Below are 144,179 nucleotides of genomic sequence, written 5' to 3'. Positions count from 1 at the left end.
GAGCTGTGTTTTACTGTCCCTCATCCTACAGCAACTGACAGCACTGCACAGTCTCCCATGGTTCATGTTTAACTTAATCTATGGCTGTTAAAATTACTGGATACTATTAAAAGATAGGAAGGAAAGAATGGAAAATCTTACTTCCACAGGGTTGTGTTCAAATGAATGTTGAAACTGGCGTAGCTGACATTAGAAAGAGCCAGACTGGGCAGCACGTAGGCAGGAATTAAGGAAAATGATGAGCTGTGAGGATAACCCAGGTCTGTTAAGTGTCCTGCAGTCCAGGCTGGGATGCAAAGTTCCTCAGAGCCTTAGAAGGGCATCAGAGGAGCTGCTCTGCTCTCCCAGTGGAAATGATGCCATGGGCAAGGTGAGCTCTGTATCTGGCTCTGCCCCTTTCTGCAGCTACTCTGGGACTTTTGGTAGATGATTGCATTTTGAGAAAGAACTGCTCTGGTTTCCAGGTGAGCTCTTGCAGGCCCTAACCTTGTTGGAGAAAGCAAGGTCCACAGGGTGAAATATTTTGAGACAAGGGCCATACAAAGCCATGTGTGTATGGCTATTTATCATCCTCTGCACCCACACAGACCTGTGTGCAGCTTTGTACCTGTACCTACCCCCAGAAGGTGCTTCCTCATGGCTTTTCATGTTCTAGTGAAATGTCTGAGATTATTTCCTTCAATTGTTGCCTCCACCCTCCACCACCCTCAAAATTATTCATTCTAAAGGAAATTTCAAAAAGCTTTTGTTTGAAAATTCCCTCCCTCTAATTGAGTGCATTGTACAGAGATCAAAGCAGTGGGTCTTGCTAGGCAGGAGTTTTCTGAACAGACTCCAAGCTTTTGGTGTAGAATGGGTCAAAATGACCTTTGCTTTTTCCCCCTCCCACATTCATAATTAGTGACTGCTAATTCACATTACCTGCCATGGACTAGACTTCACCTCTAGGTCGATTATTCTTACAGCCTTGCTGTTTTCCACAGAGTGGGAGTAAACAGTGCTGCTAAATCACACACATTGGAATCTTGGAGCATGGATCTAGAAAGGAGAATAAACCATCAAAGTCTTTTTCATGGACATACTTCACCTCTACAGGTTTCCACTTATAGACAAAAGTAGAGGGAAGCAGAGGAAATACTGAACCCACAGCAAAGAAGTGTTACAGAGATCCAGATCCCACGTGTGGGTGAGTTTCCTCATCCAGGACTCTTATAGGTGAGCAAAGCAAATAATAACTCATTTTACAGCCCTAAACATGACAGAAATATCCATCACAATGAGGAACAGGGACTCTTAAAGACCTAAAAAACAATCATAAACAAGCAAATTTTAAACATCATCCCTGGGGAAAGCCTCCTCCCACACACAAGTGTCAGATGCTAGTCTTGGCTTGACTAATGCTAAAGCACTAAAAAGGGAAGAGGATGGGCACTTCAACATGGATTCAAAGCTGCAGCTCATAGAAGGAGACATTCATCACCTGCAGGAAGTCCTGCATTTAGAAGGGCCAGTGGGTTATCAGAGAAAAGCAGTGGTGGAATGGCTCCAGAGAGAAATATTTAATGCAAAAAAAAGCAAAAAAAGATAATGTGAGGATTTACTCATAAACAGACACGTTTCACTGCTGCCAAATCAGCAATCTTACTAATGAGGGTTTAGAGAGTCTCTTGCCAAATAACTAATATTACAGTGTGTAAAAAAGCTCAGGTTTTCTAAATGCATGACTCTCCAGCCAAAACCAGCTGAATGCTTCCTCATTTAATACTCAGTAAAATGTTTTATTTAAATGTCTCATAATGCTTCCAGTGTTTCTAGCATACCGAAATGCAATATGTATCATTTAAATCCTGAAAATACCAGCACTTTGCAGGTTTGTTCAAGCTACCAAATACATCATATTGTCCAATGCTGCTATATTTGGGACCATTTTGAGGAGAGACCTAAGTCCAAAACAGCATTCATGTTGCAGTAGTTTCCCAGTCTCAGACAATTGACAATTTTTTCCCTAAGTTTCAAAGTCTGCAACAATCCATCTGGAATTTTACGTCCATGATCTTTTGGAAGAACGGCTTTTTCTTTCTGGAAAGTTTGAAGTAGAAGTGGACAAAGCTTCTTTGAGACCTGTAGGTTCAACAAATGAGGTGTTTTCATTCTTGGAATAGTTGCCCAGTTTGTGTTTATTTTGGCTCATCTGATTGTACATGGCTGGAGCTACAGACACCAGGCAGGATCAATGCTTTTCACCAGCTTTTAGTAATGTTGTTTGGGGACAAGGACTGGAGACCTGGCCCCACAGATGGAATTTTAAAAATGGGCCAACACACTTGTGTTTAAAGCTGAAAATCTGAACACAAATGATCATCAAGTCCAAGAGGCAACTAAAGTAAATTTGCCTAAATGAATGAGGCTCTTCATATATGGTACTGAGGGGTGTTTTCAGAAGGAGGAGGACTGTCAAATTCACATTAAATGTAACATAATTTTTCCAGTGGTTCCCTTAGCCCTTTCTCCCTGTCTCCAGAGGCTGCAGGGGCTGCAGCTCCTCCCTTGGTGCCAGCTCCCATTCCCAGCAGTTAAAGAAGTTAAAGTCCTGCCCCCACTGCTGATCCTCAGCTACATCCAAAACCCACCTTTGGTTTCCTGGACTTTATACCAAATTTTTTCACCTTATTCACTGGGGTGAAATCACTTTGGATGTTTCCAGCAACTGGAAGTCCATTTCCCTCCAACTATCCTTTGACCATTCCATCATTACATATTTGCAAAGTCAATGACTAATTACTAAATGACTAATGACTAAATGACTAAGCTGAGGAAGTCCTTGAAGTACAAATTGTTGAATCTTGTTTACACTTACCCTTTTCCTATAGCCTTTCCTAGGCACCTGCTACTGGCCAAGGCTTAGAAATAGGATAGTGGAATACCTGGGTCTTTTAAAAGTAATTCTTGTGTTCTTGAGCTTTTATAATGCATTATTTCTGCTATTTTATAATAAATGTAAATCTGTGTGAGTGATGAGGCTGCATTATTTCAGGAAAAAGGATGTTTCTTTTTTTAGGAGTATGTGTGTGTTTATAAACGATCCTTTCTGTCTCATCCACAAAGGAAGTGAATTTAGGACTGCCAGCTCAACAGGAGGTGTGACTGCAGCCATGGTAGCTCAATCCAGGCAGAACAGTCACAGCAGCACTGGCAAATGGTGGTGCAGGATTTAGCAATGGAAGATCATGGTCCCAGGAGAGTTGTCACCAAAGCTCTTGCTGTGGGGTCTTGTGTGCTACTGCCATTTGCTCCAAACATTTACCCTCTGAATCCACATTCTGCTGGAAATTTAAGCCTGGTTTTAAAGACATTGTGATGCCCAGTGTGAGTTCAAACCAAGGACATCCGAATGGCCAAAGCTGTTCTGCACTTCTACTGTAACCTTAATTCAACCCACAGACATCAGAAAGACAAAAGCTCTGCTGAAACCACATGGCTTCACTTCCACAGCATTGCATCAGTCTGCCCTGAATTTTGAAAAGTCCCACACCCTTTGCAATGGCAAAGGTGTGTTTTGGAGGAGTCACAGAAGCTGAACCAACCCTTACACTTCCTTCCCTCGCTTTGCCATTACAGGACTAGACAAAATTTTTTTTGTAATGTCACCCAAAATATTAAAGACCAGTGTGGAATGACACATGTCAAACACCCCTCCAGCCAATCAATTACCAACATGTAATCATGTGAACCTTAATGACAGGAAAAGAAAACAAATATTTTGTGTTTTCTAATGATAAGTACACTTATGCAGCTACAGTAATGTTTGTCTGATCTTGGCCAATCTGCTTCAACAAACATCATGTAAAATACCTCCTAGAAAGAGTTCAGGATGCTGAAGAGTTTGGAAATTGCCTAGGATAAATAATACAGAAAACAGTTTTCCCTCTAAATCAAAAGCCAAGCTGATGGAGTAGTACAAGAGGAATTTCCAATTGTGACAGCTGATGACTACAAGCTTGCCTGTGTTCAGTTGTACACATATAATTGCCAGTGAAATAGGAAACTGCTGGCGAGGAAAAAATCGTTCCAGGACCTGGATGGGAGGGTAGATGAGAGAGGAGCAGCAGCATCAGGGCTTGTGTCACTTGATCTGCAGCCTTCTAGGCAATGTCATTATTCTTTTCAAGCTCCTGTACAAGCTGCCTGGGTAAAGAAGCTGTTTCTCTGCAGCACGAGGGTGCTCTGTCTCTGGAAAGTCTCAGTCACTTGGAAACAGAAGTGGCAAATGCTGGCAGTCTGAGTACAGTCATATTTCCATCACCCAGGCTGAAAGTCGTTTTCTGCCTCCAGTCTCTTCAACACAAATAGCTTGATTTGGAAAAAAAAAAAAAAGTGAGTATGCAAAGAAAACCATGAACCAAATGTGAAGAAAACATATTTGAAGTGTACACTGATTTGGGTGCTGTCATAAGTTCTGTATTTTCAGGGCTCACCAGTTTCCCATTTCATGTTAGAAAAATCATAGATAAACACTCTTTACAAAATCCTGAGATTATCTTCAAAAATCATGAGATGTTTGACACATGAGGAACAAACCTACTACTTTGAATTCTAAGCATTTATGTATCAGAATCTCAGCCCCTTCTTGCAACTGCTGCTATTTTTTGGGTTTTTCTAAAGGTGAATTCTTGTGTAATCACCCATAGGAAAACAGTAATAAAAAGTTCACAGAGGCTAGTGATTTTGGTTCAGTCAGATTCTTATCCAGATACATGCAGACAGAAATGTCATGGTCTTACTAGAGGTCTAAAATGTTCTGTGGTTTTGTTAAAGGTCTGTCAGCTGGGATAAAGAGAAGATTATGAAGAGAGAAAGAGATGAGTATGAAAATTCAGCTTTTGGTTAGAAAAGAAAGGAACATTTGGGCTTTTACCTTACAGAGAAATGTTCATGTGTGTGAGGCTGAGGCTCAGATGTTGATTCACATCTTAAAGGCATGGCTTTTACAGCATCATGACAACATTTTTGAGTGAGTTTCTCGGATCTAAAGGCCAGGCTCAGGGGTTAGGCCATGGGATTGGGATTTTAGTGGTAGTCCAACATGCTGAGCCAATCTGGGGGAAATCTGAAGTTAATTGCACAGGGAAGACCCTAATTGTACTTGTGCCTCTGTTACAGGTGCTGTTTATATACAGACCAGTCTGTACACGTTTTAAAATCCTGTATATTAACAGCAGCAAGTTCTGGAGCATTGAGAATGTTTAATGGTCTAATTCAATGATGGTCCCATTTTCCAAACCTGGGATGCAACAGCTGCAATCAAGCAACAGTGAAATGTGAATGATAAAGCTGCCATAAACAGCAGCACATTTTAACATCACCTTTTCCACCTCTGAGCCTTGCTGTTTGGAAGGTTACTGTAGGAAACCCAGTTCTGGTACATGAGACACACGATTACACAACTGCTGGCAGGATGCAGAATGATTCCAAATGCTGTGCTTCAGGATATGCTTCCCAAAATCCATGAGTGACCTGGGGACAGCCAGAGCAATGCTGGCACCTCTGCACAGAGGAAATGGGCACCACCTCACCTACAAACAAAAGCTGGGAAATTATGTCTTCTGTGGCAGCCACAGAGAGAGATCCATCAGTCTGTAAGCAGCATGTGTGTCACAGAATCACAGCATGGTTTGTGTTGGAAGGGACCTTTCAGATCACCTCATTCCAGCCCCCTGCCATGGGCAGGGACACTTCCACTAGAGCAGTTCACTCAAAGCCTCACCCAACCTGGCCTTGAATACTCACAGGGATGGGGTACCCACAGCTTCTCTGGGCAATCTCTCCCAGAATCTCACCACCCTCAATTTAATCATAATATCTGATCTAAATCAAGCCTCTTTCAAGTTAAAGCTGTTTTCCCCTGCAATGTGGGTATGCAGCCCAACACCAAAAGAAAAGTCCAGAGCCAGGCTCCTGTTGCAGCAAATTCTGTTTGCTGAGAGCTGTGGGTCACAGTGGATGAGCGTGGCTATGGAGGGTCAGACCTTTGCTCTGATCCTACCTCAGCTGCAAGGACCTGAAGGAAATTCTCATTTAACTGAGGTGTCAGACAGGTGAACGATGGGCAGCTCCTCCACGGGGCAAAGCCTGAGGTCACAGCTCCTGACACAGCTCCAAACAGCCCATCAGTGTTCTCTCCAGCTGCAGGAGTGCTGGTGCTGTGCTGGCTGAGCTGGTACACGAGCACATCCTCCCAGAGCCTCCCCAAACACAGCCTGGATCCTGCAGCTCCTGCTGCTGAGGAGCAATGCAGGCTGCAGCCCTGGGATGGAGCAGCCTGGATCCATTTTCCCAGAGCTTGCTTCGGGGGATGTTTTTGTTTATCCAGCTCGCCATTTGCATTTGCTGCTTTGCTGTTTCACCTCAGAAGAGCTTGCTAAGCAATTCTTGCACTGGCAGGGTGCAGCTTCCACCAGACACTGCTGGGACTCTTCTCCAGCTCTGTGGAATGAACACTTCAGCACTCTCTGCTCCCCTCTTCTCCTCCCTGTGCACAGAGACATTTGTGAGACACAAAAGGATAAAAGTTCTCCTATAAACTGCCAGGCTAGTGCTGACACTTCTTGCCACATAACTGACAGGACTGAGTTTATGCAAATAAATCTTGACAATGAAAAGCCCAGGATATTGTTAAACTCAAAAAGATCCATTTGCTCAGCTGAGGAGGTCTTCTGGAAATCACCATCCATGGGGATTTCACCCCGGTTTCTTTCTGTTGAGACAATCACTTTTATTATGATCAAAACATGCCTTCCAGAAAGGGATTGACTGAATGAAGAATTTGGAAATAGATTTGAAAATGTCTTGCTTTCCCTCCATATTTTGTGCTCAGGGTTAATCTGCTTTGCTGTTTTAATTGTTCTAATTGTTTTTCCATGCTTTATCTCCTCTTGAATCTGACTGCCCTGAAATTTCAGGCTGAGCCTCTTCTTACTGGTTCTTGTGCTCTGGGGCTGAATTTGAAAAGCCCTTGTAGTGCTGGGTATCTCTGGAATGTACTTGGACACTCCATCAAGTCAGCTCCTCAACCTCCCTTTTATTGTCCTGTTTATCTGGGGGACAGGAGGGATGCCAGGTTGTGGTGACAGGGGGATGTCACAGGTAGCTGGGGCTGTGTCCAGCTCTGAAAGGATGAGCTCACACCTCCCTAAAGAATCCACTCCTGGCTTTTGATACTCAGTCCAGGAGAACCATTGTGTTGAGGGCTCCTTTCTTCACTGCCTTTGGAACAAACTCCTGCCCCAGGAAAAATGTAGGAGATATTATGGGGAAATTAAATGACCTGATGGCACAGCCACTCAGCCCTGGGGCTGAGGACCTTGAGCCCAGCCCATCAACAAGGGCTCTACCAGGAACCCAGATTCCTTTGTTTTCATTATTTCATTCCCCTTTACCACAACCTTACAATCATCTTCCTTTGCATTGGCATTTTACCCCAAGGCCTGTTGTCAGCAGGTTCTGGTCCTTTCTCTCTGACTGCTGGACTACAAATTGCTGGGAGAAGGATCCCAGTCTCCCTACACCTACAAGGCACCAGAGACAAAGTTGTGTCCCCAGTGTGAAAGGTGGCACTTGGTGCACATGAGCCTTGAGCCCCTCTCAGTGCTCCAGAGCATCATTCTTCACAAGAGTCTGCTCCCTGACTTGTCCAGCAATTTTGTGTTGAGGGGCCCATATCTCAGTTTTCCCAGCCACTGAAAGCATTTCAGTGAGGTTATCAGTGCTGTTATGAAGGAAAACACTTTTCTCATGGAGTGGGACCATAGGTCTGGTGCAGAGGTGCTCTAAGTGGTGGTACTCAGGTATGAACTGATTGGTTCCTTAGATCTTATAAGAAAAAGGACAGCCCTTGCCAGGGTGGAAAAAAAAAAAAAAAGCATTTTTAGCAGCAAATGCAGAGAGCTTTCCTTTTGCAGCATAGCAGCAACTGAATTTCACACCCTTTCTCTCTGAAATTCTTCTCTCTATTTTTCCTGCCTCAAAATCCAGGTTGGTTTGTTGAAATAAGAAGTAAACATAATGACTTTAATGGGATGAGCTTGCAGGGCTGTTGGCTGACTGAGGCCACCCAGCTAGAGTTCAGTGTGAGACAGTCTGCACCTTATAAGGCCAAGAGATGAAGGCATTTAAAACAAAAAAATAAAGGATCTGAACATGTTATTTAAATCATGGTGAAGGCAATTTTTTTTAATTCTTCTTTTCCCCTTCTGGTTCATGACAAAACCTGATATATGCAAGTGAATATAACGTCTAACATTTGTTAAACCCAGACTGAAGGCCAGCCAGATAGCTCTGAAAACAAACTGTGAATATTTTAAATGGAGTGAGATATACATGATGGAGTAAATAAAGGGTACATACCACATAAGAAAAATTGGACAAAGTTCAAATGCTATTCATCTTGGAAAGGCTTTTGAGCAGAGCAGTGCAGCTTGGAAACACTTGCATGTGCATTAGGGTCCTTTACTGGGGTCTGGCTATTTGGGGTAAGGGGAGTTAAATCATTAAAAAGAAAAAGGGAAAAAAAAAATTGCCAGCCCAGGTATTGCATGCTTTTAGGTAACTCTGAAGAGCTAAAAAAAAATAAAAGAATAGGGGTTGTATTAGGCAATAGGTGGAAGTGGTCCAACATGTCAAGAGTTCAGTGCTACTTCTAGGACTTAAGTGCTAATAAAATAAGCTTCTAAACTGCTGAAGGCACATGTCCAGCCCCAAATGCTTTCCAGTTCCTTAGCAGTTACTATTTTTTCTGTCTGATATAGCATTTTTAACTCTACTTCTCCATCCCAGAGATACTCCCAAATTTGGCTTGTTTTTATTTCTTTGGATGCTTTTTCAGTTGACACCACTCTGGAAATTGACACCCTTAAACTGCAATTCCTGTTATGCATAATGCCACTTTTTCAATGTTTTAAAACTTGTTTCTACTTGTGGATTTGGTGGGAATCCCAGCTATGAAAAAAGATTACATACACAATACATACAAGGGAAAAATGGATATCATTTACCCATATATCAGTACTTTGCTCCGTGCAAGCAATAGGTCCAACTTTATGACTGGAGAGAAGTTGCCCAAAAGGGAAAAAAAAAAAAAAAAAAAGAGGATTTGAGAAAAAAATATTCTTTTTTATATTATTTTTTGGAATGTTAGGACTGGACTTTAGAGCTGACAAGTGGTAACTTGTGGTTAGTGGTACATGATAATAAATAAGTGGTAGCTCAATCCCGGTGCCACCAATGGAAATTTTTAGGCTCTCAACAGAGTTGAAATGCTCTCTGGGGAGGTTTGCAAGGCAATTTATTTGGTGAGAACTGGATGAAGACATACCTGTGGGGCAGCAGGAGAGTTAACAAAACTCTACACATGATCTCCTGCTCCTGAGCCATCCTTGCAGCCCCTTCCCCAAACCCAGTGTATGATTCTTCCCCAAACCCAGTGCATCAGTCTTCCCCAAACTCAGTGCATCAGTCCTCCCCAAACTCAGTGCATCAGTCTTTCCCAAACCTGGTGCATCAGTCTTTCCCCAAACCTAGTGCATCAGTCTTTCCCCAAACCTGGTGCATCAGTCTTTCCCCAAATCTGATGGATCAGTCTTTCCCCAAACCCAAAGCATCAGTCTTTCCCCAAACCTGGTGCATCAGTCTTTCCCCAAATCTGATGGATCAGTCTTTCCCCAAACCCAAAGCATCAGTCTTGCCCCTCAGCCAAAAGCTGACAGCTCTTGGCAGCGCGGCTCGGCGTGGCTGTTGGCTTTAATCACATTGCTTAATTTCAGTTTTCCCTGCATGCTCATGTGCGTGTTGCCCATGAACTCTGCATTTTAATAGCAGCACGACACAGGAGCTGCTCAGGCAGTGCTTGGGTGTGTGGGCAGGGAAGGCTCCTTTGTCCTCTCCCACAATATCACCCATCTCTGTTTGGATATCTCCACGGGACCTGTTTGCCAGCGTGGAAGGCAACAATATTTTTCCAAAGACTCTTCTCTCAATCAAATGACAGGGGTCTTTGTGCTACCTCATGGGAGTCCCTCTCACCCCACACTGCCCCTGGAATAAAAAAAAAAAGCAGAGAAGCACACTGTTTAAATATGCATATAAAGCTCTGCTGCACAATAGATTAACTGCTGTCAGCTTTCTATTTAGTGCGAGGAAAAAACAGTAGAGATTTTTAATTGATAATTCAGAAAGACACTCCATTGAATGGTGTTAATAATTACATCTGCCCATTCTGAGCTCTTCATCTACGCAGGGGTAATAGAGCCTTGTCCCTCAGGGACTGGAGCCCAGCTGAGAAGGCGGGACACCAAGCAAAGGAGTTGTAATTTGTATTTTGTCAACAAAAGCTGCTTAATCCTCCAGAAAGGCATCCTTCAGAGAGGCAAGCCTTTGTCCCAGGGTTTTCAGAGTGGAGGGGGAGGATGGGGAGGGAGGGAGAGAGGGAGAAAAGGGAATTACTGGCCACATGTAATTTATGGTTGAAAAGGTTCATTTATAGCTATCCCACTGTTGTATGCTTAGCCTGAGACCCTACTAGCTTCTCATTCTCTCATCAAGTTTGCCTTTTGTGGCTATACGAATGGTAATGATTTGAGGAGAGGCTGGTCATGGTTGTTAAGAGTCATCTAGCATGATCAGAACTGAAGTCTCAAATTGATATTCATGTCTAAATACATTTTGGCAGCATGAAATTTGGGGGTCCCTGAAATAATCCTCTAGGAGCAGGCAGTCATGATGCAGTGCTATGCATACATGTATTTATTAGCCTCCTTCCTCCTTCTGAGTTTCAGATGACACAAAGTGTTTTCAGTCTGGTAGAAATGATTAACTGTATATGAGGAATAAACAGATGATTAAATAGATGATAAAAAGATCAGAACTGGAGATGAGCTCTGGTGATCTGATCATACTGTCTAGTTTTGCTTTCAGGTCAGATCCAAGACAGAAGACACCTATTTTAGTAGTGCAGTTTGGGTAGTGAGAAGTCCTGAAACACAAAGCAAAAAGTCCTAAAAATGCATCAGCTGCTTGACACCTATACCACATTAGGCTAGCATCTCTTGGGACCAGACCCCAGAGCAGCATCACCCTGTTCTCCCTGACTCATCTCCTGCTCTCCTGACTTCCAGCCTGGACAGTCTGTGCAGGTCCCCAGTCCCTGAGAGAGCACTGAGCACCTTCATGGCAGATATTTCAGCAGGCTGGCCACAGGCACCAGCAGAGTGATGTGCTCACCCTGAACCTCTGCAAGGTGTGATTCCCTGTGCCTGGAGTCAGCCTCGTGCCCAGAACAGTGACAATCCTCCACCCCAGGAGTCTTAGTCTGAAATGTGCTAAAAAAGGACACAAGTCATTACCAGGAGTGATCTGGAAAAAAAAATCAACAAAAAACTGGGCCAGCAAAACTTCTGCCATCCTCAGGCTCAAGTCCTTTGGTGTGGCACCACATCAAAAAGCTGTTTAGGTGTACTTTGGTATGAGTGGATCCTCATCTGTCCACCCCCAAGCACCTTCTCTACAGTGGGCTCCTGCTGGCTTCAACACAGAGAAATGGCTGTGGGATAAAGGCTGAGGGAGGAAGAGGAAGGATCTTCCTCAGTACAGGACAAAAAGGGTGCTGGCAGCAAGGGGGGGCATACCAGCAAGGGGCAGCCTGGCCAGCAAAGTGTTTGCTCCCTGAGCTGAGGCTTAATGATTGTTCAGGGAACTTGTTGTTGGAAATGTAATGCCAAAGTGCACATCTAAACACACCCAGATCTGAGGACGCTTGAAATCCAAATTTGCACCTTGATTTGTATTTGTGACCAACCCAAAAGCCTCATTTTCATTTATATCAATTCACTCCATAAAAATTGATTATTTGAAGCTGGGCTGGCACAGGGTTAGGCCAGGCTCCAGAACTGGATCTGAGCTTGACATTTTTGATCCATCCTTGTACATTTTCCTTCCTTCCAGCTTTCTCCTTTCTTCCTTCTTCTTCTCTCCCATCCTGCCCAGTTTCTCTCTATCTTTCTAAATAAATTTGCACACCCTATCCCCTTTCTAGATGATGGCCTTGTCATAGAAAGTCTAATTTCAAGTTCAAGTGTACCTGGGGGATTTTAATTCTCTAAAAGAATTTAATTTTAAAGGATGAGCAGAAGTAGCAAGGGCATTTCTGGGACAGAAAGAAAAGGCACTTTCCAAACCAGATCAATAAGTGATCCTGCAGCAGACTAATCATTAATTTATTCATATGGCATGTTATCAGTGCATCCCACCAACAGGAAAGTCACAAACCAGAAGTTATTCTCCTCTGTACAGTAAATATCATGGATGATTTCCTCACTCAAAGGCATTTTTCAGGAGATCGATGGGACTGAGCAACTGTCACACCCCAATTACTGCACAGCCTTCAGTGAACTCCTGACCCTCAGAACCTCAGTGAGGTTTTACCTGGCTTGCAGACCTAAAACAAGAGTGCTTCTTTACATCCTGACAGCTACCCAGTCTGCAAGCATGTTGGAGTACTTTTCTATCCCACTTTTTAGCAAACCAAGAGTTGAAGGCATTGCCACGTTTCTATGTCCTGCCTTGCTTCCTCTGAAGTTTCACTGCAGATTTGATCCTCATGAATGCAAACAGGGACAAATAATAGTATGTACATAGGGACAGGGCAAAAATGGTTCCTGGAGACAATCCACTGAATGCAAATAGTAATGTAAAATCATTACCCAGGTAATGAATTTGCCCTTTCTGCATTACCCCCGCTAATACATGCAGTAAATGCCTCTGAGTAAATGTCTCTCAGCAAATGTCTCCTAGTGATGGGTTGTCATTTAGGTTTAACTGTGTTTTAACACAGCAGTTTCCTTGCCCATGCCTCTCCAAACACCTTTGATGTTGCATTTGGACCATTAGGAACAGGTTATTACCTGGTTACTAATGCTGGCTCTGTGTAATTTCTCCATGGCATTACCTGAGTTAACAACTGAGTCACAGGAGAAAGGGCTCCGTGCATCACGGAGCTGGGCTGCATTGGGTGGCTGCAGGGTGAGTGGAACTGGCCTGTGGGGCAGTGCTGGGTGCTGCTCCTGGCACAGCATGGAGTGCTATTGATGTGTGCCTGTGTTGATGTGCTGCAGACACAGCACCAGCGGTCACTTGCCTGTTTGGAAGCGTCACGCTTGCTTTGCTTCCCTTTGGTAACTATTTGCATTACCTCTCTTTGCCTTCATTATTACTGAAGGGGGACCAGTGTGTTCTTAATTGCAGAAAAGACTTGGACAGGTACCTGATAAACCAGAAAAACAGGATAGGAACAATGTCTTGAGGGAAACTTACTGTTCTTACAGAGTCAGTGACTCGGTAGAGGAGCTGCTGAGAGCGGGATCAAGATCTCCTCCCAGTTATTTCCCTCTGTATCCCCATGTCTCCATGGAATGTGAGAGGGTTTTTCTGGTCTGTAAATAAAACCAGAACAGAGACTTTTTTTTTTGTCCTCTCATCATTCACAAGATGAACATTAGATCACTTAAAAACCCATTAACTAAAATCCTTTTGCTGAGGCAGGAACTGAATCAGCTTGACCAAAACACGCTGCTCTGTGCCTGTGTTTGTGAGAGGATGACTCCAAATAACACTTGGGGTTTACTCACAAAACAAAAACAGTGTGTTTCTGTTGAGCCAAAATCCGCTCAAGGATTTCATATGCAGCAGACTAGCTTCAGCCAAAGAGGCTGTGCCAGACTGCTGAATTCACTCAAACTTTTCCGTTTGTCTAAACCAAAAGGGGAAAAAAAGGCACTTTCAGCAAGGGAATTAAATAGTTGCACTAATTTACCCCTTCCCCTTGTTCTTTGGGCAGTGTGTCAAAGGGAAGTGCTTGTCCATCTTTTCAGTGGGGAAGATGGAAGAAAGAAAGAGATAAATTAAGTTTATCTTTTCATAACTTACCAAATGCTACCAGCTCATTGCTAGCAACTGAGGTGGTCTCTTTCCAGACTTACAAGATCTTCTCTTGTGTAAGTTTTCTGAGTTTTGCTATATTTCAGGGAAGAAAACTCACATTGTCATCAAGAAATGAGGTTTCAGGTTATTTAGCTAGGCCAGTTCTATCTGCTTCCTATATAAACCAGAAAAAAAAACATTTCAGTGCTACTGCACATTTCATTATCTGTTCTTATCTTGCTGGTTGTATTTTTCTCACTGTTTATTTCTATTCAATGAGAAATTATTTACCCCAGAAGCAATATTTTCCCAGCAAACTGCCAGCATTGTTACAAGTTTCCATCTTTTTCTCTTTCCACCCCCACTTGCTGTGAAGCATTTGCATTGACAGATGAAGGTGGGATGGCAGGGATCTCCCAGGGCTCTGCATTCAGTCCTGGCTCTCAGGATGTGCCATCTCTGCCAGAACCTGGCCAGGCACCATCCAAGCTCAGCCCAGCCCTGCTCCCTCCTCTGCTGCTGGAGCCTGTTTCAGGGCAGCACTGCTCAGGTGGCTGAGAAACATCTTCTGATTTCCTGGCTACGTTTATTAGTGACCAGTTTATAGCCATTTGTTCTTGTGCCAACTCTGCCTTTTGCTTTAATAGCTCTTTTGCCTCCTTTGTATTTACATCCCTGCTGTATTTATAGACAGCAGTCGTGTTCCCTTCATTTTGCTGGGCTTAACAAGCCAATCTCTTTTAGTCCTGTCTCATAAAACAGGCTTTCCATGCCTTGATTATCCTCCATCCTAGCTGCTTTTCTCTGCACCTGTTTCTGTTTGAATTCATCTTTTGTGATAAAGTCAAACCAGTTTAAAATCACTGAAATAACCCACTGACTGAAGGACTGGATTTGATTATTTTTCCAGCCAGAAGCATCATAATAAAGCTCAGTATTATTTTATGAGGGCTATGAACAAAAGCTACGTATTTTCTTAGGCCCAGGTATTATCTAACCATTACTTGAGGACCACACTGCTTAATAGAGCTGCTTTTCTGACTGCTCAAGAGACACGTGGCTGTGATTGGCATGGAGCAGATGCTTGCTCTGCCTGTGACATCGCTCCATTCGGTGCTGGGAGACAATCTATTTATTTAACTTTACCAGTTAACCTTTATTTTTGAAAGTTTGCAATATCATCCATCAAATTGGGAGGATTGCTTTTCACAGGTGCAAATGAGTCATCACATGTTTGCCAGCTTGGAAAACATTTAGAAAATTAGGGGCTAGAACTTTAGGAAGGCAAAAAAAAAAAAAAAGAAACTGCAGTCAGTCTCGTGGCCCTTCCTGGGTTGTACAAGAAACAGAGATGGGTTTTCTTCCATCTCAGGTTTTGTGCTGCTTTCTGAGATCCTTGTCAGCAAACATCAGTGGCTCTAAAGCTGAGCCCATCCCGTAATGAAACAGTTATCCCAGCCTTAAAGGCAGGATTAGCTCCCCGAAGCAGAGCAGAGAGCCCCTCTGCACTTTTTAACACCTCATGAAGAGATCTGGCTGCCAACAAAAGGAAAATCCTAATGTGTAAAAAATGCATAATAATAAGGACTTTGGCTGAGTGGAATTCCATCACGGATCAGATGAAATTGCCTTGTGCAGCTTGCTGAGGGCTCCGTGCTATGCTAAATGACCTTTGTACCATGTAAAATGGGCACTGCAGCAGGATGCAGGGAGGACCAGGGGCTGGGCTGCTCTTTTATTTTCCCCCCCTATGGAGTTCAAGCTTGTCAAGAATACAACAAAAACGAGAGGGAGAGAGAGAGGGGGAAGAAACGTCCCATTGAATTTTTCATGAATGATTTTTGTCAGAGGAGAAGGAACATCTGTGTTTATGAAGGGTCCTAGGAGGGGACACAGCGAGAGCAGGATGTGACTGCCTGGTCCTGGGTACCCAGGAAAATGTGCAACTCCCCATTCCAGTGGTAAAACCCAACCTGTGCTGCAACATTTTAAGATTACAGCTGAAAAGGACCCTGCCTTCACCCTCAGTCCTGTCTGACTGCAGCTGCCTGCTTTGCACTTGTGAAGCAGCAGGGATTCCCAGAGGGTTTGGGTCTGAGGTTCAGGGGGTGTGGATGCTCAGCCCCCGAAAAAACAAGCCCCTTCTGCCTCAAAGTGATGAAAAATCCTTGACAGCCTCATTAGTTGGTGTGTCTGAGAAGGGCTGTTGGGTGGCCAGGCAGGTTCATGTTCCCCCCCACATGGGACTGATCATCACCTGAGCTCACCCATGGGTGCCTCCAGAACCCATGAGGAGCTTTTCTTTCTTCTTTTTGTGCTGGGGTTTCCTCACCTCCCTCAGAGGCACCTGGGGCTGACAGGAGCAGGAAAGGGGAAGCAGGGAAGGACAGAGGGACTGATCCTCGTGGAGGTGTTCAACACTGTCCTGAATCACCCACTCAGGGCCACATTTGGCACCACATCTGAGAGCAGCAGGAGCCTCTCTCAGCTCAGACTGGCAGGAGCTGTGGGATCCTTTCCTGCTGTTTGAACTAAGGGCTGAGAGCCTTTCTGTAGAGTCAAGGGGGAATTTTACTTCACAGTTTGTCTCCTGTGTCGTGATCAAAGATGCCCTTGAGGAAGCCTCCACCATCAGCACAGCTCTGGGTTTCTCACCAAGTCTGCAGTTTATTACTGCAGGGCAGTGTTTTTTATCCCATGGAGGTGGACATGTGGAATAGCTGTTCAGTGGTGACTTTGGATGTGTTGCAGAGCTGCCTGTCATGAAGGAAGACTGAGGACTGAGCTCAGCATCATCATGTCTGCTGTCAGTTCTGCTTACTCTGCTAAGGACAGGGGCTGATGTGCTGGGAGCCCAAACACGATGCAAAATCTTACACCTGCCACTAGCACAGGCTGCTCCCTTAATAAAATTAAAAATTAAAAATTAAATAATAAAAAATAAAAAATAAAAAAATAAATAATAAAAATTAAAAAACAAAAAACAAAAAAAATTAAAAATAAGAATAAAAATAAAAATAAAAAATAAAAAAGGAAAAATTAAAAATTAAAAATAAAATTTTAAAAATATAAAAAATAATAAATAGGCAAATATACACCCAAAACTGATGAAAGGGATCCAAGATATCTCAACAACTGTGTTGCATGTCTGCAGAAGCAGGATATGAGCATCTGTTGTCATACACTCAGTGGCTTTGTATTTGATCTGGCTGTGCATCAAGTGTCAAACTCCCAAGAGTTCACAATTCAAACTATGGCTAGATTTCAAAACAAATGTTTTCCACCAGCGCTCACCAGGTCAGCAGCCACCCTGAAAGTCTGCCCAGGAGGGTGATGAAGGTTCTGAAAGAATCAAGCTGAGTGCAGGTGCAGAGCACCCAAAAATCAGCCCTTGAGTTGCTGTCAAGACTTGTATTTCTGCTGTTACCTTCTGCTCCCAAACAAGCCTGTGCTGCCCCACACGTTCACACCCACGTACCCCGAAGGGTGAACAAGCCTGAACAGGCAGAGATGAGTATCTGCTCCCTGGCACTGGATACCTGAAGTGCTCCAGTCTCCTGGGGGCTATCCATGCTGCCTTGCAGCTCTTCAAACAAAGATTCCCCGAGAAAAGACACAAAACTCACAGAGCACACAATATTCCTGAAGGCCAAAAGGTTCATGGAAAACACAGCCAGAGAGGAGCTGGAGTCCTGGGTTCTTCTTCTACCCACTCCAGTACCATTGTGTGTGACTCAAAACTGTTTATTCACTCTACCTGCAAATCTCTTTTCACCTATCTAGGGAATTCATACCCATCTGCCAGGAATTTTTCATGAATTAATTTGGTCTGGGAATGCTGGAAGAGCTGTTACTGAAATACCAAGGAGATTTTTTTTAATATTATTATTTTTATTAAAACTTGTTCCTCCCCCACTGCTCCCTCCACCCACTCCCCATGGCCAGAAGGTAACTGCACCTTCAGAGAGCATTTCAGAGGAAATCTCCCTAGAACCTTCCTCTGCATGGGCTGGCATCATCAGTCAGAGACCTGATCCATCTGGAGATAACAGGAGTAATTTATCCTTTGTGGCAGCTCATCTTCTTGCCCAGACATCCTCAGTGCTGAAGCAGGGAGGAATCTTTCCCTTGGAGGACAAGAAGCAGAAATTGCCCTTGATACCTCTTTTTCTGGCAGTAACAGCAACATTTGGCTCTGGTGATGTCCAAATGCCCTTTCCCTGGCTGAGAAAGCCACAGAACAGACACAGGAAGCATACCTGATGTAATTCCAGCTTTTCCTCCCACACTACCTCCCCTTGGAGGGGTTTTGCTCTTTAGGCAGAGCTGGATCTCTGGGCAAGGGCTCGGGGGGTGGAGGTTCCCTCTGCCCCATCAGCACTGCTCATGCTCCATGTGACAGCACCACAGCAGCTGGGCAAGGCTCCTCCAGCCCCAGCCATGGACAGCACATCTCAGCTGTGAGGAAGGACCATTCCCAGGGACATCAACAGTCCTGTTATGTGGTTTTTGGTCTGTGCCCCAAGCAGAGTTATGGTGCTCTGGCAGCCCCACCACTCCAGTCATGGCACATTTACCCACAGTGTGCTGAGCAAAGCCCCACTGTGCCTTCCCCCAGCACCAACCAGTCCCCTCTTTCTTCTTCAGTTCAAAGTGCTCTGGCACTTCATCTGGAAAATTCTTTAAATCTACATTACCTCTGCCTTATTTAATCTTTTCGGGAGCACTGACAACCAGTGCACGAAAAAAGAGATTTTAAGCTGAAAAGAAAGCAGGCCCTGATCACTTCTTGGGGCTAAGTTACAAACTGAATTGGAAACTGGAAGGTGAAAAGAATATGTTACCTTTTAAGTGTCACGTTTTTCTCTGCAAAAATGCCTTTTAACTGAGCTGTTGCAGAAGGCATAGCAATAGCATCAAGCAGGCCTTAGATCTTGCTCTGTCTTTTGCTCTTAAACAGGTGCCTTTGGTGTCTGGCTTTGTTTTTGCAGAAGTGGGGGCCACCAGGCATTTACTTAGATTTTGGAAATCTCTCAGACTTGGGAAGATTTTTATCTCTGTGTTGAAGCACTTAGAGTCCCCACTGCTTACAACACTTGATAGCACAAATCAGATCCATCCTCAGCATCAGCAGCACAGAGAGACTTGGACATTGCAAATACTAGAAAGAAAAGCAAAGAGGAATTTGTAGGCAGCACCAATGTAGCAGAACATGATAAATTCCTATCTGTCACACCTGGAAAGCTACAAACCACAATGCCACTTGGAGCTTACCTGGATTTCAGCAGGGTGTTGCAGACTGTGTATCTGAGTGAAGGATGCAGCAGCACACTCGGACAAACATTCCCTGCATGCTGCAGGACACAGGGCAGGCAGCACTACCATCATCCTGGCTGAATCCCCATGGGCAGGACTATTTTAGGACAGTCAGGTGAGGACACAGCCCAGAGCACATCACCTCTCCAGGAGGCACAGCTGGTCAAAACACATCCAAGATCACCATTCCCCCAGAGTGCCTTCCTGCATCAAAGCATCTATTTACCTAGGGTGCAAAAAACATCCCAGCAGGACTGTTCATACATTTCTCCTGGTGGATTTGCAGGAGCCCATGAGAGAGGAGGTGGCAAAGGGGCTGGGACAGGACAGGGAGATGCATGGGCTCACTGCACAGGTCAAAAGCAAATGGAGGGAGAAGAAAGGCTGGAGCAGCACTCCGGTTTTTCCCAGTGGATCTCACAAATATTATAATCTTCAACATCTTTGCTGCAGCTACACCCACATCTGCACCAGGCTCACACCTTTGAGGTCCAGTCCCTCCCACCTGGTGGCTGTCTCTTGGACCCCATACACCAGCCACCCCTGCCCTCTTGTTTCTGAATTTAGCTCTGAAATACTTTTGTGTCTGACCCCTTTTCCTTTTTGCCCCCCAGGACACTCACCTGGGCTGGGATAGAATTGTGACAGAATCGATTTTGATAGAATTTCAGCAGGAATTTTGCCCAATTAAGAAAAAGAAAACCACGGTTTCCCTACGGATGAGATAATCTCTGCTGTTTGTCAGCAAACAGGCTGCAGGACACAAATAAGAGCAGTGTAACATAGTAAAACACTATTTTACACATCAGACAGGCTGAGAAATGTTGATTACAATTTCTCCTTTTGTAATCAAATGCAAATATGAAGACATTTTCTTCTCTTAAGGAGCTTTCATAGCAGCCTAGGCCATGTATTGTACAGTACCCTGTGGTGTCAGCTCTCTTTGCAGAAAGAGGCACGAGCCTCTGTTGCAGAGATCTTGTCTCAGTCTGCTCTGACAGTGACTTAAGACAGCTCAGTTCAGTTTATGCACAGGCATTGGACACATTCTCCAGGGTCTCTCAAGCCCCCAGATGACACAAATGGCCCCAACCCTTGTTTGATGTGCTGGCCCCTTCAGGTGTTTGACAAACTCCCAGTCTTGTCCAGAGCAGCAGATAACCAGTTCGGGTTAGACTGAACTCTAAATCCTCTGTGCATCAAGCTGCAGTTTGCAGAACTGGAAATACCTTTTCCTCCTTGTTTTCTAAAACAGCCTGGGAGATCTGGGATTGGGATCAAGGCACCATCATATCCTTCTCCCACACACTGACCAAAGCAATCTAGAGGAGAGCTCTTTCCCAGAGCACTGATTAGAGATTTATTGATCTCCCTTGGGGATGCTGGAGAGCTCCCCATGTGTGTACTTCCCCTGCATGCTGTGAGACCACTGAGTATGAAAACAAAATACAAGCAATAAGGAGCAAATTGCTTCTTATTTATACAACAAAGCCGCAGTCATGCAGGGCAGAGCAAAGGAAGCTCCATCTCTGGCTGCTGAAGACTTCCCCATGAGCATCAGGTACAGCCTCAGCTCAGCAAGGCTTCATCTACACCCAGCAGCTCTGGGGAAAGCTCAGGTTGGTGGGAGGAAAGAGGGGGAAGCAGGGCTGTGTTTGCACCAGACTGCTGTGGCTGGCACCCTACCAGCCTGAGCATTACCAGTGGTGGGTGCATGGGCAAAATCTTGGGAGCAAATCCCGCTCCTGAGCAGATGCAGGCAGCCAGGAGCTGGAAATGTGTGTCTGCTGCCAAAGCTGCACTGGAGGCAGTGCTCTGAGAGGGCTCCAGCAGCTCCAGCAGAGCAGGACAAGCTGTGATTCACCAGCTCTCCCAGACTTGTCCTGGAGCAGAGGGAAGGCTGAGCCCTCACAAGGACGATGTGAGTTCCCCCACAGCAGCTGGCAGGGATGAGAGCCAGGGGAGATGGGAATACTGCCTGCCCTGCTTTCCATCCATCTCTTGCACAGACAGGACAAACAGGAGAAGTCCTGCTTAATCCTCCAGGACACTGAAGGAGGTGCTGGCAGGCAGCAGACCAAGACCAAGAGACTGATGACACAGAAAAAAGAGGCAGAGCAGGGAGCTGAACATGGATCCCTTGGGGCAATTCGCCCACCTGGCGGGGTCTCCTCTCTAACACTTCAGTTAAACACCTATTTCTCCAGTGTTTATGCACACCTGAGTTTGCCAATGCCCCTCTGCTTTGCCAGGGCCTCCCTCTCCCAAAGCAGCCCCAATGTGCAACTCATACCTGGAGCTGCCTGAGGGAGGACGGGCTTGGCTCTGCTGCTGAGCAGACAGGTGAGCACTGATGGTACCACAGCTCCTCCAGGGGAATGATTACCTGATTTATCTCCAGCCAAATCCTCCCTGATGTAAACTGTAGAAGCTCTCTTGGCAGGAAGCCCCATCCCCTTATATAAGCTGAAATATTGCCCTTTGAGATTTATCCATTACTGCCAGACTGCTGAGCTGCCTGTCTGCAGCAAGGGCCTCAGAAGAGGAGAGGATAGCTGTGTTCATACTGGTTTGGTCTGTGCAAGGTGAATATTATTGCTCATTTTCCCCTGCAGCAGAGAGCCCAATGTCACCTGGACACAGATTCCTCCTCTAGCTCAAATAGTAGGAATTAAATTTGACCCTGTAACTATCTTCCACATTTAAATACTTGATCCTAGTGGGGAGGGAAGCCTCTTTTGGAGGTCTGAAATTTATACACAGGCACAGAGAAGAATACTTCTGAAGAAAAATTCAAAGCAGCAAATCACTGTGCATATGTGAATGGGTATTCAGTAAACTGCAATGCCATTCCTGGAGGGATCTGGTCCCATCCCCACCCTCCCACAGCAATTACACTGTGCTGTCGGACCAGTTGTGTTTGGGAGCTCCATGTTTAAACCCTCTGAGGGCTGACAGGCCCAGGGAAGGGAGGCAGCTCTTCCCTCTGCAAAGCTCTGATAAGGCCAAGGGTCTGGCTGACAGACCTGGAGGGGCTGATGGGGTCTGCTCAGTTTTGAAGTGCTCATTACACAACTGCAGATTGCAGAGGAGAGCAAACCCGGTGCACAAAGTGTAAACCCAGAGATAGGGACAGGTAGCCTGGAATTACACTGCCTGACACATGGCTTCCCTTATTTGATGTCACTTAAAATGCCACTTGAACTTAAAACCCCTTTCTCCCCTGAGATTTAATAGGTGCCCTGTGGCTGTTTTCATTCCTGAATCCACTGCTGAGCACTGACATGAGGGGAGCTGGTGCAGAGAGGTTTCTGGGCAGAGCTGGGTCAGGTCTTCCCATTCACAGCTCTGAGTAGGAGCATCCACTGAGAGCTGCTGTCCTGGGAAAAACCTCTTCCCTTTCTATCTGCATGTCCCAGTCTCATTCAGAGAGATATCTTCCATCTCATCCTGCCTACCCCACTACTTTGAGCTCATTCCCCTCTGCCATTCCCACAGCAAACCACTGCTTCTCCAAGGGGAAGCCAGCTTGGATGCAATTTTCCCTGGTTGCAAGGGCATTAGGGAAGTGAATTGCTGGCTGTCACTGCACAAATTGCTGTGCCCCTTCCTGGAGCATCCTCTATTGGACTCCTCTCCTGACAGATCCCTTTGCCAACTGGCTGCAGGGAAGAGCCTCATCTGAACCCCCAAAAAAGCAGAAGTGGCATTTGAAGTGTGAGATCCTGGACTAGGTAAACCCCAACTTACAGTAAGACAGCCCCCCATCCCCTTCAGAGCACTGTCATGTTTCTCAAGGGCTGGGGACCATTGTTAGAGAACAAAGCAGCATTTCTATAAAAGAGAAGAGCACAGTTAATAAGTTCACTAACTGAGAAAAACAGCCTTTTAATATCTCTCTTTGTGACTCATAGTGTGAGAGCCAGCTGTTACTACTGGAGAGAAATTCCTTGCTGATTAGTCTTTTAAAGGGCTTCCCAGATAATTAAATAATGATTTCTCTCCCCATTCATTCTAAGTGACAGGAGAGCCTGGCAAACCCACTAAGCATGGAAGGGCAGCATGTTTTCCCAAGCCTTATAGGAGCTTAGCTATTCTGCAGCTAATCCGGAGCTTAAACCCAGCCACAGATCCTGCACCCAGGGACAGGCTGTCCCCCTTCCTGCTGCTCCTGGCCTGGGACAGGCTGAAATCCTGAAAAAGGCTTTAGGCCAGGGCTGTGTTTTCAAATATGAAATTGCAATAGGAAGGATGGTCTCACCTGGGCAGACAAATTAACTTTTGTTCACCTCAGCTCACTGAGACACCAGCAGTGCTGGGGTTTGCACGAGCTCAGCAGTGAAGGTGAATCAATCCCTCTCTGTCCTTCCTGGACTGTGCCCAGAGCCACCACTACAGAGAATGAGTGACCATTGCAGAGGCCATTTGGGTTTTTTCTGGGATGATCTGGCCTCCAGCACATCCACTGTGTTTCCAAGTCACCGCAAGAAGCACAGTGATCCACTCAGGCAGGAATTTCAGCCATAAAATCTCATGGGTACAGCTCCATTGGTCTGATGGATTCTGGGTTTCCACCAAACCTAAAAGGTGAAAGACAACCTGTGTGCTCTCCAGGTGAAACCAGCTGTAATCAGGGACATCCAGACAATGCAGGATTGGGAAGCAGACATGTCTACACTTGGATAACTGCATTCTCACTTATTTTCATGTGTTTGGCTTTTACCTCATACCTTACAAAGCCAGTGAGAAATTTCAGGATTCGATAACCTCTGGGAAAAATTAAGGTCAAAAATTAGGGCACCACCAATAAAAAAAAAAGACTTAGAACATATGTTACCAGAGAACAAGACTGGTTTGTAGCTTCAGTTGTGCTGAAGCATTTTTTCCAGTGAGCAGATGCTTTTATTTAATTGAAAACCAATGAGAAATATCATCTGAGACAGAAAAACATTGACCAACCATATAAATATGTGAAAATGAGTTTGTGAGTTTTGCCCATTCCTAATTGAGGATCTGTTTTCATGGCTAATTGTGAATCTGTTTAGGGGCAAGACAGGGATGGGATAGATAGAAGGGAGAAAATATTTAAGAAGCAAGTGTTCTATCAGTAACACACTGTAATGAGAATCTAGCAAAAAAAAATTAATTTTATTTTTTCAGCTAAGATCCATCTGGCCATCTTGGCAAGGAAAAATTATGCAGCATTAGCAAAAGAGATTTTTGAAGAAGTTATTCCAACCTAAGTAGAGCCCACAAGGGATGTTCAGGCACTTGGAAATGTTATGGATTTGTAATGTCCCCACAACACCAGTTAACCATTGAATTGACAGGTAAACTGAGGCAGAAACTGGTTAAGTAATACCACTGTGTGACAAAACCTGTCAGAGGATGGAGTGCTTCCTCCTCTCTTTGCTCCAACCCTCAAGGAAACATCACCCCAGCATAATGAAACCCTGAGATGGAGTGAACTCTGATGACAGGCGATTTTGGATGAACTGCTCCCCAACTTGCAGCCGTGAAGGCAATGGGCTCTGCAAACCTTTCCATAGAAGCCTGGCTCAGGGAGGATTCTCCTATGGAAAACTTGCATTTAAATGGCATTGAGCACTTAGCCTGACAAAAGGCAGGAAACTCAAAGCAGAGGGTGACATTCTGTCTTTAACTTACATTTTTATGCCTTTTATTCCTTTCTTCCCCAGAGTGCAAATCAAGGACAGGGGGTCAAATTGAATCCCTCAGGAACTCCTTGGGTTCAGTGGTCTTCCACCAGAAGCATTTGGCAGCCTGTATCATCAGATAAAGCAATTTTTCCTGGGAACAGGAAACTTAGGCATGATTTTGTAATTCACAGTGCAGAAGAGCTCCGTGGCCACCCTTGTTCAAGGGGAACCAGCGCTCCCAGCAGCCTGGGTCCCAATGCCTTGACCCTGCAGGAAAGGTTAGACAGAGGTGCTGGGAGACAGGAAGAAGCAGGGATGCTTTGTAAACTGATAATGTTCCCTTTGATCTGAGAGGAGTGAAGGAAGGCAGAACTTTTTTAGATAAGACATGGAAAGAGAGCAGTCCAGAGCATGAGGGCTGAGCTTCAGCAGAGGCCAGAAGAAAGATGGACCTACAGCTAAAGGAGAAATGCTTCAAAACTCCAAAGCTGAGCTTTCTGAGCAGAATATATCGTCTGTATTATCATCTTTAATTCAACAAATTATGGCTTTCACATCTGTTGAAACTACTAAAAAAATTCTAAAAACCCTCAGCAAAACTAGCCTGAACACAGGGAGCCCTAAGCATTGAGAAGTTGAAACTTATGGTCAAAATGCTACCACTCCAAATTCCTTTTTATTAGCTGTGTCCTTAGGAAAAAAAAAAAAATTACTTTTAAAGCATTATTACATAATTTGCCACGTGAAAGGTCCCTGTTGTTTTGTCTCATTATTCTGCTCTTCTGCAAAGGCAGCCACAGACCATCTTTCCTAATGGATCAAATCCAGCTGGAGGGTTTGTTGGCCAGCAGAACCAGCAGTGGGTGCAATAACCAACATCTGGAATTAAGGCTGGCTCTCTGCTGTTTGCAGATGTCTCCATGTCCTTAGAGTCCTCTGGGGACAGACTTAAAAAGCAGGTTGAGTTGAGTCATTGCTTTACTCTTGAAATGAGACAGCAGGTTTCCCCCCACAGCCTTGAACAGAGGCAAGAGCCCCTTTGTCAGGGAGTTGTGCCAGGGCAGGTGCTGAGGTGTGGAAATGGAACAAAAGCAAGGGTCATAAAGGGAATCATGGCCAGGACCTTAGGGGCAAATTCAGGGACTTTCAGAGACAGAGGCTGGGGTTGCAATGGCTCTTCATCCCCCACACTCATGAGGAAAATCTGAGGTATCCACACAGAATAACACACCAGAAGGTTTCTGCTGTGCTGTGAAATGTGCACTGTGCTGAAGCCTCCCCCACTGTGGCAGGTACAAGGGACTGCTCTAAACACTCAGTGCCACTGGGTGATGCAGCATGGTGCCCCAGCTGTGCTGCTCCTGTACAGCAAAGAGTGGATTTTTCCAGCAGAAATCAGCTAACTGGAGAGGGATGGATTCAGCAATAGAAGTTTTCTGACATAGGTGCAACACAAAGGGACAGTGTAGAACAGCTTTCCCAACACAGGCACTGAAAGAACACAACAGGTTTTCAAACCAGCAGGAGAGACCCCCAAAAGAGCTTGCACTGCTTTTTTCAAGAGTCTCCAAGTGAATAATTATCCTAGGGTGAATCTTGGCCTTCCCACTCTGCACAGTCCCTTTGGAACTGTGGGGAGCTGTGGTGCCACAGTGAAGCTGTTCTTGTTTTCAGAGGGAGCTGCACATCCAGATAACTCTCCTGTTTACCCACCAAGCACAGCCCTGGCATTGTGGCTGGCACTAGGAGACTGATTTTTAATGCCTTCCACTGCTGGTAGCAAGTCCCTGGCAATCTCTGGTAAAGCAATGAAACCCTGGATGCAAGGAGCAGGATCTGTTTCAGCCTGGGGATCTGGGGTGGGTAGAAGTTTGATTTTGTCTTTTTTTAACTACTAGGAAAACGTGATAATCAAATCTCTCTGCCACTCTTAATTAGCAAGGGGGAAAAGCAGTACAAAGAATAATTAGCAGAGGCAACTTTCCTTTAATATGAGGCCACAGCCAGCCACCCCAGGCGATCCAAGCACATCGGATTGTGCAGGGGCATTCAAAGTCAGCTACAAAAGCAGAGGAACTCCCCTACATGCTAACGTTACTGCCCTCCTTATATTGCGCTATAAAACGGGGTGTCAAAAAGGCTAGAGATTTTACACTTAGTGTCAGTGGTTTATAGTCATTAGACTAATTATGTTGGTGTTTTTACCACCTTTATTCTACTAATTGGTCTAAAAGCCAAACAGGGACATCATTACTTTACACAAACAAGCAATTATTGGGCCATAAACACACCCTGGTTTGTGTTCCCTGGGTGAGGAGGGAGCTCCTAATGCTCTCTCTGTGGTGTCTGCCACAATAACAGGCATTACTGATGCACTTGACTTTAGCTCTGCTCACAAAGAGGCCTCAAAGCTGCTGATACACAAGAGAAACTGGGTATTTGTTACCTCCCCACCAACAGATTAAGGAAAATGGCATCACTCCAGGTTCAGCCCATGCATTGCTCTTTGTGCCAGCACAGCTCGACCTCATTTTGGTTGGGTTTTGTTGTGTGTTTGCTCTTGTAGGAAGGGGCAGCTCAATGGAATAATTTGTTTATGGGACACCCATGAGAAATGTTGTATTCCCAAGAAATCTGGTCTCCTTGCAGGGTGAAACATTAGCCATGACATTCCAAGACTTGTCACTGCCCAGAGCTCTGCCAAATACTTGTGCTTGTGAAGGGCAGCACCTTCCCAGGTTACACACCCTGCAGTCCTTCAGCAGTGATTGCTCTCCCACCTCGGCTGTCTCACAGTGGCTGCTGTCCATTCCTCTTGCATTCCTGGGAAGGCCGTATCTGCTGGCTGCAGCGTTTTGCTTGAAGGCTCTGTGCACTTCACACATGTCAGCACGGACTGGGTTTGAAATGGCACTTCCTGGAGAGCAAACATTCGCACGTGGGTTTTGTGTCACCTGGCAGCACCACTGCTGCTCAGGGACCTGGGCTCTTCATCACCCACAGCCAAGATTTCAGTACCACAATCCCTCACAGAAACCCTAACACACCTACTTTAGTGAGTGTGTGTGCAAGGGGTGCTTCAGAAAGGTATGGGGAAAAGAAAAAAAAACCAAAACCAAAAGAGAAATCCACCTCAATATTACCACACTGGCGATATAAAAATTACCTAATATGAATATCATGGTCTAAAACTTTATTTTGATTTACCACCATACAGATAGTTCCTCTTCAGATGAGATTATAAACTGAATTTATCTTTGAGTAGAACAAATGTGGACCTTTCATTGTCTTTAAGAAACCATAGTGATTTTGTGTAAGCCCTAGGAATCAGGAATAGATTAGGGCATTTGGAAGAGGGAGGCTTATCTCAGGCAAAGCAGAGAATGACCTTGCACCATCCAAAATTCCTTCCCCAGTGTCCCCTGGGTGTGATAGTCCTCAACATTGATTCATACGTGTTTCAACAAATTGAAAGGCAGTGTTGTCATGAACCATGAAATAATACATGTGTTTCCTACAAGGGTGATCTACTTTTAAATGTTTTTTGAAACAGGCTGTGTAGTTAGTCTGAGTTCAGATGCTGGAAACCTCTGTGTTTTTCCTAAATAAAGTGCTCCAGGACTGAGGCCTTTTTCGTTTGCTGAAGGGCTTTGAAATCCTTGTGTTGGTACCACATCACTGCTTTTTTAAGCCCTTCCCCTGAAGACTTCATCGAGTATTCTCACTTCGAAACCGATGACACAAAATGGTCCATTAGAATTAAATTACATATGAAGAAAAAGTCAAATGCTCAGTGTTTCACAAATGTTTTCTGCAGCACGACTCTGGCTGCTGTATTTACTGAGCCCGTCAGATTTTTGACTCCACAGTTTCTTAAACAAGCCAAGGTTTTGTTTTATTTTATGTTCCATAAATCCATTTAAATTGGGCTATAATGGTTAATTTTAAGCTCTCTCTCAAATGTTTCTAAGGGGCTTCTGTAATATCCAACAGAGCTGGCTCCTCTCCTTTGGAAATAAGAAACTGCAGCTTCAGTGAGAAACACTATCTGAACAATGTCTTCTTTAAACAGCCCCCAGAAGCACAGCATTTCCAACTCTAAGGGGAATTTGCATGTGTTTCAGCATCAAAGGTTGATATGACCCTATCACCTAGGGACTGTCATGTTATCTAAGTGCCCGCATATCAGCAGCACGATAACATTGTGTGGTTCACAGCTGTCGCAGAAACGACATATTTTCTGAATTAACCTAGGCTCGGATTTATATAAACTATCCCTGATAACATCTGCCCAGGACTCTCCTTTGAAAATGAGCAGAGATCCTGCCCGAGCTGCCTTCTGCAGCCGGGAGCAGACAAAAACCCAAACCAAACCCAAACCAAACCAAACCCAAATCAAACCCAAGCCAAACCCAAATCAAAGCCAAATTAAAGCCAAACACAAACCAAATCAAACCCAAACCAAACCCAAACCAAACCAAAGCCAAACCAAAGCCAAATCAAAGCCAAATCAAAGCCAAACCAAAGCCAAATCAATGCCAAATTAAAATCAAACCAAAGTCAAACCAAAGCCAAACAATAGCCAAATCGAAGCCAAATTAAAGGCAAACCAAAGCCAAATCAAACCCAAATCAATGCCAAATCAAAGCCAAATTAAAGCCAAATCAAACCCAAATCAAAGCCAAACCAAAGCCAAAACAAAGCCAAATCAAAGCCAAACCAAAGCCAAATCAAAGCCAAATCAAAGCCAAATCAATGCCAAAACAAAGCCAAACCAAAGCCGAACCAAACCCAAAACAAAGCCAAACCATAGCCAACCCAAAGCCTAACCAAAGCCAAATCAAAGCCAAACCAAAGCCAAATCAAACCCAAAATAAAGCCAAAACAAAGCCAAATCAAACCCAAATCAAAGCCAAATCAAACCCAAGCCAAAGCCAAATCAAAGCGCCTCTCCCTGGAAAAATCACACTTCGATTCGTGACGCTCACACCAAGAAACGCTGGGAAAAAAAGTGTTTAGCGGAGAAGGTAGAACAATGAAGATGTCAAGTGGCTTCTGGGGATCGAGCCGCTGTGTCTTGTCATGCTTGGACATGAACGGGGGAAAAAAAAAAAAAAATGTCTTTATTACCCGGCGCGGTCCCCCCGCAGCGCGCCGCCGGCTTGATCCTATAACTTTCCCATTAGAGGAGGGCGCCCGCAATCCTAATGAGGCACAATAAGTAGATTATGGGAGTCCTTTTGTTTTGCTAAACAGGCGCTTTTTCTGGCGGGGGTCTCACAAAGGTGTGCGGGGCCCCGGTGCGCCGTGCCGGGTCGGGCCGGGCAGCAGAACCGGGGCTCATCAGAGCTGGGGCTCATCAGTGCCGGGGCTCTGCCCTTTGTATCGGGGCTATAAAGCTGTCACAGCAGCCCGATTCAATGTTCCCTCACTCCTACCCTGGCGCTTCCTCCCCTCTCAGCAGAGAGCTAAGCCCCGGGATCTTTTGTTTTCATGAGAAACCACTGGCATCTCACATTTATAAGGATTTTAAAAGCTCTGCTATGAAAAATAGCTCTGCCTTGAAAATATGGGCGATTTTCTTGTTGTTGTTGGGTTTCTTTTAATTGCATGCGAACCAGCCAGTGAATTCCCGCAGTCCTCTGAGAAGTTATTTTTACAGAGAGATCTGTGGTTATTTAGCATGCAAAGGAGAGCACAGCTTTTCACCAGGTTGCAATCTTTCCACCTTGCATATTCATTTCAAGTACCAGAGTAGGAGACTGCTCCAGGGGAAAAATAGCAGGGATGGATTCCTGCCTCTGTGAAGGGAGTGGATCTGCTGGAAAGATAAGAGGGAATAGCACTGGGCCCACCTCCCCTGTAATGGGTTTCTTAGCTATGCTCCTGTAACCATTCCCATGCTGGATGGATGTAGAAAAGATATTAGAAATGTGGAAAAGGTGATAGGAATGATCAAACCAGCCTGCAGGCTGAGGTGCAGTGTGCAAAACTGCACTCTCATCTTCTGCTGGTTTTAATTAGGCCACCCAACCTTTGAGAATTGAGGCTGAGGAGTTGCAGGTCACACAAGGACCCTGCAGCGTGGCTGCAGTGATCTGCAAGGAGAAAGACTGCACAGCCAAGCAGGAAGTTTCATCACAGCCTGCTCAGATGTTGCTTGTCATCACTCTGGTTGGACTGGAGATATATGGAGAAGAGCCTCTCCTATTCTGCTTTGGTCTCTCCATGTGACTGACAACAGACAGAGAAGGAGTATAAATTCTGTGAGCACAAGTAAAAGTATCTGGGGTTTGAGATCACTGGGGAGCTGTTTTGTGTTATAAAGTACTCTTGTTGCACCTTCAGGGGGGCAAAGTTGCCCTGGTGTCCTGACCTACCTGTCCCCAAGGACAGGCTGTGCACATCTCTGCAAATCCTCATTTCACCAGCAAAGCACAGGAGAGCCTGGACACAAAACCTGAGCAAATATCTTCTCAAAACAGCAACAAACGTTCATGCATTGAACTCTTCTGATGGATCTGGAAATATTTTCTGATGAATTTCCCTGACAGTCTTTGGTCTGGAATTGCATGTTAAATTTTTCAGTGGATACTCCTGTGGAATTTCATTGAAAATCTGATGTTTGTAGTCCTCCAGAACCATTTCAAGTGTTTCTACTGAACTGAGACTGCAAGAGGGCGAGGAGGCTATTCAATTTGTCACTGCAGGCTCCTTCTTGAGTGTGATTAATACTATTTCTATGCTGATTAACTGATTCTGGATTGAGATCTCACTATGTGAACCAATATACCAGGGCAGATGGATGTCAGAAAGCTATTTTTTTTTCCCCAGAAGGGCTCACCCAAGGCACCAATAGCCAAACATGAAGCTGTGCAACCAACAGTGCCACCCCCAAGAGTAGATAATTTTGTATCTCATAATCCAGGAAATAAGACTCAATTAATTGGTCACATCACTCAGGGCTTGAATCAATTGCTGGGATCATCTCAGCTGAAATAAAGTACAGCATAAATGTGATGAAACTGATTAGAGTTGTACCAAAAATACTACTGATTTAAGTTGTACCAAAAATAACACAGAGAAGGATTTTGGATGTCAGATATTTTGCACTTCCTGTGCATTAGAAAAACAGAACAAACCAACCAACCAACCAACCAAACCCCAAAGTAATAATTTCAAACCTTATCCAAGCAGCTGGTAATGTTTTTCACCAACACTTGAGACATGTTACAGGTGTGTTGTTGGGACCTAGCAGTCTTGGCTTGTACCCAAGCACTAAGGATTGTCTGAAGAAGCCTTTCTAGAGGAATCTTATCCTTAGATTATATCAGTGCATTTTGAAGGATTTTCCCAAATAATTTTCTCTTTGATCTCCCTAATGCCCCATTGGTTTTACCTCTTTTTCCTTCCCCATCACTGCTTGCTCTGCTCTGCCAAAGGGCTCTGGGAGCCTTCACAGAGCTTGGATGTGGGCTCTTCTCACAGCCATGGCAAAGCTTCTGCATCCTTGAAAACACTTTGCAGGGCATCACAGTACACACTCTGCTGTGTTTTTAAAATCACTCTTTAAATGAGATCCAAAAACACCAGCACACCCTGACTTCTGAGAAAACAGGGAAGATGTCTGCAACCCTGGGCTGTGGGATAGGTAGGAGTAGGGTGCCCAAAACCACCAACAATACCAAAGGCAGTTACATTTCCCCACTCTAAGGTCTGCCCATCCTTCAGAACCCCTCCTAAGAGTCCACCCCGGACCCCCAGGGGACAGCAACAGTTGGTGGGAAGCAGCTGGGGATGTTGCAGCACCGGAATCTTCCAGCACACAAAATGCAGCCTCGGGCTACCCAGTCCTGGATTTCTCCATGGAGCATCTAGGGATGTGCTTAGATAAAAGATATTGTTGAGAATAAATCTTGCTTTGCAACCATTTTTATTCTTGGCAATGGGTGGGCCACTGGAAAAGGGACTGCTAGAAAACAAATCTGAATCTGTATTGCTGGCTAAGGCAGAAAACAATTGTCCAAAATAAAGCACAAAACTTGTTAACAACCAAAGCACACTATTTCAATGGCAACAGGAGCAGGCAAGACAATATGAAAACCTGCTCCAGGCACTCTGAATACAGCCCTTATGAACTAAACCCTTTCAGAAAAGTTATTTTATTTCTTCCCACTCCCTCCACCCCCACTTTTTTAAGGGCTTGGTTTTATTTTTAGCAGCAATCTTGGGTTTTTTCCCCCCCTTTTTTTGATATTTTCCTGTAAATAATAATTGCTTCTTTTGTGGCAGCGTTTCCACACTGGCAGGGGTGTGTAGGGCTTTCTTGGAGGTGGCAAGAAAAAAGGGAGTGATTTGTTTCAATGGGTTATTGTTGAGTGAATGCAAATATCTGCAGCCACTGGAGCAAATAGGAGCAGGGGATTAGGTGCAGGAAGCTGGCTGAGTGGCATAGGCCATCTGTCCCGGGCCTGAGAAAAGAGGAATCTCGTTTGCAGTGTATGTTAATTAGTTAGATGATTGGCTCAGCTGTCACCTTTGCAGAGTGAAAGCGCACGGGCACAATTAAATTCATGTCCATGTATGTTTATCAAAGCACATGTTTTTAGACAGCTTTGGTTTTTAGGTGTAATTTTGTCTTCTCAGGCACCGAGAGGATTCTTTGCTATTGTGCCCACAAATGGAGGGGACAAAAAAAGGAAGAAAGAAAAAAAAAGAAAGAAGAAGAAAGAAAATACCTTAATTAAAACATGATCTGGATTGTTTGCTGAAGCGTTTCTGGCCACATTCTTTAATGCACTTGAAATTACCCATTTGCATCAATAGGCGTTAGCTGAATTTATTTCTATTCAAATGTATTCCCTTGATGTTTCTACAGAAGGTGGTAGGTTTGGAAATACATGTATGGCAAGTTTGGGCTCCTACAGTGCCCCCATTCAAACACAATGTCAATATCCTACACTTAAAAGGTTTAGTTAAAGTGAAACTCTCCCTGGCTTGGGGTGGGTTTTGGCTTTGTTGTCCTTACACTGACATCTCCAAGGCAGCATCCCAGTAACTTTCCTTGGGAAGAAGTTGTCTGCTTGCAAGCCCTAGGGAGTTATTTCCCATGGTGTCATTTCAATTATTTTTGATTTATTTGTTTACTGTCTTCCAGTCCTTGTCAATGCACAATGGGCCGTGTCTCCCCCTCCACGGGCACACAGGGCCCTGCCTGGGGGGTTTTGGGACACTGTGGAGTGCCAGGGGAGCCATGGAACATCTGCCCAAGTGCCACTCTGCACTCCAGGGGCTTGTGCAGAGAGGGCAAGGAATGGCCAAGAGGACAGGGCAGGGCACAGGCAAGGGACCCTCCCTGGCCAGGGACACTGACACAGAGGCATGAAAAGCTGCAGAGATTCCTGGTTCCAGGATGGAGGGGCAGTCACAGAGATGCTCTCCTGAGGCTCTTTGCAGCAATGGAAGATTTTTTTCCTCACTAGTCTCGGAGGAGAAATCTTTTCACTCATCTCACTTGGCTTAGGCAAGTCCTGGGGAGAGGAGCAGCCTCAAAATGTTCCAGCCCAGTGCCATTAGACTGTGTTCACAGAGCCAGCTCTCTGGAGAAAAACCCAACCCCTGTCCTTCCCATCCTCTGGCAGGGTCTGGCCATGGTTTCTCAGGCTACAAAACCAGGGAAGGGCCATTTCTTTATGCCCTGGGGGGATGCTATGCCCCTTGTTTGCCTGTGTCTTCCCCACAAGCCAAAGCTGGATTCACAAGGCAGGGAGGGAAAATAAATTACCAAGAACTCCCTTTATTACAAAACCCAAGAGCAAATACATTCAGAGCTGCAAAGGCCAGAAACAGAGGGGAAAATGTTTATATGTAAAAATGGCAGCTCCTAGTTGTGAGCTATGTAAGAGGAATACACATCTGTGTGCCAAGGACTCAGAGATTAGGAGTGAGGAGGAGCAGGGACATGAGGGTATCAGCATGGTGATCAGGCTGTTTCCCAGATGATGGACCAGTTTATAACCCAGCATTTGAATGTTCACCTCTGCAGAGGTAAGACATCTCCTGTGTGCATACAATTTGATAAAACATGCAGCAAAATCCAGGAGAACATAAGCAATACCTTCTTTTTCTACTAAGTAGTGCTTATACCCTTTACATGCTGAGTGTTTCCTTCCTTCCCCTCCCTTGCTGGAAAGGTGAAAGCTGGGTTGAGTGCAACCACTCACAGGGATGTTAAATCCTGTGAGAGGAGGGACAACTAGGAGAGACAAGCAATGTCACCAACATGGCCTTCACTGAGTGTCAGGCTGTTTTTGGAGATTGTTCAGCCCTCAGAGTGAACTGATCCCACAGCACATTTAGCCACACTGTTCTGTGTGGTTCATGGGTCCTGGCCAGCTCTATTTACAATACCTTTCACAGGCACACCCTTACAGGAGTGTGTAAATGTGTGTCCTGTTCCTTTTTAAGACAAAGCACTATATCAGCTATATTTATAGAGGATCAGCAGATGGCCAGCAAGCTGGGAAAAAAATTGTATTTGTCAGGCTTATAAATCTGAAAGGGGAGTTTCAGCAAAACCTCACAGCACTTGACACAATTAATTTTTGGAATGGGATTTTGTCTCTGAAAAATTATCCCAGGCCTTCAGTGCACAGAGGGTGGCAGAAATTACATGGGTGCCCTAAGAGCAACATCCAAGTATTCCTGGGGTGTCCTTAGAGTCCCAAGGGAAGAACAGTGCTGCTGTACTGACAAAACTGAGGAAAGAAAAACTGAGCTAATGTGCTGAGAATCCCATAGCAAAAAAGGGGAACTGATTTTGGGTTCAGTCTGTGACAAGGGACATGGGATGTGCACAGCTCGAGGTACATCTGTGCTGACTCTAAGATATTTCCCTCACTGACTGTTCTGGACATTAGTGAACATCCCACATCTTTGCAGGGATTTTGGGGAAGCCTGGGAGAAGCCCCAACATGAGAATAGAGAGAAAAGCTGCAGAGGTTCAGGGAGGCAGAGACAATCTGTGTCTTCTGGTCCATCAGCAAGGGAAAGGTAAAAGTCCTGCAGGAGTGAGCAGATGAGCTCCCAGCATGATCCCAGAAGTGGCACAACTAATGCAAGACTAGATACCCCTTTTTTCTTTAACCACTTCACTGAATGTGTCCAAAGAGTGATGCCATGGCACTGCAGTGCTTCCTCCCATGCCCTAGTTAACCTATAACCAGTTTACTTCCCCTCACTACTGGAGATATAGAGCCTTACTCAACTGGGCTTAAAAATGCACATAATGTGTTAGTGAAAACTGCCAGAAGTCCTAATTGAGATGGTGCATTAACATCAGCTGATCAGAGCAATCCCTGGGAGTTTCCCTCTGTAACACAGCAGGTGTGAAAATATAACTGGTCCCCCCTACGGGAGGCTTTAGGATACATTAGCTGAATGCTCTTAAAATACACTTTTCCTTCTAATTAAAACCAGCTTTCTGCATGATGTTACTTTGGAGTCACAGCTTTTAGAGGCAGAGGATTGCTTTCTGGAGGGTTTTAACATAGAGCAGGGGATGATGAGTCTGCTCAGCCACTGGAGGGGTGGGAGCACTGCTGTGGCAGGAGATGCACTGAGCACCTGCTGCTCCTTCCTCTCAACACCTCCCCTTCCACTGAGGAGGAACAGCAAGTGCATGTACAAAAAAAAAGGCCAGTCCTCCAAGGTCATTACTCTTGATTACACTATTACTCGACTCAGGACTACCACAAAATTATCCTGATTTGCCACTGTCTTAAGCAGATGTTTAAGCCAGCACAAATTGAGTGCTAAGTGGGTGTAAATCAATACCGACTCCTGAACAGAGATTTCTGGCATGTCAGAGGTTTACATTCCATTTCTGTAGCAGCAAAGGATACCATATGCAACAATGGAAAATCAGCTCCTCCCTCCCTAATTTTACCTGCCAGAGCTCTAAGTGGTGAGCAGCCCTCACTTGGACCATTCCCAGCAGTGAATCCCATACACACACACAATTTCCCTTGGAAATCCTTCCTACTTCACTTTTTCAGACCTTGGCCCTCAAAATTCCAACAGCAAGTGATGGCTCAGCATCATCGAGGCTGTTTGCCTTCCACAGAGATTGGCAACGCTCCATGTTTCATTTAGGAGCTTTCTCAAAACAGCCAGAGTTTTCCTCTGAAAAAATAAATAAAGCTCTGAACCCCATCCCTCAGAGAAAAAACCTCCCCAAAACCCAGCAAGAATCAAAGCTGAAGTATCCAGGAAAGTTTATTCCTTGAAAAGGACAAGTGAAGTTATTTTGGAAGACAACTGCCAGAGGTACTGTGAGAACACTGCTATCCAAAGCTGTCATAATATTTGACCCTCAGAAAATAGGGCTGTCCATCCCTGGGGTAAACTGGGATAATATGAAATGGGGAGAGGCAAAGAAAACACTTGTTTTCTTTTGGAAGAGGGACATGGAGCTGCAGCAGCGCTCCTCAGCCGAGCATGCAGGCAATGGGGAGATCAAAAGCTGAGCTCCACGTCAGCAACCTTTCATCTGCCAGCATTCAGAGATGAAAGTCCTGCAGTTTCACTGGGAGTGACAAAAAACATTGCTGAGGACCTTGCTTGCAAGCATGGCTGTCTGCAGAATGGATTTGTATTTATGTTTTATGCTGATTTCTTTTTCTCTTCCCTATTCCTAGGACTTAAGTTATACATGTTGGGCCAAATGCAGAAGTGCAGAAACGTCAAGCAAAGGAGATGGAGGTGGGATGTAGGATCTGCTCCACCGATTGTGGGATTCAATCCCAGCCCCCTCAAGCTGATGTGTCTCATTCCCCCAGAAAGAGGGTCTTGTCTTTAATCTTCTCCCTCCATTTCAGGTCTCCTGGCTGTCTCCAGGAAAGCAGACGGGGAAGGAGGCGACCAGACTGTGGCTGCCACGGAAAGCATCGGATATGCAACTATTCAGTGAATTCTCGCAAATGATGGCTCTGTTCTCAGAAATCAGGATTACTCAGCATACGCTTCACAAACAGGAGGGGATAAATCCATGGGATAATTTATTCACAATGAATAATTCAACCAGCAGAAGTGACTACTCCAAAGATCGGGTCAAAAGTTGAGTACTTGAATAAATGAATTGCCCTTTCACAAATATAAAAAGCAGAAATCTCAATATTTATCATTTTCAGACACACAAATATTCCAGAACAACATTTTCGAATGAAGTGGGGAGGGGTGTTAATAATAAATTCTATTGATAACAGGACTTAGAAAAGCAAATAATAACTGACTGGAATATGTTTATATATGAAAAGTGACTTTTCAAACAAACTATCAACAGTGGGCTGCATTATAAGACTATTAGGAAACAGAAACTCTGCAAATAACTTGCCTATCCTGGCAACTGCTGAACCTACTGCCAGTAAATAAGCATTACCCTGGAGCACGAACCAAGCTGTCACAAGCTCAGAGACATATGGCAAAAGCACAAGCAGAGAGACTCAAGATCCACAGCTGAGAGCAGATGTGCAGCTGACCAAGGTGAAAAATGGGAACCATCAGAGTCCTGCCCCAGCGTCACAACCCCAGAGGAGTCTCATCTGGCTGGGTGTGATGGGTTTTGCAGTCACTGCTGCTCAAGGACTGTGCAGCCTGGGAAGTGTCCCTGCATGGCAGTTCAGCCAGAGACCCCACCTCAACCCAACCAGCATGGCCAGCACACCCTTTGCAGCACAACCAGCTGCTTTGAGGCTGCTTCTGGTTGGAACAAACCATGAGAGGTACTCAGTTTGTGCCTCACCTTTTGTCTCTCTGTGGTGAGATGTCCATGGAGGATCACTGTGCTTTCTTGGAAAGATGATATCCACAGTTCCTCCAGAGCTGTGAGAGAGTCTGCCCTCATTGTCCCACCTGCTGTGCCTTTGGGTAAACCTGCCCTGTTCCAGTAATCATAGATCTAGAGATAATCACATAATCTAGAGATAGGAGCTGATATGAGCTCATCAACTCTTTTCACCTAAGCTACTGCTGGTCATACTTGCTCATATGACCTCATCCATGGCAGGAATTCCTCAGCCCTGGGGCCACCTTGGCCACCTTGCTGGCAGCACTAACTGAACTTCAGCCAAATTAAGGGGAATTTGACTCTGTGCAATTTGGGCTGATGAAAATTAGGGTGCAAGACATGTGGGTTGGCTTACTCCAGTCTTGGGGCTGTGCCTTGAGCTCACATTTGGAATCATCACGGCACCAGACAGAGAATTAAACTGAATTTTTTCTCATACTGTTCACAGAGTAAACAGTAGTGAGCAGAGATCATTCTCCAGCACATGGGTAGTGGGAAAAATTACTTGAGACATGAACAATCTCCAAAAGAGAGGGGAGGAGGTTGGTGAGAGGCAGAGGCACAGCCAACAGGGCTTGGAGCTGGGGCACTGTTTTCCTTCTGCAATGGAGGTGCAGACAAAAAGCATCCCAAATATTGCCTTCCTTTGAGGTTCTTTGCCTGCCCCAAAGAGCAGACATCTCCAACTACCCCTGAAGACCAGCTTGGTGTCACTGAACTACAAAGGGCTGTGAAACACTGCCCAGATGGTTGGACAATGCAGCCAGGCTTAATGCCTGGAGCAGGGCAGGGAGCCTGGGAGGGCTGGTGTGCTGAGCTTCCCTTTGCTCTGCCATGAAGCCCTGCCTGCTGGGAAGAGCCATGGGCCACACAGCAACTTGGTGGCCAAAGCAAAACTCTGAACCACTTTGGAGTCCCCATCCTCTCACTGCAGCCAGAGCACAGCCTCTCACCCAGCTGCAAATCCAGATTGCAAGAAAAGTATCTTAACCGGATTTTTAAAAAATTTATTTTATTTCTGGAGAAAAAAGGAAAAGGCCATTTTCAGTTTGGCTACAAGAATAACAAACACACAAAAGCTGAGAGCCTTGATTTGTGTTTGCATTTCTACGGTTTCATCTCAACAAGGATTCTGGACCCAGGAGAGGCAAATACTGCTCCTACCCTATAAAAGAGGTACAGGGGGCAAGAATGCAGTCCAGTAATTATAGAAACGGTCTGGAGTCAGAAGGACTCTACTACGAGCAATTAAAAGGAAAATTAACCATAAGAAAAGTTTTCTTTTGGTTTTATAGCTAAACCCACAAATAGAAGAAATACTGTACTGCTGAACTCCAACAAACAAGCATGCCTGATTTTAATGAGCAAAATGAAGGGCTTGTTTTATGGGATATGTAATATAATAGTCCCATGGTAAGGGAGCCTATTTCTCCACTGCTCTGCACTGCATGCAATTATTCCAAGTGGTGTGAAGTGGATGTAAAATGCTACCAAACCCAAATGTCTTCCTTTTGTCCTCCTTAGTCCTCTCCTACACCCTCTGGATGCACGTGTGCACCACTGTGCTTCCTGTGGATCAGCAGATTAAAGGGAAAGGACAAGAACTGAGGTTGGGAAAGGACAAGAACTGAGGTTAGGAAAGGAGAGGAAGGAGGAGAAGGGAAGGAGGCAGGGTCTGGACTCACCCCCTTGCTACAAATTTCCTGTGTGATCCTGCTGAGTCAGCTAATTTTGGCAGAAGGTGTGATGGCAGACGGTGAAGCACCAATGCCATGGCTGAGCCAGGCATCTTCCCACTTGATGCTCTTTAATTGCTTCTGTGGAACTCTAACTCTGCTCTCAGGGATGAAATACCATTCCTCATGTGACTACAGCCATCAAGGCACCCAAATACCCCCAACAACAGGAGTGCACCAAAGTTTGCAGATGAATTTTGCTGTCATCGTGGCAAAAAGTGCTGTGGTCTATGAATATAGAGACAATAAGCAGAAGGCTGGCAGCAGCAAGGATGCACTCCCAAAAATTCCCTGGGGGAGCTGCAGACAGCTGGGCTCTCCCTCCATGCCAGCAAGGACCATGGATGTCCATGTGTGTGTCCATCACACACAACACAACCTCATCCCTTCCCACCACACCCCTCCTTGCATTCCCTGAGCTCTCTCACACCAGAGCTAAAAATCCCTAACTATGCTTATACCCCCACCACTGCCACCACCCTTTGTCCCACAAAGTAATCTCTGCTTACTTGCCCAAACATTCTAAAATAAAAAGGCAACTTGTTGTTTATAAATGCAAAAGAAAATATATTACTTGTTTGCCAGGGTCTTAAGGGAAATAGTCTTAAGGCTATATAGCAAAAATTACTTCCAGTTGACTCCTTCCACCCCATCAGTTTCAAAGAACCAATTTATTGGCTACTTTGTTGTTTTATTTAAAAAAAAAAAAATTAAAAGCTTCTTTTTTTCTTCTTTTTTTTCTTTTTTTTTTTTTCTTTTTTTTTTGAAATTATTCTCGCTCTCCTATTTCATGCCATTCTTCTTGTGGGCAAGAACAGAGCAGGGACAACAGGGACAATACCAGCCCAGAGAAGAGAAAGGTCTGAACAGCAGCTGGATGTGAGTGAAAGCAGTAATCTCCAAACTCGCTTTTGTTCTCTTAGCCTGTGAGATATGAGACACTGATCTCACCCAGGGTCATGCTGCTCCTTCTCCTCCTCCTGCCTCTTCTCTCTCAGTTTTGGGTGTTGCTGGTAGAGGCTGCCCTGTTTAGAGACAAAAAGCCCAGAGTTGCCTGTCTCAGGGCACAGCACATGGCAAAGCTCACTGTGAAGCTCAGAGCATCCCAGACTGTGCTTTCCAAGGTGGTGACATCCCAGGGCTTTTACCAAAACGGGTTTGGCTGCCCAGGGAGGCCAAGCAGCCAGGATCAGCTCCAGGCAGACAGCACTGCCAGCCTTGGGTGCCACGAGGGTTGTGGAAATGGCTTCAACACAACGACCACAGGCGGTTTTTATGGCAGCCTGCTCTGGTGGAAGGTGGCAGGGGGTTGGAACAAGGTGATATTTGAGGCCCTTTTACAACCCAAGCCATTCTATGATTCTGTGATTGCAAACCAGCTAAAGCTGCTGCTCCTCAGCAATTTCTCAGGGACACCAGGAACCTCTGGAGTGACCAATCTCACCAACTGCATCACCTCCACCCCTGGGGGTGCCTTACTTGAGCTAGTAAGAAAGTCACCATCCCCACCAGGTTTGTTGAAGAGTGGGATGAGGAGGCAACACCAATTTGGCACTCACATCCCCCAGAATGAGAAAAAAAACTCTGTAGTGGTTGCAGCAGCGTTTTTAAAGGCAGAGCTTTGTCCTTGTCTTGGGCCAATGCAAAATCCATTTCAGAGGTACCCAGCTGCTCTTGCTCCCCATCCATATGACAGCAGCATCCAGAGCTGATTCTCAGAGGTACTGCAGGGCATTTCATACTTGTTTTAATCTGGGTTGGGTTTTTTCTTTTCAGTAACAGCAAGTAAACCAGAAATTAAAGATTTTGGAAGATTAATTTGCTTGCAAATTCAGGGTGATCTGGGCTAATAGTTTCAGCCAGAGGGGGGAAATAAAAAAAAGGAAACAAAGAGAATAGAGTGGGAGGAGAATTCTGAAAAAATTTCAAAACACATTGTTTCAAAATCTTCTAAACAAAATGGGTTGAGTTTTTTTCTGAAATACAAAAATGTTTCGTTTCGACATTTTCCCATTCGGGTCTCAAAACAGCTTTTTTGTTTTACAAACTAATATAAATCAAAAGAAAACAAAGTTGAATGAAAAGGTTAATAAATGCAATAAAACATTTGGGGTTTGGACTGAAGAAAATATTTGGTCTTGACCCTACAGGAATCTCTTCCATTTTTTTTTCCCTCAGTTTGCCAAGAAAATGCAAATAATTTGTTTTGGTTTGCCCTGAAGCAATTTATTTATCATTCTTGGAACATGAAACGCCATTGTTTACCTAGATCAGCTCATCAGCTCCCTGGCACCCTTTTCTTGGGGGAATTAAGGAGATCAAGGGGATTAGGAGAGACCACATTGAGCTGCTGCCAGGAGGGTTGATGTGGGGTCTGGGCTCTTTGATCCCAGGAGGAGTGCTTAGGTGCTGTTAGTACCCACACTGCTCTCAGCAGAAGAAGCAGATGTGGGGAGACCTGAGATTTTTTATCAGACCAAAATAAAAGATTAATGAAAGATATTATCTACACTCACAAGACCTACCTTTCCTGGAAGACGAGGCTGTGCTAAAGCTCAGCTCTGTCCCAAAGGGCACCAGAACATCCTGACAGAGTAGATTTTAGGGGCTTTGGAAAGAAAATCAGGATGGACAGGTTTCACAACTTGCCCTCTGAGAAAAAAAGGCAGCAAATGCTGTCCCTATCCATACACTTGAGAGCTGTCAGACAGACACAGAATGATGTGGAGGCTCCCAAAACAGGGCTGGCCCCAGGTCGAGCTCCTCACTGCGCCGTGCCAGGGGCTCCTGCACAACATGTGATTGATTCTGGTTGCGTAATGCTGAGCTGTAAGACCTCATCAGCTGCTACTCATTACACAGGCACAGCCCTTCTTGAATAGAAACCATAGCAGAAAATAGATCTGGGGATGTAAAACCTGACATCTTGAATTCATAAACGGAGCGACAGCATTCTTGTTTAGAGTCTGAGGGTGGCCTGTTCTGAACTCGCCTTTTTTTATACCAGATGAGTCTAACCTCAGAGCCAGGATGACTCCAGCTCGTATCATTAGCCTAAGGCAAAGAAAAGACCATGACTCAAGTCTCAGCGCCAGAGTCTCTACAGAGTGCTCAGGCAAGGGACACAGAGTCTGATCCTGCCATCTCAGCAGACCCCCTGACTCTCCTGGCAATCTCCTCAGTCCCAGCAGCAGCAGGGACAAAGGGTGCCACTCCAGGCTGCAGTCAGACTGGCTTCTCACACAAGATATCCTCATCAGGGAGAGTCCCAGCCACCAGAAAGGGGCAGAAAATAAACCAAGAAATCACTCTCCTCCCTACCCCGTTACCAAATCAGTTCCACTTCCAAAAGTAGTGACCCAGAGCTGTGTCAGAGAGGGACAAGACCAACTATTTTCATTAAGCAGTGGAGGGCCTGGGGGAAGAACTCGTTGACCTCTCAAGGTCTTCTACAATTTCTTGGTGTTCACAATTTTTTTGTGCAGTTCCACATACTTGTCTCATTAAGATGTGCATTTGGGGAGATTGGGTCTTTATTCCAAATCTCCTGTATGAGCCCAGGGAGGACATCTAACCTCTTACTGCCTTTCCAAACCCATGGTGACACATACTGGCAGACCCACAGTGCTGACTTTGGCTGGAACAGAGTTAATCTTCTTCATAGAAGCTGGTATGGGGCTGTGTTTTGGATTTGTGCTGGAAGCAGTGCTGATAACCCAGGGCTGTTTTTGTTGTTGCTGAGCAGGACTCAACACAGCCAAGGCCTTTTCTGCTGTGCTGGGGGTGCACAAGGAGCTGGGAGGGATCACAGCTGACCCCAAATGACCCAAGGATATTCCACACCACAGATATGGCATCATGCTCAGTATATAAAGCTGGGGAAGGAGGAAGGGGGTTGTTTGGAGTGGTGGCATTTGTCTTCCCAAGTCACCCCTAGTGTGATGGAGCCTGGCTGTCCTGGGGATGGCTGAACACCTGCCTGGGGAAGGGGTGAATTTATTAAACTGTCTTTATCTCAACCCATCACTTTTCTCCCTTCTACTCTTCTGCTTCTCTCCCCAAACCCACTGAGAGGTGAGTGAGCAGCTCTGCAGGGCTGAGTTGCTGGCTGGGGTTAAACCTCGATACCCGTTCATGTTAGTGAGATACTTAGGTAGTGGTGCAGGAGACATGAAGTATTCATCTGGCCAGCAGGTATGGACACTTGCAAGAGTAACCTGAGAAAGTATTCATTTGTCTCAAATACACCCTTTCACTGTCTCTAACCTGCCCATATCCAATCTTCTTCAGCGCACCCACTAACAACAGTGAGATCTTCTCCTGCAGCTCCTTTTGCAGCTCCTCGTGCCCTCTCCACACCATGGATCACCCTTTTGCAGATGCTTTTCACGATGTCTGGCAGTGCAAGCCCCTTTCTCACCTACACAGAGTGAGGGAAGAAATCAAATACAAGATAAAAACACACCCTGTGCAGCAGCCTGGCTTAGGCATGCTGTCACCAGGTCCTGTCTATTCTTTGTCAGCTCTTTCTGCTCCTCTTTCCTCACATATTTCAAATCTGCATCTAATTCAAGTATTACATCCATTTATTTTCTTAATGTTCTTATTCCCCTGAACCGCGTTTTTGTGCTGGGTAGCTGTTGCTGCAAGCACCGTGCTGAAATAAGGCACTTATTGGCTGCAGCTCCAGGGATTTTAACCGGATATCTGCCTTTGTTTAAATTAAGTAAATCAGGATGTTTCCCAAACACCATAAGGACAGAAGTTTAGACTTCTACTGAATCAGCTTTTTTGACCTAAAGCCAGCAATGCTTCAGTCAAGGGCATTCCCCAAAAGAGTCCAAGGAGCCTGAAAATGCCATTCCATCAGGGCTGAGGGGCTCTGTGACAGTCTGTGGGGGACACCAGTCCCAATCCTTTGGAGGGGATGCCTACCCCTATACAGTGCCTACCTGCAGCCACTCAAAACTGCATGAGCTACATCCCACTCTTCAAATGCACTTTTGGATACAAGGCTGTAGTTTATGTACTTAGAGCCAGACTGACTCATGCTCCCCAATGAAAACAAACCTGCAGCCAGTGATGGGGCACAGCTTTAGACACTTCTACAGACAGAGCTTCAACAGAGCCATGGGCTGATACCTTCAGTTTTTATCAGGTGAGGAGTTTCCAAAGTGCTCAGAGGTGGACATAATGGTGAACTCAAAGTAAAACACAGATTTCAGTACTGTTTCTTACACTGATTAACTTTCTGGAAAGCCTAGAAGTTAAGTATATGATTTCCACAAGCAACAAATGGCACATGGACATATCTTCCAAGCAGATCCACAGCCTCTGAAGAATGGAAAGTGTCAAAAGCCAAGCCTTTAAGGCATCTGTGCATCCTCAGATCTGCATTTTTATTTCCTTCTGAAAAACCAAACCATGGTGGCCCAGATGTAGCACAGAGGGATCCAAATGAACAGGAAAGTATCAGTGTACCAAAGAAAACTGGCTGCTGCAAATATTGATGCTGGGTGAAGAGGGAGGGTGAGTAATTCCTATCAGAAATTGGTTCAATTATTGGAAATGCTGACAAAAGCAAAATGCACAATAAACTATGGTTGTTCCCAGCCAAAGGCTCAAACAGTTTTACTGTCCTTCAGCCACAGGGCACAGACAAAACAGCCCAGAAACTGCTGATGAAATTAATCATTAATTCTCTTAATTAAACAACTGAGAAAAAGCTTTGTAATCAAATATCTACCTTCCTTTTGTCAAGAACAGCTAACACTTTTGCAACACAGGGTTTGGAGAACAATCTCTCAAGGTCAGTTTTAGATTGAACTGATTCCCATTTGAGGCTCTGAGGTGCTTGGCTGGGTTGTTTCCCTGTGAGCTCCACATATAAACCATTACTGGGGCTTTACTCTTCCAGCCTCTTTCCCTAAGGCCAGCTGATCTATTTAAGGAAAGAGACACTTCTCTCTAGGAATGATGTTAGTAAAATATGACCAGCAGTCCTGACTGTGGCATGTCTACCGAGGTCACTGGCTTTGAAGGACTCGTTAAATACGTTTTATTTGTCCCAGCTAATGCCATTGTGGTGATTCACCCTGTTTCTGTATGCCAGCAAAATGAAGGAGCACTACTAATGTTTATATCAAGGTGCAGAGTGCATCGTTAAATGCCTTCACACAGGCAACTGACATCACACAAGGTTATTTTTCTTCACTTCTCCTTGGCATTGCCCAGGACTTCATCAGGAGAAAAAGCACACATAGATGCAACACAGGCCTCATGTGGCTCAGCAGCAGTGCCCTGCATCACTCAGATTTTACTAGCAGCATGTTTTTAGATGAGAGTTGTACTCACATATAAACAGAGCTCAAAATGTTGTCCAGATCAGCAAAAAAAAAGAAGTTAAATAATTAGCTATTTAAAAAAAAGCAAACTTAATGAGAAGCCAGGTAATGCCTAACTCAATGTGATGTTAGAAAGCAAAGGAATCTAAGTGAGGCAATTTACATATCTTGGCAGCAATGTGCAGCTCAGTAGGAATGTCTGGAAGGAAATCACATCCACAGTCAGCACAGCAGTGTTAACCAAGATTTGAGCCTCAAAAATCTACAGCTTAAATTGCCATCACTCAGGCTCCAGTTCATATGTTATTCCCATGTTAACAAATGGGTAGAAAACCAGAAAAAATCCTCTGAAGGTCCATAGAGCCAGCCAAAGGACTTTGGATGCAAACTTCTTGGGAAGAATGATATATCTGACTATAGGAGTTTATTTCAGACTGTGCAGAAGTTGATCAAGGGCCCTGCTGTAGAAGAGATAAGCTGTAGACATACCTTGAAGCAGCTTTAAACATATAATTAGCAGCAGTCTAAGCCAAAAGCATAGTGGAGTAACTACCCACACACCTCCTCTTTGGGTGGGTTTTGTCACTGCTTTGAACCTGGCTGCTGCTGGAGCTTTACAGTTTGGATTAATCTGCTCAATGCTTCAGCCACAACAGTGATGGCAGAAAGGACTCTCAGAGTTCATCAGCCCAGAGACTCCAGCACAACCCAGTGAGGGAGAAGCACACAGCAGATGTATGCCAAAAATAAAAGCAGAACATCTGCAGAGGTTGTCTTGTCACCAAGCACCTGGAAGGAAACACAGATGGGGATGGCTGCAACACACTCCTCAGAGGAAGAGACATTCAAGGAGCAGCTGCAGCCAGACAGGACTGACTAAGAAATTGTCTCAAGCACCCGATGGTGAGGGAAGCATCCAAGTTCAGTTTCTGCAGTCTTGTAAGTGCGTAGCAGAAGCTGAAGACAAAAGGAAATAATTAATTTTAAAGCTTATTTCCACTACTGTCCTTCAGTGCCCTCAGAGCTAAAACGAAGTGACTGAAGCACAGCTGGGTAAACACAAGCCAACCCAAAACACACTCTGCTTCTCGAAAACATCACCAGTAGCTGATATTTGCAACTAGTTGGAGAGTTTAAAACCTGCTGGACCGCCAAGGACATGTCTGCATGGAGGCAATGCTGCTGCCAGCTGCTGCCAGCTCCCTGGTCCTGTCACCCCAGCCCTTGAGGTGGGCACAGCTGCCCAGGCACAGAGCTGGGAGCAAAGGTCCCAGCACTGCTCTGCAGGATGGCCCTTGAGCAAACGAGTGTCTTTTCTTTCACCTCTTTAATCTTATCAGCCTGCCTAAACCTGGTCTAACAGGCCATCCAAGGGACAGCGATTGCCTCAGGGGTGGACAGGGGTGGAGAGGCTGCCAAGTGTGCAGATGGTTGTTATCTGCAGCAGCACTGCTGTGCAACAGGCTCAGCATCTCCTGAGGAAGAGGAGAGCTCGTCCCAAGAGTGCAGGGCTCCCATCCTTCAGCCCTTTGAATTCAGCCTCAGCAGAGGCTGCCTTTGAGCAGATCATCACCAAACCCTCCCCAGGTTAAATTCCAGCAGGGATGCTCAGCCGGGGTGAGTCAGCCGGGCTCCCCCAGGGTGGATGGAGGGATGGCGAAACCCCTGCCCCGAGGATCCATCCTGCCCTCTTTCATCCAGATCGAGCAGCAGTGATAAATGCAGCTGGTTTCAAACGCCTTTGTCTGCCTGTTGGAAGAATGCAGATTGTGAAATGGGAATTTGCAATGCTAACAAAATCCTGAGGAAGGGCCTGAGAGAAAAATAACTGCAAACAAACCAGCCCTCTCCTGTTTAGAGGGTTCACAGCATCCCAAGGAGGTCAGAGCAGGGAGTCAGAAAACTGCCCCATTTCCTGAGGCAGATCTGTGGGCAAAGGACACCTGATACTCACAGGGACTTGCTGGCTGCTTTGCAGGACCCTGAGGAATCACACACCCGTGATGGACTTGTGCACCACAGAGGGTTTGGGCTGCCCTGTTTTCTCCTCACATCTGCATTTACTCTGGACACAATCCCTGCCTTTCTGCTAGGCTCTGCTATTCCCTTGGCACGCTGCACTGCCAAGGTGCAGCATTGCATTGTTCAGTGGAAATGATCCCTGTGAAGAATATGTGAGCAGAGACCTCACCCATCCACCCATCCACCCATCCACTCAGCTTCTCCCCATTTTCTGGCACCTTCTCTCATTTCTGAGAAGCTCACCCTCAGCTCAGCTCCTCTGTCTGCAAAGTCTTCAATCTGGAATTAAAAGTAAAGTTGTTGTTGGCAGTTTCTAGACTCACTGTGAATATGGGGAGGTGAGATGTGAAAACTGACTTTGCATCAATTCTGGCCCAAATTCCCTGGAGCTCACCTCTTGCATTTTCTGCCCCAGTGAAAAGGCCACACTTGGAGCTTTGAGGAAGAAAGGGTTCCCTTTCATTGCCTTTGCACAGGACTGCAGTCCTCAGGCCTTCCCTTTAAGGTTTAACATCCTTGGGAAGTAAAAATTGCAATACAGGCCAAGGAGGGAAACACAGAAAAGAGCAAGTAGCAATGCAAGTACCACCAGAGCCAAAGTAACACATTTGACTTGAGCAAGGCATGAGTTCTCCTGCTTCTTCTGGATCTGCAGAACTCAGCATGAATCCCCCACAGCTCATTCTCCAAATCCTCTCTCAGAACAGTCCTCAAGACATCCCTGAGCTCCTCTCTGCCATGGGACAGGCAATGCCCTCTAGCACTTTTTCCCCCACAAATAACTTCTAACTTGAATCTGCCAGTGCTGACCGGGGTGTCAGAGCACAGCCAGGTCCCAAAACACAGAAGCTTTGTATAAATAAAGATTAGTCTGCAGGTGTGAAAATGGCACAACATTTTTATTCCCTTTCATGTGGGTCACTGCAAACACACAAGTGAGGCTGTAGAATTTCAAATGAAGGCAGAGAAAAAGACTGAGTACAACAGAATAAAAGAAGCAAGTATAAGGACAAGTAGTTATTGCATACATAACCCAAGGAAAAATAACATTTTTCAGTCTTCCTCCTTTGACAAGGAAGAAGCTGAAGTCCAATTTTTTTTTTTCCCCCTGAAAAAGCATCACAGTGTCTTGGCAAAGATTTCCATTTAAATCCAAGATCTCTAGTTTTCCAGTATCATCCACCCAAAAAAACCCCAAACATTTGTGACGTTAAAAATGCTGCAAGAGACTGATTTGGAGAATTTTCCTTGTTCACTCTCAGGCCTGAGCATATGGTTGGCATTTCAGCATCTATTTCTAAAGCCTAAACACCCACAGCTGCTCCTCATAAAATTTATGCTCCAGACCCTTCCCCAGCTCCATTGTCCTTCTCTGGACACCTCTGGACTCGAGGTGTGCCCTCAGTCACTGCCCTGGTCCTGTGGACACACTCTTGTTGATACAAGGATGCTATTGGCCTTCCTGGCCAGCTGGAAACAAGGAGAAACAGAGGATATACCTATCCTATATACCTCTTCCCTAAGGTATATCCTGTGTTTCCACTTGCAGGTAGGTTTTTAATTTGGCTTTCAGCTGGAAGATTAATTCTCACAATCTAAAATACTTTACTTTAAGTTGTTTTTATTACCAGTTTGATACATTACACTAATATTTATTTTTCAAGTCATTCCATGAAATACCTTACTGATACAAATGAAATTGATATTATCTTAATGGATATTAGCTTAATGTTTGGCCTTCTTGGGACCAATGTTTACCTGGTTTCTTAAATCTGTCCAAGCCTGCTTACGAAAGGAATATTTTTTTAAAGCTGAAGTGAGGTAGAAGTAAAGGCAGTATAATTCACACATAGTAACAGACCAAGAGAACTCCAAGTTAGCATGAGTCCATTTCCTGCCACCAAACTCCCAAATGCTCTTTTAATTTCTCTGAACACAATAATGCTCCTACAAAACCATCCATAACCAGCTGTTTATCAGACTTCAGACCTTCCAGTAATGCTTACAATTTCCTGAAAAGTCAACATTTATTTTTCAAGTGCTGAGTCAGGCCTCAAGTAATTTATTGGCTGAAATAAAAACATGAAGTGAAGCATTTTGAAAGCTAATGTATAACTCTGGATGATATCCATAGTGCCATAATGTGTTTGAGATACCAGCAGTGATGACCACAATTGTAATCTTTTGTTGTGTTTATGTGTCATTACTGTGTTATGTCATACACTCCTGCAGAGTTGAAATAGGTGCTTTAATTTTGAGTCATCTCACAGCATACTGCAAAAAAGGTGTAAAATAAAAGCAGCATACTTCAGTCATCTAGCATGTCTCTTCATCATCCTTATCTTTCTTATCTGTAAGGAAAGCCATAATTGGATAATCTTTACTTAATGTAAACTTCTAAAAGCTGGAAGCCATTTCAAGATTACACAGATTAGCTGTGGCTACCTGTGAGAACATGCTTCAACATTTTGATGAATTCAGGGTGGATAAAATCAAGCATCTCCAGTATTTACAAAACTATTTTGGCAAAGAAGTGACTGAAAATTTTTCACACAGCCTTCAAGAAAAAATGATAACTTTAGTGTCCTTGTCTTTTTTATTACCCCGTGAGCCAGTCATATGGCTGGAAGCAAATAGTGGTTTTAATTTTCTTTGTAGACAGAATACTCTCTGGCTCCCGGGTTAACTTTAGCACTGTCAGCTGCAGAAAGGCAGATATTTTCAAAGTTCAGATAATTTGATTTTGGTATCCTTTTTTCATGTGCAGATATCCCTTGTTATGAGCTGCACAGCTGTCTGCACAGAAATCAGCCTGACAGTGATTATCCCCCTTCCACTCTGTAGCAAGATACAAACTATTACAAATATTTTTATATTTCTATGGTTTGAGGCATCAACAGCCACAGAGAAAATATGCCCTTTTAAACCAAGTTCCTACTTGTGTTCTCAATTGAAAGAGGAGCAAATATATTCCTGGCAATATACAAGGCTTTTGTCTTACCATGGCAAATGATTAATACTATGCCTAAAATTTGGAGAAGGACATGAATTTGCTGTCACAATCAAATGGCTTGTATGAGACAGAGTGGATGCTGCAACCACCTCCTTGTCATTGCTTCCAAAGTGCCTGCCTTTGTGCATTTTCCACACAGAAAATAAGGGTTTATCTCCAGCATTAGGCTACAGGGATTCCTAGGGTCGGTGCTGTTTGCTGCTGCCTCCCATGAGCCCACCATGAACAAATAAGAAACAATTTCTGGGTAAAGTACATTAAGCATTTTGGTAATTATTGCTATTATTCTGATTAGTTTAAAGTCTTTTTTCCCCTCATTGCCACATGTTCAGAAACTGGTGATTAAGAGGAGTATCTTGATTTTGTCCATTAATATTTCCAGTTACAGCTGTTGTTCCACTCCACATAAGGATGTCACTAAATAATTGAAAATATCTAACTAATATTTGCCCTCAGCCTCGGAGAAAATGTCTGTCCCACCTAACTAGAAAGCCCACAGATCTCAGACACTATAGAGGCTGAAGCAGACAGTTCACATGAATACATGGCAAAACCCATCCCATTTAGTTACAGAAGAATAAGCAGATAGCAGTTTTCAATCTGTTTCACTGCAGTTGCTAGGTCTTTGGGGTGCACTGACTTCTGAATGGTCTACAAAACTTCTCAAGAAAAATAAGCATATTGTCAGTGGGCTTCAATTTAACTGTATGAGGGGCTGAAGCTCTGCCGGCAAAAAAATGTGAATGTCTGCAAATGAAAAAGGTTGAAACCACTGACTGAAAACCACTGGCTACTCTGGTTGTTTGGGGGTTTTTGTAAAGGAAGGCTGGAGTTATGCTGTGAAAATGCTTTCAGAAGGATCTATTTACCTTCCTCTATTGCTGAAAACATATTTGAGTGGGGTTTGCAATGAAATTGTGATCTTTGAATTTAATGATGGTGCACAAATGAGAAATGGTGCTGTATGAAATGAAGGTCACAAATCCTGACCTCCAGCAAGGCTCTAGTTTGGAGATGTGAAGCCTTAAGGGACCATGGGACTCCTGCCTTGGACCCACCTGTGGCACTTCCACCCAGAAGAAATGTAAGTTCAAAGAGTCAGGTTTTGGAGGCACATTGTTCTTATCGACCATAGCTCAGATCCATCACGTTCCTAATTCAGGTGCTTGCTAACTTCACTTGAAATCATTTGAGTTTTTCAGCCTGCATGGGCAACAAAGTGTCACAGAGAGAGGAGATGCTCAGATAGGGTAGGGAGTTTCTAGAGTCACAGTTAATGGCAAATCTGGGGTAAGCCTTGGGTCTTCTCCACAAATAAAAACCTTTGACCTGTCGGTGAATCTTTTACAAGGTGCTCAGGATCAGCGGTACCTGGCACCCAGGGTTTCCAAATGTTTATTAATGATTCATCTGATCCATTGACCTAAAGCAAAATTAGCTGTGAAAAGCATGGCAAATCCATGCAGGCCTTTCAGGCCTGGTACACTTGTGCCCCAGCAATTTTCTGGTCACATTTTAAATGAGTCAAGGTTTCCTTTCAGAACAGATGTGTTGAAAGCATATGCAAAATAATTGGGGCAAAGTGCAATAGAGGACAGAGCCATCACCATGTTCTTGCAAAATGTATCATGAGCAATTTTTTTCATATAAAAGGATAATAAGAAAAATAATTTCTATCACAGGAAAAGCTCCCAGCATTGAGTTCACTTCTAAGCCTACAGGCTATTTGTCCAGCATAGGAAGAAAGTGCTCTCATTTATTAAAAACATTAATTTGCCCATCTCCCTCAGTACCACTGGGACACCACCTGCCCCTGCCCATGGCAGCATCCCAACTCCTCTGGAAAGGCTGTTTGAATATTAAAACTGTTTGAAACTGCACTGCAACTCAAGCAATCAATTCCCTCCCTAGGAAAGAGGCTGCTGCAGCATCGCAGTGTCCCTGGAATGTTTGGAAATACTTGTCAAAACACGACTCTGGTTTCATTGTTAGCTCTATTAACATTCAAACATTTCCCTTGTTGATTAAAAGCATTGGCTCCATGAAATGTCTTAAAGACAATGCCTACCTGCCTCCTATCCAATTTCTTATGCAACTGCTGCTTGCCACACCACAAATGCTTTTCCCTTAATGGTGAATGAAATGATTTATGCCACAATTACTACTCAGAGGCCTTTTGAGGCTGATGGAGGCCAAACCTCCCCGACCACAGGTTGCATTCTTCATCGTGTTTGATGTGGACATGCAGCATGCTGCATGAGGGGGATCACATTCCTGCAAAAGCACAAGATCCCTGAGGTAGTTATCACTTTATGGTGACACAGTTGGACATGGTCCCACAAGCCAAGCTGCAGACCAGGAGTTGATATTTGGGAAGGCATTTTGCCTTCCTGGGCTTTGGAATAACTGAGTGTACCACAGGAATAATAACACTTAAAAATCCCCTGTAGGATTATCTCTGTTTGTAAAGACCCTCAATTGTTTTTCCTATGCAGAGCTGCTGGACATGCACATTGAATCTGGAATACATATATCTGTTGTTTCTTATTTCAAAGGCCAGTAAAAGCTGCAGAGTCACCCAATTCTGTAATACACACATGTCTGATCCACCCACCCTATCTCTGCAGCAGAATACACACAGAGCAGAGCTTACACCGTGCCCTTTGGAAAAATAAAACTACCATGGGAATTGCAAGAAGACAGCCACACAAATCTAGATGTGGAGGGGCTGGTGTCAGACCCAGCACTGTGTCAGCACTGGCTTGAGGGAGCATACAGTCTGTATTAAAGCAGAATTGAGCATGACTGTATTATATATCATATTCAAGCTTCCTTTCAGGTAAGTCAATTACTGAGAAAGAGCTTACCTAAAAGTCACAGCAATAATGACTAATATTGACCATAATTCTGCCATCCCTAACAGATGGAAGACCTGAACTTGTATTTCTTCTAGGATGTGGCTGCTTGTTCTGAAAATCCCCATGCCACTCACTACTCGTCCCTTTCCCTCCCTTGGAGTGGGGCAGAACAGGGGAAAACCCCTGGAGAAAGGAGAGACACCAGGCAGTACAGTGGGGCCAGGACTGGGGAAGAGTGCAATGTTTGTGAGCTCTGCAAGGCTGCAGAAAAGAGAAGTTTTTGTAACCCCTGCTGCAGGTGAGCAGCCAGGGTGGATGGGCAGCAGCAGACAGCTGGTGCCTTTGGTGGTCTCTGGCCACATCCAGGAGAGAGGACTTCAAGGGCAGCTGTTGGACTCCCAGAAGCTCATTTTGGCAGTGTGTGATTTCTCCTTACAGGCACCAGTCTGCACAGGCTGCTAAGGGATTAAACAGGCTGTGGCTTCATTTCAAATGCCCCTCAAAGTGAGGTGCCTTGCTGCACCCACAAGTGCAACCCTGCTGCACACACATTGGCCTGAAATATCCTATGTGACCATGGCATTAAGAGGTCTGGCAAGGCAGCAGTGATCTCTGTCTTGTCCCCTCCAGGCTCCAGCATGTTACCCAGGTTTACTCCAAGGACAGGCAACACCCAGCCCGTGCAGGTGGCCAGTGACACCTCTGAGAGCCACCTGTGACCCTGGTGCAGTGCCCTGGCTGCACACACACACAGCTGCTGTGCTGAGTCAGCATTATTTCAAGGTCTGATTTTAAATCCTTGCTTCTCACACCCTACACAGGCTTGCTCCAGTTTTTTATTTGTTGATATTTTTTTCCCTTCCCACTTTCTCCAATTGCCTGCTTTGCTTTCCAGGCTGATAAATTATTTTAGCTCTGCCAGCACCTCCCCATACACAGCTCTTGCAGAAGAGATCCAATGTGCCTCTCCAGCTCACTTGTTCCCTCTTATTTCACTTCAAATAAAACAACTCGCTCACTCCTTGCAGAGCCCTCTATTCCTTGTCTTTTCCATGCTGTTCAGTGGGAAACAAATCCAACAGGATAAGATTGTGTTGCAACCAGCTCACAGAGGGTGCAGGCACAGAGAGATCCTTCACAAGGTGCTTGACTGCTCAGTGTTTACCCTGACAATCATTTGGATCCCTAATCTTAGCAACAATGACTTTTGAGCTTGAAATTCAATAAACCAGCCTGGAATTGCAGTTCTAAGGGCTGGCTAGCTAATAAAAAGCGGTTTAGCCATTCCAATGCACCTTATTGATATAAATGGGTAGTGACATGAGCTCTGGAAAATGTACCCCAGTGCTGACATCCACTGATGCTGTTTAACCCTTGAATGCTAAGGGTGAACAGCTTGGGCTTCTACTCATGCACGCTGACACTGATCTCTGAACCAGTATTTCCATTATTTCATGTGAGCTTGTAGCATTTGGTTGGGCTGAAGGAACAGCCTGTCACAGCATTGTGAGGCCACAACATTCAGTCTGGCTCACAAGTCAGCTAACAAGACCCAGTTTTGATAAGAAATATTTGGCAATATTTATTGTGTGTACATAACCTGATATGATTCAGCAGCTCATGTGACTGAGTCTCTGATCAAACTTGCCAGCATATTAAAATTTGAAGTTCCACCTACTTCACTCTCTGCTCCAACTCAGTATTGATTCAGGAATTGAATCGGATGTATGGGGGCACCAGTCCTCAGTGTAATTTTTGCAAGATCACTGTTGAGCCCAGCACTGGTCCTGAGCCTTCTGCCTGCCATGCTACATCTGACAGCTCAGATGTGCAGGGGAGAGCTTTGCACAGTGCACGAGGGGGATTGCAGGGGAAGGGAAGTGATTGCACACCTTCTGACAGCAATGTCACTGCGGGTGACATCGGCATGAATAAAGCCCTTTTCCCTCCATGCCTCTCCAGATCCTCAGTCCCAAGGGCTTTGGGACAAGCATCTGACAGCCTGTCCAGTCCCCATCTCCTGGACAGAGAGGCAGAAGGGGCTGCTTGAAGCATTCACACCTGGAGCCAATTTTCCTTCAGTTTTTTTGACAGCAGCCTTCATTTAACTTAATTTGAGACTATCAACAGGTTGCACTTTCATAGAGAGAGATCAGCAGCCTCCCTCTAAGGTAGGGCTTTGGAGAGGCACGAAGGGAAGGAGGAGGTTTAGCCATGCAAATGCCCCCAGAGCCTGCAAGGCTCCCCAAAACCTGTCCCAGGGCAGCCAGTCTCAGTGGCTGAGCCCCCAGTGGGGTCTGGCAGATGGAGGTGCGGGACAGTGACAGGCTTGGAGCCACTCACTCAGAAAAGGGCAACCACTCACCATCCCTGAGCTGCTGAGAGGGGGTTGATTTTCATCACAGACAGCTTTGGATATTGAGGGGATAAACAAATATAAAGTTCTGGGAAGGGAATTCTTATAAAGGATAAAAGGAGAACAAACATGTTGGCAGAGAGACAGAGTATCCCTGCATGGAGGGGGGTACATGCTCCTAGCCTGAGGGGGAAGAAAAACTTTGGGGCTAATATATGGCTTATGGCATAACAGTGCTGAAATAAATGCAACTGTGTTGTGCAGGCTTTACTAGCCTATGTACATGGATTTTTTTTTTTTTTTTAATAGTAGGAAAGTGGCTGAGACACAGTCCAGAGCTGCAGTTTTTGCTGCACAGCACTACATCCTGGGCTCTCTTACGGTGGCCACCACAGTGACAAAGCAGCATCAGAAAATCTGTACTTAATCGGGTCTCTGCTCCCCAACACCACATGAGTGCTCTGCATGGTTAATAAATGGGAAACCTAAAAATATCCCGCTGTAGGGAAAACTGCAAACCTTGAAGTCCTTCATACAGGACTATCTCAATACCCATTTGATTTCCTGTTGTAAAGGGCTTCCAAATGTTATAAGCTCTTGTTTTTTTTCCAAATGAAAACCAGTTCAAAACCATTAAAGGGCTGAGCTAACTTGATCCACGGTGCAGACCTTTTCATCTCCCAGCAACCTTAAAACTCTCCGGGTTCAGGTCTGCTGTTTCCATCCTGTTACTCCAGGAGAGTGTTTGCCCTCACCTGACAGAAAGGAACAATCACTGTGGCACTTTTAAAACTCAGCCACAGTGTGAAAAGCCACTCTGAATTCTCACGGACGTTTTTATTTCATCTGCGGACTTAGGAAAGCTCCTGGTCCTCCTCTGCTGCTCTCCTCTTGGAAAATTGGGAGAGTAATAGTAACAATACTAACATTTAGTAGCAATAGGAATAATTACAATCTTATCCTGGTGGCTTTACTTGAGAGCAGAATTTGGCTCTGCTTTTGCAATTTTGTCTTCAAAATAATGACGCCAACAATTCCTTCTGCAGCGTTATATACACGCTGCTGTTGTTTTAATTTTTAGTGATTTTCTGGCACCTCCAGCACAGCAGTTATGAGAGCAAACATCGTGCAGCTTGACATGCTGCCAAGCCTTTTCTGTGACGGTGAAACAAGCACATTTTATTTATACGTCTGCTTTTCCCTCCATTGTTTTCATTTGAAAACGACGGTGTCACCGGCGAGGGTCTCCGCTGACATGTAGGATTTCCTCGCCGCAGCTCCGTCTCAATGCTTCCCCACACAATGCCCCAGTATTGAGATGTCAGAGTCTCTGTGCCTGATAAAGGTGTCAAGACAGATCCCGGTTGCAGCGACAGCAGTGCGAGCTCCGAGCCCTGCTCGGCGCCAGGAGCGATCCCCGCTGTTCGCCAAACCTCCGCACGCCCGGCTTTCCTCTGACCCAAAAAACTCCCCTTGACTCTCACCAGGTCGGGATTTTTTGGCCCCTTCTGCAGAGCATTTTCAGGTCTGATAGTATTTGCGTCTATTTTCAGCGAATGAGCTGCTGTGTCAAGTGGGATTAAAGCAGAGCTGTGACCTCTCTGTATGAGGCAGCTCAGCTCGCTGTCAGCAGTAAGCGGTGCATGTCACTTCAGCCACCCGGCCGTGTCGGGGGTCTCTGAGACGGCCACAACACCCCGAACCATAACTGTGACAGTGACTAGATCATTGCTCTGGTAACTGTAAATGTGACTAGATCCGTTTAGTCAGATTTTATTAAAGCAGCTAGTCCAGTTGGCGGAGAAGAACACGCAGAGTGGCGTGGAATGTGTGATTATTGCCATCAATGTACCACAGCGATTATGGGTGTGGGGGAGCGCTCGAAGCGGGCGGCTCCACTTCGGGTACAGAGTGGCAGCCATGCAGGGGAAATGGGTGCATGGGCCATTTGCCGCTCAAGTGCCAGGCTGAGCAGAAGTGCTGCACGCACAGAGCTGTCCCCAACCCACGGATCCCCCTTCCCGCCGCCTCTCTCCACAAAACGCGCTGTTCCAGGGCCAGGAGAAGGGACACGCGGGTGACGCGCGGTGCCACTCGGGATCCACCCTGGGAGCGCCGCGCCAACTCCAATCTCCCGTCTGCGGGCAGCGGGTGCCGCTCCCTCCCGAGGGCTCGGCGGACACAGCCCCGCGCGGGGCCGGGAGTGAGCGGAGCGGGGCGGGTGGATCGGATCGGAGCGGGGCGGGTGGATCGGAGCGGGGCGGGCGCGGCCCCCCGCGGCGGCGGGGCGGGGCGGGGCGGGGCGGGCGGTCCGGCCCGGCGGGCGGGGACATCGCGGCCGCCCCGCTCCGCGCCCGCTGCGCGCTGAGCAGACGCAGGAGCGCCGCGGCGGCGGGCGGGCGGCAGCGGCGGCTCCTGCGGGCGTTCGCTCCCTCCTCGCTCCGTCCCTCGATGTGCGGTGCGCGGCCGGCCGCGGGGCTTGCGCAGGTAGGCGCCCCGCCGCCGCTCGGCGCACGGCTTCGCGCGGCACCCTGCACTTTTTTTTTTACTGCTCCCACCACTTTTTTTCCGCCTTTTTTTACTGTTATTTTTCCTGTTTCCTCCTCCGTGCGGGCACCGGGGGCGGGGTGTTTCTCGCCCTCCTGCCCGCGCTGAGCGCTCTCTCCCTGTCCCGGCAGCGCGGCGGAGCGGAGCGGTGAGCGGCATGCGGCGGCCGGGGGATGTCTGAGGCGGGCGGTGCGGCGGCGGCCGCGCTGCCCCGGCGCCGCTCCGGAGGCATGCGGGCGGCCTGGGGCTCCGTCTGGTGCCTGTGCCTGGCGGCGGCCGTCGGCGGGATGCCGGCGGCAAGGCGGGGCGGCGGCAAGGCGGCGGCGGCGGCGAGGAGCGGCGGGCAGCCGGCAGGTAAGGGCTGCGCGGCCGCGCACACACGTGCTCGGGGAGGACCGGGATGGGGACGGCTCCAGTCGGGTTCGGCGCTGGAGTCGCCGTCTCTGGGCGAGCGGAGCGGGGCGGATGGATGGAGACCGCGGCGGGAGTTACGAACGCGGCGCCGGGGCGGCTCCACCTCGCCGTGGCTCGGGGTAGTCTCCGAGGCGCTCAGCAAGGACAAAGTGCTTTTGAGAGGATCCCTGTCTGCCAGGGATCTCCCAGCAAGGCGGTGCACGGGGCAGCCCGTGTTACAGCTGGGAAGATGCTTGCGCGCGTGTGTAGCGGCGCATCTTCGGCGCACATCGGAAACGCTCTGACTGCGTGTGTTCGGCTGGGAAAAGTAGGGAAAGGTCATTTATATCTGCATCTTGGGAGCAGAAGTGGAGTTGCCTGAGCTCCGGGCAGGCACAGGCCGGGTTGCAGCTGAATAAGCGGCTGTGCTGAGGGAGCTGCGTTTCGGGGAGCCGGTGATGATCTCCCCTGGAGTGGCAGCACTGTAGTTGCAAGTGAAAAAAGTTAACGCGTCGGACAAAAGCTGAGTTTTTCTTTTTTTCCTTCTTCTTTCCGAGTAATATACGGCGGGTTTGAAACATCGTGTCTCTCTGATCCGCCTCAGCTGCTACCTGAGTCCCTGTTTATTTTTCAAAGCTCTTTAATGGAAGGGAGCCCCCTTGCAGCCCCCTGTCCTCCGGTTTGCATGTACCCGGCAGAAAGTTTCCATTGTTCAGGAAAGGGTTTGAAGCCTGTTTGCCAAAAAAGTGACAGGGGAATAAATGGACTTCGTGGAGCCTGGGGGTGGGGGGCATTACTTTCATACCCCTTTTGGTTAAAGCTATAAATCACACCGGGGGTTGGGTTTGTTTTCAAGAAAGTCCTAATAAAACACCAGATTCTTAGTGTAACTCGTTTGGCTCATTTTTCACAGCCAAAAGAAATGATTTATGGGGCAACATCGCGGGGACTTGGTCGGAGCAGATGAGGTCGGTGTGCGGAAGGCAGGGGGCAGCCCGTGCTGGCCGCAGGGTGCGAGTGACAGACGCGAAGTGTCCCCAGCTCCCTCTGGCTGAGCCTGCAGCGCATATTGGTGCTGTCACTTCGGGCACAGTCGGTCCCGTGGGGGCCAGGAGCAACCTCTGTGGCTGCCTCGGTGGTCCCTGGGCTTCCACTCTCACCTCAGTCCGTAGCTGGGGTTGATAATGTGTTAAAGCGGTGCTAAACCCTTCCCGTGCTCCAAGATGCTTTTGCAAGTTTAAGCTTTGGGACGCTGTTGGAATTGGAGGTCACACGGAGGGAAACATCCCTCTGCTGATGGCTGCGAAGTGAGTGATGGGTTGGGATTTCCAGGAGCTCCCGTGGAAATCCTCGAGACAGGCTCTTACCTTTGGGTCAGCTTTCCCCAGAGCAGCGATGGCACTGTCAGAGGTGTCACTGTCAGAGGTGGCTCTGCTCCCAGGGATTCCTCCCTGAGCCAGGAGGGCTCCCGTCCACCCCAACACCTAGCAATGTCTGTAAGAGTTGCCCCATCACTGGGAGCTGTTGAAAGCTCCGGTGGATGGGGACTGTGAGGGCAGAGAGAGCTTTTCAGAGCCAGTGCCTGTCCCACACCTTCCACGTGCGTGGGGAAGCGTGAAGCCACTGCTGCTTCCCCAGCTGTGCCAGAGCCAGCGCTCTGCGACCGCGAGGTGCACCCGCTGCCTGTCCGACCTGGGGGGGAAAAGGTTGTGCAAAAGAAACTGTAAAGAATATAAACCTTCAGAGCCAAGTAAAAACACATTTTACTTTTTCAGTCTTTTTGAATTGAATGGGAAAAAGCAAATTCTTTCTCCTAGTCAAATGGGCCATGGGGTATTGGCTCATTACTGAGGGTTGTTGTTCGCTGGGCTTTGCATTTACAGTCTAAGGCCTTATTTTCCATAAAGGGGCTTGGAAGGATTTTTCCCCAGTGATCTAATTCTCCACACGGGGCTGTGAAGGCTATAACAGCTACTGCTTTGTGCCTATACTCAGCTACATAAAACACACATTGAAGGGAGGCATTCTCGAGGTATGTGTATGTTTGCTAATATGAATACTGGCTATTAGCGGAGGTGGAGGGGGTGCAGGTTTTAACATCTCCGCAGGGAGGTGTTCGGCTGTTGGCAGGAAGGAGGCAGATGGCGGGGCTGTTGCTGAATAGAAGCTAAACTAAAAACACCAGGGGCCTCATCTGGGCTGAGTTTCTCTTCTCTCCCGTTCTTGGGGCTGCTGCAGGAAGAACAATGTCAAATTTCCCCCCTCCCTCTTTTTTTTTTTTTTCTTTTTTTATGAATGAAAGTAAGAGAGGCGAGGCAGGATTGAATGTGTATGTCATTCAGGGGCTATGACAGAGATGATTAGGGAGGTCAGTGAACTCCTTTGCAGCCTTGAGCATGCGGTCACTCTATTCAGCAGCCACAGAATAGACATCAATATAAAAAAGCCCGTCCAATTTGCATTAGTATTCAGATAAAGATATTACTTCGTACGATTTGTGAATGTCAAGTAATGCTGGCTGTTTTCTTAGAGAGCAGCCCAACTGAAACAGCAGCATTTAACTTTTAAGAAATTCGGATAACCATCCTGTCTCCTGGAGCTGGCTTGTGTGTGTGTGTGTCTGCACACGGTGTATGTGGAAAAGGCAATTTCTGGGCTCTTTGGGATTTGTGTTGCACTAGTTAGCTGCTGAGGCTGGCTGAGGGCATTGAAGGAGTTGTATAGAGAGCTGCTAATGTTTGATCAGGTTTGTGCGGGAAGGGGAAGCGAGAGCTCTCCCAGTCTGCCAGGAGCAAGAACCGAAGTTTCCTTGTGCAAGGAGTGGAATTGTCACCAGGGTTAATACTACACAGGCAGTTTTTTTGCCAGAAGAGCAGAACAAGGACCATTTTGGGATTTTGCTTCATGGGAGGGCAAGTACCAATTGCTGTGACTTTGTGTGGAAAGAAGTGGTGATGTGCTGGCTGCGGTGTTTTTCACGCAGCTGATGGCAACTGGGCTCTTGCAGCCTTCCAGCATGAGCTCAGCGAGGGGTCCAAGGTGTAGGATACGCTGATCTGTGTCACTGCTTTGTGTATCTGAGCGTTTCAAAGTTCATCCTGAAATTATAGGGGTATTGAAACCCGTGCCAAATGGCACTGGCTGTTCCTGGAGCTGGCCTTGGGGTTTCTGTGTTCAAACTCTCTGCAGAGAGTCTCTCGTATGTTGATGGTGCTGCTTACTTTGTGCCCTGCACCAGAAATGTTTGAGATTCAGTGGGCAGCTGTGAGGGACAGTTTTGAGATTAAAAGTTGATCCATTTGTTTTCATGAGCAGCAGCAGCTAAAGAGCTAATTAAGTCTTTAATATTGAGACTAGCATGTTTTACTATATGCAATAAAATAAGAGGACACAGGTAACTGATGATGAAACATTGCTGCTCTGAAAAAAAATAAATCTATTTCTTACCTAGCAGACAGTGAAATAGAAAGTCTGTTCCAGTGCAGAGATGGACTCAATACATTCAGTAGTAGCTGTATAACATGATGTCTTCTACACGTGCTGACAAGGGTCACTCCAATTAAATCTGAGGATTTTTCTTTTAATTAAGACTTTATTAGCAACTGCTGAGTAGGAAACGTGATGAAAGTAGATCTGAAAATTGTGTAGCAAAGTGTTGATCTACTAATTAAATCATGCAATTAAAGTAAACCACTCTGACTGGCATGTTAGCTTTTACAATTCCCTCCAAAAAAATCCTCAGTACCTTTTGGGAAGGTGAACCTGTCCTGAAGCCTGTCTGAACACGGGTTTTGAAATGAGGTGAACACCTAAGAAGTGTTGATTTCCAGCATTCCCACTCTATCCAGACCATTTCCATACAGTGGGACCCAGTCTGCTGGTTACACAAAACTGGAATTTTTCATAAAACTGGAGGAGGGTTCCCCTCGCCTCTATAAGGCTGAGAAACAAAATTTTTCCTTTTAAAATATGGTTAGTAACAGTGAACTTTGATATCCACCTAAATGCTTAAAAAGCTGTCCTTTCTGAATACTTACTGTATACACCTACTATTCACTTAGGGATCCTAAAGGGTAGGGAGGGAATCAGCTTGGTTTCTGAGCAATTAATAAAATTTTCAGTTTATAAAAGTGTTGGATCAAAGTGTTTCTGACAGTGATCTCTCGTTGGCATGCAGAGCTGTGACTGAAGGCATTTTCTGCACCTTAATTTTAGCTAAGGTTAGGGCATGGCCTGCTGGTGGCTTTTTCTGGCTGGTCATTGAAGTGTGTAGGATTCAGTGCAGGAGCCTGCCATTAGGTTTCATGGAGAAGTGGCTGTGTTGTCATTATGGTTTAGCTTTTGGCAATTTTTACTATGTATAAGGTAGACCCATCAGGCTTATAACGAATTCAGATTATACTGAAATATAATAATTATAATAAGATAATATATATGACTTTCTGTTTATACTGAAAACAAAGTCAAAATTCCCTCCCCAGTTTTTTTCCAGCTCAGCTCAACCTGATACACAGATAAACAATATATCTGGCTATTTTTTCTTATGTTTCCCTGTTAGAATAGATTTCTGTCTTGTCCTTCGTGGGCTGCCTGCTCATAACTTTTGTGTCCTGGGAGTTTCTGACTCTGCATACCTGTTTCTTCCTTTTTTCCTGACTCTTAAAAAAACACTCCAACCTTGAAATTGCCTGCTGACTCCAAGCCATTCAATAGAGTGGTTTGATGGAGCTGTTTCAGTGTTTGCCATTTCATCTCTTTTAATAGCGATTAGTGATAAACTTGATTCTACATGTACCAGACTGTATGCCAGAGAGGATGGTGCCTGGTAAAAGTTTGCCTTACACTGGGTTTTTTACAGCAGATGGGAGTCTGGTTCAGCACAGCTACTCGTGGTATGTGGCAGCAAGCAGCCCAGAGTGTAGGAGGAGTAAATCTGAAAGCACCTCTCTGCAAATGCTGGGCTAGAACCATGTCTGAAGGTTCATATAAAACCAAAAGCACCTTAAAATACCTTATTACACCCTGATTTTTTTTTTTTTTTACCTCCTACATAGCTTATCAGTTTAGCAGTTTCCCCTCTTTTGGCTGTTTGTCTGGTGGTCTTGCTAAAAAATCCTTTTTCTCTGAAGTAAAGCTGACTCCCCCAGTGTTCTCTTTCTTATACGCTCAGAACTCAGGTCGCCAAGTGCCACAGATGTGATTTAAAGCTCTGTATGTGTGAAGAAGGGCTTTTATTCCTGCAGTGAATGCTGTATTCCTGGTGTGCTTACCCCTAAAATATCTGCTCCTTGGCTTGAATGACCAGGAAGTTTCTTCAGTATCAAAAGCAAACAAGAACGGTGAGATACGGGCTGAGTAAAACCTTTAGCAAACTTACTAGTTAAAATGTGAAAGGTAATCAGATGTAAACCTGCCCTATTATTCTGATAGGCTATCAGGGCTTTTGCATTCAGGTGGATAGGAACTAACCAGGGGGTAGTTAAATCAATTTTATTTTTTTTGTGCAGTGACACTCAGGTTACTCAATGTAGCAAACCTGTTTTTGAAGAATAGCAGCACAGTCAAGTAAGAAAACATTTCTCCAGTAACTGCTTCAATTCCAGATGTATTAATCTAAGAAAGGGGTGGTATTTATTGCAGAGGTGGAGGTGGTGTGCTGGCCTTGCTTTCTCAAATTCAGAGAGCAAGGCAAGATAATGAGTTGGTTAAATAAAAAGGTTATATTAAAACTTGCAAGTAGATCTCTTTATCACGCAGAACTGTATGCAAAACAATTGCCATGTGCTTACACGTTTAGCATCTGTGAGATTTTGGGGCTGTGCCATTTCTGCAGGTTGTGAGGGGTTAAAAGAGTTAATAACTCAGGTGAGAAGGGTTCCAAGTTTTTGGGTGAGGAAAGGACGCAGCCCAGGACGGCTCTCTGGAGCAGGCACTGCTCCACAGGCTGCTGTGTGTGCCGGGGCTCTTCCCTGGGAACGTCACAGCCCCAGGACCCGGCACTGCTGTTTGCACCAGTGCAGCCAGGGCTGTACTCTGACCTACTGAACTACCTGCAAATGTCACACTGACACTTGGCAGCGTGTTGCTTTGGAATTTTTTTCCCCTTATTTCCTTTTCACCCAAGGAGCCAAGCCAAAAGTTAAGTTCCTTGAGTATGAGGCTTTTAGGGGAAGACAGTAAAAGGCAATGATAGTGCACCGTGGCATGCCAGAAACCTCCAGATGTGGCTTCCCAACTTTTTCATAACTGATGAAAGTGTTTGTGAGTTTACCTGCTTTTCAAACTTTTACCCTGGAAAATGAAATCTTTTATAGTTGTACTTTGATTTCACTGAGTTACCTTGTGCTGTTCACAAGGCATCTCACTAAATTATTTCAGCTGACTTAGTTAAATCAGTAAAGCTTTGGAGACCAATCCTGGGTTATAAAGATTGGACTAGTATCCAGAAGTAATGGATTTTAAGCGTTTTTGAGTTGACCTGGCTTGAGTTGGGTGTAGGGGAGACAGCAAAGTAGCTGGGTATTGCTTAGGGGCCAAACCTTGTGGCGATGTGGTGTGTGGGTGGGTTCTCATGATGCCAGGAGGGAGGAGTGATGTACAGTAACAGGCAAGAAGGGAGGACTTCACTGTCAGAGAGCTCCAGGGAGGGTGCTGAGGGTGAGAGCATCCCTGATGCCCCTCTCACAAGAGGCAGGCAGCACCTGGCTCTGTGAAAGTGGGATGCAGGCATGGTCCTTGTAGCAGGACCGTGTCCCAGGAGCCATCTGATCCCCTGTGTTGCTGGTGGTGCCTCTGCAGTGGGGATTTACTGGGGAGGTTATGTGAAGCCCTGGTGGTGCTCCTGTTCCACGGGGCACTGCAGGGTAACTGGCATCACCCTGAACTGACAGCTCGTCCCCTCTTGCTCGCTCCCCCTGGGGAAGGTAAAATACACATCTGTGAAGGCTTTTCTGTGGAGTAAAAAGGAGCTACAGGAGATGTCTCTGGATCCAAATGATGAGGCCAGCCTTTCTCAACCTTCTGCTATCCCTGTCAGAAAACTGAAAAGATCCCAAGAGTTATTTTTAATTTTATTTTGATGCTTGACAGAGCTTGTAAAGATCCTTCATTGCAAATTTGGCTCCCAGTTCGGAGGGTCATTGCTTTCTTTAGGGGTTTTGCCATTCTCTGTTTCTTGTAGTCCTGTAAAAATAATAATGAGGTCCTGATCTTGCGCCTATTGAAGCCTAGGCAAAAAAAGCCCCCATTGATTTCCAAGAGAGCAGACTGAAGCCCTTCACAGATCGTGGTGGGAGCAGCTATTTAGCATAAGCAGGGATTGTTTGGGAAGTTTTCTAATGACCCAAACATTTTAACAAGCAGAGGAAACTCTGGCGAGTAAAAGGGCTCCCAGTTTGGGGGTGGAGATCCCTGGAACTGGCTTTCAGTGACCTCCCATTCCTCTCTAAGCAGCTGTAACACAGACCTTCACTTCCCATCTTGCTCTCTGTGACTCCAGCTGGGAGCCCGCGGCAGCGTCACAACCCAAACGCAAGCACCAGGGGCAGCGGGGACAGCCAGCACCCAGCTCCCCTGTGCCTCTGTCCTGAGTCCTCTGTGGAGCTGAGCTGCCCTGCTGGCCACTGTCGCCTCTGCCCCATCCTCACTGCCATTTTATCAGTGTCACCGGCATCAGCCCCAGCGCCGTGAGCTGCGGGCAGCGCAATGCGCCAGGACAGTGTTAATAATAATCCCTGCAGGGTGAGCCTGAGCCTGGGACCCTGCACCACACAGGAGCCTGTGGAGGAGCCTTCCTGGAGCAGGCAGAGCACAAGAAAGTTTTCCCATAGATTTGTTCTTTTTTTTTTTTTTTTTAATAACCCCGCTTTCATGGGCGAGACTCAAGTACGAGCAATTGCCTCCCAGCAAAATACTTCAGCAGCTTGTGTGGAGACTGTAGGGCCTGAACAAACTGGTGATTTCATTTTTGTGTAAGAATTTTTTAACTTCTCTCTATAGATTCCCCCAGGAAAGCATTCTGTTTCTAGCCAGTAGCAGGATCTATGTAAGATGAGCCAAGATGTGCCTTGGGAGATGGGAGTATCACAGCTAAAAGTGAAGAGGAGAAACCAATTGCAGAGAGAAGGTTAAGGAGTTCTGAGTGTGCCCTGACAATTAGCATGTTCAAGTGAAGATAAATCCTCAATGAGCCTTTCTTTAATTAAAAGAATGATTGGAATTAGGAATAGTACCATCTCTTCTGATCAGTATCGTGACTATCTGTACCAATAAAGCATTTCTGAGCAGGGAGAAAAGCACCAGATTTTAATCTTCCTTTGGTAGCCGATATGTCTGCCTTTTGCAAGGGCATATTTCTCCCTGTCTTGGAGTACCCAGGCTTGTTGACAGTAAACAACTGTCACTTGGCAGTTTATGAAAGAAGAATGTTTAAGAAAACATGTCCAGTTTAAATAGTTATGTTAATAGGCTGGGGATTGATGCAGAAGTGAGGGGATCTGGTAATGGAGGTACATAAATTAGCTGGGATTTAGAATCATAGAATCGTGGAATGGTTTGGGTTGGATGGGACCTTAAATATCACCCTGTTCCAGCCTCCAGTAAAAACTGTGTAAAAAAAGAGTTGAATGCAGCTGAGGGAGAAAAATTAAAAATACTTCTCATTTTTACAGTCAGTGTGTTATGCATGAATTGACAGCTTTCTGTGAAAAGCATAGGTTTTTTTTTTTTTTCAAAGAAAATTCCTAAAGTCTCTTTTTTCCAGCACGTGGTGGGTTGGGCCCTGGGAGGCCCCTGGTTGGGTTGAGCTGCAGGGCTGGGAGCCCAGTGCCTCCAGTGAGTGGCCCAAATGCTGCTCCCAGCTCCACAGGCAGCGTTTGGACCTTGCAGTGCCCTGCTGCATCCCCAGCCTTTGCCTCGCAGGGGTGATCTGCAGGAGGAGGCTGCAAGGAAACTTGGCCTCCTGATTTCTGAGTTGATGAATTACAGAAAGGAAGGGGTGGGGTGGGGAGTGAGGGGAAAATAAGGAACAGCAGATGGTGTCCTCTCTGCTTCCCTGCCCAAAGTTGCTACAAATCCATCACCCACCTTCTTTCCAGTTAAACACTGGTGGATGTAGTGAGAGATGAGTGAGTGCAAAGCGTTTGTTCCAGCTCAGCCCAAAGTCATCAGTGTCAAAATATAATGAGTGGGGGCCTGGTATCAGGCACTTGAAATCTGTAATCAAGTATAAAAACTATCATTCAGGCTTTCCAGGCTCCTGGCTCATCCAGCTTAGGAAGAAGGGTGTAAGTGGCTAATGGGGGATACTAGCATTAGTCTTGAAGATACTGGGTAAAACACTCTCCTGCACTCCTGGGATATAATATAAATACAGTGGAGTTTAAATACGGAGTACTGGGTTACAGATACCCCAGGCTGAAGAAAAGTATCTCAGAGAGAGGCATCTTGACAGCAGCACCTTCTCTTGCCCTCGTTGCAGTTAGGGCAGAGAGCTGGAAGGCAAATAGGAACCCCCAGAGTTTTGACAAAAGGGTCACACTCAATTTTCTTCTGCCCAGTGGTTCAGTTAGTATTGCCATTAATTGAACTAGGAGGCAAAGGAAACCTGAACATGAAGCCTCCTACTACAGCAATGCTTTGCTATCTGCCCAGTCAAAAAGGAAAATAATGCCTGGGAAGTGTTGATGGGCTTGTGCTGGGGTTCTAACCTGTGAATTACTTAGTGAAGGAATGAGATTTCTGCCTCATTTTTAAGTGCAGGTGTGCTGGCATCTTGGATTTGAGGAAGCAGTGGATTTCTGCATAGGAAAAGTCTTCATGAAGGGGAGGGAAGCACAGAGGGGACAGCAGGGGTTCTCCTTTGCCCCGTGTCTCTCAATGCAGGCACAAAAAGGGGCAGGTTTGTACCCACCCCTGTGGTCTGGATGGTGGCTCACTGCCTGATCCTGGGTCTGGTGACCCCAAGCAATACAAATCCTTCCTGTAAGGAGTCACCTGTGTGCTCTGAACAAGGTTGTCTTGTGGGTGGAATGTGGTAGTTCTGGCAAAAAAGGGCTGAAACCTCCTCAGGTGCTTTGAAAACACATGTAAATGTTTGAAGTAGAGGTTTTCTCCCTCTCTGTCCCCTCCTCCCAGTGCATAGCAAATGAAGCGCAGACAAGAGGCGCAGTTTTTGCAGGGATAACTTCACCCAGTGCTTGAGCCCAGCTGTTTTGGAAGGAGAAGGAGCAGTTGGAGGGGTGGCATGGGATGTCTCAGGGCAGGCAGCAAGGAAAGATGACCCTGGATTAGCCACCCACCTCTATAAAGGGAGCATAGGGGGCAGAACGCTGTGTGCAGCTCTTGCTCCATTTATGGGTTATACATCCAGGCAAGTTGTTCAGCTTCTTGTCTTCATGAGTAGTGCAGGGTGGTGGTTCAATCCTCCCGAGGGAGCATGGCAGGAGCTTAGCTTTGGTGCCTGACTTTGAGACAAACCCAGCCCCTGGTGGCTGCTGGGATCAGTTTTTATCATTATATCTTCCACCTGCAGAGAGAAGTGGCTGTTTTCTTTCTCCCCTGGCTTGCCTGCTACTCTGACCATCTTTGGCATCACAACAGCATCCATCTAATTCTTAGAGGCTCATTTGCACAGAGAGGAATTTGTTAGTGTTTCTGGTGGAGAAAGGAAAGGAAAAGCTGGGAAAATCAGAGTCAGAAGGATGGGGAATATATCCCAAAGTGCCTGTGGATGGTTCCTGGTTCATGCAGGTAGGACCAGTCATGTCCTCTTGCAGGAAGGTGGAAATAGCTCTCTGCAGAGGGTCTGCATTTCCTTACAGCAGGAAGGAAAATATCCTTAAAATATCTTTGCATAGAGGTGTCTGCCCTGCTTCTGGAATTTCTGGATCCTAACGTGGTGCAGGTTGTAGATGATTATTTGGGAGCACTAAAACTGCTTGAAGGCAGTGGCAACAGAGACACGCATGACTTCCTTGAACTCTCTCTTAATTTGTAAAGTGGAGTCCAAACCCTGCTGTAATAGATAGGGTTACAGGAGACCATTAAAAGGTCCCTCCTGGTGAACCTGATGCCCTGGTGCTGCTGCTGGAAATGATAAACCTCTGCATTCAGGTTGGATGGTATGCCATGCCCTGCGTGTATGCTGTATGCATGGAAGCCACTGAGTCCTGCTATTTCAGGGGTTGTTTTCCAAGTCTGTTTTCTATAAGCCTGTAGACTCAATACAAATAAAGAACTGACTAAATTTCCTGTGAGAAGCGCGGGACAAACACTAAGCGTGGGATTTGAATGCAAAAAGGTGAAAACACAAATGTATATAGAAACAGCAAGTCAAACAAGCTGAAAAAATATTGTAAGGTTGATTTAACAGAGTAGTGAACTCAAAGCTGTCTAATCCCTTTAGCAGCCTTCTTTAAAGAGGAGAAATAAAAGAATTTTTGACATTACTTCTCTACCATCTCTCACAACTCTTTCTAATAATGCTGAAGGATAAGACTTGAGTTTAGCACAAGGACAAAGTGTTGCAGCTTTAGAGGTGTTTTCTAAATAACAAAATCTTCATTTGTCATTTGTGGCATTAAAGTGGATCAGACTTCCTGAAAGGAGATTACTGTTAAATTTCTCCAACGGGGTACCTGGCACCTAAATCTCGCTTGAGACTCTGAAATAGTAAGCTTGGTTTTGAAAGATGCTGAGCCAGGTCAGGCTCTGCATTTAAATCACTTAAGCACTCTCAAAATCTGGCTATTCATTTTGATGCATAGATATGGATTTCTGGGCTTAATCACTGACCTTTGCATTTCAAATGTTTGACCTTTGTTTTCTTTACTAAGTATGCAGACAGAGCGGCCCCCAAATTATTATTGTTTTTCCCTTTTACACAGCTGAAAACAGCCAGCAGAGAAGACTTGAAGTTCTGCATCTTATTACTAAGAAATAGAGGTCTTTGAGAAACAGCATTTTGTGTTGATCAAGAGAAACTTACAAAAAGGGGAATATTTTCTTATTTTCATTCACGTGAACATGATCCTTCATATATCTAAAACCCGCAATCAGTTGGGAAGAAACCCACCCAAACTACCCTAAACCTTTGCCCTCTCTTAATCCCTGTACAAGAGGGTGGGTTTTTTTAAGATGTGCTTTTGCCCCCCCTGAAATAAAGGCAATTGATAGGCTCATAAACAAATACCAAACATTAAGTCCTAATCTCCATACAGAGGAGCCTGACCCTTTTTATGGAGAGAGAGGGTAGAGGGAGGAAACGGGGCCAGGAGTTTCAGGTTTAATGCTTATTAAAGTTTTAGTGGGTGGGAAAATGCAATCAATAAATTTTGTTTAATGCCTCAAAACTGGTGTTAGTTTTCACTAGCTACACCGGAGAGTAGTTTTCATTTTGAAACTAGGACACTCGTAGTTGGAATGACAATTAATGTGGAGTGAATATGGTCCCAGTTGGAAGCCGATTTTTTGAATAGCATGAGAACTGCCCCCACCTCCCTGCCTTGGCTCCAAAGTGGGGTAGCTTCCGTTTTTAATTAGCAAACCCGGCAAAATTTAGCTCATTGTGTCTTTCTGATCCTTTGGCCCAGTGGATAGCTTGGGTTTCTCCATCTTGCTGTCTTGAGGCTGTTCTTTTTATTTTTTTCCCTTCAGTTTTGGTGCGGGAAGGAAAGGAGGGCTTCAGGATACTTAGGATTAAAGTCATTGTTTGGGGGTATTTGCAGCCAGCTGCCTGCATTAAATGAAGATTAGAGGAGTGCACATTAAAAGTGCAAGGGAAATGCAGAGGACCTGGGATTTGGGAGCTGCATAGCTGTGAACCGAAGGGGAAAGGTTGGGGCTTTATGGCAAATTTTTTCTGATGCCATGTGATCTTAAAGCCCATTTCAGAAAGCATCACAAGTAGCTTCCTGGACAAAACTGGCTTGGGAACTGGAAAGGGAACAGGAGCATTTGCATCCCTTAACAAGTTCCTCTGAGGTAAACCTAAACTTTTGAGCCTGGGAAACTTAGGTATTTCTTAAAAGTTAATCTGCAAGAGCACTTAAAAGGTGGTGAGATTTTGATAGAAATGACCAAGCAGCTGAAAGCCCACCCTGGAGGTCAAAACTCCAGGAGTAATGAACTTTTGCAAGATTTTTAAGAAGGAAGGTATAGAGAAAGAGCCCAGGAAAAAAAAAAATAACCAGAAGAATCATTCAGCAACATTATGAGAGAGTTAAAAAATATTTCCAAAGATACAACTGCTCTCCTTTCCCTGTTTTGTGGAGCAGTCATTTGTGCAGGCTGTGTCCTTGTGGCAAACTCTGCTAATTGCCTGGGGAATGTCACCTACAAAACCAGACTTTACTGGCCCTGCCAAGCTGGAGGGAGGCTGTGGTGCACTGATGCTGAAGAGCACAGGTTTAGCAGGACCAAGTGCTGCTCTGATGGAGTCTGGGGCCAGCTTTGCCCAATCCATTGGGATGCTGGGAAGCCTCATTCTGTGCCTCAGTTTACATAGCTGCTGCCTCTGGCTTTGGAAGGGCTTGTGGTAGCAGCTTGCTTGCTGCAATGATGAGAGATTTTTGGACTTCCTCAGGCATGTAGAGCAGAAATGTAAAACATCAGCTGCTTTGTGGTGGGATCTGCCTGTCAGCATCAAGCTGGGATGCTCCTGCTGTGCTGAGAAAAGCTGAGGCCAAGTTGGCCACTGCTATTCAGAGGCAGCAAGAGGCAGACACCAGAAGGATGGCAGCAGAGTCTCCTGTGCTCCCCAGGGACCAGCCCCATGGGTGTCCCATCCCTCTGAGCGCAGAGCGGTGGGTTGGCCATGAGTGGTGTGGATTGGCCACGTTTGGCCTCTGTGGCTGGATGAAGTGGTCAGTGTGACCTGTGGCCAGCAGCTGCAGGGGTGTGCTGGCCATGCCAGGCTGGGGCTGATGTCACCCCCATCCTGCTGAGAACTGCTGCAGCTCCTTGCTGCCCTCCTTGAGGAAAGCACAGAGCCTCTGGCACTGGGAGAGCAGGAGCTGGGAGCTCTGATAGCCTGGGGACCTCATCCACTGCTCCCTGTCCTGGGGAGACATTTCATATCAGTTCTTTTATTTATTTTTTATTTATATTTTATTTATTTATTTCCAGAACTTTAAAAAGCTCAGCACAGAACTCTGAGCTAACTAGATACGTACAATTGGTGTTCATTCCCTGTTCTGAGTGGGGAACCAAGTGTTTGGTTGTACAGTCTGGCTAGATTTTAAGGAAAACTCCCCATCACTGCTTGTTCCTTTAAGCCAGGAATTCCCAGCTGAAGGCTGTCCCTGGGACTAGATCTGGGCTCTCAGCAGCAACCAAAGCTTTGTGCCTTTTGGAGGGGTTTACATTCCCATTTTTTAGGTGTAGCCAGGAGACCCCTTTGATTTGTTCTCTGGTGGGGTTTTTTTTTGTCCTCCTCAGGACTACCAAGTGTCAGAGGGAAATCCTCCTGGCCAAAGTGTTTTTGTAACTGTTTTAGCTTTGTGACAATTTATTTCTTTAAACTCTCTGTGCCTGAATTGGGTGATCTAAGAAAACAGTCCATTAAAAGGAGGATACTGTAGAGTCCTGATGAATCCTGTTTTCTACTTGGCCGATGGAACAGAAAGCTAATTGCCAGTAGTAAATCCATTCAAAGGAGAGCTGGAGGGAGGGAGAAAAGCCAATATTCCTCCTTGAATGCCATTTAATCTCTGAAACCTTTCATGCAGATGTAAATTAGGATTTGCACAACAGAGTCAACAGTTGCTCTGTAGATAAGGCAGATTTGCAACATCTGCTTTTTCCATTTTGGAAGCTCTTCCAAAGTCGCTGTCGGGGATAGCCAAGCTAAACAGTAGAGATTTTTTAATTCCTTTCTGTAATCTCTTGTTTATAAAGAAAGCTGCATATGACAGAACTAAACCTGGTTATTGTCCTGCTAATTCTCTAGGAAAAAGGTTTGCTTTTCTCCTAAAGCAGATAGAAGAAAACCCCCACGGGGTGGTAACACAGCGCAGATACTTGTTCATGTCTTTGAAAGAAATGTCTGGTAACAATCGCATAGGCCACTGCAGTGGAAATACAGTATAACCAGTCTACTTTGCATTATTATTATTATTATTACTATTATTATTATTATAGCTATTTTAAGCTTTTCCAGGAGAACTGCCTCCTCCCAAGCAAATATTTGCAATATAGGAAAGATAAAGTGGTACCTTTGAGTGGTCTGGTCTAGGGGAAGGTGTCCTTACCATGGCAGGGGTGTTGGGATGAGATAATATTTAAGATCCCTTCCAAGGCAAACCATTCTGTGATTCTATGATTCTGTGAAATAATGGAGGCAAACCCTTTTCAGATACAATTATCTAAAGACATATTTTTATACCAGAGTTTAAAGATACAGATATTTTATTTTTTCAATATTTTATTTCTGGGTGTGAGCCCCACTGAGCAGGGGAGATAACCCAGCAAAAAAAAAAAACCACTATGGGAGGTGATATGATACTGCTTCAGCAAAGCATCCTGTGCTGCTCTGATTGCCAGAGTAAGCCCCTTCTTCCCAGGACGGCTGCAGCCTGACACTGGGAAGTGTGGTGCGAGAGGGGCCTTGACCTCAGAAGGGGAAAGGAGGTGGGGAAGAGAGAAAACAGAATGCTTTATATAATCCTGTTAATTTTATAAATAAAATATAAGAGAAAATATACACACAAAATACTTCCTGTAATATCATGCATGTGTTTGATATATTTGCTGTGCCAGGCTGGTGAGGTACCTTTTGGGGTGACAGGGCCATAGCCAGACAGGGATGTTCCACCTCTGGCACTGTCACAGCTGTGCAGAGAGGAGGGGAAGCTGTGCCCTGCATAAAGCACTGCCAAATAAATAAATATACATATATGTATGTGTGTGTATATATAAAATATCCCCTCAGCTCCCTGCAGAGCAATGAGGGTATGCACACACTGCATCTCTCCCTCAATCTTACCTGCCCTGAGAAGGCAAATTCCTGGGGAAACAGGTGATCCCACGATCTCATGCCCACTTCTCACAGGGGTTTGTTTGGAGGTTCTCATATTCCCCCAGGTCTTCCTCTCTGGGAGAAGGAGACAGAGGGAGTAGGGATGTGAGTTCTGTGCATGGCATGGTTCCTGTGGGGAGGTGACACTGAGGCCACTTGTCACTTTTCCTCACTACTTTTTAGATTTAGACAGGTCTTAAAGGAACAATATTTGGCAAGAAAAATGTTTTATTTCCCTTCTGAGAAGTTTGCTCTTCTCAGTGCAGAGGTCCCAAGGTGAGGTGGGGAAGTGACTCTATCCCAAGAACAGCCACAGAGATACTGTGAAAAACACCTGAATATTATTCACTGGGTGGATAATACTCTATTAACACAGGTAGGACACTTATTTAAAATAAACCAGGGCTAAACATACAGGCCACAGTGCTGGTCTGAGTCTGGAGATAGTGTAAATGCTCTTTGCCACCACAGCTATGTTCATCCATCTAATGCTGGATTTTTTCACACACCTCTAGCAATTATTCACCAGCTTGCTGGCTGGGACTGTGATCCCCTGGGAATGGGATAACAAACTCAACAGGACAAAGCTCTGGCGTGGCTGTTGCCCTGTGATCCTATAATGTATCCTGTCACGGTGGATTTGGTGCAATAAAATACATAGAACAAGAAACGATTTCAAATGAACCTGAGGAGAGAAATGCGTGCGGCGCTGCTGTCTCTGTGCTTGTTAACATGCCAAATTGTCCAGCTTGGAAAGGGAAAAATATGATCTGCTCAGAACTGAGCCTTAGTCCCTTCCAGCACTGGGCTGTGAAGCAGTCCTGGAAAGCCTCTCAGGAATTGCCAGGGTTCAGGGTGGGTGAGGACTGGTGGTACTGAAGGTTGTGTGCCGCTGTGTGGGGGGAGTCCCAGTGTGGTTTGGGTTGTGTGGTGGATCTTCCCCTGCTGCAGGATGCCCAGTGAAGGAAAAGGGTGGTAATGATGGAGGATGCACATATCCCACCAGAGCAGTTCCTCAGGACACTCCTGAGTACTTCAGTGTTTGAAAAAGTAGGGTTGTGGGAAGTTATTCCGGGGGAAAAATCAAAGGTGAAGAGATAGACGTTTTCTGGAGACAGAACCCAGCACCCTGTGAGGTGACAGGGGACCCTGGTGCTCCCTCACCCCTCCCTGCAAGCCTCTGCTGGCCAGAAGCCATCCCCAGCAGCATCTGGAAATGGTTCCTGACACCCAGGAGGAAATCAGGCAGGCTCTGAGTTGGTTTGGATTTTTGGGGGGCTATAAGCACCCTGGGAATAGCCCACCACCCTCCATCTCCTTAGCAGCCTGGGGGCAGTCCACTACCCTCCACCTCTTCCTCATCCTTTTATGCCTGAATAATAAATAATTTAAGAGCTGTATGCATTAGGACCAAAATAAAACATTTCCAGGCTCAGCCAGAAACAAGTATTGATGTCTGAGAGGAGCAGACAGCTGATGGAAATACCGACACACTTAAGTACTTGGAGCTGTGAACCACACAGAAAGTGAATTATTGCTGGGATGAGCCAAGCAGCTACAGAGATGAAGTATCTTATCCTTATAAGTGAATGCATACAAAAGCATTTCAGCGTTGCTGGGCCAACTGCTCCTCATTGTGGAAGGTGTTTCCAGCCAGTTGCTGCCTTTTTGCTCCTCTGAACAGCTTAAAAATGGTCTCTTTCTCTGTAGTGTGTTTGCTACCAGCAGTGATGATGCTGCAAGTGCTGATCTCCATCAGATGCATCTCTTGGTGTTTCTCAAGTCATTACTGCTTTGGCTAAACTATTAATTTGTTGGAATTTAGTCATACCTTGGGAGCCCACAGCCCAGATTGCCTCTTCCTCTCAAAGAGCCTGTTAAAGCTGCAAATGTGTTAATCCCTGCTCTGCTGGCAAGTGGGCTCCTGTAACCCCTACACGAGTTAACTCCCTGGTAATTTATACCTGTGTGTTGTGGTTTAACCCCATCTGGGAACTCAGCCCCACACTGCAGCTTGCTCACCCCATCTTGGAGGATGGAGGAGAGAATTGGAAAAGTGTGAAAACTCTTACGGGTGGTGATAAAGACAATTTAATAAGAGGAGCAAGGGCTGTACACAGAAGCAAAGCAGAACAAGGAATTATTTCACCACTTCCCCAGGCAGGTGTTCAGCCATCCCCAGGACAGCCAGGCTCCCTCTCATGGTCACTAAAAAAGACAAATGCCACCACTCCAAACAATCCCCCTTCCTCCTCCTTCCCCCAGTTTTATTGCTGAGCATGGTGTCATATAGTGTTGAATATCCCTTGGGTCAGCTGGGCTCAGCTGTCCTGGCTGTGTCCCCTCCCATGTTTTTATAGCTGGAGAGGTGGCCTCAGAGGGAGCAGATTCATCTCTCCTTCATGTCTTGGTGTGTCTGGTTGAAAAGGTGTTGGGAACACCAGCACTTGCAGCTGGAAGGCAGGAGGGAGCTGCTGGACTCTGGCCACGCTGTGAGAGATGTGAGCTTTGGTTCCCTGCTTTGAACTCCTGCTGTTTTAAGCATGGAAATGAGACTGTCTCTGCTTTCAGATTTATCTTTGTACTTGAAAGCTATATAAGGAGTGAGAGTAAAAGTTGGTTCTCCAAGGTCACAGTTGGCAAAGTGCTTGAAAGCATTTGAGTGCCCATTTAAATACTTTGTGGAGATCTCCAGTTTGGGTCCTGTTTATTTTTCAAGTCAAAAGTATATAAATAAAAGTTTGAAAAACAGTTAAGAGAAGTGAGATTAAGACCATTAGTAGCATTCTTCTTTTAATTCACCACTGCATCTTTCCCAAGATTATGCCCTGTCAGAAGGAATAAAGTCACTAGAACCAAACTTTGCATCACAATGTCTGCTGGAGAGCCACTGGGGAGAGTGAGGGTAGAGATGCCAAAATGAAGTTGTCAGAAACAAGAGATGTTGCTCCATTCCACAGAAGAACCTTGAGACCCCAGTCCATCTGCTGAGTCTTACTTTCCTCTTCATTCCAGCATTCCCTGTATATATTTTATAAAAATTCTTCGTCGCTTTGTCATTAACCCAGGTTCATTATGGTTTTCAAAAAAGAGTTATTTCCTTTTAAATGGCTAACCAGTACAGTTTGGCCTGTGTTTAGTCTGTTCTTGTTCCTGTTCAGTAGGTTTATAATACAAAAGCCAAAATATACAAGTCTTGATCATTTGGCAAACAGCTTTGGTAGAACTGTTTTGTGTGGAGGAGTTGTACAGTTGTGTGGGGTTTGTTTTCCTGTAGATTAAATTAGCAAGAGTTAGACCAGTGCTCAGTCTTGCAAGTCCAAAGCTTTTTAATTTGAAACCAAAGTTGGTACCCGTGAAAAAATCCTCATAGTCTAGAAGAAGGAAGAAAAAACTTGAACAGTTAAACCAGAATATTTCTTGACCATATTTTCCCCAGAGATATATCCCAGCTGGGAAGAGACCGTGGGTGAACACTCAAATGTAGCAATGAGTGCTGGTCTGATAGCAAGGAGATTCTGCATGGAGTTCAGTCCACTTCTTTGATTTACTAAAAGTATATGCTTTCCAGGAAAAATTTTATTAAAAGGGAAAAAACCCAACACCCTGTACCTTTGACTGCATGAACACCACACAACATCCTGGCCAAACCATAAAATATTTGAGTTGGAATTCCTGCTGTGGTATGAGGAAAGGCTCTTTGTAATCCCAATGAGTGTGGGCTTTGCCTCCTGTGAGACAATACCTCCCATCACAGACCACCTTTTCAGGCCTCCAGAATCCTTTCTTTCTACACTGCAAGGCTGTTGACTGCAACATTCTTGTATTTTAAATCTTTACATTTATACAAGGATGAAAAGAATAAAAAACATGCGTGACATGAAAAGCAATACATTTTCATCATATAGCCTGCTCCAAGTCTTTCACCTCAAGGCAAAGGAGCAGCCTGAAGCCAATGCTGCATCCTCAGGCATTTGGAGCTGCTGTACCTGCATTGGTTTCACAGTGAAGTCATTATCTATGAATATGTCTTTGATTCTGCACTTTTGTTGCACAGAAAATAACTTTAGCAGGAACCTAGTGATGGTTTCATTAATTTTAGCTATTCCATCTGTCCAGCCTTCCACCTGTTTTCTTCAGCCCACAGATGTTGCCTTTTGGTCACCCAGAGTCACATAAGAAATTTGGTTTATCCCTGGTTCTGTTTCTTGTGTCCTGTCCTTGCTGGATCTCTTAGAGTTTGTGGACAGACTCACAGGAATAAACAAAAGGAGGTTCAGAGACTGAGCTTGCCAGCACACACTTATTTCTGCCAGATCACCCCCCTCACCTGCAGCACTGGGTGTTGCAATGACCCTTTTAGAGATCTGTGCTGTTTCTTGTGATGCACCAGGTGGGCTGGACGTGCTTTGGTTGCCACAAGGTCAAAGTCATCCTTGTAGACCAGCACAGCAAGGGGAAGGTCTGGGCACATGGAACCATCAGTTCCATGGAGCAAATACAAGATATGTTTCTTTTTTAAACACCCTTTCTGTCTCTGACATCTGCTGTTATTTATTAATCTCCATTTCTTTCTCCCTTTGCAGAATACTTGAGGAGCGAGACCGCCTTTCTGGAAGAGCTGGTGTTTGGAAATGGAGATACCATTGAACTTTCCTGTAACACCCAAGGCTCTTCTGTGTCTGTTTTCTGGTTTAAAGATGGTATTGGAATTGCACCTACCAACAGAACTCATATTGGACAAAAACTGTTGAAGATAATCAATGTGTCATATGATGACTCGGGGCTGTACAGTTGCAAGCCAAGGCATTCCAACGAGGTCCTGGGAAACTTTACAGTCAGAGTTACAGGTATGTGCAGAAATACAGCTGTTTCTGTGATTTTCTTTTTTTTTTCTTTTTTTCTTGGTGGTTTTGTTTGTCTGTCCTTGGAGGGTCTGTGATTAGACTGGCAAAACAAACCAGTAGAAGAATGCTTGTATGTCCATACCAAATGTTGAAGCTTGATGTTAATACTGAGAGAAACTTCGGGTGCTAGTCAGATTAAACCTCAAATCCCCCTTAGCACTCAAATAGATGCAATGCTACATGTGCCTTTGAAGTCTTTTGTGAGTGAGGGAACTGTTAAATGATGTTTTTCATATTGTGTGACAAAACAGTGGCAAAATTGCACCTAAAAGCTGAAAGTTCCTGAAAACTGTTTCTCTGTCATAGCTGGTAAATCTTTGCCCTCCATCACAGTTATCACAAATTGCTAGCTTGTTTTGGAGGTAGCTGTGATGTATCCAAAATATGTGCTTCATCGAAGGTACTTGTTGGGATTCATCTATTGCAAACAAGTGCTGTGTTAGCAGAGCACATGCTGTCATTTGCTTGGCCATATTTTTTGTGATGAGGACAATAGAAGAGAACAGCAACAAGCTGTCCAAGCCTGGATCACTAAACACAGAGTGCCAAAAAAATCTGTTGTTTCCAGATAGCTAACCACCAACACAAAGGTCATTTTCATTATTTCAGGCTGATGCATTAGTAGATGGATGCTTATCACTGTGAGCAGATAAAAAAATCTCCTGATCACAGGTGATAAACCTGAATTTTCAGGTGAATTAGCCCCTTGTGGATCTCAGGATTTGAAAACTTTCATTTGCCCTTGTACTGTTGGAGCTTTTTCAGAAATCCTTGAATAGCAAGTCCTTTCTCCAAAAGTTGAGTTCCCTCAAAAAGTAAGAGTCTCTGTTTGAAACCCAAACACTGAGATGTTTGTGGCTGTGAATCACATCCACTCCATAAAGAGCTTTCTCATGCAATAGGAGTGAGTGAGAGAAAACCATCATGAGAATAAAAGCTCGTTTCACCAAGCCTTTAGCAACATCTGCTTTTTATTGAGCGTTACTGGAGATTGCTGTGAATGCTTCAAGGTCATATCAATTAAATGGTTAAAGAAGTATTTGGCCCTTGAAAGGCTTTCTTGAGCTAGGTAAGATTATTGGGGCTATCCAGCAAACTGCAGGTTGTTAGAAATGTTACTCTCTTTTTTCCTAAGTGACATGAAAATGCTTTTGAGTTCAAGGGGCAGCAGGGGAGGCAAGAGAGGGCAGCTGGTTACATGCTCAAATGAAACAGCTGCCAGCCCCAAAAGTTTGTAAAGTGAGAAATTGTTTTTAATAGTGGAAGGTCTGATAATCCTCTGCTTTTAAAAAGTTTAAGCCCCTGTATTTTTCCTCTTCACTAATAATAGCTAATAACAGCTTAAGAACTAGCAAGTAACCTGAACCTACTTTCTGACAACATTATGAGTCTTTGATTCTATTAGCCCACTGTCATTACCACCAAAGTGCTGGTAATGTGGGAGCCTACTTTTTAGCTGTCAGCAGCACTTGTTTTAAACTTTGAAGCCCTGCTTTATGTGGCAATAGTGGTGCCTCTCATATACTCAGATATTTCTTCATAATTAGTATTGATTGCTCAGTGTGGCACTGCAGAGATGAGACTGTGATCACAGATTTGTGGTTTGTGTCCCCTATTCTTAAAGGTAATGCCAGCAATTAGCTCAGGTATCTGGTCAGGTGTTCATGTGGTTATTTGATGTTTGGGGCTGGAGTTATTCTCTGTGTTAAGCTGGTTTAAAACTGTACTAACAAACTGGAATTGCTCTGATGTGTGTTCTTAAGTGCAAAACTACACTAGGTGTGTTTGGAATAGCTGATTCACACTTCAGTTCCATTTTAAGAGATGCTTCCAGGTCCTAGGGGCATATCAGGATTTTGCTACACAGAACCATGAGAGCTGAGTCTGCAGCAAACTGACTGTTCTGCAATGACTCTGCACGGGGGGATGTCTGATGCTGGAAGCAGAGCTAGTAGATGCTGGAGCTGGTGTTCAAGGGCCAAGAACCAGGCTGGTTAATAGCAGGATTTATCTCTAAAATCGCTCTCTTGACAGACAAGGGGCTTGAGTGTTTTGCTAGTTTACAAAAAGAAACATACTGTCCCCTTAAAACCTGAGCCCTTGGAAAGGATGGTGTAGAGCCTGCGTGCCCAAACTGATACCCAGCCCTCTTGGCAGAAGCTCCATTTCTGTAACCATTTCATGCATAGAGCAGCCTTTGGATTTAGTGGCTGAGCAGCACCCCTGTGATGAGCATGGACTGCAGGCTGGTAGCAGCAAACAGAGCTTTCAAAAGACCCAAGGCCAAGCATTACAAAACAGGTGACTGAAAAAAATTAAGTCCCTTTACATTCATAATTAAAGCCCTTTTGAGCAGTTCTTGCCAACACTCAACAACTTCTGCAAAGGATTATTGTTTTAGTAAATGATAAACAAATAGCCTATAATTTTTTAGTCATCTTTTGAAAAATGTGATATTTTAGCAACCTGAATAGGTCAGTTGCTATGAATACAGGATATTTCAATCTAAGCTTCACATCTCATCTTAAAAACAAACAAAGTCATAGATTTCCCTCAACCTTGTGAAAATGTTTTTGAATTAGTTTAAAAATTGATTCTGCTCCTCTGGTCATGATGGATTCATTGGAAAGCAGAAGTAAGCCATAATCATGTGTTAATGTATGGATAACCAAATCTGAGAGCAGAGCTGAAAAGGTGCTGATTTCTCTGTCGATGCTGGTGGGGGTTTGGCTCAGTTTCTGCCTTCGCCAGGACTTGAGTAAACCTGCTGGATCAGCCAAAACACCTAAACATCCACTTCACTTTCAGCAAGCCCCGTGGCATTTCCCTAGTTCTGCTGCCAGCAGGACCTCAGCTGTGGATTTGCAGTTAGATACGTGTTAAAAGTCGTCCTTGAGGCTTTGCCAAGAAGGTGCAAAGCAGATCAGCCCCTGCAGTCTAAGGCAGGTTTCATGTGTTGCTTCTCTGGATGGTGAAAATGCCTTGAAGGTCTTCCAGGTTCTGCAGGGAAGACCTATTTGTTGTTACCTTTCCTTCTTTTTCCCCTGCTTTTGTCCCCTCCCCACCTTTTTCTTTTTCCATTTTTACCTCCACTGTGGTCAGAAAACTCAAGTGCATCTTGCAATGAAGGATGTTCTGCCTGGCTCAGTCTTAAGCAACTTCACATTTCTGGCCACATGTTGAACACTCAAAATGTTTCCTGTTTTCTGGTGTTTAAGGCCAAGTTCTTTACCACTGTCTCAGAACATAAAGGCTGCTGGGCTGATAGCATTTTGCCTTTATTTAAAAGAAAAATTCCTGGAGATTATGTAACATCAGTAATGCTAAATCTTCCATTCACTGAACTGTACTAAACTAAACTGTGTAAACTAAATCAAACCCTAAGCTGCTGTTTGATAATGGCATTTACATTTACAGTAGTCTCTTGATGGGGAAAGAGGGACTGAGCCTTCATTGTGGACAGCTTGGAGAAGGTGAAATGTTAGACCACATTAAAAGAAACAGTTCAGGATGTTTTGGAGAGACACAGATGGAAAATTCCCACCTGTTTACCTGTATTGAGTTACAGCCTTGAGGTGCCTCTGTGGGAGGAGTGTAACTAAAGGGAGCTGGTTCATGGAATGGCCATCAAAACGGTGGAGAGAGGCTTGGTTGCAAAAAGTGCAAAACTTTTGGTCTTAGTGTTTGAACAAGGAGTTAATGAAGGGAGACCTGACAGGGGGATATTGAGTTAAAAGAAAAATGCAGGGAAAGTGAATTAGAAATGCTGACCTGTAGTTTTGAGACATGGTAAAATAAAGTCTTCAGAGTGAATGCTAGAGGCAAGGGAAAAAAAGCAGTCAGAGAGCTTGTTCTGCAGGAAGAAATTTTCCAGCTTAGAATTTCTTTTGTATTTATGAAGAAGAGAACATTTCACACAGGGAGAAGTATTTGACATTGGACCACGTTTTCAGAGCACTGGCAGACTCATGACACCTCTGTCCCAGCTGAGAAAGCTGTGCCCAGTTGTGCCTGGCCCAGCAGCATCAGGGGTGGGCTGGTGGAGCTGCTGAGGGTGAGCCAGCACTTGGGTGCCCTCCCTTGCTGGAGCCTGGACACCAGCAGCCTCCTCCAGAGTGGTGTCCCCACGTACCATCCTCTTTCTGCTTCACCTCTCTCTTGTCTCTTTGCAGATTCCCCTTCGTCAGGTGATGATGAGGATGACGATGATGAGTCAGAAGATACAGGTAATTTGTTTTTCTGGGATACAGAGGCATTTCCTTTGAGACAGCTTTGGCTCCCAAGCAGTGCAGCTCATCTGGGTGTTCACACAGTCGCACAGCAGTTCTCTCTTTGTGCTGAAATCAGTGACCTTAGGATGGAACCATGAGGAAATTTATCTAAAAATTTAGAAACAGCTGCCAGAGTGGTATTGCTGCTGTGTTTTGAAGCAGCACAGCAGCAGTACTGTGTTTTGAAGACCTGATGCTGAGAATCTGAGTAGATGAGTACAAATTACAAATTCTCCTTGTATGTCAAGATCCAGACAAACCCACTTACTATATCTATCTATCTATCTGTCTATCTATCTATCTGTCTATCTATCTGTCTCTATCTGCATATCTATATATAGATATATAGATTTATAGATATTTGTTTTACTACACTGATGTTCCACCAGTTTTATACCATCAAACCTTGACTGCTTTCCTTTTAACTGTTGTGATTCTGGTCCTTACCAGCATCTTGACAGGACTGAGAGTACAAAATGTACACTAGTCAAAGGGCCAGATTTACTGATGCTGTAAGTGGGAGCTTATCTTTGGCTTTACTGACTTTTTCTTTCACTCCTGTGTGGAAGAGAGTCTCAGGACAGTGCTTGATGCTTTCACAGTGAATCTCTTTCAATCCCAGTGCTGCTTTCTTTAAGTGCAATAGCATTAATCAGGATCATTACAGGCTTCAGAGGTGTTAGTGTTGTGTTTTATTCTGGTCTTTATACTTCTGCAGAGTGAGCTGCCCCATGTGTATGTGTTCTTAATAAATAAATGTCTTGCATTTGAACTCCCAATCGGCTATGTACATTGGCAGAAGTTCAACATGACTGGAAAATCTCTCCTGCCCATAGCATTGGAACATGCAGGACCCTTTCAAACAGGTCTGCTGCTGCAACAAGTTAATAGTGCTGTGTGTGCAGTGTGTGGACAGTAATGGTGAGTTACAGTGCCAGGAGAGCCAGCAGCAGCAGTTAGTGGTTTTCTGATAGCTTCTAATTAGGGCCCAAATCCTGCCAGGTGACAGGCACCTTTGCAGAGGTGCTCAGGGCTCCTGGTGCTGCTGAAGAATGGTGCAGACATAGGGAAGGTCTGGTTTGGTCAGGATTTTTTCCCGCTGCAGTGTGGCTTCTGATGAGCACAACTGATGGTTCTGTACATTTTTTATGTGGTTTATAAAGAACTCAATCTCTTAGCAACAGGTATCACAAAACATCAGCTGGCTTATGGTACAGAAAGACGTTTCTTCACTGAAAAGGAAAACACACTTTTCACCACATGTATTTATAGCCTGTTTTCTGGGTCCTCTCGACTTTAAGGCTGTCTCTGTTTTTAGACCTGAAAGTAACGGCTGGCTTTGCTTAAAGCTCTCCTTATAAGAAGTTAGACTCTCTTCTGGTTTAAAAATGGTTGATCAGCTTAATGTGTCAGTGCAGTGAAACCTCACGGCGTTTCGTGACACGGGTGTGTTTTATGGTGCTTTCTTTGATGTCAGATCCTCCACTTAACCTTCTGAGGGCTCCTGAGTCTGGGGAGCTGTTGTTAACCCTGGTACCACCAGTCAGGACATCCCACCAGGAGCAGGGGCTGAAGGACCATCCCAGCCAGGCAGACACGGTGTAGGCAGTGCCCTGTTCTGTGGGCAGCCCAAAGACCCAGGTCCTCTGTCTCCTGTGCCAAAAATGTGTCCTACTAATGGGCTGTATAAGCATCAGACACAGCTGTGGTCAGTAGTTACAGGAGGAGAGGCAAAAAATGCTTTCATGCAAAAGAGAAGTGCCACAGACTCATGGGATGGTTAGGGTTGGAAGGCACCTTAAAGGTATCCAGTCAGTATAACTGATGTGTTTCGTATTTAGGGGAGGCAGTCCATCCCAGACTGGCTCACTGAGTGTTGCCTCACTGTGTATCACTGAATGAAATCCTCTTGTCCTGGCCCCTTGTGATAAGTTACTTTTCTGGCTTGATTGTGTTAATCAATAAAGCTTCTCATCCTCCTATAGTGGAGAGTTTGGAAAGCTGGTTCCAGTAGCACCATGAGTTTGAAGCTACTCTTGTTAATTTTAAGGGCTGGAAATACCAAATTCCATGTGGAATGCCCTGCTCTGCTCACTCTCAGCTCCCTCTCTGAAGGGCAGTACAGAAACAGGGCATCCCTTAGGGATGGGCAGCAGGAAAGAATAAGGAGGAACTTCAGCAGCTTCAAATCAGCTTGTTTGTTGCAGCCTTGTCACAAACCGTGATCTGCCTTTGCAGAAAGAGGTTTTCTGATACCTCTGTTCTCCACAGCTGTTTTTCCTGGCCCCGAAACAAAAACAAAACTCCCTTTTCACACACTGTGCTTCTGCCCCAGTGCTCCCTACCCCTCTTGTATCTGTTTGTTTGGAGCCCCCGCTGCGCAGCCCCAGCACCTTCAAAGAGCCCCCATAATCTCCAATTAAATCTGGCTCTGTCCTCGGAGGCGTCAGCTGGGGAAATTACACAATTAGGGTTGATTCTGTCTGCCACAGAATTTGGTGGCAGCTCCTAATTGCTAAATGAGTGCTTGGCTGTATTAATTATTCCAAGTATTGCTCTCAGGTTTTTTTTTAATTGGTCATTCCAGTTGGATGGGTGGCCGGTGTCTTTGACGAACAAAACGGACCGTCAGGCTTAGTGTTTGATGATGGGAAAGGGCTGGTGATAATGTTTGTGGGTCCCTGTTTTTTTTTTTCTTTTTCCACACCTGCACATGCAAAACCATTACTGGTAATTAATTTAGAGAGAGCTAGTCTAGAAAATTTTCCTGTCTTTCATCCATCCTCTTTTCCCGCTCCCAAACCTCTCTGGAGCTTTGCAAGCTTTGCTTGAAAAGAAGAGTTAGCAACATTTTCAGCCCCTTAAAAAGTGGTAATGAAAGGACTCGGAGGGCAGAGCAAAGCAAAAGCAGGGATGTTTTGTTCGCTGCTCCTGCAAGTGAGAACAAAGGCACTGTTTTCAATGTGTAGACGCTTTCTTCCAGTTCCAGTTTGACTTGAGAGCAATGCCCTGTTCGAGTTTTGGCACAATAATCCAGGGGTGCCCAGCCCTGGCAAGCCCTGAATCTCACAGAAGAGCACCCAAACGAGGGAAAGCACTCAGGGAAGAAGTCGTGTCTAATTGCAGCAGGCAGGAGCAAATCCTGCCTTTGCTCCATATGGAGAATATCCCCAGCTGGAAACTTTCCTGGGCTCCATCTTGAGCTCCTCTCTGATGTCTGATAGCAAAATCTCCTTTGGCTTCATTGACAACACTTGCAGCCAGTGGGTTGATGGATCTCCTGTGAGATTCAAACTCATCTTTTGAGTGAAAAACTGTGATAAAACATCATCCTGCAGCACATGCAGATGTTGTGTGAAATGGAAGAGCCCCACAAAGAAAAAGGAGGAACCTGGTCCTGGCCATGTGATTCAATTACACCTCAGTGTCTGGATGATTGTCACCAACACCATAAAATGGGATTTACTGGGGGCAGATATGTTAATCAAACAACAATCAGCAGGCTGTTTGGCTGCTCTCCGTGGTGGTGGCAAAAGGGGACTTTTCCATCTGTGCCTGGCCTTTGCCATATCTCTCCCCTCTAGCTCCATTAACCTCTTGTGACATCCCCAGAAAATAAAGGTGCATTGCCAAAAGGAAGCATTTGGCCAGAAAACAGCTGAGGCGTCAGAAACCAAGGACCAGACATCCCCCAGCAGGTTTCTGGAGCCCTCTCCAGCCTTCCCAACACCACCCCAAGTGTCCTCTGTGTTCACTCCCCTGCTGCTGCCTGGGGATTTGCCCAGTCTTTGCTTGGTTTCTGCCCTTCCTTATTGCTATAGCAGCATCATCCTTTTACCATCAATACCTGTTCTTCCTTTAGCAGTTGCACCCACTTTTTAAAAATATTCTCCATTTTTGTTCAGTTCTGCCATTTGAAATGGTAGATGGCTGCATGATGTCCCATTTTAGCTCGCCTTATCATGTAGTACTTCTGTGTTCACAGCAAAGCTTGTAGCTGGGATTTTCCAGGACCATGGGAATTGCAGGGATTCCTCCTTTTGCTGTTGTTTGTGCCAACCATGCTCCTGCTGGATCCGGTGCCATCCTGGCAAGGAAAGGGCCTTGAGCAGTTTCGTTATTTGGAAAGTGAGGCGGGATGGGTGAGCGCAGATCCCTCTGATACGTGGGGCTCACTCTGATAGGCATCACACTGTTGTGCAAGGCAGGCTGAGGGCAGATGCAAACCCTCAGTGCTGGATCTCCCTCCCTGGGATGGTGTTACTGAGGCACTATGTCCAGCCATGCCACTGCAGAGACAGGTGGCAGATGGGACATGAAGATGTGCCCAGCAGGGCTGTCTCTAGCACAGGGAGGGGCATCCTGGATGGAACTCCTGATATCCAGTTATTCGTGGACTTTGCAAGGAGAGGAAAACGTGAGGAGAGTGTTGGCAGGTGCTAAAAACCAGTGTGTGCATGGATTGCCTTGGCTGAGCTGTGTGACCTTTCCTGCAATATCCTTGGAGCTGGAATGCAGCAGGGAGCCTTCATGGGGAACACTGGGGACTCACACCAGGGGATCAATCACTGATCTGCCTGGAATTGCAATGGGATGGGTATCAATGCAGCCAAGTGCATCAGGGCTAAGGAGTGCTGGAGAAAGGGGGCAGCTCCCATGCATCTCCAAGGGATGCAACTAGAGGGAAAACTGTACACCCTTGTCATTAAGGGGAAGGGGTTTACAGGGGCTTCAGAGTAGCATTGAGTTGGGGCTGTGATGCTGGGTGGTGTTTCTGAGCATTGTCACCACTGCAGGAGAAGCCAGCAGCAAGGCTTTCCCAACAGCTTTGGTGGCCATCGTGTGCCTTTGGTTGTCTTGGCCACAAGCACACATACCACTGCAACTGGTGCTCCATGTCTGTGAGGTTTTCCTGCCCAACTGGAGGAGATGCCATTTACACTCCTTGCCCTCCTTGCTGTTTTGCAGCCCAGACACTGCCTGCCCCATCTCCCTTTGGCTTTGGTTGGAGCACAGATCTGGGGGCTGGATGTGGCCCTGGTGTGCCAGGGGAAACACAGCATGTGCAGCTCTGCAGTGTTTCCTTAAGCAGAAATGAAAACTCAGGAGGGTTTTTTAAAAAACTTTTTCTTTCTTCCCTGTATAATGAGTTTGCTGCTGCTGCTGCCTTAATTTGGAGTTAATATGTAATGTTTGTAACACAGCCAAGGAACGTAGCTGTACTTGAGGCAGATTATAAAAACTATCTCATGCTAACACTGGTGTTCTAAAATTTATCCCTGTTCAAAGGTAACATGAATCTTTAAAACTAAAATCACTCGTACTTACAGAACATAAACATGATAAACCAGTTTGGCACTGGCGCGGTTTTTTCTTTCCTTCCCTTAAGGAGGCTACACTACATTTGTACTCACTGAGGAGGAACATTTTCCAGTGCACTCAGCTCATGCTTTTTCTCTGCTCCCTTGCTGGCCCATCAACATTCTTTTACAGTTCTAACATCTTTCTGCTGTTTATGCTTCTTGGCTACTAATGTCCCAAAGGTACATCTGTATCTTTTTACACGCTGCGGCCAGATTCTCATCCTGATCTGGGATAACTCTACTTGTTGATTTAAAAGCAGCCACTTTAGATTTATACTGGCATTACCAAGACAAGAACCTGGCCATGAACCTTTCATCACAGAACTGAAATGCTAACACCCTCTCTATGTCTAGGAGAGTCATTTAGCTGGAAAGCATTTCTGTGTCATTTATCTTAACTGCAGCAGGTAGCAATTTAACTGTCAATCTGCACATGCCAAAGACTCCTCAAATGCATCTGCTCACCAGCTGATATCCTCTGTGGCAGAAAGGGGCCTGCTCAGCTTGGTTTTTCCTTTCCCAGGTGTCCCCTTCTGGACCCGGCCAGATAAGATGGAGAAGAAGCTGCTGGCAGTTCCTGCCGCCAACACCGTTCGCTTCCGATGTCCGGCGGGTGGAAACCCAACTCCTTCCATCTACTGGCTGAAAAATGGCAAGGAGTTCAAAGGGGAGCACAGGATTGGGGGCATTAAGGTAAGGTCTTGGTTTGGATCTCAATTTTTTATTGTTTCTACCAACTAGAAAATTGTATTGCATAGTGATTAACAAGGGTGGTTTGATATAGAAATTAAGGTGGTTCTTGCACTCTTAGGAACTGCTTGGCACCAAAGGGTTAAAAAGGACTGCTGTCTTTCAGGATCAAAGGCTAATTCTCTCAGAGTTTGTCTGTGGTGGTCATTCATGGAGTAGGTAAAAATGAGGCTGGGTTTGTGGTTGCATTGGGAACAGGGATGAAAAAGGAGGAGCAGAATCTTATGTCCTAATTTCTGAAGATGAGCGCAGTGCATTGAGATGTGTTGGACCAAGCCACAACTACTCCCAGCTCTCAAAGAAAACCTATTCAGTGTCCTTTGAAGGTATAGGAAAGACCTCACCAAAGAGCTGGATCCTCATGCTGGTAGTCATTAACATTCTTGTGGTATAAATCACTGACCCTTGGTCAAGTGTTGGATTCCCTTGTAGCCAGAGTAATAGCATCTGCTCCTTGGCTGCTTTCTTCTCCCTGCTTCCTTTCTACCATGAGGCATTCTGGCTCATGTTTACAGATAGAGCTCAGGGACACAAAACTCCACTGCAGTAGAATTATTTAATTAGCCAGAAATCTCTGTGCTACTTTATGTGATGAATTATGGCAGGATTTTAAAAGGAAAATCAGCTTTTCTCAGATTTTGCTGCTGTTGTTATTACTTTGTCCCCTTGAGGTCACAGTCAGATGCTTTTTTTCTGGTTTTATTTGGGGACAATAAAACTGGTGCAGCTGATTGTATAACAAAATCATCATAGCAGGAAGGACTCCTGAACAGCAGCTTTTCCCTGCACTCTGCCAGTCCTGACATATCCCTGGACTCTGCTGCTAAGGAGAGAAGGTGCCTTGTAGGAAGCTGTGTGCTGATGCCTGCCACATCCATAGTGTTTTGAAAAGGGACTGGGCATGCAAAGCATACCATGCTCCAGAAACCAGAGAAGGATTCAAAAAAGTCCTCCCTCCCCACAGTTTTGGGCTGTTTCTTTCCTGTTAGCTCAGACCTGTTCCTGAAAGAGCCTTTTGTGACGGCTTCAGTGAAGCCTTTAAAGCTCCTTCCTCAGTCCTGTCCCTGCTCCAGCCTGGATGAGCCTGAGAACACGCTCAGCTTTGGATCTTCTGAAAAAACATGGAGGGTGAAGAAGTGGGGAGGCAACTCCTGTGGGTAAACTGCTCTTCAGCAGATGACATTCACAAAGCACGAGCATCTTTTACTAATTGCAGGCTCTGAGGATCATCCTGAAGTGTTTTCAGGCTTGCGTGCACCATTCCAACGGCTTTTTACTAAACTGTGTCACATCAGCTGCACTAAATTATGCCTGCAGAAAAAAAAATCCAAAGCTGAAAGCAATTCCCCTACCCACTTTCCAGTAGTTTTAATCTATCTTTGAGTTTAAATTGACACGTTTCATCCTCTGAAACATGGTAGTGAGTCTTTGGCATGCTGTGCTTTGTTTCTCTGGGGGCATCTTCCAGCAACAAGTCAGTGCTTAAAAGAGCTATTGAAGGCATTGTCAGGACAATTACAGGAAGATTGGTTTAAGCTCTCTGTCTAGGTGTAGTTCTTTGTCCCATTCTTGATATAGACATCTTTCTCTGTAATTTTCCTTCCTTTATTTGCTTGCTTTTGGTCATGAGCCACAGTTAGATATAAGTAATCTAGTGTAAATCTCATCCAATATAAATATACTGATAGATATTGGCTGAGATTTGAACCAGAAAAGGAGATTGAAAACCTGCTTGGTATCTCATGTATTTAAGATATTTAAATTCCCTGTTACAACTTAACTTCATAACAGGATTAGGCAGCTTGAAAAGAATGGGCAAGATCCAGATCTGGCAGAGCTTGGTTGGCTTGCTTCATCTCAAGATCTGGTCTTAACCCAGAAATCCTTGAGCTGGGAATGTTCTCATTTGTTTTCAGTGTGTGAAAGATGTTTAAATGTTGATTGTGAGAAGGCTGTTGTCAGCAGATGAAAGCTGACCACTCTTCCACATCTGCACCTTGCACGTGGCATTTAGACCCATGTGAGTGTCCAGTGTAAAGCCTGCAAGAGAGAAGGGTGAGTGTTGAAAACATGATGGGCAGGCTAACCTGGTTTTGTTACAGTTCATCCTTACTGGTAAAGAAAAGAAATTCATATGACTTATCATATGAAATTTCCCAAAGAGCATTAATGGTTAAATCCGTGTTGGAATCTCTAATATTGTAAGCCTGTGTGTGTTAAATGACCCTAGAAGGGAAGATTGAGGGGGAGGGGAGATGGAGGATTATCCCTCCCCCAGACCAGTGCACTGACTTGCATACCAGTCTGGCAAACACGAGGTTCCAAGTGTGTCTGCAAATGTTTGTTTCACAGGGAGCCAAGAATGACAACACCAAATAAACCAGAGGGATTTCCAGTATCTCACCCACTTGATTAATGCCTACACTAAGTCACTTCATGTTTCTAGTGTTTTACTGAGTGCAGTGGCTATCCTAACATGAGAATTATTATCTCCTGCCAAAGATTTTCAAAATTAAAAATGTCTTCTTAAGCTTCCAAACAAGTTCTGCCCCATGAGTCTGTGCCCCTTCTTCTCTATTCAAAGCTCCCATCACAAACCTGATGAAGTTCTTTGAAAGTGCATCCTTAGTAAAACACCTAATTTGGACCTGTGTTTAGGTCAGACCAGGGAGTCATCCATGTGTCTGGACCCCCATTTCCTTGGAGTAGCTCCTAGAGGTGTTCCAGATGCAAATGTTTTGCAATGCTGAAAAGTGGATTTAAAGAAGCCTTTAGACACAACTGTGAGACAAGCCAGTATGGAAGTGAGCCACTGAGCAGCCACAAATTTGCACTGAAACTTCAGTGACAGTCTGGTATTTTCAGCTGTGGGCTCAGGGTCCAGGCTCTCTGTTCTCAGAGCTTCTCTTACTCTGTAATTGCCACAGGGCTACAGAGATGCAGCAGGGGGGATGTTGCTTTACAAAAGGTGGGATGTTGGTTCTGCTCCTTCATTGAACTCCTCCATTTGTGCTGTCCTGGTGGGCAGAGGTGCAGTCAGAGCTGACCAGACATCTGCCACAGCTGAGATGTCTGTACAAAATGTTTGCTCACAGCCTCCTGTTACCCGTACTCTGAAATGAAAAGAAATGCCATATTCAGCATTCTCTGAAAAATGGGGTGCTCAGCAGTGCTGTTTTCAGGGCTGCAGAGGTCTACAAATTGTTAAAATGACATTTGCTTGCTTATCTTGCAACTAAGCTGTCTAGTCCTATGGTTTTAAACCTGCTCTTTGCAAAGTTCTGGCTTTGATTGCAACTTGGCCCTTTTACAGAAAGCATGTGGATGCAATTTATGTGTAGCAAAAGAGGTTAAATGACTTCATATTTGAGTTCACCTGCTGCAGCAAGAAATCTCCAGGAGCAATTACACCCTTGTTTTTTCCATCAGCCCTTGACATTCCATAGTGCAGCATTATTGTAAATCTCCTGCTTCTGTGTCTTTGGGGTCACATTCAAAATGTTTAATAAAGTTAAATGTTCTGCTTTGGGCGGCAGAAGGCATCAAATTAATATCCAGAGATTTGGAGAGCTTTCATATGCTATGCACCCTGAAGTCATCTTTGTTACTGTTGGTTGCTTTCTGTATTAATTCAAGATTTGCTTTCCATATCCATTATTTCCTTTATAATCATTAGAAACAATCATTCTAGCTGAGATCACAGGGCAGCAGGTCAGGGTTGTGCTTTCCCTTCTGCTACTGAACCTCCATCAGCTCTGGACATGAGCCACATCCAGAAAACCAACCAGTATAAAAATCAGTGCCACAATAGAAGAGCTGGCCAAGCATCCTTGGGACCAAATTTGAGGCTGGTTATGTTTGCTCCTGTTTTTTAGAGGGAATTTAGGAGACTCTGTTTGTGTTCAGACAGATGCCATAACCTGTTGCGTCCATAGCGCACACATTTTTAAATATGGATCAGAATACTAAAATATGTGATACACATAAAGTATACTGGAGTTGTTATTCTAATGACTGGTGCAACATTTATTTGTCAGCTGGCTTTGTTATTGTGATTATTGTGGAAACATACAGAAGTCCCCATTGAAATCTCAGTATGTTGCATTTTTTTTGCATCATTTTTGCGATGGTCTTAAAGCCTTTTCTCATTAATACTTCAATGACCCCTGTAAATGGATCCTTGTGATGTTCAGGCTTCCTCTGGGGCCCAAGAGCGTGGAAGCTCAGTGGTTGTTCATTGGTTTGGTGATGGTGCTTTACCACAAGTGTGATGGTTTGATTTCTCCTCCTAGTTGCGACACCAGCAGTGGAGCCTGGTGATGGAGAGCGTTGTGCCGTCAGACCGGGGCAATTACACCTGTGTCGTGGAGAACAAATATGGCAACATTAGGCACACCTACCAGCTGGATGTGTTAGGTGAGATTTCACTGTTTTCCCTCAACAGCTGCCCTGTGGTGATGTTGAATAGCTGCATGGTGGGATATGGGAAGCAGGAGCTTGGTTTCTTGCCCAAAGTGTTGGATCACGTGTCTTTTAAAACCAACAACAAGCTTCTTTTTGGCCAATGATTTGGGCTCACATCTGTGATCAGTAAATTACTTAATGGGTCTGCAGAGGGCTCAGAGAAGGAATGGCAGGGCTGAAATGCTTCCTCCCTTCCCAAGTGGTTCTTCCCTGTCTGGCTTGAGAAGCCCTGGGAAGAGCAGTGATCAGGACACCCGTGGGGGACAAACCTAGTTTGTACCCTTTCACCTGAAAAGCCAGAAGATGAATGTTTCAGAGAATGGGGGAAAATAAGACAAGCAAATTAGGGTTTTTCCTCTTTTCTGTTTTTCAGAAAGGTCACCCCACCGACCAATCCTGCAAGCAGGGCTCCCTGCCAACCAGACTGTGGTGGTAGGGAGCAATGTGGAGTTTCACTGCAAGGTCTACAGCGATGCCCAGCCTCACATCCAGTGGCTGAAACACGTGGAAGTCAATGGCAGCAAATACGGACCCGACGGGACCCCGTACGTGACAGTGCTGAAGGTTGGTACATGCTCCTCCTCCTCACCCTCAGGGCATTCCTTCTGTAAGCCTGCCCAGTGGAATACTCTGCTTTTTGGAGGGGATACAGCAAAAATGTCCTGAAATCGATGTTCTGAACTCTTCTGTTTGCCAGAGATAACACTACTACTGTGGTGGCACAGATAAGCAAAGTTGTAAGGGCTGAGGCAATTGTGAGAAATGCAGCATAATGAAAGAGCTGTCAGATTGCATTTGACTTAAAATTGTAAAAATACCCTTTTTTTTTACAGCTTCAATGGAGGTATTTTCAGGGTTTATTAAAATAAAAGTCTCCCAACTAAAACACATTCTTCCTTTTCCAAGTAAGCACATTGCAGCATGCACATACCAAATAATGCTGAACTACCAGCACCTGAGAGCCAACATAATCTTGTTCCAGCCACTAAATTTGTGTACATTGCCATTACCAATGCTCAGAAAAGCCTTTTTTTTTTTTTTTTTTTTTTTTTTTTTTCTCAATTGAGCAAAAAGTACATAGTAAGACTTTACTTTGGTAAAATGCTTTCTTGAAAGGCAACTTTCAGATTATGGCTATAACAAAGCCAGAAGATTTAGTTCCCCTCAACCAATGTAAATATAAAAGTGGGGAATAGGCAGTGAGGAGCACATTGAACTTCTAAAATACTTAAAAAAATTAGTTAAAGGAATCATGTGGTGGTGTTTATTAAAATATATAGAGCCAAATGAAGTTTTTCTGGCTCTGCAGCTAGTACTGAAGGCAGATTTTGTCTCTGAAGCCTCTAGCTGAGACTGTCCTCTGTGTGGACATTCCCTGTGCACATCCTGCTGCACACATCTTTCTTCTCTTTGTATGAAGTTTAAAAAAAAACAACCACCACTTATCAGACGGTATCTACAAAACTGTAACGCAGCCAGATACATTCTAATAAAAGCCAGAGACCCTGGAAATAATTACACAGATTGAAATAACAGATTGCTTGGAAGAAATGGTTGGAGACTGTTCTTCAGGACTGGCAGCATGTGCTTCTCGCGAGTTTAGAGAACTTTTTATTTCTCGCCACCTCTCCAAAAGTGTTTGAATTATGCATATTTGAATTTCCCCCTGGTTTCACAGCCCAGTACCAAGCTCTGAATAGCTGGTTGTGTCACATGCCATCTCATATAGTCCCTGAGCTCCGTGTGTGGTCCCCGTGGGATAAAGTGCTACCTTTTGGAAGTTTGCAGAGCGGCTGCGAACAGTGCCTTGTGTCACAAGCACAAGCCCCCATTTTGCCGTGGCAGGGAACATATAAATAGTCCGTATAAATAGTGTTTTAAAATTAAGTTGGAGCGGCACCGGGGTGGGTAGGTAATTAGAATTGCCAAATACCTTCTCTTCTGTGGACGGCAAAGGCTCCGCATTCCTCGAAGGGGAGCACAGGCAGGCGTTTGAAAGCACAAGTTTTGTTTGGTTTTATGTTTTTTTGCTGAATAGGACCAGCACACGTCTATTTACTACTTCTGGTTAATCAGGAATGCTTTGAATTGTGTTAATGCCGGCATCAGCGCTGGGGCACGGAGCATTTCCATTTTGGGATGCATCTTTTGTGCGCCAGTGCTGGGCCTCCACGGAGCTGTGTCAGGCCCAGCTTTGCAGGGATTTTTTTTTTCTTCTTTTTAAATGTGGTGTGCTTGTTTTTTATAAGTAAAGATCTGATGAAATGATCTTGCTGTCGTCTCAGGGCTGGCCTGGTGGCTCTGTGGGTTTGTTTGCCTTGCCCCAGCATCCTGGCAGGAGCAGGGTGCTGCTCACAGCCCCCCTGCCCACAGAGCTGCTCTCTCTGCCCCGTGCTGTGCTGCATGCAGGGAGATAAGGCTCTTTTTTTTATCAACCTGCCCTTCCCTTCTGCTTTCAGGAGATTTTGTGGAGTGCAGGAGCTGCTGTGGGGCAGTTTAAGTGAGGGGAATGTCTCTGTCTCCATCACAGCAAGGGAGACAGAGAGGTGCCCAGAGTGTGAAATTCCCCCCACATCTAAAGGGGGAAGGGTGGGTGTCAAACCCCACCCAAGTCCAGATGGATAAGTTGAATGCTGTACTTTCAAACCATTTTTTAAACAGCCTGACAAAACCAAGCCATCACCTGCATCAGTTCCTGAAAGCCTGTGCTAATTTGTGATCAAAGAAAACCCCTTTTTCTTTGCAGAAGGGCACTAAATGCATTCCAGTTACAGAGGGGGGCTGGCAACACTGTGCCCAAGCTTTGTCAAAGGCTAAATTGTACATTCTGCATTGAAACATGCCCGGTTTAATTATAAACAAGGCAGCAACAGCAGGCAGGCACGTTTCCCTGCTAGTCAGGGCAGACAGACTTGCACGTAAGCCTTGGAGATGAGCTCAGGTCAAAACTGGGGGTGTTTGTCCGGACATGGACACTGGGCTCCTCTCTGGTGCCTCCTTGGCTTCAGTTCCCAATAATCTATCAGAACTGGCTGCCCCAATGATTTTAATGAGCTGCAAGTCATACAGGCTTGGAAATGGAAGGCATCAAGACTGGCTGGAGAGTGTAAGACCCAAACAGAGATGAAAATGGCTTTATTTTCATTTCCAGAACTGAAGCTTCTTCTGAGGCCACTTGAAACAGTTACGCATTTTCAGCCAAAATAAAAACAACTGTTTAGTGTTTAGGGAAAAAGCTGATGTGCTGTTGTGGCAGCATAGAAAAAGAGAAATAAACCCATTGCTTTAAAGTCTGAAGTTTGTTTGATTTATATACACCACTTTATTTAGTAAAGAAGAGGCTCCTATAAGCAGTGGAAAAAATTACAGCTAATTTCTGAAAGGCAAGTCAGCAGCGAGTTTCAGACCGCCACTGCTTATATTTTGTTTCCAAATTCTATTTTGGAATCTGATAATTGAAACAGTATTTGCTGAGCCGGGTTGCAAGCACAGATCTCTGCTTAAGCCCCTTCTCTGGTGCTCCTGTCTGCGGAGTTATTAAGAAATCACAGAGCCTTTGACTGCTGTCACATGGAGAAGGGGCAAACTGGTCTGTTTTAAAAAAGAAATTGCATGTGTGAAGGGAAGGGAGCTCACCTGCACGTGGTTTGGGGGCCAAAGGCAGCTCCTGTTCCGCAGGCAGGTGCTGGGTTCGGTGTGTCACCCCAGGGTGAGCTGGGGATGTCACCGCAGCCGTGCAGTCGATCCTAGCTGATGTAGGTGCCATGCAGCTATTGTTTGGTTTACTGAAGTTCAGGTTTCTGTCTATTCCTGCAGTCTTGGATCAGTAAAAACGCTGAAGCCGATGCTAACCTAAATCTGTTCAATGTGACAGAACAAGATGAAGGAGAATATCTGTGTAGAGCCAACAATTTCGTAGGCATAGCCGAAAAGCCATTTTGGCTCCACATTCGCAAACCAAAACCAGGTAAACCACAGACTCTGTCCCAAGGCCCTGGCAACTGCAAGAATGAGCTATAACATTTTTAAGAATCTAGTGATTAAAATTACTATTCATTTTGTATTATACCCTGTCAACTGATGCTGAATGGCTTTATCTTATTTTCTTGCTAATTTTTTTTTTAACAAGACTGTAACGCCTATACAGCAATTGCCATGGAAAAATTCCCACAATAAAATGACTGTCAAATTTTACTATCAACTCTTCATACTTTTATTCCTTTCCTTTCCTTTCCTTACAATTGAGTGCTGATAACAGAATTGCATGTTAATGACCTGTGACGTTCCAAGCTCTGGAAAATGAAACTGTTTTGAGTTTTTCACCTACAAAACTGAATTAATCAGTTCTGTCCCTTGGAGAAGTAATGGAGAAATAAATATCAACATTGGCTCATGCAAGCAAACATTAACTAGAGAGGAGAACCAATCTCATGGGCTCTGGGGTTTGACTCCAGCCTAGAGGGTTTGGCTGCTCTGTCATTTGGTGCCACTGCAGGAAAGTTCCTTACGGGCACCCTCTGCTTGTCAGCCAGATTTCTACCGCAGTGTTGAGGTCTGTGTAATTATATATGGCTTTGAGACACCCACTGAAGAAATTCTAAAAAATTCTAGAACTCTGTATTTTTCAATGAACTCATGGACCATAATGTTTGTATATTCCTCTGATCAGCACTTGAATCTTTCCCCACTACATCTCCCCACCTTTCTCCTTTCTTTCTGTCTTTCCTCATTTCCCATCTCTCTTTCCCCACCCCTGTACTCACCTCACTAACCCAAAGTCAGTCATATTGTGGGGGCAATTTTTCATTTGGATGCTTTTGCTTGCATGCTTCTTTAGTGGGACAGAGTAAGAACCTGGTGAAGGGAACTTTTTTTTTTTTTTTTGCTTTTGACTACAGGTTGCAGAGGGGAATGAATAAAATAAATGTGGAAGATGGGCCATTGGAAAATAAAATAAAAAAAAGAAACACCTTAATCTGCTTTTGAAATTTGCCTGTGGTGTCCTCACACTTGCTGGGAATGTGGCTTATTCTCTGTTTTCCCTCTTTCTATATGTGTGTGTTTTTTTTCCCCGTAGACGGCAGGTGTTAACACAACGGATAAGGAGCTAGAGATTCTGTACTTGCGAAATGTAACTTTTGAGGATGCTGGGGAATATACTTGTCTCGCAGGGAATTCTATTGGGTTCTCACATCACTCTGCTTGGCTGACGGTGCTACCAGGTATTTCCTTCTGTGCTGGCTCTCCTTCCCTCTCCAGGACGCCTCCATGTTTTGCTTTAGAAATGCCAAGTTCCCAGAGACCGCCCCTTGCTTGGAGCCAGGTGTGTGTTCCAGGGAGGCCTCTTCTCTGGGATTTGCTGCAGACCCCTGTTGCACACTTGCAGCTGACTCTTTGTGCATTGCTTCTCAAAATTTAAATGATTGCAGTAATGATACAGTAAAATACACTTTTTTTTCTAATAACTGGGAGGTATTCACAGCCTCTTTGTTAGGACTGTTAAGTGCCAGGAGCTTTGTCTTCTTACACTGACAGTGGGAGAAGAAAACCTCCCCATCTGATGATTCAGGGCACCTAAATTGGACATGAACTGTGGATCATCTTATGAAGGATCCTTTCTGTCTGACCTCATATCTTAACCTAAAATTAGATGCATAAGTGTCTGCTGTGGGTACACCCTTGCCTGCCTGTAGCATTATTTCCACTTCACGGATGAGCAGGCCAAGATAGCGATCTCAAGCAGAAGGTCAAGGAGAGTCATCTGTAGGCAGAGCACAGGAGTCCTGGCTCCCAGGGGCATTGCATGCTGCCTGCTCCAGCTGGGATCGATGAAAGCTGCAGTGGGCTTGAAACCTGAGGCCAGAGTGACCTCAATTTTGTGGTCCTTTCATGTGCAAAGCTCTTATTGACAATGAAGCCAGCACAGAATGTGCAACAGAGAGATCTGTTCTGCAAAAGGGAGAATGAGGCTGTGCTGCCCCTTCACCTGCTGAATCTGCCTCTGGCTGCAGGGCAGGCTTGAGCATGGTCCAGACAAGTACCAGCAATATTCAGATTGAATCTCATATGTGCTGTGCCTTGCAGACAGTGCAGAAGCAAACCTCAAATATGTTCAATACACCCTTACTGAAAAGGCACCCAAAATCCTAAAGAGCCCACTTTGATTCACCAATCATAGACCACATTTGGGTCCATCTCACAACACATCCATCTCAGGATGTGTTTAGGCACTGGAAACTTTGGCATTTCTAATCTTGACTTTATCTGTGCGGGTGATTTGGATGTAATCACTTTCACTGGGGCTTAAGAAGGTCTCCACACCCAACCTGCTGCCAGTGGGATCTGCTGATCTTTCCTGTTTATTTGCCAGCTCTGTAATAGCTGATCTGATCCTGTTTCTGTTTCTGACATCCACTGGATGAGAAAACATTTCCTTTGGTTAGAAGACTAATGTCTCTGTTATTTTCAGAATATCACAATATTGTCTCATCTGACTCACACTCTGCTTTTACAGTTTATGAATTCACACCTCTTATTTAAGCAAAAAATAAACAGGAGGAAACCGACCAAAAATCAAAAAGTAGCACTTTATTTTGAAGTCAGAGGCAGTGAAGGACAGCCATCTGTGCAGCAGCAGGCCCCCACGAGAGGGTGCAGGACACAGCCCATCTGGGGAACCTCAGCTTGAAATGCCCTGTCCATGCTGCAGGAGGAGAGACAGGGACAGAGCTGCAGCAGCGACCACAGTGCCTGATCCCAGGAGGTCTGGTACTCCTGTCTTGTGGGAGGAGATGACCATTGGCAGGATCTGTCCTTCCCAGCTGGCACACAGGTTGGAGCAGCCGCCAATGTCACCAACAGCCCTTTCTCCATGTCCTCCTGAGCACTGCCACCAAATACTTGAAACAGAGCCTGCTGCTGCCAGGGAAAGGCTCCTGCTGCTTGCTGAAGGGACTGCTCAGCAATGGACACGATCCATTACTGAGCTAACCACACCAGCATGACTTCATTATAAAGCTTCCCACTGCTGACTGTCCCTCTGATGCCAGCATACCTTTGGGGGACAGAAAATCAGTCCCACCATGGCTCTTTCCTCTGGTCAACATGCCTGCCCTGAAAGGAGCAAGGGGGAAAACAGCTGACCTTTGCTGGTCTCTAAGAAATCTTGCAAACAGGTAGCCACTGCTGATGGGCTCGTGCCATCACCCTCTTGGCTATCCCACCTCTCTGGGCCAGACCTTCTGCCTCTTCCCAGCACAGCTAACTTTTCATTAAATAATTAGGCAGATTTTTCTCTTCAGATTTTTCCCTGTGCACTGCCTACTGCTGGGTGCTGTTCAAGCCCCTTGTGTCCTCAGGGCAGGCACTGGTCTGGTGGAAATGTTTGCTGGAGGATCTGAATCAGCAAAGTGCAGCAAACCCCAGTCCTGCCACATTGTGTGGGTGTGTGGAGAGAGCAGGATCTGGGTCAGAGGGACAGCACAGATGTGTGAAGATGCCTTCAGCCTAGAGCAGTGGTTTTCAGTCTGTGGGCTGGGGGCTCTTAAAAACACAAAGTAAAATTATCCCAAAAGGGCAAACTGAACTAATGTTTTAGCTCCAGCTGCAGGTGGAAAACCACTGGCCTGGGAGAGTCCCCTTACTGAAGTCACTGACAGTGACATAGCTGAACAAATCCTGTCTAAATACTCTGTGCTGTATGTGTGTGGTTGTGTGTGGGCAGCTGCCCACCCTGTCCTGACTGCCCTCTTTTGTCACCCTGCAGCTGAGGAGCTCATAGAGATGGATGATTCGGGCTCAGTGTACACTGGCATTCTCAGTTATGGCACTGGCTTTTTCTTCCTTCTCCTGGTGCTGGTCTTGGTGATTGTCTGGAGGATGAAAATGCCAAACAAAAAAGCCATGAACACCCCCACTGTTCAGAAAGTCTCCAAATTCCCACTCAAGAGACAGGTAACAGAAAGTAGATACAAGATTCCTATTCCCCTCTATGGTATCCCTCTATTTTTTTTCTCTTCCTTTTCTTTGAAATTCTCTCTCTAGGTGAGAAGCTCCACCAGAAAAACATTGCTCAAGAGAGACATAATTTGGCTGCAGCCTAGAAGTGTAACCCCTTTTTATTTGTTTCTATGGCCGTGGAGCTTTGGCTGAGGTGGCAGCTGAGCTGACTCTGGCTCATGAGCAGCCCCCACTGCTGTTGGCCTTGCCCAAGAGGTTTTGGCAGTGCAGCTGTGGGTGCCACAGAAAGCACATCTGGCAGGGGAAATCCAGTCCAGGCTCCCTGGAGGAGCAGGGATTTGGGGAGAAGGAGCACTGGTTGTGCTCATTCCTGCTTTCACAGCTGTTTTTATGGAGGTGGCAGAAGATCCTCTGTGAAGTTAAAGATGTTCTACTGCATGAAATTGCAGAGGGGCAGGAGCAAAAGTCACCATGTGAAACCCCACAGTGAGGGGTACAAATTTCAAGCTTTGGCTGCGAACTCAGGATGGGCATTGACAGTGGCAGGATGGGAGAAGTCAATTCATAGCCTGTATGGGCTGTGGAGATGCAACAGAACAACTGAATATATACTTCAGATGCTGGGAGGCACTGACTGACCTGTCCCTCCTTTCCACCTGCTAAACATGACCACAAGTGCCTAAATGAGTGGATTTCTGCAAGGGTGGGGGCATTTCCCAGGTAGAAATTCCCAGAAATCTGTCCATGGGCACAGAGCTCAAACCTCCTCAGTGATGCACCCCGGGCACTGCCTGCGCTGGAGATACAGTTGGCAATAACACTTCATTTGCTCTACCCAAGCAGGTGTCGCTGGAGTCCAACTCTTCCATGAATTCCAACACGCCCCTGGTGCGGATCACGCGCCTCTCCTCCAGCGACGGGCCAATGCTGGCCAACGTTTCCGAGCTGGAGCTGCCTCCAGATCCCAAGTGGGAATTGACACGTTCTCGGTCAGTCAAAGCCATGGGTTGGGATCTCTGTGCCTGCTGGGAGTGTCCCCACACCAGGACCCCCTAACATGCCTGTCTGTTCCTCCCTGCAGCCTGACCTTGGGGAAGCCGCTTGGCGAGGGGTGTTTTGGCCAAGTGGTGATGGCAGAAGCAATTGGGATTGATAAGGACAAGCCAAACAAGGCCATCACAGTTGCTGTCAAGATGTTAAAAGGTATGGAGAGTCCCCAGAGGACAGAAGAGCATATTGTGCTGGGATTTCCTCTCTTTGCTTCTCTTTTAAGTCTTTTATACAAACTAGATACAGCAGGAGAAAGCTGCAGGAGGGGAGCAGCCTCTCCTCCCCTTTACCCACATAGCCTGGGGGCGAGGGCTGTCCTTGGAGAGCAGGCAAAAGTGCAAATCCCATCAGGAAGAGGGACTGGGAATTAACCCAGTTCTCTGCCAAGGGGTAATAGCATCCCTGGCAAGAAGGGGAATCCCCCTCACTTGTAGCCAGCTCCATGAATCAGCCCACTCCTTACTCCTCCCCTAACCAGCGCTGCCTGTTCTACCAAAAGCTAATGCAGCAATCTCGATGGAGTCTGCAGAATTTCAGTTGATGAACTCCTTATTGAGGAACTTTTTCATTGAAGAAACGTGATCCCAAACACCTGAGAGGTTAAAGGACCAGAAATGGGGGATTCAGTGGGTGCTTCTGGATAGGTCTCCATTTGCCATCCTGCTCCCAGACACACTAACCACAGGGAGCTGAGGAGTTCACCTGGAGCACGTGAGGAACCTGGGCTTGAGGTTACATGGGGGATGTTCTAAAAAAATAAAGTAGTATTTCTTATCAGCACCAGGTTTTTAAATTTGCATTTCCTGCAGTCCTTTTTGAAGCTGGTTTTGGAAGTAGGAGCATTTCCATCTTTCCAACCCAAAATGTTCCTTTGGGGATGATTTCCGCATTTTTTTTACTTTCGTAGATAGGTTTTTCAATTTTTGCAGAGAAATTGCAACTTTTCACCCAAAAAACACATTCCCTCCCAGCCCTGACCTTCCACCATCATTACTCTTGGCCCCTAGAGATGAGGGACAGAAACTATAAGAAAAAAGGTATCAGGTACCAAAATGTGAATTTTTAAAAAATTCATACTGAAACAAGATGAAAGGCATTATTGATTTCCTCCACTTATTCATTCTTTTGGGGCTTTTTTGTTGCCAGCCTGGTAGGTTTAGTTTTTATTTTGATTTTTCTTCCCAAAGTAGAATAAAGCCAAATACAGCCATAATCTGAGTATTGTTTCCCCATCAAAGCCCCACATGACTGTACAGCAGTTGTAACTATACCCCTAAACACTTCTTTTCTTCCTGACATTTTTTTTGCTTTCTTCCTCTACTTTCTCCAGATGATGCCACAGACAAAGACCTTTCTGACCTGGTCTCTGAGATGGAAATGATGAAGATGATTGGGAAGCACAAAAACATCATTAACCTCCTTGGTGCCTGCACGCAGGACGGTACGTAGCAGAGCAGCCTGGTGCTAACAGCGTTGTGTGAGGCTCAAATTTGACTGTCCCTTCTTTGTAATTACTCACTGGCTGTCCAAAATGGCCTGGATGAGATTTGGGTGGGCAGCTCTTCCTCTGCTGGGTGCTGATGTGCTGTTCCTTGCAGGACCACTCTATGTGTTGGTGGAATACGCGTCAAAGGGGAACTTGCGGGAATACCTCAGGGCACGTCGCCCACCTGGCATGGACTATTCCTTTGACACCTGCAAGCTGCCCGAGGAGCAGCTGACGTTTAAGGACCTGGTTTCCTGTGCCTACCAGGTGGCACGGGGCATGGAGTACTTGGCATCTCAGAAAGTGAGTTGAGAAACGTCGTTTGGTAGAAGCCTCGGTCACAGCCACGTGCTCAAAGGCAGGAAAGGCTCTGTGTGTGGGACAACCCCAGGCAAAACATTGCAGGCTTCTCCCTTTAGAGACCAAATTTTGCTGGATGATGTATCTTGGGGTTTTGAAGCTGGAGGTTTCATCCTTGTGCAAAGTCCCCATATGCTGGATGCATTCCTGAACCGTGCAGCTGTACGGCTGTCACCTGCAGGACCATTAGCACCCACAAAATGCCTCTAAAAACAAAAGCAACCCAGACCATTCTGTGAGTCTGTGTATTTTGGATGTATTGGGATACCTTAACTTGAAGATCTTTTTCCCCCTTGATCCTCCACTTCTCTTCCTGGGGGAAGCAGCACAGAGAAGCAGCTGCACATCCCATTTAAGAACCCACAGAGGAGGGGAGTTTGTTTTCTCATCCTGTCTGGAGTGGGCTCCAAGGCCACTGATTAGGTGTTGCTAAGAGGTGGTTCCCACTGAGCAGGCACGGTGGGGTGGTGACACACACACACAGAGCCAGGAGCTGAGCAGTGCCCGCAGCTTTATGAGCCTGGGAGTCCATGAAACAGCAGCTCATAAAGCACACGGGGCTGTTGGTTCCAGGCGCGAGCAGCTAACGAGCCCTTCTTTATTGGCTTGCTCACCTTTCACAGTGCATCCATCGTGACTTGGCAGCCAGGAACGTGTTAGTCACTGAAGATAATGTGATGAAAATAGCTGATTTTGGCCTCGCTAGAGACGTTCACAACATTGACTATTACAAGAAAACCACCAATGTAAGTACAGAGCTGCCAAGCACACGCAGTTCTCCTCCCGGCAGGGAACGCGGTCATCCCTGCAGCAAGATGCCCTTGTCCTGCATCTCCCTTTCTAGAGGGACTGAGGAGGAAGAAATCTGACAGGGACTTCACCTGGTGAGGGACTATAGATAGGCTGGTCCCAGGAGTCTGTCCACCATCTGTTTTATTCCTGACAGATCCTGATCCTGCTAGCAGCTGGTTGTGAAGTCTCAGCTCTGGCCAGGATGTTTTAGACTAAGAGAAACTGAGGTTTCTCCCAAACAGGCATGGAGCCCTTTCCAGTCTGCTCCACTGCTGTTTGTAAAGGTCCCAAGGTGCCAACCTCTGTCTCATCAAAGCCCTTGACAGGGGAATGTCACTTCTTGCATTCCTGGATTTACCTTTCATGCATTTCTCTCTTTTTTACATCTGAGCTCCTTGACTCCACTGCCAAGAGTGAGATGGTCCCAGACAAGGGCTGAGACCTGGAGTTGTTTATATTGTCTGTAGAGATGAATTTACAAATGAGGGGCTGAGAGAAGCCCTGTGTCTTGGTTCAGAGCCTGCAGCAGATGTTGAGCCCTGAGGAAAAACCTTAACTAGGACAGAGTGCAGGGCAGAACCTGCGGGTCTTGGGATTGCAAAGGGTTTAAATGTCCAAGCACTCCTCTGAAGCCCACCATATCCATACTGATCCACTTCAATAGCACATCAGAAACCTTTTTTAATTGCCAGGATTTCTTAATCATAAATTAATAACAATTCTTTGGAATTTTAATCACAGATCAGATGGACTTTTCCCTGTTTGAGCTGTGTGGGACAACTGAGAGCATAATCCCATTTGTATATCCTGCCTGTGCCCCATCTCTAGTTGTCTTGCTCAGTGAGACAGTGGGTGAGAAGAGGACAGAGTTCCCCCATATCCAAATTATGGCTCAAACATAAAACAGTACTTTCTGTCTCCCTCCAGGGGCCAAACAAAGCCCCAGAGAATTGTGATTAATCTAGTCTTTCTCATCTTGTATTTCTCATATGACAGTCTGTGTTTATGACCCTGATGTAGAATGGGATCGGATCTCCTCCTTTACCCTCCAGCAGGATCAGGATTTGTTTCTTAGAGGACCTGGCCCTTGCCTTCAGTCTTTGGAAGTTTCCCTTCAAGTTGAGCCTAAACTGGTTTGGACTTGGTCAACTGTGCTTTTCCACACAAAGAGATGGAAAGTGCTGTCCCATGCTCTGCCACAGAGTTCACTGCATCTATGTTCCCATGCAAAGATTTAGATGCACTGATACATTAAACCTGCCTTGGCAATGAAATACAGTCCTCTATAGAGAGCATTTACTGCAAAGATTGTCAGTGAAGATCCAGGGATCAAATGCTCTAATCTGTTTATACGTGGCCACTGCTGCTTTGCCCAGTGACCGGGAAGGCAGATGTGGTTGTTAATGAAAATGTTTCAAACTGGATTAGAAAAGAAGATTCAGATGGTGCCGTGGTGGCTGGGGGAATATGCTGATGGGATGTTCCCATTGTCTTCCTAATTACAGGGTCGGCTGCCTGTGAAATGGATGGCTCCAGAAGCCTTGTTTGACCGGGTCTATACTCACCAGAGCGATGTGTAAGCAAACCCACACTTATAAAAAAAAATAATACAACAGGGAAATCAACACCTATAGTGTATTACAGACTAAGCATGACCAGGGCTTGTTCACTGCTGAAGTGCCTGGGGATGCAGAAGTACAGGAATTGATTCCAAGCTGTATCTTCACACACGTGGTTTTATTTTGCTGTTATCTGGTTGCTTTCATCTGAGGATCTCTAGGGAGCTGCTGAAAAATCACTGGGAAGCAGGCAGGTATTTCTTGTGCACTTTATAGATGAGGTGATTCATCCAGCAGTTGAAAAATATTGTGCTAAAAAAACCTCATGAAAAAAAAAAATGACCCTTGGCATTCTCCACGCTTTGCCCCAGACAGTTATACTTCAGCAAGGATGTGGAATGAGCCTGAAATATTCTGTCTGCTGTTAGAATTGTTCAAAGAATATTCAGCAAATATAGTCTCAGATTAATTTTGCCATTTCATTTATTTACTTTATTTTTCTTAATCCTATCTCATCTGTTTTAGTGCCTCTGCACAGTAAGCAAACAGCAGAGCACTTGTTACATGTAAATCAGTAACACATCTGAATTTTACAAGGGCTAAAGCAGCTCCACATGTACACTAGCTTTTTATTGTAATATTTGATCAATAATGGCATTTTTATAGCCAGCCTGCCTTCTCCCCTGAGCTCACCGCTCGCAACTGGACAAACGAATCTTTTCTATTTCTGTATTTTTCAGATATTTTGGCTTTTATTAATCTTAAATCATAGTTTCCATGCTTAGGTAATGCTGCAGAGAGCATGACAGATAAATCAAAGCTAGAGAAGGGGAGAGTGAGTGTGCGTGAAAGCGAAACAGAGACAGATAATCCCTGTTTTTAGAAAGAAAATGAAGAAGGCAAGAGATATTTTTGAAGAAAAGGACTTTTAACCAGAGCACAGCTGCAGGACTGAAGTGTGTAACATTAGTGCTCTGCTGATTTTTGTTGGGGTATTTTTCTCCCGGCTTGGCCAGTGAAATGAGTGTTGTAACAAGCAAGTTTTGGTATCAGCTTGCACAATTAGTGGCCTGTGGTTCCAAGCCTGCAATTCAGTGAAGCCGTGCATGAATAATTTGATTTGTTCCATTCAGTGGAGCTGGTGGAAGACCTAACAAAGAGCTGGCGGTGATAGATGGGCTGTCACCTATCTGATTAAATGCTCATTTCAATTTCAGACTTGGTGCCTGGGATTTCTTTGCTATTGAGTTGGATCAGCAGAGATCTCCAAGTAACTAGTAAAAATGGCCTAGGCAATTAGTCATGCTATTGATGACTTTGTTAGCTATGCATGGCTGCACAGAAATAAAGCCAAGCAAGGGGGATGGGATATGGGGGGGCTTGGAAAAAAAAACCTCATTGAATTTTAAAGATCTTTCTTTGGTTTCCAGCTGGTCTTTTGGAGTGCTACTATGGGAGATCTTCACTTTGGGAGGGTCTCCATACCCAGGAATTCCCGTTGAGGAGCTCTTCAAGCTCTTGAAGGAAGGCCATCGGATGGACAAGCCTGCAAACTGCACCCATGATTTGTGAGTGTGTGGTGGGGGCTGACCTTGCTCCTGGCCCCATTTCCTCTGAGGCCAAACGCACCCGCTGGGCTCTTGGGTCTAGGCTGTTGGACATTCCCACTGGGAAATTGCCTGGCCATCTCCAGGCAGACTTTCCTCAGCCCTTGCTGCTGAGTGAACGCAGCACATCCCCTCGCTGGGCTGGTGGCACTTGGTGTAGCTCTGGTGTGTCACCTTCAGGACAGGTCCTCCTCCTGCCCTGAGGGTCATGCCTCAGCTGTCTGTAATGAGAACGAACCATGGCTCCACAAAACCCTCCCCTTCCCCGTGGCTGAAGTTGTGCTGGCCACAGCTGTCCCTTCAGGCAATTTGGAGGTGGGTGGGCTGGTGGGTGGGTATCACTTGGCCTAAGCACGTGCGAGTGTCCCATGTCCCCGTGTGCAGGTACATGATCATGCGGGAGTGCTGGCACGCCGTCCCCTCGCAGCGACCCACCTTCAAGCAGCTGGTGGAAGACCTGGACAGGGTCCTCACCGTGACATCCACCGATGTGAGTGTGGTGGGGTGGGCGTGGAAGGGGTCACTGTGTCCCCAGCACGGGGACAGCCAGCACTGATGGCTCTGTCACCCCTCAGGAGTACCTGGACCTCTCGGTGCCCTTCGAGCAGTACTCGCCGGCCGGCCAGGACACCCACAGCACCTGCTCCTCAGGGGATGACTCGGTCTTTGCACATGACCTGCTGCCCGATGAGCCCTGCCTGCCCAAGCACCCGCCCTGCAACGGCGTCATCCGGACGTGAGCGCCCCGGGACGTGACGGACAGACGGACGGACGGACGGGCGGGTGGGCAGTGTGCCCGTGCAGGCGCCAGTGTGGGGCGCCGAGCGTGAAACCGTAGTGAAGGATCTTCCAGTGGAACTCTGTCATGGTGCCTGGAGATTTGTGTTGTTGACAAGCTGTTCAGGGTAAAAACAAAAAAAAAAAATTAACTTTTTTTTTTTTAATAATTTTTTTTTTTAATTTTTTTTTCCCTATTGCTGTATGAAAAGTCAAGAAGCACTGTTTGGCCTGAAGGAACTAATCTCTTGCCAAGATGATCTATCCTAGATGATTTTTTTGTTTGGTTGGTTTTTTTTTGTTTACTTTCCATTTTGTTAGGGATTTTTCTTTACCACGCAGAATGTTGAACCTGGGGGGTGCTGTGCTGACCTCCCGAGTGCCAGAGTAACCGTTCTGTGCCTGCAATACGAAGAAAAGAGAAAAAGAAATCTTCCTTTAAAAAGAAAAAAAAAAGAAACACATGCAAAAAAAAAAAAAAAAGGTGTAAAGAATGTGGAAATTCTTCGCTTATGCAATCTGTACATGAACCTTTTTGGTGGAGCTGAAAAGCCACGTTGCCTGCAGGGATTCATATATTTATAAAAATATCTATATTTTTGTTGTCGTCGTTTTTATAGCTTCATGATCGTACTACCCAGCTACATAGAAGGAATCCTTTTTGGAAGAAGAGAAAACAGAGCTAAGTAAAATGCAAATTGTCATGGAGAAACGAAAGTAAAAATAGTAAAAAGAGATGGTGAAGTCATCTGAAGTGTCAGCCTTGGCCCTTGCGCGGGGCTGGCAGCGATGGGTCCGTGCCAAGGCAGGAGCAGAGCCCAGGGATGGGCAGAGACCCTGTGGGGTCCCTGGGGAGCAGAGCATCACCCACCTGAGAGCGGAGGGTGCCCTGACACCTGGCTCCTGGGTGCCCACACAACATCTCAACTCACATCCTGACCTTTGAGAGCAGCCAGTTGAGGGGGAAAAAAGGAATAAATCTGTTTTTGGGGTTTGCCTGTTCTTGCTTGCCAAGGGTGAGTGGGGGGAGCGGCTCCTCCGTGCACCCCTCGGCTCCAGAGGTTTGGCTCCATCCACGTGCAGTGACTCGGAGAAAGAAGTTACGGGTACCTGTAGGCAAGAGCCTTTAACTTATATCAAAAAGGTTTATTCCAGAGAATCTGTGTATATATCTATAAATATATCGTGTATATATATAAATAAATATATTAAAAGAAAAGAATGTATAATACTAATGCAACATAAAGCAGTACTGAGAGAGAGAGTGTCTCAAAATAAGAGCATTGCAATCTAGGATATACTGATCTGGGGGAAAAAAAAAAGATGTTTTTGATTGTTTGTTTTATATCTTCACAGTTTTGTTTTAAAAATTGTACCTTAACATGTATATTTGTAAAGTTATTTATAGACATTAACATATCTGTTCATTGGTTTAAATAGCATAGCGTTACTGTAAACTTTAAATTTCACCAAACTTAAGGGTGTTTTTTTTAACTTATTAAAAATGGAGAAAAAATATATTAATCAAGTTTTTCCTTTGTGTTTATGGGAAATATTGAAAGAATGTATAGATGTACAGTCCTTTAACAAATTACATTTAATGTTATAAATATATATATGTATTCATTAAAAAAATATTAGTTTATCCTGGATTGCAGTGAGCAAAGGTAAGTTTATTTTTCAATACATCACCAGTGGTTAAAACCAAACAAATAGCAGCAGAGAGATGATTTTTACATATTTCAGAAAAACAGGGCCAAGAATTCTTCCATCAGTTTAACCACTGTGCATTAAGGGGGTGTGGGTGTTTATTTTTCTATTTTCAAATGAAGGTATTCTTTGTGGTCGATTTAATAACAAGTATGCAGCAAAGTGAAATGTTGACTTTGGATGGTGCAGGGTAGGTTTTTTTCTCTCCCCTTTGCCAGTCCTGTTGTATTTTGGGCTTCAGAAATGCCATGTGAGCAAAATAGTGACACTGTTTGCAGGAGAGCTGCTACAGCTGCATACTTCTTTTGCATCTGACACATTGGAAAGTGCCAGTGATTTTTGGTGTCTAGAATGCTGTGCTATTTTGTTTCTCAATGCCAGATAGCTGTGGAAAAGCACAGGAGAGAGCTAAAGCAAGTTAGCATGGATCAAGCTGACAGTGGGGGAGGTTTGGGCTGAGGATTTTTTGTGGGTGGGTTTTTTTTTTGTCCAGAAGACATCTTTATGTACCAGAAAGTACTTCTTTATGTACTTCTTTATATACCAGAAAGAGGCAAAGCAAATTGCATCCTGAATTCCTTCTTTTCATTTTTCTCTGGTGCATATTGCATATCAATGTTGCAGAAAACAGGATGACAACATCTCATTTAAAGATTTTTTTTTTCTTCTTAGAGCCACAGAATCCTTATCCTAAAATAAATAATTTATAGTTTGAGGTTACTTCAATGGAAGTTTGAGAAGGTAGATTTCTATAGATTTTTTGTTTTGTTGGAATAAAAAAAAAAGAATTTTTTGGTATTTTCTTACAAATGTCTGCTAATTGTGTACATTCCAAGTACTCGAAGCAAAGTTTTCCTGTACTGAAAAAAGAAAATGTACAAAACTGTGCATGGTTTTAAATGTTACTAGATATTATAAATATATATATAATTTATTGAGTTTTTACAAGATGTATCTGTTGTAGACTTGTTGACTTTAACATTTCTTATTCAATGCTTATATAGTTTTATAGCCTGGACTATTATCTTTAAAAGCTTAAAAAAAATTAAAAGTTCCAATTTTGTTACATTTTATACTGTTGATGTTACAATCCACAGGTTTGCATAGTGTGATTTTTGCAATGAGCAACTCTGTTCAGTTTATTTTAATACTGTACTTCTGTGCCTGACAGCTGCAGCTGTCGAAGGTGTGAGATGAACACTAAATAAAACTATTCTGCTTTTGTTAACATGGGAAACTTACTTCTACCAAAAAAAAAAAAAAAAACAAATTGATACATTTTGGGGTTTATTCCCACTTGTGAGGGTCCTTTGCAAAACCAAGTGTTCCAGGCCAGGAAGGTTTCATTTCTATAATTCTGCTTTGCGAGTCCTGGCCAGTTCAGGTTTTGTATTCATAATAAATTCATAGCAATTTTGGTAGAAGGGCAGTACTCTACAATTGTTAGTGGATGTATTTATAGCCACACAAGCCATTGTGTGCCCAGAGGTGCCAGCCCTGGCTTTGACTTTGGGGGCTCAGTAAAACCTGGTTTTGCTGGTAGCAGATGATGCAGGGGATGTTGCAGCTTAGGAAAACCTGTGCCAGTCTTCCCAGCACTTTGATACAATGATCCTGTTGAGCTGCATCCCAGACACTGGATCTTGGCATGCAAGTCTGCCTCCCTATGCACAGCCTGCCTACAGTAGCAAACCTTGGTGTTTTAGGTAGCTGGGCATGGAATGGCATGCATCCAGGGAGGTTGTGTCTGTGGCACTGGGGCTGGCAGCAGCACTGTTCCATCATAGATTTAAAAAAAATAAATAATAAATTACTTGGGGTTCAGGTTATTTCCTTGCCATTGGAAGGACAGACACTATTCTTTTGGCACCACAGTGTTGTGAGAGGAGTCTTGCACCTGGAATGAGCTGCTTACATGCTTTAAGGACACTTTGGTGGCCAGCCCTGAGCCCTGCCCCAGCAGGAGCAGCCTGGACAGAGGACAAGCCCTGGCCATCCAGGGCTGCAGGCAGTGTCACTAAATGACCTTTTGCTGGCTCTTGAGGAACTTTCTTCATGCTGGGGATGGTGTGCTCCATTTGCCACCACCAGGACTGGAAAAGCAGGAGAGGGGCAGATCCTTCTGCAGTGAGCTGTGGTGTGCAGCACCCCTGTGCTTGAAAGCCTTCCAATAGAAGTCCACTGGGCAAACAGAGAGCTCAGAAGTCCAAGTGACAAAGCGGAAAGTGTGTCCTGGTGCAGTGGCTGACCTGCACATGGCGCTGCCTTGGTGTTTGCTTTCCCTCTTGGGTTTCATGTCATTCTTCCTCTGCTGGCCTTCACCCACAGCCGTGTTTGCTTGTGGCCTAGGGAGGAGAGGGTAATATTTTACTTTAATTGCCCTACAATGCATCCAGTTCTAAGCCTGGGATGAATATTTGGCTGCAGCATGTGATGTGCATTGAGCAACGCACAAAACGATCTCAAGGAAAATTTCCAGATTTACTTGGTTGGGCTGTGTGACTGAGTGAACTTCCCACTGCAGCTCATCTCCCCTCCAGTGGCTGCAGCCTTCCACCCAAACCCAAAATGCCCTTTACACATGAAAGAGTTATTTTTCAAAGCATAACAGATGTCTTCTTTCCTCTGTGGGTGACTACGCAAATAGAGCCTCTCACTGGCTGTCGTGACCTGTTTCATAGCAACATTCAAATAAATTCCTAAAATTGTGATTTATTTCCATTGGTCATGGCTCCATGGTGAGACAGGGAGGATTTCGCAAAAGGAACAAAAGTCTGAAGCCCTGCAAGTGTCAGTAGGAGAAGGCAGCTAGAACCATTACAGCGGTTTCCTGGTGGTTTGGTGCCATTTCAAACTCTCACAGGAGGTGTTTCCTGCTGGTGACTCTTCTGAGCAAGTTCATCCCTCCCAGGGGCTTTATCATCTCCAGAAAAGGGAATATGGAGGTATGTGTTGTGCTTGTATGAAAAAGGAGAATAAAGGGTGAATGATGGCTCTGCTCAACACAGAGCTACCAACAGGAGAGCATGAGGGAGCGGCCAGAGGAGATGCCAGGAGCTGAAAAGCTTTCATGGGCTTTGTGGCCCAGCACCATGGGCTCACCAGGGACAGGGAAAGGATTTGTCACTCTTGTTTATACCCTCTTTTTCCTTCACTTTCTCAGACATGTTAGCTTTCATTTCATTTCTCTGTTTCATAACCATCATGTTGTTTTTCACAAACAGCATCTCAGGTGTCAGTAACATGTCAAGCTGAAAAAGCTTTGTGCCCTGTCCCAACAAGATTATTACCTAAAACCAAGAAATCATTGTTGTAGTGTGCAGTGTTGCAATCAGAGTCTCGTGGGGACATTTCTGTCCCCACACACCTCTGTGTGACCACTTCTGATGGTGCCCATTGAAGAGCAGCCCTGTCCCAGATATTTTTCTTTCTTGGATGGTGGTGTCTGGCAGGAGCAGGGGATGGGATAACATGCAAGCAGAAGGAAATGTGCAAGTGGGATTGGCACAGGAATGATTTTGCTAAAGGCCAAAGTCTGGTTTGCTCCAGGTTCCTCAGCAGTGCAGGAAAAACTGGCATTTCCATCAAGGAGGAAGGACCCCAGCTGGGAGAAGAGAACAGAAATAAGGGACCAAGCCAAGTGCATCTTCCAACTCAGTGCTACATTCATGTAGGCATTGGGCACAAAATTTAAGCAGTAAAAGCAAGAGGAAATGTGGCACCAGGAGACCACCAGGTACCTCCCCATCTCCAGGACACCAGGGTGCACTCCCTACACACTTGGCCAGAAAATCAGGCAGCACAAAGTGATACTGGGCAGAACAAGATGGATAATCAGCACACATCCTCTCTGGTGATAACAGCCCCTGCCTAGCCCTTGCTGCTGGCATTTAGCTAAGTGCCATCCACACTCACCCCTGGGGTGCCTGGCTGCCCTCTGTGTGCTCACTGAGATGGGTGGGAGGTGGAACCCCTGCCTTCCACACCAGCTAGGCACTGGGTCTGCCCACAGCCAGCTCTGAGCCAAAGGCAACATGGATGTTGGTGTAATGAGAGACTTCCAGATGTTACAAACTGTATTAAAGAGCAGGTTACAAGCAGGAGTGGTAAAACTTTTGACTCATAGCAGAAAAACCTCTTAATAGGAGAGGAGCAGAACCTGAAGTATGGACAGCAGAAAATCAACGCTGAGAAAAACAATATAAAACACAGCACATCCCCTGAGGGCTCTGCCAGACTGGTAGAACTGGAGAAAAAACCCAAATGAATTCTTGCAAGTTCTCAGTGAAGCTGCCTCAAGGAACCACACGCTTTGGAGAATAACTTAGTGCTCACATCCTGCACAGACACAGCACAGAGCTCCTTGAAGATGGGCTGTCATGCACTCCTGATGTGTTCCTGCACAGCCAAAACTGCTGCCTGGACAGCCAGGATCCAGCCAGCAGCTTGCCACTTTCCCAGGAGCCAGCATGTTGCTCTATGTGGTAGCTCAGATCCTGCCAAAACTGCCCAAACCCAACACAGTAATTCCTTGTCTTTCCTGGGTAGCACAGTTATCTTTTCCTCAGTAGAGAAAATAACTTAGTAAAGAAATTAGTCTTTCTGCTGACCTTCCATCAGACACTTGCTCAGTCTGCTCAGCAAGGCAGAAAACACATTTATTGATTTCAGCCAATTTTTCCACTTTCACACCAGTAAAACAGAGGAGGCAGAAAAGGCCAATTTTCTCCCAAACAACAAATAATATAAATAAGACCCTGCTATTAAACCTGCTTAGTAGGGCTGACAGGGAATCTTCACATTGCAGGAGACACAGATCTGTTTTCATCCTCCTGTGCCTCCCAGCAGTGTTTGTCTGTCCCACATCCATGTCTGTCCCACAGGTGATGTGGAAGAGGTGATGGTGCCTGAGGCCATTCTAGAGGAATAAACAGCATTGACAGATGCCCACTGCACATCACAGGGTTCCAGAACAACCACCTTCCTGTCCTGGAGTGACACACACATCTTCCACACAGGAGGCACAGGTGCTTAGATGCTGACATTACGCGGATGATGCCCATTGTATTTTCAATCATGCATTTCATTCATGCCTTCATGCACCTCCATGAGGGCTGAGCAGCAGGACAGGATCAGCTCTTGAATGTGTGTAATTGATTCAATTTGGCCAGTGGCTTCAGAGGATACCCAGTGCCAGTCCTAGGGTTTTGCCTGATATCATCTTCCAGGGGTGTCTTCTCTCAGTTTCTTGCTTTAGCAGCAGTCTGGCCTCCTCCACACCATTCCTGGCCCAGCCAAGGGAATCCCAGCAGGGTGACAACTACAGGACCTTAAACCCTTAGGAAACTGCTGAGCAGGCAGTGCATGTCAGCATAAGGGCACGGGGATGTTCAGCTGCTCAAGGCAATAGAACCAAAGGAGAAGAACAGAGAGGGCACAGGGATGGCAAAAGCTGAGTCACCTTCATTAAAGGAGGGAAAGTTCCAAGCTGTCAGATGGTTTCCTAAGAAAGATGCAATACTTTTCCAGTTACTTACATGTTCATTGGAAATATGCTGCTGTCAGAAAGGGCTGCTCATTTACATTTGAGAATTTCACAGCTGTGGTAGTCTAAAGTCATCTCAGAGCTCTTATTACCTATGTAATGCAAATGTCTGGTGATATTCTTTCTTGGACAGAAACCATGCAGCCAACTCTAACCTACAAGAGATGAAGGAGGTAAATTTTAGGCCTTTTTGATCTGGCATTGTAAAATGCTTTTGTGGAAATGCCCTCGTCAGCATCTACATTCCAATGGAATGCTTCTGTTGGAGGTTTACGGCTCACACATGCAAACCTCTGCAAGTACCTCCCAAAGGCATTTATGGTCAAACTCTGGGAGAACACCTGGTCCCTCCTGATGAGACTGTGCAGAGCCTCCCTCTTCAAAAAAGCCATTCCACTTAGAGCAACCCTTACTGCCTCAGCCTGGGGTGTATAAACATCCAAATAATAAAAAAATAAAAATCATCTGCCACAAAGCCCTTCACAAGCTATCCAAGGAAATATCAATATGACAAAACCACATGAAAATTAGGTAATGCTTTTGCAAGTTTTATCATCTTTCAAATAGCTCAAGAGAGAGGAGAGGATGTGCAATATAGCCCTGATGACCAGAGACTTCCATCTGGCAAAGCAGCCACCAAGGTTTGAAACCACCATATCTGGCTCCTGGATAGCACAGTGGCTATTAGATTTTAAAAAAATAAAAAAATTTAAAAATTTAAAAAAAAACCCAGAAATAAAATAAATGTAACACATCTTGTCTTGTGAGGCTGGTGCTGAACCAACCAAGATCCAGACAGGGCTGAAGGCAAAGGAGCTCCCATCTCTCTTTGTATGTGCTGAGCAAAGGGGTTTATGATGGATGAGTGGAGCTGCACCTCCTGCAGCCTAATAATTAATAATAGCAGAAATGTGATGTTTCTGCTCAGATCAGTGTCTGTGCAGAAGGAAGGAGGGTACAGGTGGAGCTCTGCCAGGTGGGCATCACTCCTTTTCTCTGTTTTTTTTCTGCTACTAACAAATACAATGAAATTAATATATAGTGATATCTATATGCTTGCTAGGTACAATTTCAGCCTAGGAACTGTTCTGTTGTTAGGTAAAAATTCCAGGAAAATGGATGCTTTTAGTATTGCTTGCCAGTTTTATTGATGTTTACCACTAGGACTAATTCTACCTTAAGTTGGAAAAAGTCTCAGATGGGCTGAAAGATTCTGGATGCACTTCCTTCCACCTCCACCCGCTCCCCCTAAGTGTTGATTACTTGTGATGAGATTTTTTTATCAAAAGGGTCTCAGCATAGGAAATACATGCACACATGTTTTTATCCCAAATTATTGTTTGTGATGATCACTTTTTTTTCTCTTTCAAAAAGATAAACAGCAGTTAAGGAGCCACTGAGAGTCTTCAGATACCAAGATCATTTCATGCAAAACCCCACTATCAGTTTTCACTCTTTGAGAATTATTTTAATGATGTTTTCAGGAACTGAGTGTGCAAAAGCAAGGCTGTTACTGGATATTCAGAAAACAGAAAGGTAAATGTTTTATTCATTACAACATTACAGAGTGCTTTTTCAAGTCTTGTACTAAAAAGTAGAATTTAAGAAATTTTACAAGGTAGAAAAAGGGCAGGAAATTACTGGCAAAAGGAGTTGCTCTGAGATTACAGAATCCAAAATAATTTTGGTTGGCTGATCAACAGCTAGCTAATTTTTCTGAATGCATCACAATCCTCATGTCAGGGGTACAAACTCATATTTGCCTTGCCCAAACCAGACTCATGGATTTTATGAACAGAGAGGAATGCACGAACTGTATGAGCCCAGGGAGAGTGGGCAGCTCCCCAAAAGGGAGACACATCCTCATTATTAGAGTCAACCCCAAGGAACCCTGTGAAACACCATCATTTCAGGTGTTAGGCAAAATTATTCCAGCAAAGCCAATAAAGGTTTGCTTGTGTGGGAGGGACTGGAGAAGCAAGGTCTCTGTGCGTGTGTGAGCATGCAGAACAGGGCAGAAAAATTGTTGTTTATGCAACATTAAAGTTGAGAAATGAAGCAGTCAAGCAATGCAGCGTTAGGGGTGAATGCTCAGGTGCAATGCTGCCTCCTGGTATTTAGATGTTGGTCATCACAGAATCACTGAGAATGGAAAAGAGCTGTGAGATCACTGTGCCCACCACTAGACCAGGTTCCCAAGTGTCTCTTAAACACCTCCAGGGAGGTTTTGCACCTCACTGTGACTCCATGCAATAACCAAGACCCATGAAATATCCTATAGCTGGAGTTGTTCAGTGACAAGTCAACCTGTGATTAGCCTGCAAAAGGGAAAAAATAATAATTTTTAAAAAGCAGCACTTTGAGACCTCATTCTTCACTGAGGAACTGGCTGTTCTGTGGCTCTGATCTGGGATGCTCCTCACAGCTGACTCATATCAAGGCAACAGCCCCTTTCTAAATGCACAGGAGCACCTGAAAATGTTCCTGCAGTTACTCCCCTGCAAAATCCACATCATCCCTCAAAATTCAGCTACACAGTGGTCCCATGGCTTTTAACACAGTTTTCTTATCCCCCTGAGGAATTAAATCTGTGGCTACAAAGGGGCAAGCTTCCACATCTCTTTGCCCTTCAAAGTTTCCAGCTTATTTTGCATATAATTCCAAATGATCAAATCTAATTCAGATCTGATCTGTGTTTATTTTTCTTTCCTCAGTATCTGTAATATGTTTGGCTCAGAAAATGGATTAAACTATCATTTCAAGCAACTGCTAATTACAGTGACTGAAACCTGACACTTAATTCCAGCCTCAAAGGTGTGAATGGTTCACATTAAATATCAGATGAGCTGCAACATCTCAATTTAGTCCAGCTCAACATTTGCCAGATTTCTGTGCAGAATGCACGCATGAGAAGACACAAACAAGAGGAAATCAGATATCACCAAGCTCTCAGTAACACTCCAGAAGCACAGCACACCATTCATCTCAGCTACCTTGAATTTCAGGCACCAATGTTGCAGATTTTGGGTGGGGCATCTAATGTTCAGAGAGTGGGAATTTCAGCAGAAAACAAATTATTATCAGAGAATCAGAAAAACATTTAAGTTACTCGTTAAGTTCTCTATTTTCAATCTTACAGGTGCTGAAAAAGAAAGACTTTGGCAGATTTAATAGGGTATTTAGTAGGGCAATGCAAGCTCAAGGAATGAGTTGAGCTGGTGATGCATCTCCCAGGAACACAGATGTAGGCGGGGTGACAAGTGGGGGCACTGGAGGGGCTTTTCCTTTCTCTGAGTAATCTTTTAGGATGGTGCCAAAGGTGTCAAACTTGAAAGATGAGTTTCTACAGCTAATTACCATAGTTTACAGACACTGAAGCTAAGGCTCATATTTTCAGAAGGGCTGAGAGATTCAGTATGTTGCAAATTAAAGCAATAGCTTTGTTGACTATCTGGTCACACTGCAGCAGCACCCCTAGGAACTGGGGCACAGGGACCACACTGGCATGGAGTGGGGGATTAGATGGGTTAGACTCTGGGCTTCTCAACCTTGCTTGGGTGAGGTGAAAGATAATTTTTGACGACTCACTTACCAAAATAAAGTAATTACAAGCCAAATAAAAAGGCATTTTACTGTCTCCAAATAACATGGATTTAGATGGCCCATCTTCAAATGCTCAGGTTTGAAACTTCTTACAGGCATTCTTCTGCCTGACATTAAACCTCACATTAGTTAGTTTGCTTCAGAAAGCCAAACACTGTCAATTGAGGGTGGCTGTGAGCCAGACACAGATTATCCCAGTAATCCCACTTCCAACCATCCCAATAATCTCCCTCAGCAGGAAATGCCCAGATGCAGAATTTCAAGGGTTCAGTCACATCCCAGCAGTCATTTTTCCTGCAGCCCTGCTGCATCTGTGGCTCTTGCACTGGAGCACATCTAATGCATCCAGCTGCCCTGGAGCCAGGGCTTTACCTCTGCTCATTCACCATAAAACCCTGCTCTTCTGTGGGAACATCTGCTCATTTGTGCTCCACCCAAACACCCCACACATTCTTCAGAAATTTTTCTTTCTACAAGTCTGGTTGCTTTTTGCCAGCAGCAATGTACACGCTTGACGTGCTTAGAAAAAGTATTTAACAGGAGGGAAAACGCATTCCACGTAAATTATTCTCACTGCAGGATGGAGAGGTGCAAACTAGCACTGTTGGACTTTGGGAAAGGTTTGCAAAAGGAAAGGAGCTTAACTCAGTCAGTTAAGGTGAAATATCTGCCCTCCCCTCTCCATAATATGCTTCAAAGAGCATTTATTGTGCTTAACCCAGGTCAGTACTGGACTGAGGAACCATGTGGATGTAGAGCATCCTGGGAATTGCATTTCCCCACGTGAATCCATGCTCAGGAAGAGCCCAGGAGATGGATTTCCAACTGGGCTTCCACCTTGGCTTTTGTGAAATGGGCTGCTGGCCCACTGGAACAGCTCTCCCTACCTCCCTGGTGGTGATCCATCCCTGGCACCAAAGACAATTCCCATGGAAGATGAGGAGCCCAGCTTCAATGGGCATGGCAGAAGACACTGCTGTGCCAGACAAATGCAAGGTATGGGGTTTATAGCAATTTTCTATAATAGACCCACACATTCTCTATTCCAGCCCAAAGAAGCAGGACTTTTAATTCTGACTACTTTTTAGTCTAAGTCACCAGTTGGATGCCTTTTTTTTTATTTTATTTTCATAGTTTAATTTGGAGAGTACTTCCCCAGAGATGTTGACAGCTTTTCTTCACAACCCCTAAACATCACATAGTGTCACAGTCCCAGTACCTAAGGTCTCAAAGAAAGGAAGCAAAGATGACAGTTAACAACTCACTCACATTTAAGATAATGTAAAAGCATTGAGACAATCTTCAGACATGAAAATATCCGTAAGTTTTGCAGAACTAGGTAATGGTCCAGTTCTGAATGCACTTCTCCCTCTTTCCTTCTCTCTGACAATTACATTGCTTTAAGTAGAACAGGTTTTTAGATTTGTGGTGGTGATGGTCACTAAAACCTCTGTCAAAGGTGCTGTTTCAGTCACTTCTGTGCTTCACACTTAATCTTCAGCCAGATGAAAGCAAATAATACTTTAATACTCCATGTCTTTTGTTGTTTAAACTTCTCTTAAGTTTCCTTGAGCTCTTGCATAGGAGCAGGCTGCCCAGTGAAGCAGTGCAGCCTTTCCTGGAGGTATTTAAACACCTGGAGGCATTTAAAAGATGTGCAGATGTGGCCCTTAGGGACATGGTTTAGTGGTGGCCTAGGCAGGGCTGTGTTAATGGCTGGACTTAATGATCTTAAATGTCTTTTTCAACCTAAATGATTCTATGATTTGGTGGTTGCTCTTCAGAGCTTCATTTTGAGATTGGAGATTCTGTGTGCTCTTCTCATCGGGCTGCAAACAATAGTGTCTGAGCAGACATGGGCAAAAAGCCTTTCCTGGAGTCCTTGGGGTTTAGTCTCACTATTTTATTTAAGCACTGTTTTGTTTAAGCACTGGCACCCAAGCCCTGACCTCTAAATGGCTGCTGTGGCACAGGCTGAGATCAAACCTCAGGCTGCAGATAGCACCAAAGAAAGGAGATGAACACAAGCTCTCCAGGACCCAGCTCTGACCTCCACCCTCCTCTGCTTAAATCTCTACAAACCCTTTTCTTATTCCTTTGCAGAGTTAAACAACTGGTCTAAGAGAAAAGCTAAAGGGGTCATTTCCTGAGCCACCCTCAGCTGGTCACTCAAGAGCTGGCTCTGGTGGGATGCTCAGTGTCAGGGAGGTTTGCAGACAGAGTTTCTGTAATTCCTACTCAAACTGCAGCCATGTGCTGCTTCCCTTCACTCCTGCAGTAAATCCAGTTTGATTTAATTTCTCGTAATTGTGCAGTGTGTTTTTATTTAAATTTGCCTCCAGTCTCCTACCAATTAGTGCATTCAGGCATAAGTGATGGCAGTACCTCAGATCCTGCTGGACTGCCTCACAGTTTCATCATCTACAGCTCCTAAAATGCTCCAGGTCACTGCCTGGAGCTGAGTGAAGGTATTCCTCCCTCAGATCCCAGACTGCCCCATGGAAAGCCCTCTGTGATCCCAAGGACTGCCCTGGAACAGCCCAGTGTGCAGGGAAGCCCCAGGGCCACACATCTTAGCAGCCACACTTCCCCTGGGACTCTCAGAAGTGCTTCCCACAGGAAGTGATGTGCTGACTTTGGCTCGCAGGAGAAAGTTAAGAGTGAACAACTGTTACTGAGTTGTTTGAATCCAGTTCAAGTTCCACCTCTGTCATAAATAAAATTAATAAAATTCTTAATATCTCTGTAAGACTGAATTGTAGTTACACATGGATCTCTCTGGCCTCCCCAGTACCAGAGGGGTAATCACAGAATCCCAGAACACTTTGGGGTGGAAGAGACCTTAAAGATCATCTAGTTCCAAACCCCTCTGCCATGGCCAGGGATGCCACTCACAAGATTGGGTTGCCCACAGCCCCATCGAACCTGTGAACACTCCCAGGGGTGGGGCAGCCACAACTTCTCCATCCCAGGGAATGCTCACATTTCAGCCATGGACTGACTTGGCCAAGTGATAACTGCTGCCACACTCCAGATAAAGTAGAGGCCCTTGTGCATGTCTTGGCCTCGGGAGTTTCGTGAAACAATTTTCAAAATCCACCTTCCTGTCTCAAGATAGAAGATTTACTAAATTCCTTAGAGGTGCACACATTGCACGGGGTCAGGCCAGCAAAAACCAAAAATGAAAGGACAAGAGCTCACTTCTCAGCTCCTTACTTTGTGCCTACAGTGATTTTCACCATCTTCCTAATGCCTGTACCCCACCTGCCCTGATGTTGGAAAATAAATTGAGGGAGCAGTAAGTTTTTTCTCCAAGTTCCTCCACCTTTCCCACTGACAGAGCTGTTCAGGTAAATGGGCCAATGTTCTCCTCTCTAACAAACACCTCTGTAAAAGCAGCTGGTAGTTACAACCACAATGAGCACAGACACCAGCTAGAGATGAATCATTTATGTACTCTTTAACTTGTCTGGAACTACAGATTTTGTCTACAGTGGAAAAGTTCATCTTGGAAAAGTTCATCTTAGCAAATGCATTCGTTAGGATGATTAGATCAGCACCACCACAATATTCAATTTTACTTTGCCTTTGGCAGCAGCAAGGACAGCTGGGCAAGGCAGTGTTTAACATGGTGCTAGCAAAGGCATGTCAGATAATATCCTTTCCAACACAAAGCAGTCTCCCACAACAGACAAGCCATAGAAAAGCAACCAGTTTTGGTGGCCACCAAGTAAATGAAAACCTTTCTGAGGTTATAAATGTGTGGGCTGGGTCAACAGCCACCTCAGTAGGAGCCTCTCAAAGCAGGGGCAGTTCAATGCAATAGCACCAGCATCAACAGGAGTTCTGCACAGTCCCAGGAAAATTCCACAGAACTGGCCATTGCTGAGAGCTCCAGACTGTCTTGGGAATTCCTGGAGGCTGTTTTCCAGGTAAATTAGCAATGCACACTCCCTACAAAGGGGTTATTGGACACCAGAGCAGGCTGTGCCTGTGTTTGTGCCACAGCCATGCTCATAGGCACAACTCTCCTCCCTCTGCACATCCCCACACCTGGGGTAACTGTGAGCACCCCAGACTCCACCAAGCTGCTTTCCCAAAGGTGATGCTGTAAAGGTTTCAGCTGCAAATGCTGTCTCATGTTGTTAACTTGAAAAGCACACACTCCCTCTCCAGTGGTTACAGGCACTCTACCTGTACAAGCAGGTAACAGATGAGGTGAAAATGATGCACTTGAATATGCTACACACTCAAGAATATTTGCTTGGCCAGAAGGAGCTAACAAGCCTTGCTGTGCCTGTAAGATATTTCCTCAAGCTGCTCCTTATTCCTTTTCACACACCCAGTGAAAAGCACCTTTAGGTCTAAATTACACACCCCCACTCTGTAACCCATCTGGGAGATGGAAAAGTTACAAGAGTGCTTTATTGCAGCAAAAAAATTATTCTTCAGCCACAGCAGGAGTCAGCACAGCAGCATCAGAGCAGCACTGGAGGTCCAACCTGTGAGCATCAAATCCATTTGAGCAAGGCCAACTCAGTCAATACACAATCACCACCAAAGGTGTCTGAAGGCTCCCTCATCCACCTACACAAGTTCACCTGTCACACATCAGGACAAAGGCACTGCTGGCTCTTTACCCATCCATAATCCAGTCCACGTGCTGGCAGAGGGAACTGTCCTGCACTGGCTCTGCCCCACCAGAGGATTCCCCAGCCCATGGAAGCTCTTTCCCTTAGCAGCTTAGCCAGTTTTTCTGGTTTGCTTTGCATTGACATGGTGGTATGGAGCACCTGGAGTGGCTCCTCTGGCTGACTGATTCTTACCCAGCTGCCTAGGAAAACTCTGCAATGGAAGCAAACATGGAAATCAAAAGATCAGACTCATAAAGATTTGCCCTGGCTTGAGAAAAGCCAGAGAGATGGTGTTGCAAAGAATTTGGGCTAACAATCTGAAAAGTTTGTGTGGCAGAAGTTGCCTTTTCCTCACAGTCAGAAGAAATTCCTAACCAGTATTTCAACTTTTGCTTTATCTGCCAGCCCAGGTGTTTGATGGATCCCCTAAGCAGAAGATCTGTGCCCTGCAAAGATGTGACAGGATCAGTGCTCTCTCTTGCCTTAATTTCAAAGGTGGTAATTGAAACATAGGCAAGATTTAATGAAGGACCAAAGACTCTAAAAGGGCCTGCAGCAGAGTGGAGATGGCAGCCCAGTTCAGGACTCCCACCTGAAATCCATTTGTCCTCCAGAGCTGAGTGCCTGAGCACACTGCTCAATACCTGCAATGGCAGCCAGTCTGTGGACCCAAAAAAAAAAAACAATAAAAGAGTTTTCTCTACTCTTTCTGCTTGTAAACATAAGCAAACCCTGAATTCCTTGCTATTAAAAGACACGAGATGGTGAGTTACTGCATGGATACAGTCCCTGCAGGCAATCATCTCCCTTTGCTCTCTAAGATTAACTCTTGTTAACACCTGCAAATCTCCCTCCTGACAGGTATCAAATATTACCAAGAGGTCTTCAGACTTCTCAAGAGACCAGAGTTCCCAGCCTGCAATGCCAGAAGACAAAGCCAATTGAACTCATGATCTTTGATACCCTGGGGCTTCACAAAGCCCCTTACACCATCTCCTAGCCACACACAGACTATTCCATGATCCTGTTCAATGCACTTGACCAGCAGAAGGCTAATCTACCTCTCCAAGAGCTTGCTGGGCTAGCAGTGAACAGCTCAGGGAGAGGGCTGGCAAGCCCTGGAGCTCAGGAAGGGCCAGGAGCCCACACAGCCTAGGGCAGAGGTGGGAGGAAGGAGAAGGGTCCTAAATGAGCTCTTGGATTGCCCTTGGATGGGCTCTTGGGTTCTCCTGTGAGGGGTCCTGGGCTCTGCTGGGAGGGGCTCTCCTCTCCCTTCAGCTACATGGATAGGCCAGGTTTGCCAGCCTGTGCCACTATTGCCATGCCAGGGACAGGGATTTTCCCTCTCTAGCTGGGATCAGAATGGGAAGCAAGAAGCCACAGGCTTCAGGAGGAGCTTACAGCCTGAATCTGATGTGTAAAGTGTCCCCAAGAGACATCAGGAAGTGTCCCCAGCATCAAAAGCAGCACTCCCACAGGAGAAAAGTCTTTCCAGTCATAAGTTTCAAAATTATTTCTATCTGCATCGCAATGAATTTGGCACTGGCAGGGGTTGAAACTCAGGAGTTAATGTAGTGCAGGTTTATGGTGAATGAATGCTTCTGGAGCCATAATTCATGTTAATTGACAGGAGCTGTCTGCACAGCTATGAAATATGCACGTCCTAGCTGCAAAACAGGAATCCCTGTGAGCATCACAAAACAAACACTGCATTCTGCTTCCAAGCACCGTGACTGCTGCTCTTGCTCACATCAAATAAAAACTTGTACTTCCATCCAGATCTGAAATGATGTGTGAATAGTCAAAGATGCAATTGCAGCAAGCGGAGGGAGCACAGGAACCGTGAGGAATGTACGTGAGGAACAGCAGACCATTCCCTTCCACGCCTCACTTTGATCACAAAACACACAGAGCCACCAGCGAGCTCAGGGCAATGAAAATCATCAGGCAATTATCGTTTGTGTCACCCATTTTCATCACTTCATTTTAAAACAGGGGCCTGTGGGGGCAAACTGGCTTGGCTCCATTGACATGAGCACAGTCATCCCCCTAAAGATTAATCTGTTTGAAAAATGCATCTGTTCTGTGAATAGATCTGCTTTTGATGGCTAAAGTGGACTTACAGCCTTACATATATATTTAGGAGAAGAGGTTCTATTTCTTAATGAGGGAATTAGGGGATGTAGCCAAGGATCTTCAGTGGGATTGCTGGGCCGTGGATAAATTTGTCAAAAATTTGTGATGTGAGATTTCAAATGTTGTGTACAGAGGACTTCAAGCAGCGGGGGAAACACTCTGAAAATCTTCAGTTTCTCAAAATGTGTCACCACATCAAAGCACAGCCATCCTGTGAGGACATTTGGGTTTGACAATGTATTTGGGGGAGATTTCTGGGAGCTGGAGGAATTTTTATCTTAGAGGAATGTAATGGTATGGTGTAGATTTCTTTTAATGAACTTCTTGACCCAAACCTAGCAATGTTTAAAAATTCCATTTTAAGACACCACTCTACAACAGTTCTATTCTGCTCCTTTGCATAAATGAAAACTCTCTTTGAAGCTATAAAAGCTGAAACAGAGTTATCTGCTTACATCAGTAGCTGTAGGGGACAATGTTAGAAAACCAATGAACCCAGCCAATGCCAGTCAATTCTCACATTCTCACAATTTCCCTCATTCCTTTCCCTGTTAATGTTATTGAACACTAAGATCTTCAAGGAAACATACTGGGAAGCAAAGTGCTCTTTCTGGATTATACACAGGGAATGTTTTTTATCCCACCACCGAACACATGGATACAAAGCATGGCCTTAAGGAAGGAATGCTCACCTTGTTTCTTGTCTTTTGGCAGTGATAAATGACAATTACCCCCACCTGGGCCCACCCCCCATCTATCCATCACCTTCCCTGAGCCCCCCATTCCTGGAAGGGCTCAAGGTCAGACTGGATGGGGCACTGAGCAGCCTGCTCTAGTGAGAGTGTCCCTGCCTGTGCAGGTGGGCTAGAACCAGACAAGCTTTAAGGTTCCTTCCAGCCCAAGCCATTCTCAGATTCTGGCTCAGTGACTTGGCTGTGTTCCCCTCCCAGCACAGAGTTCCATCTTCAGCAGAGCTCCCACCAAACAAGGTGCAGTGGAGCTCCAGGCTGGCAAAGCAAGGCTTGGGAGATGAGGGTTGAGGCTGGCATGGACGAAGACAAGGTAAGAGGTGGTGTTGCCAAATCTGAGAGACTGCACAAGGTTCTACCAGATTTTTCCCTGAAATAAATCTTGACATAGCCCTGACTAAATTTTTGGACCCAGGATCCAGGATCATATTTTACATTCCTTATGCATCATGAGGAACAGTGGAAGGACTTGTTACTCATTTCCTAAACTAATGTCAGGATTCTTCCAATCTCCTCCACACTGGACTGTTCCTTATTCCCAAGAAGGGACCAGCTACATAAAACATGATCACCTGAGGGCTGAGGTGCTGTCAGTGAGCTCAGTTCAGGGGGATTCAGCCCAGACAGGACATCATTACTGAGCCTGAACTCATCCCTTTTGTCAGCAGAGTCATTCTGCTGGTTGGCTCCTGTGTGAGTAGTGAGGAAAACAGTGAACAGTGATTCCTTCCCCAAAAGGCTGAAACTCCTGAGCCTAGCCCTGCAGTCATCACTCCCACAGCTCTTCCTTTACTTACACAAGCACTTCCACGTGTGGATGAGGTTGGAGGATTTTTGGGATGAGACCTCAGGTAATCCTGACCTGACCTGACTCACAAAGCAGGAGGAAGGAGCTCAATCCAATTGGCTTGGGAGGCAGTGCACCTTGCCAGAGATACCTGATGCCAGTTCCTTTGAAAATAAAGAAATAATCATCTTTCTGATTAAGTTTAGATACTCTTAGATGGGCAAGGAGAAATGAGGCAAAGCTGAAGACACCATCCTAAAGGAGTAGAAGAGGAAGATAGATGTCAGGACAAATTGTTTTCATTTGGAAGCTCAGCTAAAAGAGGAGTTAAGTTGCAGGAGGTCGGTGCTTGCAGCTAAGGGCCTTGTGAAGCTTTCCTCTCCCACCCCAGCCCGGATGCTGAGTGAAAGCAAACAGGGTTTTTCCCTCTTTTTGAACCTGATCCTGCACTATTCAAAGCAGCCAGGCTTTGTTGTGAGCCTCATTCCCAGGTGGGGAGGGAACACAGCCCACAGCACACTGCCTAGTGTGAAGGCAGCAAAAAGAGCATTTCTGAAATGTGGCAGCTAAAATATTTGAACAAGCAGGTTTTCAAATCCCAGTGTGGACAGAAGGAGCTGCTTTTTAGCAGGTGTTAGCAGGAAAAGATAAAGCTGCTCAGTTGAAAATATGTCATCTTTCATTTGGAAATATGTCAGTATGAGTGTGTTAGCACCTTTGTGCCAAGTCTGGACAAGCCCTGGAGGAGGAGAATGGCTGAACTAACAGGGAGAGGGAGGTGGAACATCTCGAGTGTAGGAGAGAGGAAACAGCTATCCTCTAATGGGAGCATTTTTAAAACCACGGGATTCCTAAGAATTCACAGCTGCCAACATTTTTACACCTTCCCCAAGCAAAGTCTGAGGATCCTGTTTGAGGCAGGCCACATGGAGACCCTTCTGCATTAGGATTCCTGAGGCTGATGCTACTGTGGGTCCCACTGGGTTCTGCAGCAGTGGCACCACTACAGAAGCCAGACCCACAAACAGAGAGGAAGGGGCTCACCCCTCAAGAGTCCAAACTGGTGTCTGCCAGATCCTGATGCTACAGCTCCTTTGGCATCCAAGCTGGCATTTTGGATCCTACAGAATCACAGCAAAACCCAGCCTAGCCATCCTCATGTCCCCCACAGCAGAGCTTCAAGCACAGGGTTAGCTTGGCTGGATTTTCTCTGTGCATAGCCCCACTCACTTGGAACTCACCCAAGCAGCTGCTGATACAGCCCCGAAGAGACACAATAAAAAGGCAGGGGAAATGTACAAATTCTACTTAATATGGGACAAGGGATCAGTTAATCTGATCCCTGAGGAACTCAAATATATTTGCTTTCATGGCAGTGTTCCAAGAAAACAGCTCTCCTATCTTGGATCCACACTGCCTCTGTGCAGACTTGCCCAAATACCCAGCTCTCAACCTGTTGTTTGCAACCAGATTTTGTGAATTTTGAGCTCTCTCTCTCTCTTTGGCACAAAAGGATGGGTATAAACCCAAGGCACAGAGACACCTAACAGCAGCAAAGGCAATGTGAGTTGGGATGCTCTGATTTCTGTTCTGTTTCCCATGGTTCCGCTCCCATCACAACAAATCCAGTGTAACACATCAAGCAGGGGCTAATTAAACACATCTTGAGGTCTGAATGGAATTACAAATAATAAATGGCTAAAGTCAATGCCCCAGTACCCAGCACAGATTTCTAGAGCTATATCCCAACCCACAGACACAGGAAGAAATATTTAGCTCAAATACAGACTGAGCAGACTATGAGAATGTTAGTCCTGATGGTTCTCTGATTATTAGCACTGCACTAATTACTGCCATGGCAGCTTTCAGTTCAGCTTGTCTCTCCAGGTCTGCACATTATCTCACAGATTCCCTAGCAAAAGCACTGCAGCCTTCCCTGCTTTGCTGCACAGCACTGCCAGGTTTCCTCTCCATCCCCAATGCCACGAGTATCCGGATCCTGCAGTGCCAACCCCACACTGGGGCAGCTGTAATTGTGTTGCCACAACATTGGATTAACAAGGGGGTGACTCTGAAGGTACAACTTGTTTTTAATTTCCTATCTGAAGGAAAAAATATTTGCTGAAATCAATTACATTTTTGTCATATTTAAGAGGGTGATCAAAGTAGCGCTGCTGTGCATGCCCAGATCTGCCTCCTCCTCGGATAAAACAGGAAAAAACAATTTCCTGCACAAATCCACTTGGAATACACAAGTTCATTGAGCAGGGAATTCTAACAGCATGAAATGTCAGGGCCAATTAAATGTGGTGTGCTACCATGATGCACAGCAGCCACTGGCACCTTCACCAAAAACACATCCCAAGGGAAGCTCTCAACACCATGGCAGCCACAGCACCATGCCAAGAAATAAAAACTGGGATTTGGCTGCTGGCTCAGGGTGAGGGAACTCAAAGACACTGCTTCCATGAGCCTGCCTCAATCACTACCCTGAGGAAAAGCCTAAAGGAGAAACCTCCAGCACAGGAGTCAAGACCTCCTTGCAGCCAAGAAGTTCCAAGTGATCATCACAAACGAGAGCAGGAAAGCAAGAGCTGCCTGCAGATCCTGACCACAGCACTCAACCATGAAGAAAATGGAAATCAAAATAGTTTTAAAAATCAGACCTTCAGGAATTACAAGATACCCTCAGTTCTTTACAATGGTGGTTTAATGGAATGACTCTGACAGAGACCAAAATCCCCTGAAATATTTTGGAAAGGCAATGAATGGCACAGTTTTCAAGCAGCAGGCAGTGCGTGTAGTGGGTCTTAATCCTTTTCAGCAGCTCTGATTTCCACTGCCTTTAGGAGTAAAAAGCAGTTTTCAGAAGCAAATGAAGCCACTTCCAGAGAAACCCTTCTTCCTGGGACTGTGGAATCAATTCCAAGAGCTGCAATGGCAGCAGTGACATTGCAGGCACAGCAGGGTGGCCATGGGGACCAGCAGAGCAGGGCCAAGCTGGACATGCTGACTTTCCTCTGCCCACAGCTGGCATCCCATCTCTGGGATCCTCTGAGAGCTCTGGGCAGGCCATTGGTGACACTGTGAAGGAGAGGTGAGAAAAGTCTGTGCCTACTCCTGAGCCAAAATGGCTTTTTCTCCACATAGGAGAAGTTCTCAGGAGTTTTGGAGGAATGGTATAGGAGGATCATGCCATCACCTTGAGCCCAGATGGAAGAGCACAGCAGTGCAAGCTCAGCCATGGTTCCAGTCCAGCATGCAGGACCCTACAGAAGAGGGAGACCTGAGTCTGAGCCAGATACAAACCTACCAATACATTCATGATGACAAAAGTCCCACACCACCTCCCTCCCAAGCACCATGAGGCACCCTGACCTCCTGCATTGGCTCAGCACGTCCAGGCAGCCTCAAACACACTGAATATATTCTCAGTAGAAGAGAGCACCTGTTTTCAAGTTTTTAGCTTAAATGCACCATACAAAGGGTGAGCTTCACACCACAATCCATGGTGGGAGGTTAAGTTACTCAGCCAAAACACCAACCCCACACAGGAGGTCACATTGCTCCTCCAGAAATCTGGTGACAAGCAGACAACAGGAGCTCCTTCCCCAGGACAAGCAGTTCTTCTGAGCCTTGTAGGGACAGATTTAAATACATGGAGAGGGCAAGACAAAGCCAGTGTGCCGTTTCTGTGGCTCTGTGTCAAGGCAAAGCAGCTTGTCCACCACTTTGGGACATGAGAAGGGACAAACCCTGTTGTCACAGCAAGCTACCCCAGGTGCAGGACAAGCCTCGTAGGGCATAACTGAGTAAAGCTGAACAAGTTCTTCAGATACTGTGGCCTTTGTGTGGCTCAGTCCTTTCCAGTGTCTGCGTGGTGGAAAGACAGCAGGCAGGCTGAGGGTCTCATTGCTGACAAGGCAAAGGAAACTTGCAGGGGCTGAATGAGAAAAATGATGCAGCATGAGTTGTTCAAAGGATCATCTTTATCCCTTGCTATGCAGGGGGGGTTCAGCTCCTGTGGGGGACCACAATTCCTTAATTCCACTACAGTGTTCCTGACTGGCAAACACAAGCACTGATGCAATAAAATGACAGTCATAACAAACAGGCCATTTTAAGGAAACAGAATGAAATATAACTAATTTAGTCAGAATATCAGCTGGTGTTTCCAAAGTTTCCTTAATAATGGAATAATTTGTCAGAGGAAATTAAAGAAGTCACATTTCAGAAGGTTTTATGGACACTGGATGAAAGAAGACAAAATATACATTAAATACATTGTTGTATTAATAGAAGAGAATGGAGGGGTTATTTCCTTTTTCATCCCCACTTTCTGTGTATGCTCAGAGGGATTATCTCTCTCTTTCCATGTTAACATTAAAACTGCAACTTCTCTGAAAGATACAATTCAGTGAAACACAAAGTATTGAGCTTAATACAAAAGTAAACAGGTGAAGTTCTGTGTATTTTGTAGGGGATGACACTGGATGATCTGCTGGGCCCTCCTGGTCCTACTGGCTCTAACTCCATCAGTGAATGATTTTTTAGAAAGGATTTTTATTTTTGGATCCTCTGCAATTCTTTTTGCATCTTTCCTAGGAGATATGAGATTCGGGGAGACCAAGCTGAATTAAAGATCCATATAACAACAAATAAACAAATATGCAGTGTTTTTGCTAAAAAATTGAGGGTATAATGGATCAGCAGTTTTATTACAGCCTCAGAGAGAAAAGATCAAAGGACAGATCAATGCATCTTTTAGTTGGTTTTAGATGGCATGCTAAGGGATTAAGAACTCAAAGGATTTCCCTTCAATCTCAGAGAGTTTCCAGAACATGTAACAGTTTTAGGTCAAATTATAATAATTAACTTGAGATAGTGTGTTGACTGGAGAGGAACTTTGCCAAAAACAATTTTGCACATCACTAAATACTGATGTTCAAATTCAGAAGGGAAACTTGCTTTAGCTCTCCCACAAGTTTATACAGGTTCAACCATTAAAAGCAAGGTTAGTCTTTGCAAAAAACAAGAGCTGAAAGTTGTAACGCTTCCCAAGTCAGATGGGGAGTCGTCCCAAGAGGATGATGTATAATGTAGCAGAAAGAATGTTTAAAAATACATGGGATCATGCTGCTATATGGATATCCATGGCCTCTTAAAAGTTTGATAATTAATTAGCAGCAGGGTAGTTAATCAATGCTTCTGTGTTCTTTACAAGATCTTCAGGAAACTGGGAAACATAAATGCCAGGGCTTATTTTTAGTAGGCAACTCATCTTTGATAATGAATAGCTGGACATCTGGCAGCAAAAGAAAATACTATCTCAGCCCAAAGTTGAAATTCTACATTCTTATTAAAGACCTGATGTATCTCAGGTCTGGCTGCAGGAGTCCCTGGGTAACACCACACAACCTGCATTAGATAGAGAAATAGGCTGTATTAAGAGGAGAAACAATTTTAAGGTCACATGTAGGTATTTTCTTAAATAGAAAATATCCTTTTCCTATTGCTACATACCCTAGTGAGCAAGCACAGGGGAGCTCAGATATCTGCATTGGCCAGACCTCACTTGATTCAATTTTATTTCAACCCACATTCCTCAAACGTCCAGCTGTCAATACTTCCTATCACCCCTGCACGCTGCTTCACCCCTTTAGAGGAGATGAGGCAGCTGAAGAAAGTCATTTCATTAAAATAAAAAAAAAACCAAAACACAATAAGACCCACAAGAAGCCAAAAAACAGGCATCCAGGCTCCAGCTTGAAGAATTAGACAGTCCAACAATCGCTGGGTCAATTCGCATTAAGGCGAACAAAGAGCAGACGGCAACAAGAGGATGAGTTAAATGGCTCGGTGGCTGCTGCCTGTCCCTAATTCTCTGTTGACTTTCTGCAGCTCCTTGTCAGAGGGTGCTGCAGCGTTTGACCCCCGTTTCCAGGCGCGGGCAGCGGGCTGGGGACACACGCAGCAGGGCTAAATGCCCCGGCCCTGCCATGGGTGACTGCCCTCCCCACTCGGCCCAGCAGCGATTTATTGCCTCTTCTCCATCGCCCGCCAAAGAAACTGTCTCACAGATGTTGGCATTGTAACTCATTCAGTGTCACCGTGGGGTTCTCCACCATTGTGTCCCCGCACAAAGGGGCAGCTTTCAGGGGCTGTGGGGGCAGCCGGGGCTGGGCTGTGCCGGGGGCTCTTTGTTGGGGCTCCTCAGCCCAGGGTATCCCTGCCCTTGCACTCCCCTGCGCTGGAGGCAAGGCCCGCAGAGGAGCTGGCAGGAAGGAAGGATTTTCTGCCTTTTGTGGGCTCTTTCTGTGCTATTTTTGTTCTCCAGGACAGCTTTTGTTGCCCAAGGTAATGATCCTTGGCCCTTATTCATATCTCTGCTTTTGTCCGGGGGCCTTTGTGGACGATGCGCTGGGGGTGAAACCCTCCAGACAGCACCAGGGCCAGCCCCTGCTATGTACAGAGCTATAAATAACTGAGCTATCTGCTCTGAAATCATCCTTGTCAGAGCATTGGCAGCAGGTTGTGCAAAAGGTTTCACTGAGGTGCAGCAGATGTGTCCCGGCTCAGGAAAGCATCCCCAAAACACACCCCAGTGACCCCAGAGGTGACCCCAGGCTGATGAGCAGCATCCCCAAGGCTGGGCAGGACAAAGCTGTGCCACAGCCATGGGCTCCTTTGAGTGCAGGCACACTCCTATCGGCAGGGAATCAAAAAGCAGTTCCAGGAATGACAGAAACCAAAGCAAAATGCTCCCCCCGAATTTCTGCCGAACCCCCTGGGATGATGTTCTCACTCCTGAGTGCTCCTCCCCTGGTGCCTGCAAAGGGAGGAGATGGCCAGAAACATGCACACAGTGGTCTTTAGGCACACTCATATGTAAATATATAAAATAAATATAAAAAAGTAAAAACATTTCAGTCTTTAAATGAAGAGGAGCTCCAAGGTCTCATCTTTCCCCCTCTCAGTGCCAGCAGCAGCTGCATCCTCACCACACTGAATCCAGAGACAAAACACAGGGGACAGCCTGCTCCTCACTGGAGCCTCCCTGGATCCCCAGTGCTGCTCTGGATCCCTGCACAGTTCCCAGAGCTCCCCCGGGCTCCAGTCCTGTGAACAGCTACACAAGTTCTCACATGCATTCTGTTAAGCATATTTGTTTTTATTTTTTCAGGTTCAAGGCCTCAGAGTGTAAGCTCCGGAGGGTAGGGAGGCTCTGCTGTTCAGACATCTAAGCCACCACACCCACCTGTGAGGAGGAGGGATTTTTTTTTATTTTTTAATATATATATATATTTTTTTTTTAATCTCTCATCCATCAGCTCAACAGCAAAAATGGTTCCAAATGAAGTCTTTCCACTCATGCAATTTTTGTGGGCTAAAATTCACCACGTGTTTAACCACGACTCCTTGGCCAGTCCCTGCAGCACCCAGGTTCCCAGGTGGTCCCCCATCCCAGCACCAGCCAAGCAACTGTTTAGTTTCTGAGCTCAGGGCAGTCAGGCCAGAGTGGATACAGGCCAAATATAATATAGACACACAGAGGCCCATATTATATAAAATACATACACACACACACATATATTTTATGTATATGCATATACATATGTATATAAAATATATAAACTCACACACAATGTGTGTGTTTAAAATAGAAACCCCCAACCAGAAAATAAAATATTTTACTGCAAAGTGAATGGATTTTTTTAATGCTTAGAAAAACGTGTTAAAACATATAACTGGAACATTAATGAATCCCTGTTCAAATGCTGATGAAATGCAGGGTTTCTTACTGACTGCACAAAAATTTTTACTGTTTATTTATATCACTTCTAATAGAAAAATATGATTTGGAGTGAAATATTATACTTGCTACAGAAAGGGCCTAAGTCTTCATGGCCCACCAAGCTGCCCTCAGCAGCAAACCTATGGCACAGAGGTCTGGAAAACTCATGGCCTGGCTGGAAAATGCTTGAAAATCAAAACTGAACTGGAGCACATGAAGTTCACCCTCCTGGTGGGATCCTTTTGTCCTCATGAAACTGTGGACCCAGGAAGTTTCTTCTGAGCCTGATCTGGGGAAAAGCTCTCCCTCCAGACCAGGCTCTTTTTTCAACTTTTCCCTTTAAACAGGTGCCCTCCACTAAGAACTGCCTGGTGTGCCCACGGGCAAGGTGACCTCCTGGACTGAAGGACTTCTCTGGGGGTCCCAAGCTGCTGCCCATGATGCTTTTTTGGAAGGGAGGACCACTGTGCTAAACAGCCCCTGTGCTATGGACAGAGCCTGGTGGGGTTTGGGAGCCCAGCCAGGAAAGGGTTCTTGGCACAGGTAGGCTTTGAGATCCCAGACCTTCAAACAAAAGCCACAGATTGTGTGGGCAGGTTTCCTGAATCACTACACCCTGTTATTAGGGCTTTCAGCTGGGAAGGGGAGAGATCTGCACTGTTCCACTGGCAATTTAATTATTTTATACAAATGGGAACATCTTTAAAAGTTTCAGAGTCTGGGAGAGGCTTTGAGCGCTTTGTTTGGACATTTCTTTGGGGAAAGCAAGTTCAAGTCCCATCAAGCAGAGGAAAATCACCCATGGGAGTCTCCCAGATCCCACATGGATACTTTATAGGCCTGGGCATGGGGAGGAGTGAGGAAATAATAGCATTACTGCTTTCTCCAGCTCTTCAATGGACAGAAATTATTAACTCATCTTATGCATCAGACCAAGCCCAATCTTTGAGCCTCCAGCCACAACAGACACCTCCAGTGCTCACAGAAATAACTTCCAAAGGCAATGGCAGGAGTTTCTCTGCAGTGTGAGTGTGATAAGGGTTCCACTAAGCTTCCCCTGTGGCCAGTGACCAGAGATGGGCTCTCCAGAAGGCAAGTACAACCACTGAAGGTGCAAATTCCCCTCCAGAGGGATTTGTCTCTTCTTACTGAAGGAAGAGGGATCCCTGGCCACCAGAATACAAGGAACGGAGTGCAAGGAACATTCTCTAGTGCTGAAAAAAAGATTAATCAAATGGTTTTGGTTGGAAGCGAGCAATCTGGGCACCAAATCTAAGTGCTTCCTCTGCCCTTCCCCTCATGAAATTCATTAATGTGACCCTGCACGATTCCCAGTGCAGTGTGTGGATGTTTGGTTTTCCTGCATAAAGATTATTCACACACTGACCCATAACTGGTCAGAGAGCATTAATGTATGTAAAGGATTGAGCCAAGCCCTTGGAAGCTAATAGGAAAGAAAACAAATATGCTGGCATAGCATTTTAACAAGGAGCAATCAAGAGAAAGAGCAATGTTGACATGGCCTGAACAATACATGAATTATGTAATGCTGACACTGAAATGCCTGGAAAATGGTGGGAGGAATCCCTTTTCCTCAGAGTTCAGAAGATGGTGCCCTGGTCTAGCTGGGAGGGGCAGCCTGCCAGGACAGGACAGGGCAGCAGAACATTTCCGAGTATGATGAGCAATTGGTTTTCACCACTTTAACAAAGAAAGCTTTCAGCATGTAGGTACAAGGATGGCACAACCTGGGGAGATAAAAAGAGGAGGCCAGCATGAACAGTCAAAACAGGCCAGTCTGAGTCAGTTTGTTATGGCAGATGTACCTGAGATCAGCCAAAGGTGATTTGGAGATTCCTTAGGTAAGCTCATGCAGCAAACCCAGCTAATGGCTGTGCTCTGGTTTTGTGCAAGATGTAATTAATAATCACAGCTGCATTGGGAGGAAAAATACATTAAAAATTATTTTGCTTTGTTCAGCTTAGTCTAAAACAACAATGTAAATAGTGAGGTTCCTCAGGGAAGAAGTTTTTTAAGCAAATTTACCAATCACAGCTCACATCAGTTGGGTTCCCCTACATCCCCAGGAGATTCAGGATCAGTAACTCAGGCTTTTCACCAACAGTTCTTGCCAGGGTATGTAACCAAGGGTGCAAGAAGAGCAAAGGCATCTCAGCCATCAGTGACTGGGTGACAGTCCCTCCATCACCAACCAGAGCAAACCCACTGAGTTGCTGGAAAGAATCTCACTCATTTCAGTGGCCTTTGGATCCCATCCCAAAGGGAAAAGCAATTTCCATCACAGAAATATGCCTGCCACCGCGCTTTTTATTGCTCCTTTGTTAAATGTGCTGCAAAGACTCACATAATAAAGTTCCAGAAATCATCCAGTATCAACAGGTTTCAGCTGGAGTGATTAAGCAAAGCACAGGAACTTGGAAAGCAAGTGTATTAATGTCTCCTGGCCACTAAATCTTTCTTGCCAAGAAATAAAAGAGCCAAAAAAAGATAAATAATTAGGAAGTTAGAACAATGACTCCAAATCCCAGAAGAGGCTCACTAAATGTTTACAGAAGATAGACTGCAATGAAGGGATGATTAGAAATATGTCAGCTGCAGGACTTTGATAGCAGCAAATCTGTCTTGGCAGGGGAGGAATAGACCACAGGGAGGAACAGCAACAGCAGTCAAACAGGCAGAGGGCAAAACCCACAGTCTCAGGGATTTTGCAGTCCTGCAAACATCTACTATAGGGGTCTAAATGTAAGATGGCATTAGACATTTTTGCATAATGAGAAACAAATTGAAAAGAATTGGACACATCGTGGAGCCATGGTGTTGCCTTTCAGGCCAGCTGGGACCATCCATCCAGCTGCTGAAGCAGAGACTCTCCTTGGGAGCAGCACTGCACACAGCTGCTGCTGGAGCAAATGCTGGGCACCAGGGAGCCAGGGCAGCTTGTGCCAGGGCAGCCCTGGGAAATGAAAGCAGGTTCTGGACCTTGCTGGTCTCTTCCATATTAAAGGGCAGGGGACAAGCACATCTGGAGTGCTTTGATCGGTGACACCTGTGACTACACAGTAAAGTCAATTTTTACAATCATTTTCACACATTTGGGCCAGTATATCCAGGGCTGTGATGTCCCCAGTCCCTTCTCTTGCCTGACCATTGGTCTATTACCATGTGTTACTGTATAGAGCTTTGCAGACCATGGCAAACTAAGCTTACAGAAGTGGGTGGAGGATGCAGGGCCACTTTACCTATCCAAAAAGTCAAGACCAGCAGCAGTCTTGTCACATGTGTTCCTCTCTCTGCCTGTGGCATCTCCCCACCCCAGCTGTGCCAGGCACCATGCACAGAAGATCAAGGTATCTATCAGAAGCACAGCCAAGCAAACACACACACACACAAGAGTGCCAAGAGGCTGATAATTTTTTTTTTCTCTCTCTTCCATGACTTCCAGATCCAATTGGTTCTGTTTCTGTGAGACTTTTTATTTTTCTAATTTTCAACCCTGCATGAAGCCTGTTAAACTATATCCCTACATGCCAAGACTCAAGTGCTGGTCACAGAAGTGAAGGGTGGGCTCTCAGGAGAGAAAGAAGACAGAAATGAGTTGTATTAAATTCTAACAGGGTGCTTGCTCTGGGCATGGATCCATGAAGCTTGTTGCACCCCAGCCTGACCAACCCTGCTGGTGTCCCCACCAGGCCCCCCAGACCAAGCAGCCCAGGCTCTCCAGCTAAACTGGCCAGACAAGGCACTTTGCTCTGTTGGAGCCCCTTCAGCCACACAGAGCTCATAGCTGGTGCTGGGAATTTCTGCCAGGGACTTCAAAGAGGGCAGGATTCAACTCATCGTTTGAAGCCCGGCCCTGTTCCCTGTCCTTAGGCAAGCGGAGGAGCCATGAGAACAGCCCAGAAACCTCAGCTGCTTCAAAGCACAGCTGCCTGCCTTGGGAATGAAGAAGTGCCCTACAAAACACATCTCCCCCCTGCACCTGCAAAGCAGTGGAGACCCTGAGAGCTCGTGCTGCCTGAGATGAGGTGAGAGCCCTGTTTGCCAACTGCACAGTCCTCAGATATGTGTCCCTCCTATTCCACATCCCATCCCAGCCCTTCTCTTTGTGCATACTGCCACAAGAGCTGTGCCAGCCCAAAGGCTTTGCCTGAATAAAGGCATGATCCTGTTTAGGATGAGTGGCCTGATAGCTCAGCTTCCCTGAGAGCAGTGGTGGAAAAACAGCACAGAAATATTATAGTAACAGTGTGGCAATCTCCTTTCAATTAATAGTTTATTGCAGTAATTTGGCCTGGTTTGCTGCTTGTAGGTCGTCAGTATGAAGTCACTCTCCCCCAAAGGGGCTCGTAATTCAGATGTTTTCCCTCCGTGCAGTGTTCCTTCTCATATCCTGTCCCACCCAACACGAGGTCAAGCAGTGTCCTCATTTCCCTGGGAGCATTTTACAACTGAAGTGATATGATGCCTAAAAATCCAATAAAACAGGACAAGGGGCTGTCTCCCACGCTTGGGGAGAGGCTGGACAAGTGAATATTCTCCTCATCCAAAGAGAATGAATTTTGGGAACAGCTCTGTGCTCGTGTGTTTCCCCAGAAGGTGCCAGGACACCAACTTGGTGAGAGTGAGTTAATGCAGACCAAGTTTGTTCTGAGGCATTTGCCCACAGAGAAGCTGTGGAATGGTCACAGGCCAGGGCAAAGACCATGCACTGGCCGTTCCTGTCCACCAGTGGCCATGGAGCAGTGGGACCTGCCCCTGCTGACCTCATGCTGCCAGGTCAGTGCATGACCTGTCAGAGTTTAGAAAAGCAAAGGCACCACATTTTCTGTATTAAAAAGGCACAAAGGGAAGTTCTGAAGGAATCTTGAGACACTTCATGACTCCTTGGAGGAGCTGGTCCAGGATGCCACTGCATGAGCAGAAGGTAGCCTTGGCAAATCTCCCTTTGTCCTCTGGGATCTGTTCCCTGTCTGCCTCAATGGGAAAAACCAGCATATTCCCTTCTCACAGGGGTTGTTGGAGTTGTATATCAGAGAACACGAGGTGTCCAGGCACTGTGGGGATGGGAACCACGTGAGCACCCAACCTGAGGTGGAAACATAAAGTAAGGCATTTTCAAACAGAAATAATCCAAGTCATTTTTGTCGTCTCCAGCTTCAAAGATACAAGCTCCAATATTTTGTCTGCTTGGGAAGGGGAAAAAACATTCTTCTTGTCCAATACAGAGCCATGCCAGCAGCAGGCAAAATTTTGGCCTGTTGAATTAATTAACATAGTTTTTAATTAAGACTCCAAATTTCACCCAGCCTGGTTTAGGGCATGTCTACACAGATTGGAGCAGACACACACGGGCTCCTCTGTCTGCCTTCCAAACCAGCTTGACTGAGCTGGCTTCAGCATCACACCAAGCTGGCTACTTGAGGGGAGATAAAACAGCCTCCTAACAGGCAGGGTGGAATATTTAAGCCCAGCACTGCATGAACATGGCTTCATGATGGAACTGGCTTGTGCCCATTTGGCTTGCAGAGCAAGAGAGTTCACATCTGTTTGCATCCATCCATACATGTCCCTTGTATGCCTGTTTTCAGGTTTACTAAATATCTCTTTATTTGGCCACCCACTGCTGGAAAGTATTTTCATGACAGCTTTTAGGAATTGTAGTTTTCCCATTTTACTGTTTCCCTTGTACTGTACAAAGCCAAATTATTGTGGTGTTCACAATAATCAGCAAAAAAATCAGGAATAGAAACATATATTATTATAACAGCATTAAATAGCAA

General features: G+C 45.4%; 1 protein-coding gene across 3 annotated transcripts; it reads left to right on the top strand.

Annotated features, from left to right (window-relative positions):
- The first annotated feature begins 59,824 nt into the window (after positions 1–59,824).
- FGFR3 (fibroblast growth factor receptor 3) lies at positions 59,825–114,357 on the top strand. 3 transcript variants are annotated; one of them, XM_033060400.1, is made up of 17 exons: positions 59,825–60,020; positions 80,661–80,924; positions 85,154–85,207; positions 91,139–91,308; positions 95,658–95,781; positions 96,203–96,393; positions 100,907–101,051; positions 103,595–103,782; positions 104,632–104,777; positions 104,870–104,991; positions 106,169–106,279; positions 106,437–106,627; positions 107,308–107,430; positions 108,982–109,052; positions 110,466–110,603; positions 111,027–111,132; positions 111,218–114,357. In XM_033060400.1, exons 1-17 carry the CDS (start codon positions 59,840–59,842, stop codon positions 111,380–111,382), a joined length of 2,490 nt encoding a protein of 829 aa, XP_032916291.1. In that variant the 5' UTR covers positions 59,825–59,839; the 3' UTR covers positions 111,383–114,357. The 3 variants fall into 3 exon arrangements, with proteins under 3 accessions (XP_032916291.1, XP_032916290.1, XP_032916289.1); XM_033060399.1 differs by having other exon boundaries at positions 104,629–104,777; XM_033060398.1 differs by having other exon boundaries at positions 103,595–103,788.
- The last annotated feature ends 29,822 nt before the right edge of the window (positions 114,358–144,179 follow it).

This window comes from Catharus ustulatus, chromosome 5 (assembly GCF_009819885.2).
Source record: "Catharus ustulatus isolate bCatUst1 chromosome 5, bCatUst1.pri.v2, whole genome shotgun sequence".
Taxonomy (NCBI): domain Eukaryota; kingdom Metazoa; phylum Chordata; class Aves; order Passeriformes; family Turdidae; genus Catharus; species Catharus ustulatus.
The sequence above is the reverse complement of the archived record's forward strand: the minus strand, read 5'-3'. Positions and strand labels throughout refer to the sequence as shown.

What these genes read in the sequence shown, in the direction of transcription:
- FGFR3 (XM_033060398.1), top strand. Translation starts at nt 59,840, where the DNA reads ATGTCTGAGGCGGGCGGTGCGGCGGCGGCCGCGCTGCCCCGGCGCCGC. An exon ending in GAGCGGCGGGCAGCCGGCAG is followed by an intron (nt 60,021 to 80,660) that starts GTAAGGGCTGCG and finishes CTCCCTTTGCAG; the next exon opens with AATACTTGAGGAGCGAGACC. An exon ending in TCACCGTGACATCCACCGAT is followed by an intron (nt 111,133 to 111,217) that starts GTGAGTGTGGTG and finishes GTCACCCCTCAG; the next exon opens with GAGTACCTGGACCTCTCGGT.